This window comes from Leptodactylus fuscus, chromosome 1 (genome assembly GCF_031893055.1).
Source record: "Leptodactylus fuscus isolate aLepFus1 chromosome 1, aLepFus1.hap2, whole genome shotgun sequence".
In the NCBI taxonomy this organism is placed as follows: domain Eukaryota; kingdom Metazoa; phylum Chordata; class Amphibia; order Anura; family Leptodactylidae; genus Leptodactylus; species Leptodactylus fuscus.
The window spans coordinates 195,903,301-196,030,516 of record NC_134265.1 but is presented as its reverse complement, the minus strand read 5'-3'; the positions used below and the strand labels follow the sequence as shown (position 1 = coordinate 196,030,516).

The 127,216-nt window shown below is 45.0% G+C and overlaps 1 protein-coding gene across 1 annotated transcript; it reads left to right on the top strand.

Annotated features, from left to right (window-relative positions):
- Nucleotides 1-6,473: 6,473 nt before the first annotated feature.
- On the top strand, nucleotides 6,474-81,726 carry USE1 (unconventional SNARE in the ER 1). The gene is made up of 8 exons (XM_075264209.1): nucleotides 6,474-6,630; nucleotides 15,777-15,826; nucleotides 32,986-33,064; nucleotides 44,812-44,964; nucleotides 55,983-56,001; nucleotides 58,127-58,157; nucleotides 61,912-62,074; nucleotides 80,343-81,726. Exons 1-8 carry the CDS (start codon nucleotides 6,529-6,531, stop codon nucleotides 80,523-80,525), a joined length of 780 nt encoding a protein of 259 aa, XP_075120310.1. The 5' UTR covers nucleotides 6,474-6,528; the 3' UTR covers nucleotides 80,526-81,726.
- Nucleotides 81,727-127,216: the final 45,490 nt, after the last annotated feature.

Genomic DNA, 127,216 nt, shown 5'->3' with positions numbered 1-127,216 from the left:
TGGACCAGGGTGTACATTAGTGGTAAAGTTTAAAGGGATTCTATCATTGAGAAAACTCATTTTTTACTAAGCATATATTTGAATAGCCTTTAGAAAGAAAGATTCTGAATGATAATCTGTTTTCCCTTAGCCCAAACAGCAGCACAACTGGGGTATTCCTGCCCCTATGAGCTGTTAGGACAGGTGGAATTTTTAATTACCTAACAGCTTTGGCCCCTATAAGAGGCCGGAAGACCTGCTCCTCCCTTGTGTTAGTAGCAAGTATAGCATACAAAACCAGTTTATAAATGATAATACACGCAGTATAAATAGTACAAACAGTACGTAAACATAGGGAGGGAGCCTTGTGCTGCTGTCTGGGCTAAGGGAAAACAGATTATCATTCAGAATCTTTCTTTCCCCCTATGCCCAACAGCAGCACAACTGGGGATTTAACAAGTATCGCTTCCCCTAGGTTGGGCCATTCTGGTAGGCTGATGTCAAGCCGGAGTGCTCGACACTGTGGAATCTGCCGTACGCCAGTCTAGTCTGAAATGCTCTACAGAAAAACCCGTGTCTCTGCCCATGGTGTCGCCACTACCCAGGTGGCATGGGCCCGGATCAACTCTGGAACAGGAAACCCTTGAGCCCATTGGGAACCGCTAATGGCTTCTCTGATCCATCTTGACAGGGTAGTCTTTAGAGCCACTGATGCAGCATGTATACCCTCTCCTCCTGCTCCGAAGCAGGAGAGGGAAAGAAGGCCGGCAAGGCAATTACTTAAAGGGGTATTCCCATGTACATAATCATATCTATACTTGTAGATAATTAAAAGTTAAACATTTTTGCAAATATAAGTAATTAAAAATTCTGCAAAGTTTTAAAGATTTTCTCTAACTCTCTTAGTGGTGACAGTCTGTTATCTTGATTGGTTGCCATGGATACGACCACTAATGCAGAAACTTTCTATGGTCTGGGACTTGTCAGGAACCCAGCAATGATTTTCTTATTGTAGCCGAGTTATCAGGCAGGGACACTACATGTATCAGAAGATATCGCGGCCACAATAAAGAAATCATGGCTGATTTTCTGACCTTAGAAAGTTTCTGCATTGGTGGTCGTATCCATGGCAACCGATCAAGATAACAGACTGTCACCACTAAGGAAGTTAGAGAAAATCTTTAAAACTCTGCAGAATTTTTAATTACTTATATTTGCAAAAATGTTTAACTTTTAATTATCTGCAAATTTAAAAATAATTATGTAGATGGGAATACCCCTTTAACTGAAGGGCCGATACCTTGGCAAGAATTCTGGGATGAACCTCCGCTGCACTCTGTCTGGAAAGAAGGTAGTGAAGGGTTCGGAGGCCGCCAAGGCATGTAATTCGCCAACCGTTTTGGCGGAGGGCTCTTGCCAACAGGAAGGTCCTTCTAAATGACCAGTACCTCTGGTCCACTTCAGCTAAGGTCTCGAAAAGGACTCTTTGACGAGAGGGTCTTGTGACAACCATGTCTCCAGGAGAGCAGATAGAGCTGACACTTGGACCTTGCCGGTGGCAGGTGCTAATCCTCTCTCCAGGGGGTTCTGTAAGAACTCTAGGACTGCATCTCTGCGCTCGTTACCTGCTTCTTTACGCCAATGGCGGAATCTCCGGGTGATCCCCTAGTAGCTCCGGTTTGTTGCCTCTGCTCTTGAATGGGCTAAGGTACTTAGCACTCCCTGGGACAATCCCCTGTCTGCGCGTATGGCGCGGGTAACCTCCAGGCAGTGAGGTTGAATTTGTCTAGGCCCAGGCAAGGCTGACTGTTCAGTGACACCGGATCTTGAACTGGCAGAAGCCTCCAGTAGTTCCCCAGGCTCATGAGAATGAGGTCGGTGAACCATGCCCTCTTTGGCCAGAACGGCATGATCACTATTGCCGACGTCTGGTCCTGCCTGACTTTCGCCAATACCTTCGGAATCATCGGAATGGGAGGGAAAACGTATGCCAGTTTGAACCTCCATGGTATTGACAGGGCATCCACCGCCAAAGGGTTGTCTTCCCGGTACAGGGAGCAAAACCTTTCTACTTTGGCGTTGTATTGGGTGGCCATCAGATCCACTTCGGGGAGACCCCACATCCTGGTAAGGTGGTGGAAGATGTCTTGATGTAAAGACCATTCACCTGCGGTTGTTCAGCCTCTGCTGAGCTGATCTGCTAGGATGTTCAGATGGCCCTGGATGTGTACCGCGGCCAGCTGGGAGAGGTTCTGTTCTGCCCAGGAGAAGATTTGGTTGGTGACTTGTAGAAGCGAGGGAGACCTGGTTTCTCCTTGCTTGTTGATGTAGTGGACTGCCGTCAGATTGTCCGACCTTACCTTGACTGCCTTCCCCTGCAGAACTGGTGCAAACGCTAGAAGAGCCCGATGAACTGCCATAAGCTCGCGCCAGTTAGATGAGCGCGTCCTCTCCTGCTGATTCCACATACCTTGTACCGGGGTCTCCCACAGATGTGCTCCCCAGCCTGTGAGGGAGGCATCTGTTGTCAACAGGGTCCAGACGGGCTGGACCGAGGACTTCCCATCTTGCAGATGGGTCCACCAGGGCAGGGTTTGCCGGGTGCTGATGGTTAACTGGATAGGCTTCTGTAATCCTGTAGGACTGTGGGTCCAGACTCTCAAGATCTCGTTTTGCAGTGGACGCATGTGCCATAGGGCCCAGGGAACTGCTTCTATAGTGGCGGACATCAATCCTAGGACCTTCATGGCCGTCCTGATGGTAACCCTCCGGGTTGTGGATAAGTGATGAACCGCTCGAACAATCTTCCCCTTGCAAGCGGAGGGTAGAGAGATCGTCATATTGAGAGAGTCTAGAATAAATCCCAGGAACTGAACTCGAGTTGATGGCACCACCACTGACTTCTGCCAGTTTACCAGCCACCCCAACTTGCTTAATAGAGCTACAACGGCCTGCACCTGCGTGGTAAGAACCTCCCTTGAGTGAGCCTTGAGAAGCCAGTCGTCCAGATACGGGATTATGAATATGCCTTGAAGGCGCAGGGCAGCGGCGACTGGAGCTATTACCTTCGTAAAGGTGTGGGGAGCGGAGGATATGCCGAACGGGAGGGCAGCAAACTGGAAGTGCGCCTCTTTTCCTTCTATATATACGGCAATCCTTAGGAACCTTCGTTGTGCCGGAAAGATGGGTACGTGGAAATATGCGTCCTTCAGGTCTAGGGTGATGAAGTGATCTCCAGGCTGTAGGAATAGCAGCGCTGACCTGATGGTTTCCATGCAAAAACGCACCCTGCAGATGAAGCGGTTCAGGTATCTGAGATCAATGATCATACGCCACTCGCCTGATGTCTTAGGGACCAAGAAGACTGGAGAGTAGACGCCTGTGCCTTGGTCTGCGCGAGGTACCACCTCCAAAGCGGCTTTAGCCACGTACTCCTATATCGACCTCTCTAGATGAAGTTGTTTGGGGCCCTGAAGACGGCGGGTTCTTACCATCTTCTCTGGCGGCTGGGACATGAAATTTATTTTATAACCCTCCTGGATCGTCTAGATGACCCAGGGGTCCCGAATCTGTTGGCGCCAGGCAGCCACATAGTGGGCAAGATGACCACCCACCACAGGGGTGGGGGGGGGGGAGAGGTGGTGGAATTAGAAGGTCTGCTTACGGTCACGAGAGGAGCCCCGACCTCTTCCTCTGCCGAAACGCCTCTGTCCTCTGGACCCTCTTCTGGAGGTTCCCCACCCCCGAAAGGAAGAATTTTGAACCTCAAAGGGCTGCGGGAGATTTTTCCTCTTTGAGTCGGCCAGATCCTCCATAATGCGGTCGAGCTCCCTACCGAACAGCCGGCCAGGTTCGAAGGGGAGACCGCATAGACTGCTCTTGGAGGTGATGTCGGCCCTCCAGGGCTTCAGCCACAAAAGTCGACGGGCAGTCGTCGAGAGTGCCATTGTTTTGACAGCCAATCACGTCTGGAAGTGGGTGACTTCGGTCAAATGGTCCACCAGCAGGGTGATGTCAGAGGTCGTCCCGGTGCACCCCGGAGTCGATGTCCTTTGAAAGAGACGCCAACTCTGCCCGCAGGCCCGTAACGACCTCATTGGCAGCAATGCCAAGAGAGGCCAGGGCAGAGGAGGGTGAAAAAATCCGCCTCAAGGATCCTTCCACACGCCGATCCATAGGGTCTATCAGGCTCGATCCGTCCTCCGTCGGGAGCACTGTCCGCTTGGAAAACTTGGCCACCGCTACATCCACTTTAGGTGGGGGTCCCCATGACTTCAATTGGGCTTCAGAGACGGAGAACAGTGTCTTGAAGCGTCTGGAAGGGGTGAAGGGTCTGTCTGGTCTTCTCCACTCCACTTCCATCAGGCGGAGCATCTCTGAAGTAGGCCTAAAGACCCTGGACCTATGGCTTGAGCCCTCTCTGCTGTTGCAGTCTTTAATTCTGGGCGTTTTAAACACTCTAGAGATCTTCTCTATGGGAAGACCTCCTTTTCATTTTCCCCAGAATCCGACGAAGGCGACTCTATATCCTTGAGCTGTAAGTTCTCCAATGGAGGAAGGGACAATTCACACGGCTCCAGGCGCGGTCTCTTGGCTAGGTGGGATACCGTACTTTCTATCCTGGTCATGGAGTCCTGGACAAACCCCTTCACCCAGGAAATCATCTTGCGCATGGGGGTTGCTTCAGAAGAGGGAGCTCTACAACCCTGGCAGAAGTGGAACTGTGAATCATCCGGGAGCGGGATCTTGCACCTGGCACACGCCAAGTGCCTCCTTTTGCACGCCGCCTTCCTCCGAGGTGGTATGACAGAGGAGGATGATGATGACATTCTGAGAAAAAGAATACCACCATAAACAAACTGTTCCCGCAGTCAGGGACCCACCCTCCCTCCGGCCCCCTCCATCAAACCTCTTTAGCTGCAAAAAATTTCCTTTAGCTAGGAACACACGAACAAGATGCTGCTTGTAACCAGAGCGACAAGCGATAAATGGCAGGAGGAGGGAACACTATATAGGGAGGGAGGAGGGGCTTCAAAGGGAACGCCCACCTTCCTTTCCATTTGGCCTCAGTTGGAGCTGTGGGCCGACCCCCCCGGGAACTCCAGGCCCAGAGGGGAAAAAGGGGACCCCCAGGACGAGAGAAAAAAAAACCCATCTGAAAAGCGCTCCCCGGGCCGCTACTGCACGGGGGATGTGAAATGCGGGCAGACCCGGGAACCGCAGAAAGGTTCCTAGGTCCGAAAGTTCCCCCTTCCTGAGCTATGCCTCCAGGGAGGCAGCAGGCGCAGCAAACAGTGGGGTCACATGTCAGGGGATTTCAGTTTACTGGCATTTCAGAAGCTCTGGAAAAGTGTCATGGTTTACAAAAAAACAAAGCATCTAAATCTGTGCTTCAAAGACTAAATAGCGCTCCTTCCCTTTTGTGCCCAAATATTAGTTTATACCCACATATGACATTACGTACGTTATCCTGGGTACACCAGTGTCATACATGTGGCATAAAGTGCAGTTTGGGCACACATCAGGGCGCAGATGGGAAGGAACACTATGTGGCTTTTGGAACGCAGACACCATGTCATGTTTGCAGAGTCTTTAAGATACCAAAAAAGTGACACAGCTGGGTGCTGTCAGTAATAATACTGAGCTGAGCATGAACAATGTTCACGCAGCAACATACTATTAATGAGCGGAGTGTTAAGGGGTTAATGCAAATTTTTCCCTATCCACACGATCAGTAATCAGTATCCGATTTGTGCAGGTCCAACACCCAGACCCCACACAGATCAGTTGTTTCAGAGGCTTCCGGACGCCAAAGGATAATGCAGTGCATGAAGAATGTAAATAGCTCTGCTTCTATTCAAGTGATAGGAGAGGAGCTACAGCCCCAGCCTCTGTATAGTGGTGGTGCCAGGGAACTGTAGTTCTGATTTTAATACTTTAGTAGTAGAACTGCTTCTACTCCTTGTTCACTGTAGTAGCTTCAAGCAACTCGAGTCTCTTGGGCAAAGGGTGCTGGCAGAAAGGAACCCATTGATGGGAGGCGTTTCTCTGAGGCAGATTTTGACGTGGATTCTGCATCAAAATCCGGACCAAAAAACTCTGTCTGAACCCGACCTATTGATGGGTTGTTCATTAGTCCTTGCAAGTAGCCACACCCTCAAATGAGCAACCCACGCCCCTTTTCCATGAACCTACTCCTACCAGGTAAACCTCATTGGGGCACCCCAGTAATTTCAGCATTGCCTAACGGTCATGTACCAAATGTTCCTAATACAACCTAAATTTTAAAGAAAAAAAAAATAGCTGATGCACCTGTAGCCATACCCCCTTATCCTAAACCTCTAAACATAGTTCGTCTCTCCTCACAGGTGCTACGTGAATCTATGAGAAATAACCCACTTCTATAAAGATCAACCCTGAACTGACGTCACGAAGCGTAACAAATCACGTGTGCGTCCTGCGTAATTAACCAGCCCCCTCCAAGATGATGTTCCTGTCAGGATGTGATGTGGCTTAGCGGCGCTTCCATTTCCGGTACTACTCATAGCCATGGCGAAGTCCAGGCTGGAGCTGAATTTTGTGCGGCTTCTGTCTCGGTGCGAGGCCATGGCGTCTGAGCGGAGGGATGAGGGAGAGTGGAGGCTGGAGAAGGTGAGAGGGGCCCGGCTATACTGCGGTGTACCACCCGGCCCTTTCCTCTCTCCGTTGCATCTGTGTTCAGTCACGTTGGGGTTGCTCGTCCAGACAGGATAGCAAGGAATGGAAATGTCGGGCGTGCTACCTTGTGTAATCCCAGTGAGAGTAGTGTATTGTATACAAGCAGTACATTAAGGTGGTGGACCACACTTCTTCATTATCCATGGAGCTTTCTCTAAACACCAGTGTGCAGTGCCTGCTGTCAGTGAGAAAGTATACAGCCTGTCAGCTGGCCGTGAGCTGAGAAGCTAGGTGGAAATAAAAATGTGCCGCTCCCTTGTATCATACATACAAACTAGGGGGAGACTTTAATCCTGTGCCACTGTGGACCGGATAAAAATAATCCTGTCAGAGTGGCTCATCTGCTGTAATAAAGTGAAAAAAGTATGCTGTCATGGCAATGGGATCCCGAAGCTTGCTCTGGGTGCTAGCGATTACCGGGAAAATGGAGCCTTGGTCAGAGAGGTTAATGCCCGTGATTGGTGTGGGCATTAGCACTGCGTGTCTACTGTATAAAACAGTAGACACCCGGGCGGCTGTAATAGTTAAACACCTGGCATCTGCCGTACTAGTATCCTAGTAGAATCCTCCTCCCCCCCCTTTTTCTTTCTCGACTGTTTTCTAATATAGCCTTGTACTGTCAGAGGGTGTTCCTCACAGTTCAGCAATGACGATGGGCCCACCCTATTGACAGTGGGGAGATGTTGGTGCTGAAATGATCGGTACTGATATCTCTAGTAGCGTGGCACGTACTGAGAAAGCTGACAGTGTGCGGCTTTCTATATAGTACCGCACATTGATTAGAACATGAAAGGCCCTCCTTTAAAACTGTGCAGTAAAGCACATACTAAATTTGGAGCAGGGCATGTACAGAATACTAGAATCTTTAGTAAATCTAACCTATTGGGAAACGGGTATATAAAATTTTTTAAAAACCCAGCGCCTCTAAAAGTATTTATAATAATTTAGCTGTGGTCTGGCTAGAAGGTTATAGGGACAGCTGCTGCATAACATGGGGGCCAGACAACAAGAAGTTGTTGGTCCTATAATCAACAGAGGAGAATAAAAAATTCCAGGATGCAATAATGCTTCTGATGTATGGATTGGGTGTGAATCCTTTTAAGTAAAAAAAAAAAAAAAAAAAAGGGCAATGTGTTTCCGGAATGGTCACCGTTCAGCGTAAACAAGGGCTTTCTAAAACACAGTTTATCCTAGCATTGTTCGATAATGCATCATTGTGTCTTTAAAGATATCTCTATCATTCCAATAGAGCAAATCCCTCTTTCTAGCCGTCGGAGTGAGGCATCTGGATTTATAATTTGGTGACTTTACATCCAAATGGCCTCAATGAAATCCGTAGAATCGTCATGCTGACAAGTTATTGTTATACTTTAATACATTATGCTCATATAGTTTTGTTTATTTTAATTTGTTATATGCTTCTATGCATACCCTATTACTAATGTTAATATTTTTATATCTAGTCCTTCTTCTTAGCTTATGTTCATTTTATCAATATTTTCTACCTACCTCCACTCATGCTTGTCCTTACTCCTCCCCTTTAATTTTCTCACTTTCCTCTCTTCTTTTCCATTTCTTTCTGTCCCCTCCCTTTTTTCCCCTTCTTTCCCATATGCCAATCAACACTCCTTCTCTTGCTTTCGCTATATACAATTTTGTCTTCCCATTTGCCTTCATTACATGAAGTCGCATGCTCATCACTTCTCCCTTTCAGCCTTTCTTTTTTATTTTTTTTTTATAATTTTTATTTATTTTCCCTCCCCTTTCTCTGATTCTTCCCAAATGTCATTCATCTTTCACCTCTGCACCACTGCTTCTAACATTACATCGCTCATCTCCTCAAATCACATCTTTCCCACCCGCTCGTCCTGCACAGCACGTGCATGCTCAATGAGTTTCTATTTGTTACCGGCGCCTTCCTTCAAACAAGCGTCATCATCCCTCATCACCAGCACGTCTCCCTGCATTCTTTCTATTGCAAGTGCTAATCAGCGCATACATGCTCAGTAAGTAATGTGCACGTCACCAGCACCTGCCTACACACAGGCGTCCCTCACCTCTCTCTAGCACTTCTCCCTATATAATCTTCCCGCCATTAGGTCCTTCTTTCATCTGGTTTGTATCCTTCGACCACACAGGCTAAGTCCTTATCTTTTTCTTCTACATTGTAGATGATCATACATAATTATGATAATCTGCTGTTCCAAAAGTTTCTCTCCATTCATATGCATTTTATGATTCATCACTATTATAGCCACATTCAAAGTCTGTTCCTTGTATATTCCTTTTTTCTATCTATCTATGTATTGTCATTTATGTAATCATTTATTTACACAGCCACCTATATATTAAATAAGAAATGTATTCCTCTACAGTTATATTTATCTAATGTAGATGTACTTGCATGCGTATGTTTGTATATATTCATTTATATTCTACTTCTTATACATACATTTGTATATAATTCTAAAAAATTGTATTCTATTTTCTTTCATATCTTTATATAATTCTTGTGTTCTCACTATACATATATATTACACTTTATTTATTTCTGCACGGTTGGCCTGATGAAGATACCAGTTTAAGGTGTCAAAACGCATTGTCATTTTTTTATTTTATTTTTTATACTAATAAAGGATTCACACCTAAGCCATTTGTCAGCAGTGAATTTTTTTCATCCCGGACCTTTTTGTTCTCCTCTGTTGCGAAACAGAAAGCTGAAAAACTTTATTATGCAGTGAACCATTTAAATAAAGGTATTGTGTGTATTTCCTTTCCAAGGGAGCCTTTGAGTGACATAGAGCATTAGGATCTTGTGGGTAGGATCTTCCAAAACTATCCATATTAATCACATTTACTTCATGGACAATGCAAAATATTGACAATTCAAAAAAGAAAAGTTGAACATGAACATTTTAGAAAGATCCCTTAACCCCCTTAGACGCAGACATTTTTAATTTTTGTGTTTTCATTTTTTACTCCTTACATTCCAAAAGCAATAACTTTCTAAATGGTACCATTTATTATTTTGTAAAATGTAATGGGAAGTGGGGAAAAAACTCAGAATGAGGTGGAATTGAGAAAAAAAACTCAGTACTGCCCGTGTGTGTGTGTGTGTGTGTGTGTGTGTGTGTGTGTGTGTGTGTGTGTGTGGTTTATACAGTCTCCACTCTGGGGTAAAATTGCTATGTTAGCTTTATTCTGTAGGGCAGTGTGATCACGGTGATAAATTTATAAACTCGAGTATAAGCTGAGTTTTCCAGCACAGTTTTCATGCTGAAAAAGCCCCCCTCGGCTTATACTTGAGTCAAGCGCAATTTGGGGAAGGGGGGGGGGGGGAATATTGTTCTATACACTCCAGAAACTCTGTATTGTTTGCACGGTGTAGATTTTCTGTTTAAAATGCTGTGGGAAGAACCACGATGCGTTGCCGCTGAGGTTTTTCCCGCAGTGCTTTTCGGCTGCGTGTCGTCCTGTGGGGCCTTAGCCTAAAGGGTTAACATGCACATAAGGCACCAGAGTTATGTGTCATAAGAATTTATATGAACCATAAATTCAAAATCTGCAATAAAAAAAGATAATTCTGGGAGGGTTTTTGCAATTTGAATATGACTGTTAGGAGGTTAAAGGCCTGTGTAATTTGTTGTTTCATCTTAGAGCTGTTAAGATGAAAGACTTTTATGAAATATCCTTTATCTCTTAGTTTGGGGTCTTACCCCCACAGAAAATAGCAGAGTTGGAAGTGTGTGCTTAAAGAGGACCTTTCACGTCCTCAAAGACTTGCGGTTTTATGCCACTATAAAGCTGAATGTGAATTCAGGTCACTGTTGTCATTCCCAGTATGTGCCCTGGTGCTGGAGATATCAGTGCGGTTAATGTCGGCACCAATATCTCCCCACCCCCGGAAGGATGGGCCTTATCGCCTAGGACGATTTTTTAATAAGAATGGAGCAGTGGTTATGTATAAGAAATATATCATTGTAATCTGTGCTGACAGCCCTACAAGGTTCTGTGATTAGTTTATATCCCAATTTTGTGCTCTTAGACTCCCTTTAATTTGGGTGGACACTTTTTTAACTTGAGGTCATACTAGACATACTCCCAGGAGACTAACTCTCTGTGATATACATGATATATATGCAGGGTTGTTACCTGCAGCATGTCTATTATTGCTTTGTAGTGCAAAGGTTGAAAGCAGCTGGAGAACCACAGTGATTCATGCAGGTTAGCTGCTACTGCATAAAACAATTTAGTGTTTTTTGCAGTGGTGTCTTTCAGGAAAATGTTCTTCTGAATTCAGGCTTATGCTAAATTTACTGAAGTTTTATAAACTGTTTTGTTACATATAATGCAAAGTTCCCTTATGCCCTACATAAGCTCCTTAGTTGAATGCCCTCTGTTGCCCATCAATGAGAAATGTAAACATTGAAGATGGCCAGACAGTACAAGGTTTGAACAAATTTATATTATAAAGGGGTTGCCCACACTATAAACATATTCTCCATATGCGGGCAATGCTGTAAAATAACCAATAAATCTATACTAAGATATTCTCTCAGCTGGCACTTCCATAAATGCGCTGGGTGCCCAGATTTGTTTACAAGGCTGTGAACCGATAAACTGATCGCCACTTCAGCCCCTCGTTGTCTTCAGCAGATATGTGCCTTATGCAGCTCAGACTAGCAATTGACTGCAACAACTCCCATGGCAGCCTTGAAAAATTTTTTAAAAAATTCTGTCGCTGAGGACCGGAGCACATCACTGGCAGCCTTGAAGATATAGCTCACTGGATATCACTGGAAGCCTTAAATATAGCTTAATTGCTATCCTATAACATTGCCCACTCATAGGGAAAATTTTATAACGTGGACAACACTTTTAAGTTTCTGAGTGTGCATGTCTTGTTGCTAAATCTGGCTCAGAATTATTTCATACCCCGTTGTGCCAGTGTACTGTATGCACCAGGAATGCTCTTGTACAGAATAAATATTGCCTAGTCCTTATAATAAAAAAAAAAAAAAAAAAGGTTTTTGCCATCTCCCTCTCATCATGCTTTGAAACAGACCGTGCAACTGCTACAGTCATGAGATACTCTGAACTCCATTTACCATAAAATTGTCCTCCACTAGGGGGTGCTCGTGCATAGAGATTTTTAGAGCCTCTGTCTTGTTCAATAATAGAAATACGTTTTATTTATATAGCGCCAAAATATTTCACATCAGACAAAATGAGACAGAGTAATAAATCAATTCTCACAATAGGAATGAGGGCCCTGTTCGCAAGAGCATACAATTGAAGAGGTTGATAGGATGATACAAGAGGTAGTTCAATGGCAGCTGTATAAATTGATATGCAGTCACCCCATCAAAATGAATAAGATACGTCGTGAAATGAAGCAGGATTTTTTTTCCTTCTCTCTGAAGACTCATATATGTATATATTTTTTTTTCATCCTGTGCCACTGAATATTTCAGATACACCTGCAGCTCCCACAGGATTCTCTAGCCAGTCCTGAGGGACACAGAACCTCGGTTACCTCTCTATACAGCCTTCCTGCAGCAGTCAGTGATGGGGCATCTCCTGGTGGTCTGCTAGGCTAACCCTCTTTTTTTTTCCTTTAGGGCTCCCCATGACCTACAGCGATCAGCCAATTCTCCCCTTGGCCCCTCCTATTTCTACCACGTTTTAGATGTGTGCCCCCTGAATTAAAAAAAGGCTATTCGGTCAGCCTCAGCCCATCTGTTCTAACTGCCTTTTGCCTAAACCAGCTCAGGATAGCTGGGCTATTCCAGTCTATTATTCTGCCTTTGGTGGACGAGAGGGTGGACTCTCTCCAAAGCCTTTGTTCACTGTATCTTGAGTCAGCAAGGCCTGCATTTCCTGAGCAACTAGATGTGCAATGCCTCTCTGGAAGCAGCTTACCGGTCTGCCTAGGCAGCAGCCAGCACATTGTCAATCTGCCACACTGTTTGAATCCATTCATGGAATGCTGAATCCACCTCTAAGAGGGAAGTTGTGGCTATTCCCTTCTCCGAGGACATACTGGGCCGTCTTTTTGGCAAAGACCTGGAGAAGTTCATCTCTGAAGCTACAGGGGGAAAAAGCTATTTCCTTCATCATAGGCATTCTGAGTGCCAGTCCTCCTCGTCCAGCTATTCTCAGTGTTAAACCCCTTTCATGGCTCCACTGCTTGCTCCAGAAGACAGTTTTCCCTGGAATCCTGATCACTTGTGGCATACCAGGAGACCAGTGAATTCCTGACATCCATCAACATTTGCAATGCCTTCCTCCACATTCCCATTGCACTGTGCCATCAGTGCTTTCTTTGTTTCACGGTGAGTTTGCATCATTTTCAGTTTGTTGTGATTCCCTTTGGCCTGACCTCCCCCCAGGTATTTACCAAAGTGATGTTGTCCTTCATGGCTATCCCAGCTCCATAGGAGTTGCTGTGATTCCATACTTCGATAACCTCCTGGTGAAAGCCTTGAAAATTTGTCCAGCTTATGGATCACCTTAGGCCTTCTTTAACGGATTAGCTGGCACATTGTTAAGGAAAAGTTATGTCTCTTTCCTTCTCAGTGCATGATCATCAATACACAACAGGGCAAGGTTCTTCTTACGGAGTGCAACACCCTTGCCCCCCCAATCCAGTGTATCCCGCCTTCGGCGGATTTCTCTGTGTCCACTTGGGTTCTGCATGCGGGTCCTGAGCACTACGGTCTCGACCGTAAAGGCGGTCCCTCTCATCTTCGTCCTCTGCAATTGGCAGTTGTGACCTTTTGGGACAAGTCTCTGTCCAGCTGTGACGTCTACACCTCCTGCCTTCACGGGTTTGCCAGGAGCTTCTTCGATGGCTCTCCTGCCAGGAATTCCCCCGGGGAATTCCTTTCTACCCCTCCATTGGGAGGTGATTTCCACCAACATCAATCTTTCTGGATGGGGTTCAGTCTTCATTGCCTTGAACATACAGGGCTGTGGTCCTAGTCAGAGTCCTCCCTCCAAATCAAACTGCTGAGTGCTGAGAGCTATCTTCCCTGCCCAGTCTCATTGGACCTTTCTCCTCCAAGGGCATCCAGACCAGGGAAGGGGGCACCTCTTCACCTCCCACCTGAAACACAAGCTCCCCCACTACATGGCAAGGACCCTCGGGCTATCACTGTTGACACTTTCGTACCTATTTTCTCCTCTTTCTCTTCTCCAGTGGGTTCTCAAGAAACTCAAGACCGAGGGGGTTACTTCCACTCTGGTGGCTCCAGATTGACCCTGCCAGGCCTTGTACGCAGATCTCACATTTCTGTTGGTGGAAGCTCTTTGGTCCCTTCCTCTACAAGTCGACCTGCTGTCTCAGGACTGCTGTTCCACAAAGACAAGGTTGTCCTTTGTCCATCATCATCTTTTTTGCCTAAAGTGGTTTCTTCTTTCCACATCAACTAGAACATCATATTACTCCCTTTATTCCTGGACCCCAAGTATCTGTGTGAGTGCTCTCTTCACTGGATGTGGTCTGCGTGATGGGGCTCTATTTGTCTCTCAGTAACCTCTTCCATCGTTTGGACACCTTTTTCGTTCTCCCTGAGGGCCCTCGCAAGGGTCTGGCTGCTTCCAAGGCTTCCGTATCCAGATGGATTTGATTTTCTATCAGGTCTATCGGCTCAAGTGTAGGCCCTCCACCTCTCTGTGTGACTTCTCATTCTACGGGAGCTGTTGGAGTATCCTGGGTTGTTCAACTTCAGGCTTCCACCGTCCAGGTCTGCAAGGCTGACACCTTGGCCTTTGTCTACACTTTCACCATTTCTAAAGGATCCATTCTGTGGCCTTTGTGATGACCATTTTGGTTCAGAAAGTTCTGCAGGCGGCTGTGTACCAGGTTGCTCGCATGGGTGTGTAATTTCCACCCTCTGGAACTTCTTTAGGACATCCTATGGTGCTGTGTTCCCCAATGAAATAAGAGAGAAAATGGATTTTTTGGATATTTTTTCGGTGTAAAATACTTTTTTCGTTTTCATTGGGGGACACATTCTTTTTCTTTTTGTCTCTCTCCTTCTGCTTCAGTACAAACTAGCTAACATAGTGTCCCTGGAGAGTGTATAGCCCAGAAGTGGAGCTGACATATTTTGTTACTCCTAGTGTCAACCTCCTAGAGGCCAGATCTATACTCGTGGTGCTGTGTCCCCCAATGATCACAACAAGAAAAGGATTTTACAGTGAGTACAAAAATCCATTTATTGTTTGTATTGCTGTAAAAGTACGCATTGAATTAAAAATATCCCCTTAAATGACATTGATTTCCTGATTTTGCGTTTAATTCCCTCCCTCTTTCACTCTTCAAAAGCGTTAACTTTTTCAGTTAAGAGGCTTATTTTTTTGTTAGGGAAATTGTGCTTAATTTTCCTTATGCTGCAATGGGAAGCTGGCAAAAAATGGAGTGGAATTGGAAAAAGAATTCAAAGGTCTGACACCCATAACTTTTTTTTTTTTTTTTAAATTTATTTACTCACTCATGTACATTGTTGTGTAAGGGCTCATATATAGTGGGGCCACTGATGACATTCCTCTGGACAGCGATCATGCCCAGTATGGCAATGCACTGTTATGTCGGTGCCTTAGTGGCAATTGACTAAGGCATCTAAAAGAGTTAACGGTTACAATCTGTACAGAAGTATCTACTGTGTATTACAGCTTGTGCCCGCTGGGTATGGAGAGGGCTCATACTGAGGTACATCTTGTGTTGCTAAGGAGTTAAACAAGTTTTAGTCACATCAAATGTCTGTTGTAAACAGGGCTGTGGAGTTAGTCTCAGATTTACAGCCAACTTTGGATGCAGTTGGACTCGTAATAACATTACTGACACCAGTTTCTAAATAAAATGATAAATAAAATTTCAAATTATATTATAATAATCATTATTATGCAATTAATTGCAAAATGTTACATGTTTGTTTTCATAGAAATCAATCAATGAGTTTTTTTGCGAAATGCTTTATTGCTTCTGTTCGACCAAGACTTCCAACAAACACGGGATAGTAAATGTCAGGTCTGCTGGGTCTAATAGTTTACTCTCTTTTTTTCCCTTCTTGCAGTTTGTTGGCGCTCTGGAAGAGATGCTTACTTCAATTAAAAAAAACTCCAGGTATGTGTCAGCGATAGTTTACATACAGTTTCAGGGGTTGTCCATTTTCAGCAAATGTTATTGTATGCAAAATGAAAAATTGTACAATCTTGTAATATGCTTTCTGTATCAATTTCTCACTGTATTCTAGATCTCTGCTTGCTGTGATTCTTTGTTTACTTCTACTGGACAAATCAGACCATGATCGTGAGATGGACACAAAGGTGCACAACTCCTTATAGTCATAGCACGGAGATCAGACATCTGTCTTGTAACAATCCGTGCGCATGTGAGGCTATCACATGACCGTCTGTTGATTTTTGTCCGCAGGTAATAAACAATAGATTGTTTATTGCAAGCAGAGACCTAGAATACCCCAAGAAATTGTTACAGAAAGTATGTTGGCAAATTATATAACTTTTCATAATACAAACAATAACATTTCTTTCCTGAAACTGGATCCCCTTCTCTTTATAGTATGTGACTGCTTGTGTTTCAAGATTTAGATGCTGATGTGATTCTGTCCATTGCTATAAGGGTATATGGAAGTCAAGGAAAGTATTCTTAAAGGGGCTCTATCAGCAAAATTATGCTAACAGAGCCCCACATATGCCTGAACAGCCTTTAAAAAGGCTATTCAGGCACCTTAAATGTTACATTTAATCCCGGTCCCATTTTTAAATAAAAGTATTAAAACATATATGCAAAACTTACCTGAACGTGCACCATGGGTGGGGATAAAGGATGCGACGTCAGCTTCGGGCACTCCTGTCTCTTCTGTCTTCTTGGAGCGACGCCCTCTGGTTCCGTGTCTTTCGGCTTCTTCTCTTTAAATCCCGCGCCTGCATAGTAGCGCATCTCTCCGAAGCGCTACTGCGCAGGCTCACTCGCAAACTGCCATTAAGTAAAATGGCGAGTGAGCCTGCGCAGTAGCGCTTCGGAGAGATGCGCTACTACGCAGGCGTGGGATTTAAAGAGAAGAAGCCGGAAGACACGGGTATCTGTTGTATATATGCTGGTGTCTATGGCACCACCCGGATCCTCAGCAGCCACCATCTTCAAACACCCAGTATCTGCCGTGCTAGTACGGCGAATGTCAGGAAAGGGTTAAAGAGGACCTTTCATCACTTCTGCCATCATCAACTGTTTGTATTCTTTAACAGACACCATTGTAGTGATTTTGACATTGTTGGACATTTTCTCTAGCTCACACTGCTGCTGAGCAATCATTGGTTAGTTTCAGAACTGGATATGGTAATTAGGTTCTCTATTGTCATGTGTGTGGTCCCATGACTAGACCACTAGGTCCCGGACAGCTTGCTGACAGTAGAGAGACTAATTAGTATATTGGGTGCTGAAACTATCAGCACTGATTGTTCAGCAGCGGTAGGGGTTAGAGAAAAAATTCCAACTGTATTCCATCAGTAGAGTGGAAGAATGCTGTCAGTAAGTGTTTGTGGAGATGCTGAGATGTCATTTGTAGGGGCTAAGTCAGTTTTAGTTTTTGCATTTTTTACTCTCCATATTCCAAGAGCCATAACTTTTTAACCCCTTCCCGCCGATGGCATTTTTGATTTTCGTTTTTGACTCCCCTCCTTTTAAACCCCATAACTTTTTTATTTCTCCGCTCCCAGAGCCATATGAGGTCTTAATCTTTGCGGGACAAATTTTTCTTCATGATGCCACCAGTAATTATTCTGTATAATGTACTAGGAAGCTGGAAAAAAATTCAGAATGGGGTGAATTTAAAGAAAAAATGCATTTATGCGATTTTCTTACGGGCTTCGGTTTTACGGAGTTCACTGTGCAGCCAAAATGACATGTCCCCTGTATTCTATGTTTCAGTACGATTCCGGGGATACCAAATTTATATGGTTTTATTTACATTTTAACCCCTTAAAATAAATCCAAAACTGTGTTAATTTTTTTTTTTTTTTTTTTAAATAAAAGTTGCCATATTCTGACAGCCGCAACTTTTTTATACGTCCATGTACGGGGATGCATAGTCTTTTTTTTTTTTTTTGCGGGGCCGGGTGTACTTTTTAGTTCTACCATTTTCGGGAAATGGTTTTGCTTTGATCGCTTTTTATTCAAATTTTTATCATAATTAAAACAGTGAAAAAAACGCTGTTTGGCACTTTTGACTATTTTTCCCGCTACGGCGTTTACTGTACAGGAAAAATATTTTTATAAATTTGTAGAGCGGGCGATTTTGGATACAGGGATACCTAACATGTATGTGTTTCACAGTATTTAACTACTTTTATATGTGTTCTAGGGAAAGGGGGGTGATTTGAATTTTTAATACTTTTTAAAAAATTAAATTTTTTTTAACTTTTTTTAAATTTATTTTTTTTGCATTTATTAGACCCCCTTGGGGTCTTGAACCCCAGGGGGTCTGATCACTAATGCAATGCATTACAAAGCATTGCTAAATATCGGCACTTCTATTGCAGGCTATGTAGCATAGCCTGGAATAGAAGCAATGTAATGACAAGCCGGGGAGCCTTCACAAGGCTCCCGACTGTCATAGTAACGTGACGTCGCCAGGAAAATGGCGCCTCGGTCAGCTTTGACCGAGGTACCGGAAGAGTTAATGCCTCCGATCAGTTCAGGGACCGATTGGAGACATTAGCGCCGGTTGTCTACTACAGTATACTGCGGCCGCCATAGTTACAGACCCGGCATGCGCCGTACTATTATGGCGGATGTCGGGAAAGGGTTAAAGGGACTCTATCATTGGCAAAAGTCATTTTTAACTAATCACGTACTTGTATAGCCTTTAGAAAGTCTATTCCACACCTACCTTTTTTATGTAAATTGCCTCAGTAGTTTTTGAATGAGCCCATTTTTATTCATATACTAATTAGCTTCTCAGTACATCCTGGAAGTCTCTTCGTGCACTGTCTTCTGTATATACAGCACAGGCTGCTGCTGCTGACTCCTCCTTGCTCATACACAGCAGGGAGAGGAGAGCTGGCTGACAACTTCCTGTGCACTGAAAAGCTTATTAGCATATGAATGAAAATGGGCCCATACAAAAACTACTGAGGCAATGTACATACCAAAGGTAGGTGTGGAATAGCCTTTCTAAAGGCTATACAAGTATGTGATTAGTTAAGAATGACTTTTGTTAATTATAGAGCCACTTTAATTTTCCATTGAGGACATGAGGAATTTTTTTTTATTTTTTTTTGCAAGACAGATTTAACCTCCTGATGGCAGCTTTTAATACTTCCTATAATGGTGTGCAATGGGGGTAAGAAAAACTTTTTTTTCACTTCTGTATTTCTCCCTCTTGCTGAACAGGCTTGAGAAGGATCACAATACTTATGCAGATCAGATATAATGCACATGCTTGTACAGAATGGACTGTCCGTTATCTGTGTGTTTACATAACCAGATAATAGACCAAGCTTTATCAGGAAACTGCAAACTGAACGATTGTCCTGACAGCAAGAGCAGTGAGTGAGTGATGTCACTTGTCCTATAGGTCTGTGGTTATAGCAACGTGTGTAAACAATGGGAGGAATATGGTTACATATATGGTAAACAAAGCAGAATTTCTAAAGCACTATACTTAGGAAAAATCTTCAATATACATACTACCATTATAGATAGAATTCTTGAGATAGGACAACCCCTTTAAGAAAAAGAAAAAAATATATATATATTATCCTATTAATATTATAAAGGTGAATGTTCAGATGTTTGTTCCTCAATCATAGCCAAACGGCTGAATGAATTTGGGTGAAATTTCACACACACCTACATATTTCCCACGAAAGTGCAATAGGCTACTTTAAATGTGGGTCACTCACCCCAAATCGCCACCGTCACCCTCCAAACACCCCTCCGGGCTTGGCTGTACAAGCTGGCATTCTGCCAGCGCTGGTCTGTCCACACTCCTCCTATTGGTGCAGGGCAGGCTGTGGGCGGGCTATGGAGCCAGGGCTGCAGCACCATAGGTTGGGGGCTGAATGTGGGTGTGCTGATTCACCAGAGACACAGTGAGGAAGATGGCGGCCGCCCACAGGGTCCCGGACTCGCAGCTATACCACGCTGCCTACACACATCGCGGAGGAGAAGGAGAGGGTTGCTGCACCCCACACTACACATACAGGTCAGTGCAGCGGGGAAGGGGGTATTCCGGGGGAGGGGGGGGTCCCGGGGGGGAGGAGGTGTCCCCAGGTCAGTGTCCACAGTTCCCCAGCTTCAGTTCCCCCCCCCTACATCGTCCCCCATGTAGTAGCTCTCACCTTTGGCTCTCTCCTCTGCTCCTGTGTCTCCTCCGCTCCACACACTTCTCCTGCTGCCTGTCTGTGTCCTGTATGAAGGACAGCGAGGTCCGGCGTCTGGTTGCTATGACGCCGGGCCTGCTCTGCTACGTAAACGCCACAGGGACCAGCAGGAGAAGTGTGTGCAGGCAGCCAGCAGAGAGAGCAGAGGAGAGAGACAAAGGTGAGAGATACTACACGGGGGACGATGTAGGGGGTGGGGGCAGGAATGGGGAAACATGAGACTGGGGGGCAGAGTTGGGGGGGCAAGACACTGGGGGCACATGAAGTGAACTGGGTGCAGAGAAGGGGGGACATGAAGCTGGGGGCAGAGATGGGGGGGACAAGATACTGGGGGCAAAGATGGGGGGGACAAGACCCTGGGGGCAGAGATGTGGGGGAAAAGATACTGGGGGCAGAGATGGGGGGGGGACAAGATACTGGGGGCAGAGATGGGGGGGGACAAGATACTGGGGGCAGAGATGGGGGAACAAGATACTGGGGGCAGAGATGGGGGGAACAAGATACTGGGGGCAGAGATGGGGGGGAACAAGATACTGGGGGCAGAGATGGGGGGAACAAGATACTGGGGGCAGAGATGGGGGGGAACAAGATACTGGGGGCAGAGATGGGGGGGAACAAGATACTGGGGGCAGAGATGGGGGGGAACAAGATACTGGGGGCAGAGATGGGGGGAACAAGATACTGGGGGCAGAGATGGGGGGGGACAAGATACTGGGGGCAGAGATGGGGGGACAAGATACTGGGGGCAGAGATGGGGGGAACAAGATACTGGGGGCAGAGATGGGGGGGAACAAGATACTGGGGGCAGAGATGGGGGGAACAAGATACTGGGGGCAGAGATGGGGGGAACAAGATACTGGGGGCAGAGATGGGGGGGAACAAGATACTGGGGGCAGAGATGGGGGGGAACAAGATACTGGGGGCAGAGATGCGGGGAACAAGATACTGGGGGCAGAGATGGGGGGGGACAAGATACTGGGGGCAGAGATGGGGGGACAAGATACTGGGGGAAGAGATGGGGGGGACAAGATACTAGGGGCAGAGATGGGGGGCACATGAAGCTGGGGGCAGAGATGGGGAGGAAGATACTTGGGTCAGAGATGGGGGGACAACATACTGGGGGAAGAGATGGGGGGGGGACAACATACAGGGGGCCGAGATGAGGGGGACAACATACTGGGGGCCGAGATGGGGGGGGGAACAAGATACTGTGGGCAGAGATGGGGGGGAGACAAGATACTGGGGGCAGGCCCGCTCTGGCCACAAGCAGAGGGGCGTTGGGGCCCACGGGCCGCGCTGCAGGTGGTTTGCGCAGGCATCAGGGGGCCGCCGACGAAGTCGCGGGTTATAGCTAGTATTATATAATTATATCATTAAAACTACCATATATACTCGAGTATAAGCCAACGCCCCTAATTTTACCACAGAAAACTGGGAAAACTCATTGACTTCGAGTATAAGCCGATGGGGGGAAATCCACCATTCAAGATAAAAAGTCTGGTCATGTCATGGCATTATAGCTTAGTAACTCCATGTGCCTCATAGTAATAGCAGTTAACCCCATCATGTCTCTCACATTAACCCCCTGTGTGCCTCACAAGAGTTACTGATATGTGGGACATATGGAGGTAATAGGTATTTTCATAATTAAGGTCCTTTATTAGTACCCCCATGTGTCTCACATATTAGTAACCCTTATATGGGGCACACAGGGGTTAATTGCTATTAATGTGTGGCATATGGAGTTACTGAGACTAAATTAATAACCCCAAATGCCTGACATTAATAGGAATAGTAACTAAAGGAGGGTACTTGTGTGTTCACTTTCACTTTACTGTAGCTTCCTCTCCTCCATACGACAGACATCTTCTATAAGACACAATGAATCCTGGCCACTGACTTATCTGCAGATGTTACATTCTATTTTCTATAGGACCTTTGATCATAGTCACGTGCCCCAACATGACAAGCCAATCACAGAGCAGTAGTACTAAAGGACCTCCCCCTTCATTTAACTTATATAGGTCCTTCAAGTTTCTGTGCTCCTTGGACCCTGATTCAAGTATAAGCTGGAGGGGGGGGGCTTTTTCAGCATAAAAACTGTGCTGAAAAAGTCGGCTTATACTCGAGTATTTACGGTATATACGTTTTGTATCCCCCCATTTGAACAATAAAAACACTTTAATTTGTCAGTTGATCAAGCTGAGTAGTTTTTTATTTCTACCCTTTTGTGTACATGAAATTTTTTGATCACTTTTTTTTTCAGGGTTTTTGTATTTTATGTTTTTTGTCAGAAGAAATAAACAAATCAGCCATTTTTACTTGCTTTTTAATTTTTTTAATACGGTATTCACCATTCAAGTTAAAGTAACACAATAACCTGTAAGTTTAGATTGGCATGTATGAGTCCCTTTAAGTGGCACAATTTCAGATATAAAAAATTGTATACTTGTTTTTCCAGTGGCATCAGAACTAACCAAGGCTTATTTTTTTTGCATATGATGCAGTTCACTGGAATGTTTTCTCATTATTAACTAGGTTATTGTACTTGCCAACAAGACTTTGTGAAGTTTCATATCAGGATATTATGGTTAAGTAGAATATACTGGCACCTTTCTGACAAATAGGTTGCGCATGACTTGCTTTTAATTGGTTACCAGCAAAATATTAACTAGCTTTTAGGTGAAGTTGTTTTCTGTGCATCAAAGGGGATTAATGTTTTAAAGAGGCTGCTCAGTTCTAGAAAACCCATTTTTATGTACCCTATTATGGCATACAAAATTAAAGGGTTATTCCCATCTCAAGGATGATATTCAGACTTGTAGCTTAAGCTAAGTGAAGTGGTTTACCCAATACATTGTTTAACCCCTTAGCGACCCTTGACGTAACTGTACGTCATGGGTCGCATGGGGATGTATGGAGCGAGCTCACACGCTGAGCTCGCTCCATACACGGCAGATGCCGGCTGTATAATACAGCCAGGACCTGCCACTAACAGCAGCGGTCAGTGCCCGAGCCGATCGCTGCTGTTAACCCTTTACACACTGCGGTCAAACGTGACCGCAGTGTGTAAACGGCGCCGGCGGCATGGGCGCCGCCATGTTTTGCCGATCGCCGCCCTCCTGAACGTCACATGAGGGCGGTGATCGGTTGCTATGACAGCCGGAAGCCTATTGAAGGCTTCCAGGCTTGTCTCTGCACTAGATCTATTAGACGATGCCAGAGGCATCGTCTAATAGAAGTGCTGCGATTTTCTTATTCACTGCAATACTGTAGTATTGCAGTGAATAGTATGAGCGATCAGACTCCCTAGGTTTCAAGGTACCTAAGGGGTCTGATCATAAATGTAACAGAAGAAAAAAAAAAGTTTTTAAAAGTATTAAAAAAATATAAAAGTTCAAATCACCCCCCTTTCCCTAGATCAGCTATAAAAGTAATTAAAGAACATTAAACATAAACATATTAGGTATCCCTGCGCTCCAAAATGCCTGAACTATTAGAATATTAAAACATTTATCCCGTACTGCGAACGGCGTAGCGGCAAAAAAAATAAAAACAGCCAAAAAGCGTTTTTTTCAACACTTTGCCTCCTATAAAAAATTGAATAAAAAGTGATCAAACCATCGGATCTTTCCCCAAATGGTATCAATAGAAACGTCATCTTGTCCCGCATAAAAAGACACCACAACCAGCTCCATACATGGAAATATGAAAAAGTTACAGGTGTTAGAACATGATGACACAAATTTTTTTTTCTATTTTGCAAAGTTTATCATTTTTTTAAAAGTATCAAAAAATTTCAAATACTATATAAATTTGGTATCACCGCGTTTGTACTGACACGTAGAACACAGGTAACATGTCATTTGTACCAAACAGTGAATGCTGTAAAAATTAAACCCATAAGAAAATGGCGCAAATGCATTTTTTCTCCAATTGCGCCTCATTCTGAATTTTTTTCCAGCTTCCCAGTACATTGCACAGCATATTGAATGGTGCCATTACAAAGTACAATTTGTCCCGCAAACAATAAGCTATCATGTGACTCTGTGAACTGAAAAATGAAAAAGTTATGGCTCTTGAAATGTGAGGAGGGAAAAACGAAAATGCGAAACCAAAAAATGGCCTGGTCCTTAAGGGGTTAATCTATCTTGCTCCGTTTGCCAGATACTGCTCATTATGTTTCCTCAGTGTTTACAGCTGGTTTCCTAGGAAGATAGTTCAGTCCCTGAACTCACATATATTCTTTTCTTGCTCTCTTTGCATATTGCTTTCAGTTGCTGAGCTCTGATAAGTGGTATAACATTACTTGATGAGTGTTTATGTTATGGCTGCAAGTAAATCCAGAGATGCTGGACTGAACTGAAATACAGGAAGTGGAGTGTAGAATAGACAGGGCGTTCCTTGTACAAGATCCTCATTTCTCTGAGTGACCAGTAGTTAAAAAGAGCACTTCAGGCACTATTCTGTATTTCGGATAGCAAAGAATATATTCCAGTCCGCACTCCTGAGATTTTCTTAAAAATTAACTTTTAAAGAGGACCTTTCACCATTTTTCACACAGGCAGTTCTATATACTGCCGGAAAGCTGACAGTGCGCTGAGTTCAGCACACTGTCGGCTTTCCCGATGTGTGCCCGGTGTGAAGAGCTTACGGTCCGGTACCGTAGCTCTTCTATGGTCAGAAGGGCGTTTCTGACTGTTAGCCAGAGACGTCCTTCTGCCTCGCGGCGCATATTATAATGTGAAAGTTTGTGGGTTTGTGTGTTTGGATGTTTGCATGTTCGGATGTTTGTTCCTCAATCACGGAAAAACCGCTCGACCTATTCGGCTGAAATTTTCCACAAACATAGTTAATACACCCGATTAAACAATAGGCTACTTTTCGTCACAATAGCGCACATACGTTTGTGCCAGGACCCCCACAAAACCCAAACTCACACCACCATCTCTGCAATCTCACACACTTTGGACCATAGCAAGCCACAAAATTCATATTACCCTCTACAGCCTCGCCCCTAACCCCACACAATCACATATACATATACTTTACCACTTTGCCCCTCACCTTAACGATACTCCAGGAGGCTCTCTTTAACGCTCCGGAGCAGCCATGTTTGCCGACTCCCACCGCTCTGACAATCCTCGACACCCCCCACCCATGTCAATACCCCTAGGCGGTCTAATAAATGCAAAAAAAAAAATTTAAAAAAAGGAAAAAAAATATAAAAAAAAAAATAAAAAGGATTAAAAATTCAAATCACCCCCTTTTCCCTAGAACACATATAAAAGTAGTTAAAAACTGTGAACCACATACATATTGGGTATCCCCACGTCCGAAATCGCCCGCTCTACAAAGCTATACAAATATTTTTCCTGTTCGGTAAACACTGTAGCGGGAAAAATGGTCAAAAGTGCCAAACCGCTGTTTTTTCACTGTTTTGATTCTGATAAAAATTTGAAATAAAAAGTGATCAAAGCAATAACATTTCCCGAAAATGGTAGAACTACAAAGTACACCCGGTCCCGCAAAAAAAGACGCCCTATACATCCCCGTACATGCATGTATAAAAAAGTTACGGCTGTCGGAATATGGCGACTTTTCAAAAAAAAAATTTTAAACACACTTTTGGATTTTTTTTAAGGGGTCAAAATGTAAATAAAACCATATAAATTTGGTATCCCCAGCATCGTAAGGAAACACAGAATACAGGGGACATGTCATTTTGGTTGCACAGTGAACGCCGTAAAACCAAAGCCCGTAAGAAAGTCGCAGAAATGCATTTTTTCTTCAAATCCACCCCATTCTGAATTTTTTCCAGCTTCCCAGTACATTATATAGAATAAATAATGGTGGCATCATGAAGAAAAATTTGTCCCAGGAAAAATTAAGACCTCATATGGCTCTGGGAGCGGAGAAATAAAAAAGTTATGGGGTTTAGAAGGAGGGGAGTCAAAAACGAAAATCAAAACATGCCATCGGCGGGAAAGGGTTAACTTCAAATTCTTCTGTCCCAAAGTCACTATGTAAAGTTTCTCACAACACCGTATAGCAGCTCAAATACAAAGTAACTTCAACACAAAAGTCTCACGTATTCTCTGAATTACAGAAAAACCAAGATACAAACTTACATTTCATATCCCATACCTTATACACAGTACGAAAACCTCACCCATGCCTGTATATACCCACTTCTACAATCACCGCAGACGAAGTCGCGGGTACCAGCTAGTATACTATATGTACCGCAAACATCAACTACAACAAGAGCTAGGACTCCCAAAAACACTAATACAGAAGACAAGCAAGATTTTGCTGTTAAAAAAATCTATACTGACCTCTTAAGGCATCTTCTCACGACCACCAGGGCTGTCATCCCGAGACATTGGCGCAGTTCCACCCCCTCCTTGCTTGAGTTCCTTCAGGAGTTCCTTCTTATACGGAGGATGGAGGCATTGGTGGCGGAGGACTCTCCTGATTCCTCCAGATTTGAGCGTCTCTGGCGGCCCTGGATCTTGTTCCAGGAGTCATCTGACTTTTCCGCTGCCTTTGCTTGAGTGTGGCGTGGCCTCCTGTCTTCTTTCTCCTCCTTTTATCATCCTCCTTTTCTGCTATCGCCTCCAGTTTCAGGTCTGGTCCTCTTTTGCTGTTCCACGTTCCTGTGTTTACGTTTTCGTCTCTTTCTCCTGCCCTTTCCCCTCTCTGTTTTGAGATGGTTTACGATTGGTCTCTCTGCGTTTTTCCTTCCTCTCTGTTCTCTCCTCCCCTTCTCTTTTTTTTTCTTTTCTGTAATTGTCACGTTGTTGTGCGTAATATGCACTGATGTTGCAGTTGGGGGTCTCCTCCCTGGCTGCCCAGCGTACCGATTTATATGCATCTTAGATGCTGCACAGCTTGTTCCTTTCTGTTTGTGTTTTGTAATATTGAAAATCCTTAATAAAAGCCATTTATACAAAAAATCTATACTGCACCTAGGTAACTGTGACACCAAAATCTAACTTTTTTTCACATTACACAGCATACCGCATATAAAAACACAATTTAATAATTCATATATACACCCACCTTCATGCAACTTTGCAGCAAACAGACATTGCAAGCAAAAATTGCACAAAAATTCATATTTGTTACTAAAGTGCGGCTCAAGCAATCCCTTTCTTTAAACAAAATGTACTTTCCAAAAATCTGCAATATGTGAGGAGTTCATACATACCACACATGTATATATTTACAGGGGCAGGTGTTAAACGCCAAAATCGCAGAAATGCGCCAACCATTTTGTGCATGTAAATTAAATAGGACTTTACATAAAAATGTTATTTTCCATCCCCCTATAAAAATTTTAGCAAGCAATACCTTCATCTCTAGGGATAATCTTTATTACTATTATTTTAGCATGTAACGGACATCGCTAGAGACATATTTTACTGTAGAAAGCTCAGGTATAGACAGGACAGGGATTGGTTGAAATGGAAACTTTATTCATAGCTTTGTGTATGTGATGTGTAAGTGTTTGGTGTGACTTTTTTTTGGCGTTGCGACCTGGACAATGGTAAACGTCTGGTTCACAGCACCAATAAACTTCCTGGTTATGTTTAGAGGGTATTATAGAAGAATACCCCACTAGTAAGGCTCAGGGGGGAATTACATTATACCTTTATGTGACAATCAGTGATCAAAAGTATAGAATGCGCTCTGATTGATAGGAGGGGGGTATCAAGGACTAAAACCCCTGCCACCCCCCTCCTGGGGTCACATACAGGTTATGCACAGAGAGAAGAATTATTCTGCATCTCATTCTGCATCTCTGTGCTGTCTGCAGGGCTCATCATCCCCCCTCCCCTTCCTGTTACAGTTCGTATGATGCTTCCTTAGACAGAAGAGGGGGACACTTTAGAACCCTATATCTCAGGGTTGAATGCAGTGTTGCATGTTCAACAATGAATCGTTCCAAAACTATAAGTTGTATCTTGAAGGCCTTGGTATCATTTTAAACATGAGAGTCTCCTCTTTAAAGTGAATATTAAACCATCAAGATAGCTCCATCCAGCCCTAAGAAATCGGCGATAGTAGGGAGGACGTTTTAGCTACGTCATCCGTTACAGAAGTGCCACGCTGGAAGGACGTAGTGATGACGTCCTCGGCAAGCAATAGGTAACCTGTCCAGGATGTATTTCATATAGAGATGAGTAGTTTTTTTTTTTTTTTTTTACAATCATACCCCTAAATTCAAAATAAGCTCCCTACATCTTACTAATTGGATTTCATATTTGTCCAGCATTAACTTTTATTACAGGTCTGTAATTGAAGTGACTACAATGTACAATACTTTTCAGTAGATCAAAAGAGCCAAACCACTGTTTTTTTTCTCTATTTCATAAAAATTTCAATAAAAAGCGATTAAACCAGTAGACATTCGAACTACCGTATTTTTCGGACTATAAGACGCACTTTTTTTCCCCCAAATTTCGGAGGAAAATGAGGGTGCGTCTTATAGTCTGAATGTGGGTGGAGGAGTGGGTTTGCAGCATGGCCGCGCTACTGCCACCGCTGGTTTTCTTCAGCGGCAGTAGCGCGGCAATCTGCAGGCCCCGGCAGCTAAGACAGTCCCCGGCATCTGCTGTAATAGACCGGCGGATGCCGGGGAGTGTCTTAGCTGCCGGGGCCTGCAGATTGCCGCGCTACTGCCACCGCTGGTTTTCTTCAGCGGCAGGAGCGTGACAATACTGCAGGCCCCGGCAGCTAAGACACTCCCCGGCATCCGCCGGTTTATTACAGCAGATGCCGGGGACTGTCTTAGCTGCCGGGGCCTGCAGATTGCCGCGCTACTGCCGCTGAAGAAAACCAGCGGTGGCAGTAGCGCGGCCATGCTCTAAATCCACTCCTCCTCCACAGGTCCCGGCAGTCAGTTAGCCCCCCCCACCGGCCCCATACCTTTAGTGATGCAGGCCGGCTCCTGCACGGCGAGGCCGCAGGAGCCGACCTGTTCCGATGACAGCCGGGAGCCTAATGAAGGCTCCCAGGCCTGTCATAGATATATATTACTATCGCGGCTGGTCTATGACCCTCCGCGATAGTAATGTATAGAATCTCCCATAGACGGCAATACACTTGTATTGCCGTCTATGGGACTTGCAATCAAATGATTGCAGGTTCAAGCCCCCTAGGCGGGGGATATTAAAATAGTAAAAAAAAAAAAAAAAAAACACTTAAAAAAAATAATAAATAAAATAAATAAAAGTTCACCTCCTTTCCCTAGAATACATATAAAAGTATAACATTACTGTGAAACATACACATTAGGTATCCCTGTGTCTGAAAATGCCCGGTCTACTAATATTTTTATGTACAGTGAACGTCAAAATCAAAAGTGCTAAACTGCCTGGTTTTTCTCTCTGTTTTGCCTCTGAATTAAATAAAAGGTGATCTAAGCAATAAACATTTCCCAAAATGGTATATCTAAAAAGTACACCTGGCCCCACAAAAAAAACGCCCTATACATCCCCGTACAGCTGCAGGGTCACCTGTCAATGTGGCCTTGCAGCTGTTCCAAAACTACAACTCCCATATATTAAATATTTTACCATTTTTTGCCTGAAAATTTTTTTTCCCTATTTTTCTCCTCTAAAACCTGGGTGCATCTTATAGTCCGAAAAATACGGTACGTTTGACCTTGTAAAAATAGACACCTTATATTCAGCCACATACACAGCAAGATAAAAAGTTACACATATCAAAATATGGCAACTCCATAATTTTTGTTTTTTTATTTATTTTTGCAAAGTTTTGGATATTTTTAAGTTGTTAAAATGTAAGTTTTGTATTCCTAGAATCGTACCTTTCATAGAATACAGGTGACTTGTCATTTTGGCTGCACAGTGAAAGCTGTAAAACTAAAGCCTGTAAGAAAGTCGCATAAGCGCAGTTTTTTTCCAATTCCGATTATGAATTGCTTCCCAGTATATTAGGTAGTACAATTACGAATGCAAATTTGACCTACAAAAATTAAGGCCTCGTATGGTTCTGTGAACCGGAAAACCAAAAAAGTTATGGCTTTTGGAAGGCAGGGAGTCAAAAGTGAATTGGGGAATATAAGAGGAAATGCTAATCTTAATAAATATCCCCCTCCAATGTGAATCGAGCCTTATAATACAAAGATATTTGTTGACTGTTTAAAGCTACAACCCGGTGTCTGCTGTTTTCTAATGGGTTGAGTACAGAAGTTGAGTTAATTTCGCTCTCCGTGGTGTATATGGTTTATGCATGAGAGTGTCCTTGTAAAGCCTGTTGCTGTAGATCCTTCCTAGATACAGCACACATAAGTCCACTATTGTCTAGCTTTATTTATGTGGAAATAAAATACTTGTTTTGGTGTTTCCAAGAACCATAGGGCTGGCTTTTATATGGTCTACAGGAAGACTGGTAAAAAATAGAACAAATAATGGTTTCCTGAGCAACAGGGGGGGAATATACAGCACTGATATTGACGTATTTAGATGTGTGTAAAAACAGTTCCTGCTTCCTGTGATAATGCAATTAATTTTGAGGGTGCAGTAAGAAGATTGGGGGAGCTGATCAAGTTATGTGCTCACTCATTGGGCTAGAATGTATTTATGACATATACTATATTTCACGTTTACGTCTTAACATTTAGGCCACTATTTAACCATTTTTAGGAGCCTGTGACTCTGTAAATAGAATAGAAATTTTTATGAAAAGAAGAGCTGGCTCAAAGGTTATCGCAAGTGGAAACTAGATATGTGCAAGTTTGTTCTAGTAAATGTGACTACAGCTGTCTTCTCAGAAATGGTGTTTAAATAACTTATGTCCTTAAAACAAATTGTCTTAGAACAGGATTTCCTTCATCTGTTTATTCTCATGATACAAGTGTGTCACAGTTACTAGGATGATGTATTCAGCTAGGTCTAAAGGTGGAAGAAAATATGTGCGTCTCACTTTTACCCCACTTCTTGTCTTCTTTGCTTTATACGTGCACGGAGACATATGTACAAATGTTGACATCGTGCTAAGACGTGTGCAGTGGATATGTGTGTTAACCTTTGGTAACCTACCCTAATATGACAGGGTATGTCAATGGACAAAAGAAATGACCTGTCGCTGTTTTTGGCTTTTCCCTCTCTTATTAGTTTTTCAGGTTCTATTCATTTATATTCTTGTATTTATATAAATTTAATTCTGTTAAACCTTTAGAGACTCGTAGACTACAGATTTAATACATATAGATAGCAGCTCTCCTGTCCTTCATTTATATTTCCTACTTTAGAACAACATACACTATATGGAGAAGTATTTGGCACACCTCTTAAACAGGGACTTTTCTCCATCTCCACCAACACCAATTAATTGCATCCTTCAATAGGCATCAATACACTGATTCCAGCACAGTTGGGATTTTTTCTCTATTCCCCAGTATTCCTGAGCTTTTCAGTTTCATTATCCTTTCTGGAGCAGAAATACAGGGACCTCCCAACTGACAGTAGAGAGCATAGATGTGCTGAAACAGAAATCATTACTTGGGAATGGTGGGGATTGGAGAAAATATTCCAGCTGTACCAGAATCATAGACCAGCATCTACTGAAGAATGAAAAGAGTTGGAGTTGGTTAAAAAAATACTTTCTTATTCTTGATTTGAGGTGATCTCTTCAGTCCCATTGCTACAGCTGCAACCAAGCCTTACATTATCAAGCACAATTCTAGTGAAAATGTGTTCTGTGGAATGATCATTCACAATGGAGTTTTTCAACTCCCAGGAGAATTTTACCTGCTGGACTGTCGTCCCCCCCCCCCCCCCCAAAAAAAAAAAAAAAACCCTAAAAAACGACTTGACTGACTACCTGTCTCTGGTTGTGTGATGTGCCCCCGTGTTTAGGACACGCCCCCCATTGGCAGATCAAAAAATCCCCTTTTTTGCCCCTCACAATGTATAACACTATCTTTTTTGGTTATCTTGCCCGCTACAGGATACATGCCACCTTTTTGTAGCCTACCACACGGTATATGACACCCTATTTTTTTTTTTTATCCCCCAACACAGTATATGACCCCCTTTTTTTTACCCCTCCCCACACGGTATAACCCCCTTTTTTTGCCCCCACAATATATGACCGAGCTCTTTAAGGCCCCCACAGTATATAACCATTCTTTTTATGACCCCACAGTAAATGACCACTTTCGTATGGAACCCCCACACTGTACACACACCCCACCACCATCCCCTTTTTCCCCCCACACAGAGAGTATCGGCCAATAATTTTTGCTGAGGAGGCAGTGGAGGGAGGCCAGGACAGGAGCAAGGACTGGTGAGTAAAAATTATCGGCAACTACTTATTGCAATAACACAATAAGTTGCGACCAATTAATAGATGCACCCCTGGTTGGCCTAATTCTCCAATTAAGAACTAATTGTACAATTGTGTGCTTCCAACTTTGTTGGGAAAAACCCTTTTCTTTTCAAGCATGACTATGGTACAAAGCAAGGTCCATGAAGACATGACTGGTTGAGTCTGGTGGGAAAGAACCTGACTGGCGCGCACAGAACCCTAGCCTTAACCACATCACTTTTTCAATTAACTAAAATGGAGATTGCAAGCCAGGTCCTCTTGTCCAGCCTCAGTGGCTAACCTTACAAATGTTGTTCTGAATGAATGGGGCAAACATTTCAACACACACTTATTACAAAATACAAATTCATTCTCTAGTCATTTTGATCAAACCGTGATAGCATATTCTTGGTCTCAAGGAGCCTTTATTTATTGTTTAAACCTTATAACACTGTTATAATGTGGGGTAGTTTGAGGGGGGGGGGAGTTTGTGATTTCAGAATGTTAATTGTTTAATAATTGCTTCTCTTTCAACAGCAAGCCCTCTCCAGAGCTACTGATAGAATACTGCAGGAAAGTGGACTTTCTGAAGGGTCTGTTAGAAGCTGAAAAATTGGTAAGATCTGGTGCATAAAGTGGCACAAAATTGAGTAATGCTCATAAAATGCTTAAATGTTTTATTGTTTAATCTTTTATTAATGAAGAGAATATCGACTACAAATATATAATATCAGTTGAAATACACCTGTGTGGTATAGTGAAAAGAAACTCAGGATTCGGAGCAAAAAAGTTGGTAAGAATCTTCTCGGTATTGCTATTGAAAACTGAAAAATAAAAAACATAGCCATTAAGAGGAACATTATAAAGAACACATAGTAATGGCATATCAATAATACATAACTAGGTGATTGTTAATGTAGCATAAGATTGAGGACCTATTATACAAGCTTATGTAAAGTAAAACAATTCTCTATTTAGATGATCAAATGTACCTTCTCTATTTAGATGATCAAATGTTTTAATTTATTACTCCTTCAGTGACCACAAGCTTATGTAAAGTAGTTGCATGAAGACCATGTTCACAGGTGATGTATTTGCTGTGTATCTTTGGTACAGTTCCATAGCAAATTTTAGTATTATACAAGTTTACAGACTCCAATTCACGTGCCACAGAATAGAGCTGTATTGTATTGTAGAACTGTAGAAGTCAATGGGAGGCTTTTTTTTTTTCAGCGCTGAATCTGAGGCGGATTCCACACCAAAATCAGCACCATTTTCCTCCGTGTGAATGCACCCTTAGAGTATGTAGGGGTATGCTCCCAATTGGTAATACATTTCTAGGAGGAATAACAGTGGAATGGCACCAGATTTAGTATTGTATGAAATATACAAGATTTGTTAAAACATGTCAGGAGAGGTGACAAGTCTTTAAGTACAAACTATTTTTGGTGTAGTAATGTTCCACATTGACAATACACACCCATTCTGCAAGATTTGAACTTTGCCTTATTCTGTCCTGCATTTAACGAAACCTTGATTTTTTTTTTTTGCGTCAGTGTCTTGGGAATGTACTTCCTATATTTTTTAGGGTTTCCTGTCACCAGGATAGGTGTGACCCTCTCTTTTATGGTTCATTCTTGAGTTTGAGGAAATCCTATTACTATTAAAAAATCTGAAAGAAGTCTAGCTCTAAGGCGTCCAAAAAACTAGAAGTTTATTTCCACATTAAAATTGCATAAAGCATAATCTTTCATAGTTTTCAAGAGCATTTACTCAAGGCATGGCTATATGAATGACATACACAGGTTAAGGCTAAGGCCCCGCGTAGCGTGCTGCAGCAAAAAAAAGCGCTGCAGGAAAAACCACAGTAACAATGCATCGCGGTTTTTCCTGTGGTGCATTTCACAGAAAGCCTCTTTCTGCTGCCATTATACCTATAGGGAAACCACCGGTGTTTATGTAGGGATAATTCACATGCTGAGATTTCCAAAACTGCAATGGTTTTGGAATTTGCAGTTTGTCCACTGTATTGTGTATTTTTCCACAAGGTGTGGTTGGGATTCACTAAAATTGTGGCGGAATGCAATTGCTTTGCTTCGGCATTCTGCTGTGGAGAGCCAGGGGGGCAGAAAATGAAGAATCCGAGGCAAGGCGCAAATTCCGCTTCATTTTCTGTAGTATGAACAAAAACCATGGGTTCTGGTGCAAGTTTCAAGTTTTGTTTTTTTTCAAACAACCTTTGAAGCGATAACCAGGATTGAATTCAGATAAAAGAAATACCATTTGTCCTTGAAGCTGAATCCACATTCTATTGATAAGCCATGTTGTTGTTTAATACTTCTATTATTTCTTTTTTTGCATTTTGTTCCTACTGTGTTCACTTTGCATTAAAAATTACATTACAACTTTTGATTAGATTTTAGGGAGCCTTCACACGATGTAACGCTGCGCTTATTCTGATCGTAATAACACGTTCAGAATGAGCGCGTAAAAAGCAGCTCCAATTGACTTGAATGGGAGCCGACATACGTGCGCTCCCCATTGAAATCAATGGGAGGCTTTATTACCTATGCTTTCAATGTATTACGCGTGTAATACATTGAAAGCATAAGGGAATACAGCCTCCCAATGATTTCAATGGGGAGCGCACGTATGCCGGCTCCCATTCAAGTCAATGGGAGCTGTTTTTTACACACTCATTCTGAACGTGTTTTTACGATCAGAATGAGCGTAGCGTTAAATCGTGTGAAGGCTCCCTTATTAATGTTTTTTGGTTTGTGTGAAAACCTACAATTCTGTCACAATTTTTTGCATTTTATTTTTACGGCATTCACTCTGCATTAAAAATGACATGGCAATTTTGTCTGTCGAGTTATTACATTTATGGCAATACCATATTTATATTTGCTTTTGTCGTGTGTTGCCACTGTTACAAATAAAACTTCACTTTTTGACATTTAACAATTATACTGGGGTCACAGTATTCTGACGTTTATAACTTTTTTGCTGTTTTGTTAACAGAGCTAGGTCAGGGTTCTTTATTTGCAAGGCAAATTTTACTATTTTTTGGTACCAATGTTTGGTATGTCTGACTTTTTGATCTCCTTTTATTGCTATTCTGGTAGGGAAGTGAGGTGACCAAAATATCCTATTTTGCTGATAGCATTGTGTGTGTGTATAGATAGAGAAAGAAAATTTTGTACGTTTTAAATGGATAATCTTTGGAAGCCATAAAAAAAAAACCTATTATGAAATTATTTTATACACAAAATATGAGATAAGCAAGGGTGAAGTTGGAAATACTAAATTACATCCTTGGAAACTTAAAAAAGTCTCACCGATTTCTTAATAAGACAATTTGACCAAGCTGAGGGAACCATATGAAACAGCCCTAAAAAGAAAAAAACAAATATACATATTTTACTAGCTTCTGCCCGCGACTTCGTCTGCGTATTGTTGGCATTGATGATCCCTCTATATTCAGCAAATTGGTGGCATCGATGGTTTGCCTGCCTCGGCATTTTGGCAGCTCTTAAGCTGTCCTGCTGCTGACCTTGTTCCTCACACTGTGCCTCTGATTGTTCCAGCATCTCGGCAGCTCGCTGGGACGTCATTTAATGAGCATGTTGTTGGTGTTGATGATCAGCCTGCTCCGGCGTTTCAACAGCTGTCAAGCTGGCCTGCTGCTGAACTCGTTCCTCGCATTGTGCCCGTAATTGTTCTGGTATGTCAGAAACTCGCTGGGATGCCATATAATGAGTGTGTTGTTGGCGTTGATGATCCGCATGCTCCGGCGTTTTGGCAGCTCTCAAGCTGGCCTGCCACTGAACTTGTTTCTTGCACTGTGCCTGTGATTGTTCTGGCATCTCAGCACCTCGCTGGAACATCATATAATGAGTGTGTTGTTGGTGTTAATCCACCTGCTGCGGCGTTTCAGCAGCTGTCAAGCTGGTCTCCCACTGAACTCCTTCCTCGAGCTGTGCCCATGAGTGTTCCGGTATCTCGGCAGCTCGCTGGTGTGGGGGAACAATAATATCTTATGAAAAATTGTGTATAGAGGTGGGGGCTGAGATGGTTCTATCTGTCCATCTCTCTCTCCCAGAGAGATGCAGTTTGGATCTTGCCAGACTGGTTATGTAAATACTATGCTCTGTGTATTGGGTGATGCTATCTTACAAAGAAACTAATTAAAATGGAGACAGTTCGGCAGGGACTACGGGCATTGTTAGGAAAGGATCAAAGACCAAAGACCCTTCCAATGATAAAGGGACAAGAGAAGGGTAATTAAGCTAATTGTCTCCAACAAGGATGTCTATTGTCTTTAGAATACCATGAGATAGACATCTAGGATGTGTATTTGAGACATGTGCTGATGGCTGCCATTTTGATTGATACATGCGGCTACCATGAGGTCACTGACTCCATTTTAGAGTAAAACTAGCCATCAGGGGGGTGTGACCTCTCTCCAGTTTCTTATCCAATAGATATGCATCAGGGCTATTGTTACAAACTTCTCCACCAATAGATGTATGCTAATTATACTAGCCAATCCTGTTCTGTCTATGCCATGTGATATATACTTTGTTCTAGCCACCATTAAACCAGAATCCATTTTGATACACGACCACCATGTGTCTTGTGGTTCTCCAGGCTAAGATGGCGGAGGCCGATCTTGGCCTGTTAATTAATTTTCCTTTACAGACAGCATATCTCTGGGGTATTATGATTTTCCCCCGACACTGGGAAGCCATATAATGAGCGTGTTGTTGGTGTTGATGATCCCCCTCAGCTCTGATTGAGGAGAACTCTGTGACTTCTGGCTTCCTTCATAGCTCTCGTTGTTTGCGACAAATTAGATTTTCTTTTTCCAGGCATGTTGAAAATTGGCAAACTGCCAATTTGGATGAAAGGTGTTTGCCCAGTCAGTTTGTCATCAGTGACTGAAGCAGGTCAGATAATATGCAAATGTGTCTACATTGAGGGTTAGTGTGTTTACACAGAGAGATGACAGCCCTGGCTTTCTCAGAAGCTGAGATAAGAGCAGTGTGAAGCCATGTCATTTACAGGGATAAAAAATAGCCTATATGTTAATCGAGGTTACTATCTGTCGAATTTCATTCAAATCCGTTCAGCCGTTTTCATCTGGGGGTTGGCGGTGGCGCTGAACTGCTTATATTTCTTGTTCTCCCATGTCTGCCCCCAGTTTCTTGGCCCCAATCTCTGCCTCCAGTTTCTTGTCCCCCCATCTCTGCCCCTAGTTTCTTGTCCCCCATCTCTGCCCCCAGTTTCTTGTCCCCCATCTCTGCCCCCAGTTTCTTGTCCCCCATCTTCCTCCAGTTTCTTGTCCCCCCATCTCTGCCCCCAGTTTCTTGTCCCCCCATCTCTGCCCCCAGTTTCTTGTCCCCCCATCTCTGCCCCCAGTTTCTTGTCCCCCCATCTCTGCCCCCAGTTTCTTGTCCCCCCATCTCTGCCCCCAGTTTCTTGTCCCCCCATCTCTGCCCCCAGTTTCTTGTCCCCCCATCTCTGCCCCCAGTTTCATGTCCCCCCATCTCTGCCCCCAGTTTCTTGTCCCCCCATCTCTGCCCCCAGTTTCTTGTCCCCCCATCTCTGCCCCCAGTTTCATGTCGCCCCATCTCTGCCCCCAGTTTCTTGTCCCCCCATCTCTGCCCCTAGTTACTTGTCCCCCCATCTCTGCCCCTAGTTTCTTGTCCCCCCATCTCTGCCCCCAGTTTCTTGTCCCCCATCTTCCTCCAGTTTCTTGTAACCCCATCTCTGCCCCCAGTTTCTTGTCCCCCCATCTCTGCCCCCAGTTTCTTGTCCCCCCATCTCTGCCCCCCATCTCTGCCCCCAGTTTCTTGTCCCCCCATCTCTGCCCTCAGTTTCTTGTCCCCCCATCTCTGCCCTCAGTTTCTTGTCCCCCCATCTCTGCCCTCAGTTTCTTGTCCCCCCATCTCTTCCCCCAGTTTCTTGTCCCCCCATCTCTGCCCCCAGTTTCTTGTCCCCCCATCTCTGCCCCCAGTTTCTTGTCCCCCCATTTCTGCCCCCAGTTTATTGTCCCCCCCTTCATCTGCCCCCAGTTTCTTGTCCCCCTATCTCTTCCGCCAGTTTCTTGTCCCCCATCTCTTCCCCCAGTTTCTTGTCCCTCCCTTCATCTGACCCTAGTTTCTTGTCCCACTATCTCTGCCCCCAGTTTGTTGTCCCCCCCATCTCTGCCCCCAGTTTGTTGTCCCCCCCATCTCTGCCCCCAGTTTGTTGTCCCCCCATCTCTGCCTCCAGTTGCTTGTCCCCCCATCGCTGCCCCCAGTTTCTTGTCCCCCCTTAATCTGACTCCAGTTTCTTGTTCCCCCTCATCTCTGCCCCTAGTTTGTTGCCCCCCCCTATCTCTGCTTCCAGTTTGTTGCCCCCCCCCCATCTCTGCCCCCAGTTTGTTGTCCCCCCATCTCTTCCTCCAGGTGTTTGTCCCCCCTTCATTTGCCACCAGTTTCTTGTCCCCCCTCATTTGCCACCAGTTTCTTGTCCCCCCCCTTCATCTGCCCCCAGTTTCTTGTCTCCCCATCTCTGCTCCCAGCCTCATGCCCCCCCCCCCCCCACATCGTTCCCAGTGTAGTTGGACTCACCTTGCCACGCTCCACCGCTGCTCTCTCCGCTCGCTTGCTGCATATCAGTGTTGGGCGGCTGGCTGCATGTGGCGTATAGGAGGCAGAGCGAGGGCGTCAGGTTGCTATGACAGCCGGAGCCTCGCTCTGCCTCCCTGGCCTGTCAGGCGTGCGCTTGTATTGCAGCCTAGGCAGGTAGACTGCATTCCAGGCGCTGGTATCATACAGTGCATTGCCGAATACCAGCGCCTGTATTGCAGGGTACCTACCATACGCAGCCAGCCGCCGGACACCTATGTGCAGCGAGCGAGCGGAGAGAGCATCGGGGGAGCGTGGCAAGGTGAGTCCAACTACACTGGGGCCAATGAAGGGGGGTGGGACATGAAGCTGGGGAATGTGATTGCCCCCACTCCCCGGGACACCCCAACCCCCTGTACCCGCTGCACTAACCTGTGGTATGTCGGGTGCAGCAGCCTCCTCCGCCTGAGAGCTGTGTAGGTGGGCTGGGACAGCTGCGGTGCCGGGACCATGTGGGCTGCCGCCATCTTCCTCAGTGTTTCCCTGCTGAATCGGCACGGCCACCTTCAGCCCCAACCTATGGTGTCAGAGCCCGCCCACGGCCTGCCATGCACCAATAGGAGGTGCGTGCAGAGACCAGCGCTAGCAGAATGCCAGCTGCTGCAGCCGATCCAGAGGATTGTTTGGAGGGTCACAGTGGCGATTTGGGGTGAGTGACCCACATTAAAAGTAGCCTACTACCTTTTCCTGGCAAATATGTGTATGTGTGCGCGAAATTTCCCCAAAATCCATACAGCCGTTTGGCTGTGATTGAGGAACAAACATCCAAACACACAAACTCACAAACATCCAAACTCACAAACTTTCACCTTTATAATATTAATAGGATATATATACAGGGTGGGGCAAAAGGTATGAACCGGTTTTGACCGGCTAGCGCTCAGCCTGTGGTGGTGGTGGGAAGAGGGGCGGGGCCTCGTTGTGGGAGTGGGAGGGTCTAGTTGTCAGTAGCATCCATACCTTGGACGGGAGAGCCTCGTGGGTTTGCTGTGAGGACGTTTTTTCAAAATGGCCGTTCTGTTATCACCACGCAGAGTGCCTTCCGACTACATTTCAATATCCCTGTTGGGGGTAACGTCCCTGGGCGTAATGCAATTAGACGTTGGGCTAGGACATTGGAAAAAACTGGTTCAACAGCAACTCCTTCAGCAATTGGAAGACCCAGAACAGTAAGAATACCTCAAAATGTCATCCTGGTAAGAAATGCTATTGAAGTGTCTCCCAACAGGACGGGGCTACATCCCACACTGCAAGGATTTCAATGGCGAGATTGAGGCAAATGTTCCCCCATCGCCTCGTCTCTGTGAAGGGTGACGTGGAGTGGCCTGCGCGCTCACCAGATTTGAGCATTTGTGACTTTTTAATTTGGGGGTACCTAAAGGAAAAGGTTTTTAAGAATCGTCCACATACCCTGGAAGAACTTAAGGACAGAATGAGGGAGGAAGTTACGGCAATACCCAACCAAATGTGCAGAAGAGCTGTTGAAAACATCAGAATTCGCCTTCAAGAGTGTATGGCCGTCTTCCTGATATCATCTTTAAAACTTAATGTAAAAAAACTAGATTCTGAACTGAATTGAGCAATATAAACATAATTTCTGTAGGTTGAGTTGTTTTTGTTTTATATCCCTTTAAAACCAGTTCATACCTTTTGCCCCACCCTGTGTATATGTGTATATATATATATATATATATATATATATATATATATCACCCAAATCAGTACAAGTCCTCCTAAAAATCCAGTGATGTTTAGCTTCTCATTGTCAGTGTCAGACTGTGTGTCTGACACTGATCTCTAGTATGGGGGCACCACAAGATACAGTTCTTGCCCCATTTCTCTTCACACTGTACACTGCTGACTTTGGGCACAACTCATCTAGCTGGTACTTACAGAAGTACTCCGATGACTCACCGATGGTGACGATAGGGAATACAGAGATTTAAATCGGGATTTTGTTGAATGGTGCCAGCGGAACCACCTCAGGATTAATGCTGGGAAGACCAAGGAGATGGTGGTGGACTTTAGTAAACAGAGAAGTGCTCTGATCCCGGTGGAGATCCAAGGGTCGTGCATTGAGATAGTCAAGACCTATAAGTACCTGGGTGTGCTCCTCAATAATAAACTGGACTGGGCTGATCACCTGGAGGCGCTGCACATAAAAGGCCACAGCAGACTCTACCTGCTCAGGAGGCTGAGGGCCTTTGGAATCCAGGGGGCACTTCTTAGGATCTTTTTCAACTCTGTGGTTGCTTCAGCCATCTTTCTCGGTGTGGCCTGCTGGGGGAGCAGTATATCAACCAAGGATGGCCTCCCACAGGAGACCATCCGCAATCTTATCAGGAGCATGCCCAGGTGTTAAAGGGAGGTCATACAGGCATGTGGAGGCCACACGCACTACTGAGCCTCATTTTGACATGTTTTAAGGACATTACATCAAAGTTGGATCAGCCTGTAGTGTGTTTTTCCACTTTGATTTTGGGGGTGACTCCAAATCAGGCCTCCATTCCAAATCCAGGCCTCCATTGATAAATTTGATTTCCTTTGATGATTTTTATGTGATTCTGTTGTCACCACATTCAACTTTGTACAGAACAAAGTATTCGATGAGAATATTTCATTCATTCAGATCTAGGATGTGTTATTTAAGTGTTCCCTTTATTTTTTCGAGCAGTGTGTGTGTGTGTGTGTATGTGTATGTATATGTGTATATGTGTATGTGGGGAATCGCTCAGGTAGATGCTTGTAGCAGTGCAGAAAACAGGGACACAGACACTGGATTTGCACACCAGTTCGGGCTTTATTCCCATGTAACGCATACACTGCCTTTGCAAAGCCACAGGATAAACAAAACAAAACCCTTCGCAACTGAGAAACTAACTTAAACATAAGGAAACTTTTCCCTGACTATACAGGAGACTGGCTACCAGTCTCCCACCTTGGCAACAACAACGGGTGGCACAGTACCTGCTTTGGAGGTCCGGTCTGGACAGTTCAACTCTGTCAGTGTGGTGCCACCCTGCTAGTCTTAACACTCAGACTGTTATTAGGGCCTGATTAGCCAGCTGACCTCCCTGGTGGGTGCTTCACACCCCTTAGGTGCCTGGCTGGAATATACTTGTCTTCCCAGACTACATCCTTCACTCTCTCACAGTAAGTAAATATATATATATATATATATATATATATATATAAAAAAAAATTTTTCCTGTTGTGGGGAAATTAGCTCTGTAGAAGCAGTGGTCCGGACTGGGACACAAAATGTGCAAAAGTTTGTTTATAAAAAACAAAAAAACTGGAAAATCTTCATTTCAGGCACAAAACAAAAGAAAATACAGCCTTAACTTCAGGAAAACAGAAAATAAAACCTGCTCGTCTGAGCCACTAGCCAGATAGAATGGATAACCTAATTATATGTGTGGTTTACTTCCAGCCACACGAACAAAATGGGCGCAATATGGACTCACCGGACTCAGGGTAACACGACAGACCCATACACCTCCTTTCACCTCATGGAATTGCACTGCAATGCAAGAGCTGCAGCCTTTTCTGACCCAGTAATGAGCCAAAGATCTACACCTGGCCTGAGGCCTACTCCAGATCCGCCCTGGACCTCACATATGTCAGAAACCTGGGGCTAATATATCTGGTCTCCAGCACTCTGCCTGTCACCTTCTCACAATATAAAAGCAAAAAGAAGAGATTTATTTAGCATCTGAAGTAATTTTATGTTGAGACATACCTCATTGACATAACAATGTAAGAGATGTCTCACTTCGTCTCTGTTTCCATAGTATTGTATAGGTACCATTGCTATAACTTTGTGGTTGACTTTTCAAAACAGAATAAGTTAATGAATTAGATGGCATTAAAGATAAAGTTGAGACATACCAAGTCATGCATGAAGAATGTCTGGCAAAAACAACCCAAGATGAAAATGTGTTCACAACAATAATTATTAACAGAACTTGTATCTTTATGGAAAAATACAATACATGTTAGGTTGGATTCACACATGCGCTCGCTCTCCGTTGGGAGATTCCGCCCCCCATTCTGCTTGAAAAATGCTTTCCGCATTTTTCAAGTGGAAATCAAGCAGAAACCTGCCATTATAGTCTGTGGGTTCCTGGGGCAACCGCTTTTTACATGGACTGAGTTTTTGTTTTTCTGGTCCCCAAGCATGTGTGAACCTAGCGTAAGAGAAATAAAGAATTTTTGTTTAGTATTTGTAAGGGCTACTCCTTCGTAATGTTTACTTACTCTCTGTGCTAAACCTTGAGCTCTTGGGCTGGTTCTTGCACTGGGTCAGGTAATCAGAACCAGCTCTTGCCCATTACCTCCTGCTCCTCTCACAGCTCCTTGTTCAGTGGTATGATGTGTATATGGGTGCTGCCATTATACTATTACACTCATGGAGTCTGTCTGCCCCCTTGCATACATCATACCAATTTCATACTTAATTTCATATCGGGCTTGTGATGGGAGAGGAGAAGAAAAGGAACAGTGAGCCTCATGAGGGCAGTATTATATTAGTTGTATTCTTTATGCATAAGGACAGGGCTCCAGATGCTGATCAAATTCGTCACAGCCGTCCTCACAGATCAGCGTCTTCGCTGGGTGGTGTGAAATGCCCCCCTGACAATACATTTCTTATAGACTTGAACAGTTGAGGGGGGCATTCCTCACTGCCTCTGACAGTGCAGTGATATCTATTCCAAAAAGATCTGTAATGGCACCGATATCTCTGATATCGGGGCACATGACAGCTTTGCAACAGTATGTGACATGTTAGAGGAAATGAAAGGTCCTCTTTTAAAGGGGTATTCCCATAACCCTTGTTCACCAACCTGCAGACTCTGTGCTCTGTTCACTTCCTGGTTTTCTCGGCACATTGGTGGTCGGGGTTTCACTTGCTCTGCTATGTTTGCAGTCAGTAATGAGGGATTGGTTGTAAATGCATTATCACAGTATGAAGCTGATGTAGCAGAGCTGGATTTGAGTCAGCTTGCATTACATACAGAGGTAATGGACTCCTTATCTCAGCCCTTATCAGACAAATTCAATTAAACCAGAATCAGAAATGCCGGAGCTCTCACATCCCCCCTCTCCTATCTGAGGAGCTCCGTTATTTGTCAGACATACACAGCTCAGAGCTGCTGCTGAGCACTCAGCCCCTCCCTCCCCCCCTGAGAGCAGGCAGCTGAGTCACTTGGGAACTGAGCAGATAAGCGTGTGGTCATAGAAACTGAGTGTAAACAATGAAGTGAATAAATTAAAATAGCGGCCAAACAAAGCAGTTTTGATAAAGTAATGTATTTAGGAAAAGTCTTAAATCCACATAAACTAGCAGTATAGATAGGATGCTTTTCATGGGACAACCCCTTTAATTTACTTAACTTTCAGCCCAATGACACATTGGCAGGGCAGAGAGAGGGCATGGAGGATTTAAAGTGCCAAGATCACACCTTATATCAGACCAATATATTTCAGGAACTTTGTTCAGAATTTGTAGATCAATGTTGGGCCGAGTTTTCCTATTGTTTGTATGTTATTTATTCATTTTTTAAGCCTATGAAAATTAAAGCCAATTGATTCTTTTTATTATTAAGTGTTACAATCGAAGAGAATACTTTTTGTTTTATTAGATTTTGGGCTTCTTCAATAACCAGCTGCTGTTCTTTGTCTGCAGCCGTCGCCTACTGAAAAAGCTTTGGCTAATCAATTTCTTGCTCCAGGGCGCACACCTACAATCAGCAAAGAACGAACGCCAGTGACCAAGACTGTCCATCTTCAGACACAGGCACGTTACACTGGGGAGATGAGGAACGAACTGTTGGAAAAGGTAAGCGCTGGGATGCTAGCAGCAATGTCTGATCACAAGAAGCATCTCATAAACACGCAGCAGCAATACTTAGTATTTAGGTCTCAACACGTGTAATTAGCTGTGTGTGCTGCATCATCCTTCTGGATAATCTAGAGCTAATCTCATTTCTTGGTGCAATGTCTTTTTACCTCATCAATTTGATCATGTGAATACCAACTCATTAGTTACCCTGTTTGCCTATAGGCACATTTTGCAAACTTCGTAGTGATACTAATCCATATTACAAATTAATATTCAACTTGTGTTTTATGGAAGCAGTGAAGGTGTGTGTAATATATACAGACCTCAACATTGAAATTGCAACACCAGAAAGGAAGACTTCAAATTAAGGAAATCACAGGATTGATAGACATGTTAATGATATGTAAATTATAAAAAATGGAAACAAAATACTCAGAACACCTTGATTTATTCATATAGAATATGAGTGCCACGTGCAGATATACACGCACTTAAATGTCTTCACCGCTCTCACAGTACAATGCTATAGGCGCTGCTGTGAGGAAGGGCGTTCCTGACTGACTGTCAGAAACGCCCTTCTGACAGTGAATAGCTACAGTACTGGCAACGATAGTTCTTCAACCGGGGCACAGAACATGAAAGCCGACAGTGCGCTGAATTCAGTGCACTGTCGGCTTTCTAGCGGTATTTAAAACCGCATGTGCCCCCAAGTAGTGAAAGGTCCTCTTTAAAAAGGCTGTTCAGGTACTGCTATACTACTGCAACTGACCCAACGGTTTCCTTTAAAAACAAAAAAGTTGTATATGTAAATCAACCCCATGAAGCACCCTGGGCGTTCCCCAATGCCTCCGAGCACCCCCTGCCCGTCATACCTCTGAAAACGCCCCTCCACTTGTGCTCTATGCCCTCTATGTGCACTATGCCCTCCTCCAGACATCCTGTACTGCCCTGTCTTCTCCATTTTCGCTCCGGCTGTTGAAATCTCGAGCATGTGCAGTACTGCTGCATTCTGAAGGAGGAGGGCATACGGAGCACAAGCAGCGGAGGGGCGTTTCAAAGGTATGATGCGGAGGGGTGCACAGAGGCCCTGGGGATAACCCAGGGTGCTCCATGGGGTTGATTTACATATACAACTTTTTCATTTTTAAAAGAAATGGTGAGGTCAGTTGCAGTAGTAGGGGCAGTACCTGAATAGTCTTTTCAAAGGCTAGTCAGGCATATGTTTAGCTAAAAATGCATTTTACGTATGATAGAATCTCTTTAATCAGAAAACTGCAATTAACTGAACTGATTGTCCTGCTGGCAGAGCTGTAGATAACAGTGAGAGCACTCAGCCCCTCCAGAGAGCACTGGAGGGGCTGAGTGCTCTCTGGAGGGGCTGAGTGCTTCACATAGTTATATCACACAAGTTAGAAGGCTTACAAGTCTAACCATGACTTTCCAGATTTACAAGAAAATTTCCAAAGCCCATTTGTTAGGGACCACTTCAGTTTTGAATGTGCCAAGGAGAAAAAGTGCCACTGGGTGTTTGAAAAGCAGATTTTACATTTTACAAAGCCCCTGAAGTACCAGTACAGTGGAACCCTCCAAAAGTGACCCCTTGTTAGCAACTACACCCCTCAATGAGTTTATCAAGGGGTATAGTGAGCATTTTGACCCCACAGTTTTTCCACAAATTTTATCAAATTAGATGTGAAAATGAAAAATTACTTTCACTTTATCCCCAAATGTTTCATTTTCATAAGCAGTTAATGGAGAAAAATTGTCTAATTGCTTATGAACATATCAATACCCCATATGTGGTCGTAATCTTCTGTATAGGTACTGTCAGGGTCTGCGGTTGTTAGGTCCAAAACAAAGGTAGAGTTTATTTTCATTCAAAAAGGTAGTGCAGCAACAAAAGGAAACAATACAAAAATAAATACCTGCCTGGCTAGGCTCTAACTAAACATAGTATAGGTTACCTCACCTAGAATAATGGAAATCAAAAGCCAGTTGAGTCATTCAGGACACAGCTCCAAAAATATGACCTCTCTGTCAGCTCTCCAGCCAAGCTCTGCCAAAGTGTTGCTGCTGGAGCAACTTCTTAAGCCTCCTTGACGAGGAGACTCTCTGCATCTGAGTCACTGCCGGAACATCCCCAAAGTGTGGACTGGAGGGGGGTGAAATGACAGGTCCCACTACCAGTCCTACCTGTCATTCCTAAAAATCCAGCCCAGTACTGAGCATTTACCAAAATGCTCAGCAGACGAAAGTTGTCTGCTGAGAACAAACCTTCCTGGAGTTTTCTCATCTCACCCACCTTAGTAGTCTGGGTGAGATTTACACCCCCTCCATTAACTGATCAGCCATCAGCTTACAGTACATAGAGGGGACTCTGAATGAAAAGAGAGTTATTTGGTTTTAGAGGGCAGATTTTACTGGAATAGTTTTTGAAAAATTTAAATTTTTCTAGAGCTACACGATTATGGTGCCTGATATGTTGCACCCATTTTGTGTCAGCAGAGAAACACGCACAAATTAAGGAGTATCCCAGGCACCTCAGTTCAAGCTGGCCACTACGTAATGCGCACTGAAAATAAATTAATGCAGCACTTGGGGGTTAAAAAACATTCACTGTAGGCTGTGCGGAGTACATTGGGTACCCTGGGGTGTACCCTGATATATGCTTGCACAGATTATACATTCCCTTCTGTAACCAGTTTTGTCCTAAAGATTTACTGATTTGGGGGATTTTTGTCTTCATGTTGTGAAAACTATGTTTAGGTTTTTTTGTTATTTTTTCTGGTGATCTAGACATATGAGTGCTTGTTTTTTTGTGGGATGAGATGCATTTGTAATGACAACTCTGTCTTGGATTCTGTCATTGCTTTTTACATTTTTTGCCATTCAGAGTCCAGCATAAGTAGCTTGTTACTGAATATATTAAAACAATTGTTTATGTATATTCATCTCCTTAGAGGCCTAACATTTTTATTTTTCTGTTGCCAGTGCGTTGAGGGCTTATTTTTTGCGGGAAAAGTTTTTCCTCCGTGTTAACTCTCCATGCAGTTAGCTTCGATGGGATGTCGATGCAATTCATCAGCATTCCGTTGCGGCATCTCGCTCCTGACTAGGCCCAAATGAATGTGCCTAATCGGGAGTGAGTTTCGAGCTGCGGACTCAGCCGCGGAATCAGTAGCAAGATAGGGCAGCTCGCTTCTTTTTTCTGCTAGCTAGCGGGAAAAAAAAATGCTAGCAGCTCCCATTGAAGTGAATGGAGCCTTTTTTGCAGGTGGATTTTGAGGCGGATTCCGCATCAAAATTCTCCTGCAAAAAAACTGTGTGAACATACCCTAACGTTTAGCATATTTCCAGTAGTAGAATAGGTAGAAAAAGAAATGGGAGGCACTTACCCTTAAGGCGTATATTTCTTAAAACGTCTTAATTTATTTAATCTTCGGATAAAAGCATAACAGGGAGAGAGGCATGCTCAATGTTACAGCAAACACATAAGCTTTTATCTGAAGATGAAATAAATTAAGAAGTTTTAAAAAATATACGCCTTAAGGGTCAGTGGCCCCCCATTTCTTTTTGTACTTATTCTATTTACAGACTGTTTTTTAGGGAAGCAGAGCACCACCCGTATGTAGGCACTTTATTACATTGACCACTGTTCCTATTTTCTTCTCTATGCCGCTAATGTGCAATTGGTAGTAGCGCCACCTCTCTTGGTTTCTTGTTTTTGTGATATTTCCAGTAGTGCACTAAAAGAGGGACTAAAAGTGGATTTTTGTTTTCCTGGCAGGAAATTACAAATAGAGACCTGCAACTGCATTTGAGTTCTAATGCATTATCGTTTATTTACAAAGCATTGTACCATTTTTTTATTTAGTCTTTCTATAAACCAGCTTATATCATAACGGTATTTTTGTTAAAATTATTACATTACTTTCTCTTAAGTAATCAAGGTCAAAATAGCTTAATAAACAAAAAATAATTAAGAAGCAGTTTATCTATTCCCATAACTAAGCAAGGTCTTTAGCACAGACAGCCTTGAACAGCAGGCAAGGTCTTGATGTATTTGCCTTGATGAGGATCAGAAGCTGAGATACATGGAGTATCTGGAAAATGTTTGTGCAGCAAAACACATTGGAATTCATGCATTAAAAAAAAAAATCAACAACTTGTTTATTGCCTACACCAATTTATCAGATGACTTCTTTGATTTTGAGACCTGTTCAACTGTGTGTGGTTAGTAAAAATGAAAGGACATTGAGTCACATTTATTTGAAAACCATACCAGTCTCTATAATGGGTTTCATTTGCATCCTGGGATCACTTCAACCACTGTATGATTGCCATGTTGACACCCAGCCAAAATCTGAGATCAAGCTGGTGTAATAAGCAGCAGATACCCACTGGAGCAGTCTTATTTAGACTGGCTGGTGTACAAAATTTAAAAGGCGCACTCCTCTTAATAATTCTAACGTACCTCAGGATGTGTGTGCAGCAGAATTTGACATTTACACCAACTAGGAGCTGGTGGAGGTTTCAGCTGTTCTTAATGCCAGTTTTATGGCATAAAAAAATTATAAGTTTGTCAGATCATAATGGTCCATCCCTACTCCAGCAACGTGTAACAAGAGGCAAATATTGGTGTAAATAGGTAAAAAGTACACTTTTTGCCCAAAAGGGGTTTACATAAAAATGTAGTTTCCCTATGCTAAAAGATGGACATAGAGTATTACCTTCTGCTGATATATAATATATAGCCTGATCTCCATTTCACTAAAGTAAGCAAAGGTGTACGTGAGAAATGCAAAATATTTGTCATTATTGTGGCAGTGCAAAAGGATTTGTAGGGATCGCACTACATTTACATGCTTGACACTCTGTAAGCAAGACCAGAGAGGGGGCGCTACTTACCTCTGGCATTGCCCTGCTCGTTGGCGGTCCTCCGCGGCACCGATCCCCCCGGCGTGGAACGACCGGACAGCTTGCGGCCTGCTCCTCCAGCACGAGGCCACCGGCCATCTTCCTCCTCAGCTCCTCTTCCGGTCTGTTGGTGCAGCGCGCTCTCCTGGCTGCTGCAGGGACTCTGTTGTGGAGTGTCTCCCGGCCAGTCTGCACACTGCTGCAGTGGCCCCCCCTGCCTCCCCCGGATTGTGGGATTCTGCCTGGACCCGACACCCTTCTATCTGCTGCCTGGCTGGCCCTGTTGGGTGAGTGTAGCCCTGACTGCGGGCCATTTTCCCTGCTTCTCCTGCCTGAGCAAAGACTGTCCCCATAGTTGGGTGGGTGCCTGGTCCCTGCTAGCGTCCACATTCTGCCTTGGGCTCTCAGTTAGCCTCACAACGAGTTTTTCCTGCTGCTGGCTGTCTGCCCTGTTCACCCCTGATCCTGGGACCGCTACTATCTACCTCTGTGGACAATTCTTCTTCAGTGTTTCCATCTGCTGTGGTCTCCGTCCGGGGTTGCCTGTTTTAATACTGCCCTGTTGAATATTGCCATTGTGGACTTGGTTTCCCGTATCTGCCACCATACCTACCTCTGCAGCACGGAAAAAAGGCGGCAGCGGACTCTCCAAGATGAGTCGCCCGCACCCGACCTCGACTTCCGAACGACTTAGGGGGTTCGCCAGATCTACCACTCCCCCGGCCTCCACCTCTCCTGCTGCCTCTCTGGCCCATTCGAGAAGGACGCCGAGCCTACCCTAAAACAAATCACTGCTCAGTTGTTGAAAGCCATCCAACCGGGACCTCCTCCCTGACTAGTAAAATTGAGGAGGTCAGGATTGATCTTGGCCTGCTTCGACAGGACTTTCAAACTCTTCGGGGCAGGGTAAGCAAAGCGGAGGGTCGTGTTTCCCAGGTGTAGGATTCTGTTCAACCCCTTCCTGCCAATATTCCGGAGCTTGAGTGAGCGGCGAGCCTCTGAACGCAATGGGCGGGCGATTTGGAGAACAGACTGCGTCGCAACAGTCTACAAATCCTGGGCCTTCCAGAGCATGCTGAGGGTGCTGACCCTCGCTCCTTTAATGAGAAGTGGCTGAGAGATACCCTTCCGGAGGCACATTTTTCACCAATATTTGCTGTTGAGAAGGCCCATCGAGTTCCGGCTAAACCGCCTCCCCCGGGGGCCCCTCCGCGCCCTCTGCTGGCTCGTCTGATTAATAGTACTGATCGGGACACCGCCCTGCGGGCTGCACGCTACGCGGGTGACATTACGTTTATTGGAGCTACGGAGGCGCTCTTTCCTGACTTCTCGGCTGCTCTCCAGAAGACCAGAGCAACCTTTGTCAACCTTCGGTCAAGAGACGACTGCGGGAAAAGGCTATACAATATTCCCTGGTTTATCCGGCCAGGCTTTCGAGTCATTCATGGCATGATTCTTTGTTTTTCAACTCTCCTAAGGATGTGGAGGACTGGCTATCTCTCCTGCCCGGCTCCCCAAGACGCTGATTGCATGTTCCGGTGTGGGCAGTTCCCCTGGACTGTGCATAAGGATTTACGATTCTGCAGTAATTTTGCATTTCTTCTCTTGATGTGCTACGTATCCTTTTGCTATTGCTGACTAGGTGGACATTATCACTGTTTTTCTTGCCCAGGGACTTCAGACGTTTATATATGGTTCTTGTGTTTTCAGCTCAGCCGTATAATCGTATTTAGCTCCACTGCGCTATTTTTGAGTGAGTGCCCGGACTTCCATCGGTATTGGGTGCATTTTCTCTCCCATTGTGGTAGCCACGGTAGTTATGTCTAATATCTTAGATCTATTTGCACTATTGCTTGCACCTTTTGTGGGTGCGATGTTATGTTTTATTTGTGCTTTTGCTTGGTTTTTGATCTGCCACGCGCTCTCTTGCCTGTGTGTCCTGCAATGTCTGGCCTGTATTGATGAGGTAATGGGTTGCCATGGCGTCACTTAGTGTTCTCTCCTGGAATGTTAGGGTGTTGGGTAGCCCGCGTAAACGCTCTTCTGTTTTTTTTCCCAGATCAGGCAGTCAAATCCCCATATTGTGTGTCTCCAGGAGACCCACTTGGTATCCGAGACTTCCAGGTGGTTACAGAAGCCATGGGTTCAGTGGGCCGCTCATTCTATACACACTACTTTCTCCAGAGGGGTGTCTATTTTAGTACCTCGCAGTCCCAGATGGGAGTTGGGGGTGGTTGAGCAAGATCCAGAGGGACAGTATGTGTATGTCCAGGCTTGGATAGACTTGGCCTTATATGTGATATTGGGTGTGTATCTGCCCCCTGCATCCGATCTGTCTGTACTCCAGTCAACGGCCCAATTTGTAGCCAAATTCCCAGGGGCACTAGTCCTATGCCTAGGTGATTTTAACAGGGTGATGAACAATGCTGTAGACCGGTTTCACATTGGTTCGGATCCTCCGCCCTCCTCTAGTCCCACTCCCTTGGCCAGATTGGTCCAGGAGTTGGGGTGGCAGGATTTGTGGAGGATTCTGTCTCCTGACTCTAGAGCTTTCTCCTGCCATTCTGCCCATAGACATGCCCTGTCACGTATTGATTATACTTTTGGGAATGTGAAGACGTGCTCCCTTCTACACTCAGCGTTTTACTTGCCTAGGGCGGTCTCGGACCACTCTCCCCTCTTAGTCATGCTGAATCATGGAGATATTGTTAGATCATACTGGACTTACCACATACACCCCTTCTGGCTCAACTGTTTTTACCTACTAACCGGATTCCTGATCAGCTGCAGGTTTTTTTGGAGATTCACTCCCCTGGTACTCTCCCTTCTCTTTTGTGGGAGACTACTAAAGCATACCTCACAGGCTGTATCAAATCCTACGTCAAGCGGGAGTCCTCACTGCTGGAAACTAGCTTAGCGGCTCAATGTACCTCCTTAGAGGCGGCTTATGTCGCCAACCCAACCGATGACGCTAGATCCCAGTGGCTACATGCTGGTAGACAATACTTACATGCCTTACACGACAAATCCCGTAGGTCCCTCTTTTTTAATAAGCAGAGATTTTTTGAATTGGGTAACCAGTCGAGCAGTTTACTAGCCCACCTGAATATGGCTTCCCCTGCTATTCTTCGTGTGCACTCGGCCACGGGCGACACTATTTCTAATAGCCGGGACATTCGTGATAGATTCCAGAGTGTTATAATTCTGCTTTTGAGGGCTGCAGTCTCCCGGCGTCCTTTTATGATGCTACCATTAGCCTGTTACTTAAACCAGATAAGGACCCGCTGGACTGCGGCTCTTACAGGCCTATAAGTTTGCTAAACATTGATTACAAACTCTTAGCCAAAATGTTGGCTAATAGACTTAACTTGGTGGTCCTTGATCTGGTCCGCCTGGACCAGACTGGTTTTATGCCGGGCAAGTCCACGTCTGACAAGCTGAGACGCGTCCAGGTGGTGACCCAGATTGGCTCGGCCTGTTCGGCGGATTGGGCAATAGCTTCTTTGGATGCAACCAAGGCCTTCAACTCGGTCGAGTGGCCTTTTCTTTTGCACTCCCTATACAGATATGGATTTGGCGATGGCTTTATCACATGGGTATCCCTTCTGTACCATTCCCCTAGGGCGGCGTTGTCCATTAACGTCTCGCTGTCCCCGTATTTTTCGCTGGGTAGAGGCACGCGGCAGGGCTGTTTGCCCTAGCTGCAGAACCCCTGGCCATACTCCTTAGGCAAGACTCTGTCTACCGGGGTATTCTCATTGGCTCCCGGGAGGAGAGAGTCGCGCTTTATGCCAACGATCTCCTCCTCTTTCTGACTAATCCCTCTCTATCATTGCCTCGGGCCATGGAGCTTATAGATGAGTTCGGTAATTACTCAGGCCTCCGCACTAACTGGTCTAAATCCTCTTATATGTCCATTAGCCGAGCTTCAGCGGCGTTCCCACTCATTTCCCATTTTAGGATTAAAGGGGCTCTATCAGCAAAATTATGCTAATGGTGCACGGTCAGGTAAGTTTTGCATATATGTTTTAATACTTTTATTTAAAAACGGGACCGGGATTAAATGTAACATTTACGGTGCCTGAATAGCCTTTTTAAAGGCTATTCACGCATATGTGGGGCTCAGCATAATTTTGCTGATAGAGCCCCTTTAAATTCCGGACCTGGGCTGCGTTGCCCCTGTCCGTATCGGGTCGTATTAACCTGATTAAAATGTTAGTCTTGCCCAAGTGTGTATAGCCGTGCACCTGCCTCTCCGGTTCTTCCAACAGATGGACTCTCTGACGACCTCCTTTGTGTGGGGCCATTCCAGGTCCAAGTTAAGCTTGTCTACCCTCAGGAGGCCGAAACAGCTCAGTGGTGCATCTCTCCCTGATCTGTTCCTCTATTATTTAGCTGGCCAGCTTCGTTTTCTCAAACCCTGGCTCTCCTCGGGACCGCTTTTGGGCCCTGAGGCGCACCTGGCTTACCATCTGGACTTGCGTATCTTGTGGCCTGTATTGGAACATTCCCGACTGTTTAGGGGCAGACTTTTGCCCCTTCACACTCTGGCGGCGCAGGTCTGGAAGCAAGCCCGGAAGTGTCTTCTTTCTCTGACGCCCCTGTGGAGACCCCACTATGGGACGATCCTGATTGCCTGATGCCCAGTCCTGGTCCTGTTATGGTGTATCCTCCCTGTCGGATTTATACGCGCAAGGTGTCTTTGTTACATTTGATTCCCTAGTCTCCTCACACGAGATCCCCCGCCATCAATTCTTTCACTTTCTCCAAATACGGCATGCCCTCTCCTCCATATTCCCTGCTCAGCCATGTACTATCTCTGCATACCCGCTTATTGGTGTGCTCCGTTCCCAGGATCCGAGGGGCCTGATTTCTGTTCTTTAAGAGCATTTAATTTACACAAAGGTCTCATTGACTGAGGCCCCAGCCCTGGCACGTTGGCGCACCAATATCCTGGAGCTGACGGATGAGACGTTTCAGGATGTTCTGGAGTCTTCCTTGTACGTTTCACCCTCGGCTAATAATAAACTGATTCAAATATTTATTTTGCATCAGTGTTACTTGACCCCGGCCCGTCTTTTTAAGATGGGTCGTCTACCTGGCCCTAACTGCCTCAGGTGTCCGTGTCCTCATGCGGACTTCTAGCCCATGGTATGAAGTTGCCCAGCTGTGCAGACCTTCTGGAGAGGGGTGGTGGACCTTCTGGCCGATGTTTTGGGCCGTTCTGTTCCACTCTCTCCCGAGGTCTGTCTGTTTGGCGTGCTTGAGGAGGAGTTGTGGCAACATCACGTCCGGATTTTCCTTCGGGAAGGTTTGTTTTATGCCAGGAAGGCCATTGCCCTCCGGTGGATGGCCCCGCAGTCTCCGTCGGTGTCTCAATGGCGGAGACTGGTCAATTCAATCCTCCCGTTTAATCAAATTATTTATAAAGGCAGCGGCTGCCCCCAGAAATTTGTAAAGGTCTGGGGGGCATGGTGTGCTTCTCCTGCTACCCAGTACTTTGCCCCCTCCATGCGTTCGGCGCCTTTGTACCTTGAGTAGGAGCTGTTGAGTTGCTTTGCTGTATTTCTCTGTGTATGTACTGGAGGTGGACTACGGTGAGATGGCGTCGTGGCAGATCTTTGTTTGTGTGTTAGTTTGACATTTTCCTTGTACTTTATTTTTAAACCTATTTGCCTATATTTTCCTGATTGCATCGTTTGTTATGTTACTTCTCCTTCAATAAAACGAGTTTTAAAAAAAAAAAGCAAGACCAGAGAGCTGTTTCAAAGTTTGTGTTTCAATATAGAGCATCTGTCTTAAGTACACATTCACTTAAGTGGGTATTTGTGAATGATAGACTAACAGTTCCAAAAAGACACACAGCAGATATACAGATTTGTAGACAAATATGGCAGATGTGCAGTACTGCTGTAAGGAAAATCATCTAGTTATTTGTAAATATCTGACAAAGGTGGGTACAGTAACACTGTATATAAGGAAATGTACGTATGATCGGTATTTTTATTGTCTATTGTACAGTTTCAACATGGTTTTAGACACAGGATTTTTTTTTTTTATATCAAGACATAACCTGTTGTTCTTTTCTCGTTTTGCAGACTGCATTGTCACCAAACAGTAAGTATATTTTAAGAAATCATTTGGGTTTGCATGTAGTGGCATCATGTAGTCTGCATTAGAGACATTTGACATACTTTCTTTACCTGTAGTATAAGGGGGGCATTATTAAAGGGGTTGTCCCATCACAAGGATCCTAGCTATACTGCTTGATAATGTGGATGTAAGACTTTTCCTAAATACACTGCTTCAGCAAAACTGCTTTGTTTGTCCACTATCTTACTTTATTCAATTCTTTGTGGCCACAGCCCTGACTTAGCTGCTCATGAGTCAAGTGATGTATCTGCTGCTCTCAGGGGGATGGAGGAGGGGCTAAGTGCAGGGAGCGAGCCTGTGTATCTAGCTATTCCTGTGTCTACACCATCTGACCTAGCTTCCTGCTATCAGATAGAGGAGAGGAGCTGCTTTCATGTCTTCTGTTCTCCCAGTTATCAGGCTAGCTAATTCAGTTGTGTTCATTATGGCAGAGACATGCAGTCTCTGTATGTAACACAGAATGGAGTTGCTGCTGCCTGTACTTCATAGTCCAGTGTGGGTGGGCAGAGCTACACGTTAATTTGGGGCAGAGCTAAACGGCAGGTTGCCTGTGAAACCCCGCCCACCAAATGATGCAGGAAACCAGGAAGAAAGAAGATTTTACAGCAGTAAAGACTGAGGAGTATGTGAGGTGGGAATACCCCTTTAAGTTTAAAATCATTTTGCATGTATCAATGGGCAAATATCTTTCAGACAAGGACTGTATTGGTATATTCTGTGTAACTAATTTTTTATGGAGAAGCTGCATAAATAGATCTTAAGTAGATCTCAGGTGATTTATGTTTTATTGGTCAAGATTTTAGTTACCATATATACTCGAGTATAAGTCGACCCGAATATAAGCCAAGACCCCTATCTTTACCACAAAAAACTTGGAAAACTTATTGACTCGAGTATAAGCCGAGGGGGGAAAATGCAGCAGCTACTGGAAAATTTCAAAAATTAAAATGGTCTGAGTTTTTGGGTGCAGTAGGTGCTGGGGAAGGGGAGGGGCTGTTTTGGTTGTCTGTCTCCCCCTTCCCTGAGCTTGAGGACTGGGTTTTTTTCCCCCACTTGGAACTCAGCCTGGCTGAATATAGGGTATCTGCAGTGCTCCTATTGACCCTTCCCAACAGAATAGGATCATTGCAGATACCCTATATTCAGTAGACCGGGCACTTTCAGATACAGGGTTACCTAATGTGTATGTGTTTCACAGTAATTTTCTACTTTGAGGGCAGGTTCACACCAACACCCGATCTCCATTATGCAGGTTTCCGTTTCCTGCCTGAGAAACTGGGCATGAGACGGAGACCAGCAGGCAGTTTTCAAACCCATTTGTGGATTTGAAAAGTGTCTGCCGGTGAGCGTCTTCTGGTCTCTGCAACGAAACCGTTTTTTTTTTTTTAACCGGACACAAAGTCGGACATGCAGGACTTTTAATTTTAAGCTGGGGGGGGGGACATCTCGGCGCCATTATACTTACAGACCCGGCATCCATACCTGGCATACAGACACTGGGGCAGGTGCCGGGGCCCACAGCATTGCCACGCTCCTGGTAGGAGCTTGGCGATGCTGTACATTTCAAACTGCAGAATTACTTACAGTACTTCTGCTAGCAGGCCAAGAAGCAAACACACGCCAGGTGCGAGCCTGAGCTTCCGTGTTCACGTCACCCGGCGTGTGGTGGAGCAGTGAGGGGCGGGGTCTGCCTTCCTGGCCTGCTAGCAGAAAATTACCGAGGAGGACTTTTTCAGCACAAAAACTGTGCTGAAAAACTCAGCTTATACTCCGAGTATATATGGTAATTCAGCAAAATTAAAGACCTTACACTGGTTATGATCGATTGCATGGTTGCTGCAATACACGTCCCTGTTTTTGTCCTAGCAGTTTTGTGATTGCCACATAACTAATAAGAAGGAACAGATAATAATCAATAATTGCTTCACTGTACTCAATGAAGACATCGGCTGCTTGGTCCTGCGTGTGGCTAGAGATGCACCTTATTGTAATATCTGAATTATTATTTATTTGCAATTACCATTCTCTAACATTTTGTTACTTAGTAATGCAATTTAATAACTTTAAGCATCTCTTTTGTAATTGCTAGGTTCGGGGGATTTATATCCAAGAAAAAGAAAGTAAGTATTAGTGTTAGATAATCCATTATTAGATTAGAACATTTTTTAACTATGAAAGCAAACCTCACAAATAGACAATTGAATTATTTTGATGATTATTATTATTATTACTATTGTTATAATAAGGTGTTACAGAACTTATTGCAATTAACAGTAAGACTACAGCTAGATAGCGTAACTGCTGCATGTGGCCAAATCCCCATTCACCAATGACAGCACGAGTTTAAAGGTGATACCTTACTGTTATTGGCTACCACTGATGGCTGGGTATTCGGCTGCAGACAGTTGTGCAATATCTGCCTGTATTGTCACAATTTTATGTCAACTCCCAGTATCTGTTCTCACACAGGTACTTGCTGTTTCACTTTTACATTTAACCCATTAGTGACCAATGTATAGACCAACTACATTGGTCACTAATGGACCTTATTCTCATGCAATAGATTTTCTATGTCTATTGCAGCAGAATGAGGTATCACCACCCAGCAGGGATATTGCTCCCTGCTCTCATGTACTGGATATAGAGAAGAGCATTCAGCAATAATCGGGGATTGCTGTGTTCGGTCCCTGGTTATATGATCGCCGTTATTGAATAACAGTGAATATTGGCGATTAGTGTAGAAGGAAGCTGCAGGGCCTGTTTCAGTATTTTTTATTTTATCTCCTCACCAATCAATTGCAGTGAGATGAAATAAATAAGACAGAACAGGCCTTCACTTACCCCCTGCAGCCTGGATCAACTCCGAACATACTCCTTCCCTGGGAATCCAAAATGGCGTGTGCATGTGCCGATGATAGGACACAAAAGTACATTAATTGGACACTATTGTGTACAGTCTCTGGTCACAAGATCGCCATTATAATGGCAATCACTTAAGAAAGTAAAAATGAAGGTTATTATCTCCTCTCACCATGAATAGACAGTATGAGGAGATTAAATTAAGTGACCTTCACCCACAGAACCCACCCTTCCTCTGACAATCAAAATGGCACAAGCTTGTGCAGTTAGCTAAGTATCAAAGCTGTCTAAGGCATTATTTGGTACACCTCAACTGTCTTGAATTTTTTTAATTGTTCCTTGTACTTGTGATCACGATGAAAAACCTATCTAGCATTTGTCTTTTTCCTCTCCCCTCACTGTAGTTATACATCCTGCCATCAGAGGTAGCACTAATTTTAATGTACTTTTTACTTTATTTTATTTTTTAACTTAAGTTTTCACCAAACACCAGATCACCTGACTGTTTGGCAGATCATAACCAAGTGAAATACATCTTGCTTCAGCCTGTTCTTTTTTTTGCAATACTGCAGTCACTTCAGTAAGTTTCATATACAGTTTTTTTCTTTTTAAGAATTTTATTCTATTGTTCTAATAAAATGTCTCATAGACGTTACATTGTGGAGGAAGCATAAAGTTTACTTTGTTCCAGCAGCTCTGGCAGTGGCACTGAAACTGCGTCAGATATGTTCTATTGTCAAGCGATGACTCAGATTCTGTGTCTACCACTGATCTTCATATCCCTATGGTAGCAGAAGCACTAGTACAATCACTGCAGTCCTTGGGCCTAGTATTGAAATTTGGGATCCCACAATTTATTTTTCACCCCAAATACCCCAGTTTTTAGCAAAACCAGGAATAAATGTGGATGTTACAAACTATACCTTGTTTCAATTTTTTGATACATTTTTGAGTGATCAAGTCCTGGAATTAATTGTGCAGCCAACTAAATTCTGTGTTAGACAATTTATTAAAGGGAAGCCCACATCCATGTATTAATAAAATGGACCCCAACAAGTGGAGAGATGATGCTATGGAGTTATATGTCAGGGGTTGGCCCCTTAGTTCCAGTGAAGAAAAAACAAGACATTTTGGATAATTGTATGCTCCTTTTGTGACTGGGCGCTGGTTCACAAAGGAAAGTCTGTAAAGGCATGTTTGGGGTGGGTTTGCTGTGAAAGAACTTGTCTGACCCACACAGAACACTGACTTTAACCCAATCAAACACCTTTGGGATGAACTGGAACAGAGATTTTGAGCCAGCCGTCTCGTCCAACATCTGTGTCTAGCAAATGCTCTCCTTGTTGAATGGGCAAAAGTACCCATAGATGCACTTATTTGGCTGTAAAGGTGGAACCTTTATCTGGTGCCCGGTGCTGCAGTCACGGTAATTAAAGTCAAACACCCGTGATTTACAATTGCTCTTGTAGGAGTGATAACTGCTTCATCTCCATGCTGAAGTTACTGTCCATGAGTTACACTGTAATAAGGCAAGCTTTTAGGACTTTATCATCACTTTTATTCCCAAAATGTAACTCTTTATAGCGATGATAGTAAAGTGAAAAAGACCTCCCATTTACACTGTGCTAACAGCACGCGATTCCCTGCCACCCCCTCCCATCACCTACTTCCTGGATGTTTGCTCTGTCTCAGCAGGGAGCCTAAAATATAAAAAAAAAAAAAAAAAAAAAAAAAAAAAAAAAGAACTTGATAGTCTTCAGTAGTTGATACCTTTTTAATGGCTAACTCATAATGATGACAAATTACGATGTTTCGGAACGCTTCGGCTCCTTTCTCAAGTAAATTTAAAACATTTCTGAAGGCTGCATATTTATATACAAAGAGGGCACATAGGGAAAGAATTCCAGGAGGAAGGGGGGGGGGGTTGTTAGTAATTGGTAGAGACAATGTAAACACTTACAGGTCCTTATCAGTTCACAGGTTCCTGTAAAGTGACATAAAACCATGTGACAAATTTAACCCCCTCTCCAGTGTTTGAAGCAGGGTCATAAATTTAAAAAGGTATCAACTACTGAAGACTATCAAGTTCTTTTGTTTTTTTTTTTGGTTTTTTTTTATATTTCCAACCCACTGACTAACACGGTACAAGAACGAACATTTTCCTTATACTAAACAGGGAGCCTAGCAAGAGATAACACAAGCAGTTTACAGCTCTTTACTATACTAAACTGCTAGGTAATTTACACATAGACCAGGGGTCCAGAAAATATGCCATGTTGAATATAAAACCTAATTTTGTTGAAAAACTATATATATGGGTATCAAATTTAATATGTTTACATGCAATAGTATGTATAAAAACTATTTTGTCTTAGGTAAAAGAAGCTAAAATTATTTTTTTTTCACATTTTATACCATTCTTTTACTTTTAGCGACAAAACTTCTACTTATTTAACAAATAACGCTAGAAAAAAACATGGTAAAACTATTTGGGATATGCAAAGCCAATAAAAAGATATTACTATGTAAAGCAATGCATACCCAAGTGCTAAATTAGGCCTGAGCATTGGGGCATCAATGATGCTTGGCCCTGAAAGGGTAAATGCCATAGAATGGGATTGTATAGTAGCTGCATATTGAAGTTCTAAGCTTATTTAATCCGTTCCCGACAGCCATAATAGTACAGCAATATCATGTCTTTTAACATGGCATCTACTCAGGAGATGAGCAAGTGCCATAGTCACCAGGTCTCCACTGTTTTACACTACAGAGACCTGGCAGCAGTGCCTGTGATCAGAGTGCGTGTAGATGCCTAATTTTCGACCAAGGTTTCTATAGCACCTCATTGTCAGCATCATCAGGGATGGCGATCTATTACTATGGCAGCTGACAGCTTACTGAAAGTTATAGTTTTATTATGTCGGTGCAGGGATTTTGCAATACACTTCAATATGCTAATATGCTCATTCAGTTTTTTTCTTGTCAAAATATTGCTGATTGGATTACATTTTGCAGGGGCTCCTCTTCAGATGACAAGCAGTCCTCAGCAGAGCTCGATGCAGTACTACAGCATCACAACAACATGCAAGAGAAGCTAGCTGAGGAGATGTTACGCCTTACTCAGAATCTAAAGAATAACACCTTAGCAGCACAGAATGTCATTAAGCAGGACAATCAGGTAATAATGACACACCTCCTCAGATAGGCGCTGTCACCTTGAGCATTTTGACATAATTAATTAAAATAAATTTAGCCATGTCAAAGATATAAGTCCTTTTATCTCCCAAGTGGGTGGTAACACTCTGGGGGAGGGGTCTCTGTGTGCTGTATGCCCGATAGTGTTACCGCCAGCTTTGCTAGTATATAGAGATGAGCGAACAGTGTTCTATCGAACTCATGTTCGATCGGATATTAGGCTGTTCGGCATGTTCGAATCGAATCGAACACCGCGTGGTAAAGTGCGCCATTACTCGATTCCCCTCCCACCTTCCCTGGCGCCTTTTTTGCTCCAATAACAGCGCAGGGTAGGTGGGACAGGAACTACGAAGTAGGCAAAACCCATTGGCTGCCGAAAACATGTGACCTCTAATTTAAAAGAACAGCGACGCCCAGGTTCGCGTCATTCTGAGCTTGCAATTCACCGAGGACGGAGGTTTCCGTCCAGCTAGCTAGGGCTTAGATTCTGGGTAGGCAGGGACAGGCTAGGATAGGAAGGAGAAGACAACCAACAGCTCTTGTAAGAGCTAAATTCCAGGGAGAAGCTTGTCAGTGTAACGTGGCACTGACGGGCTCAATCGCCGCAACCCAGCTTTCCCAGGATCCTGAATGGAATACACTGTCAGTGTATTCCCGTATACCCGATATATACCCCGATACCCGTTCCAACGGTGTGCCCCCCCACCTTCACCCCAGAAATACCCTGCAAGTCCCCTAGCAATAGAATTGGGGCTATATACACCCACAATTTTTACTACTGGTATACAGTGCCATTGTCTGACTGGGAATTCAAAGAATATATTGGGAATACAAATACCCTCATTTCTTGCTACTGCCATATAGTGCCAGTGTCTGACTGGGAATTCAAAGAATATATTGGGGTTACGTGCACCCACAATTTTTACTACTGGTATACAGTGCCATTGTCTGACTGGGAATTCAAAGAATATATTGGGAATACAAATACCCTCATTTCTTGCTACTGCCATATAGTGCCAGTGTCTGACTGGGAATTCAAAGAATATATTGGGGTTACGTGCACCCACAATTTTTACTACTGGTATACAGTGCCATTGTCTGACTGGGAATTCAAAGAATATATTGGGAATACAAATACCCTCATTTCTTGCTACTGCCATATAGTGCCAGTGTCTGACTGGGAATTCAAAGAATATATTGGGGTTACGTGCACCCACAATTTTTACTACTGGTATACAGTGCCATTGTCTGACTGGGAATTCAAAGAATATATTGGGAATACAAATACCCTCATTTCTTGCTACTGCCATATAGTGCCAGTGTCTGACTGGGAATTCAAAGAATATATTGGGGTTACGTGCACCCACAATTTTTACTACTGGTATACAGTGCCACTGTCTGACTGGGAATTCAAAGAATATATTGGGGTTATAAATACCCTCATTTCTTGCTACTGCCATATAGTGCCAGTTTCTGACTGGTAATTCAAAGAATATATTGGGGTTACGTGCACCCACAATTTTTACTACTGGTATACAGTGCCATTGTCTGACTGGGAATTCAAAGAGTATATTGGGAATACAAATACCCTCATTTCTTGCTACTGCCATATAGTGCCAGTTTCTGACTGGTAATTCAAAGAATATATTGGAGTTACGTGCACCCACAATTTTTACTACTGGTATACAGTGCCATTGTCTGACTGGGAATTCAAAGAATATATTGGGGTTATAAATACCCTCATTTCTTGCTACTGCCATATAGTGCCAGTTTCTGACTGGTAATTCAAAGAATATATTGGGGTTACGTGCACCCACAATTTTTACTACTGGTATACAGTGCCATTGTCTGACTGGGAATTCAAAGAATATATTGGGGTTATAAATACCCTCATTTCTTGCTACTGCCATATAGTGCCAGTTTCTGACTGGTAATTCAAAGAATATATTGGGGTTACGTGCACCCACAATTTTTACTACTGGTATACAGTGCCATTGTCTGACTGGGAATTCAAAGAGTATATTGGGAATACAAATACCCTCATTTCTTGCTACTGCCATATAGTGCCAGTTTCTGACTGGGAATTCAAAGAATATATTGGGGTTACGTGCACCCACAATTTTTACTACTGGTATACAGTGCCATTGTCTGACTGGGAATTCAAAGAGTATATTGGGAATACAAATACCCTCATTTCTTGCTACTGCCATATAGTGCCAGTTTCTGACTGGGAATTCAAAGAATATATTGGGGTTACGTGCACCCACAATTTTTACTACTGGTATACAGTGCCATTGTCTGACTGGGAATTCAAAGAATATATTGGGGTTACGTGCACCCACAATTTTTACTACTGGTATACAGTGCCATTGTCTGACTGGGAATTCAAAGAGTATATTGGGAATACAAATACCCTCATTTCTTGCTACTGCCATATAGTGCCAGTGTCTGACTGGTAATTCAAAGAATATATTGGGGTTACGTGCACCCACAATTTTTACTACTGGTATACAGTGCCATTGTCTGACTGGGAATTCAAAGAGTATATTGGGAATACAAATACCCTCATTTCTTGCTACTGCCATATAGTGCCAGTTTCTGACTGGTAATTCAAAGAATATATTGGGGTTACGTGCACCCACAATTTTTACTACTGGTATACAGTGCCATTGTCTGACTGGGAATTCAAAGAATATATTGGGGTTATAAATACCCTCATTTCTTGCTACTGCCATATAGTGCCAGTTTCTGACTGGTAATTCAAAGAATATATTGGGGTTACGTGCACCCACAATTTTTACTACTGGTATACAGTGCCATTGTCTGACTGGGAATTCAAAGAGTATATTGGGAATACAAATACCCTCATTTCTTGCTACTGCCATATAGTGCCAGTTTCTGACTGGGAATTCAAAGAATATATTGGGGTTACGTGCACCCACAATTTTTACTACTGGTATACAGTGCCATTGTCTGACTGGGAATTCAAAGAGTATATTGGGAATACAAATACCCTCATTTCTTGCTACTGCCATATAGTGCCAGTTTCTGACTGGGAATTCAAAGAATATATTGGGGTTACGTGCACCCACAATTTTTACTACTGGTATACAGTGCCATTGTCTGACTGGGAATTCAAAGAGTATATTGGGAATACAAATACCCTCATTTCTTGCTACTGCCATATAGTGCCAGTTTCTGACTGGGAATTCAAAGAATATATTGGGGTTACGTGCACCCACAATTTTTACTACTGGTATACAGTGCCATTGTCTGACTGGGAATTCAAAGAGTATATTGGGAATACAAATACCCTCATTTCTTGCTACTGCCATATAGTGCCAGTTTCTGACTGGGAATTCAAAGAATATATTGGGGTTACGTGCACCCACAATTTTTACTACTGGTATACAGTGCCATTGTCTGACTGGGAATTCAAAGAATATATTGGGGTTACGTGCACCCACAATTTTTACTACTGGTATACAGTGCCATTGTCTGACTGGGAATTCAAAGAGTATATTGGGAATACAAATACCCTCATTTCTTGCTACTGCCATATAGTGCCAGTGTCTGACTGGTAATTCAAAGAATATATTGGGGTTACGTGCACCCACAATTTTTACTACTGGTATACAGTGCCATTGTCTGACTGGGAATTCAAAGAGTATATTGGGAATACAAATACCCTCATTTCTTGCTACTGCCATATAGTGCCAGTTTCTGACTGGTAATTCAAAGAATATATTGGGGTTACGTGCACCCACAATTTTTACTACTGGTATACAGTGCCATTGTCTGACTGGGAATTCAAAGAATATATTGGGGTTATAAATACCCTCATTTCTTGCTACTGCCATATAGTGCCAGTTTCTGACTGGTAATTCAAAGAATATATTGGGGTTACGTGCACCCACAATTTTTACTACTGGTATACAGTGCCATTGTCTGACTGGGAATTCAAAGAGTATATTGGGAATACAAATACCCTCATTTCTTGCTACTGCCATATAGTGCCAGTTTCTGACTGGGAATTCAAAGAATATATTGGGGTTACGTGCACCCACAATTTTTACTACTGGTATACAGTGCCATTGTCTGACTGGGAATTCAAAGAATATATTGGGGTTACGTGCACCCACAATTTTTACTACTGGTATACAGTGCCATTGTCTGACTGGGAATTCAAAGAGTATATTGGGAATACAAATACCCTCATTTCTTGCTACTGCCATATAGTGCCAGTTTCTGACTGGGAATTCAAAGAATATATTGGGGTTACGTGCACCCACAATTTTTACTACTGGTATACAGTGCCATTGTCTGACTGGGAATTCAAAGAGTATATTGGGAATACAAATACCCTCATTTCTTGCTACTGCCATATAGTGCCAGTTTCTGACTGGGAATTCAAAGAATATATTGGGGTTACGTGCACCCACAATTTTTACTACTGGTATACAGTGCCATTGTCTGACTGGGAATTCAAAGAATATATTGGGGTTACGTGCACCCACAATTTTTACTACTGGTATACAGTGCCATTGTCTGACTGGGAATTCAAAGAGTATATTGGGAATACAAATACCCTCATTTCTTGCTACTGCCATATAGTGCCAGTGTCTGACTGGTAATTCAAAGAATATATTGGGGTTACGTGCACCCACAATTTTTACTACTGGTATACAGTGCCATTGTCTGACTGGGAATTCAAAGAGTATATTGGGAATACAAATACCCTCATTTCTTGCTACTGCCATATAGTGCCAGTTTCTGACTGGTAATTCAAAGAATATATTGGGGTTATAAATACCCTCATTTCTTGCTACTGCCATATAGTGCCAGTTTCTGACTGGTAATTCAAAGAATATATTGGGGTTACGTGCACCCACAATTTTTACTACTGGTATACAGTGCCATTGTCTGACTGGGAATTCAAAGAATATATTGGGGTTATAAATACCCTCATTTCTTGCTACTGCCATATAGTGCCAGTTTCTGACTGGTAATTCAAAGAATATATTGGGGTTACGTGCACCCACAATTTTTACTACTGGTATACAGTGCCATTGTCTGACTGGGAATTCAAAGAGTATATTGGGAATACAAATACCCTCATTTCTTGCTACTGCCATATAGTGCCAGTTTCTGACTGGGAATTCAAAGAATATATTGGGGTTACGTGCACCCACAATTTTTACTACTGGTATACAGTGCCATTGTCTGACTGGGAATTCAAAGAGTATATTGGGAATACAAATACCCTCATTTCTTGCTACTGCCATATAGTGCCAGTTTCTGACTGGGAATTCAAAGAATATATTGGGGTTACGTGCACCCACAATTTTTACTACTGGTATACAGTGCCATTGTCTGACTGGGAATTCAAAGAATATATTGGGGTTACGTGCACCCACAATTTTTACTACTGGTATACAGTGCCAATTTCTAACTAGGAATTCAAAATGCGCAAGGCTCCCGGAAAGGGACGTGGACGAGGCCGTGGGCGAGGTCGGGGGAATGGTTCTGGGGAGCAAGGTAGCAGTGAAGCCACAGGGCGTCCCGTGCCTACTCCTGTGGGGCAGCAAGCATTGCGCCACTCCACAGTGCCAGGGTTGCTTGCCACATTAACTAAACTGCAGGGTACAAACCTTAGTAGGCCCGAGAACCAGGAACAGGTCTTGCAATGGCTGTCAGAGAACGCTTACAGCACATTGTCCAGCAGCCAGTCAGACTCTGCCTCCTCTCCTCCTATTACCCAACAGTCTTGTCTTCCTTCCTCCCAAAATTCCGAAGCTTTACAGAACAATAACCCAAACTGTCCCTGCTCCCCAGAGCTGTTCTCCGCTCCTTTCATTGTCCCTCAACCTGCCTCTCCACGTCACGATTCCACGAACCTAACAGAGGAGCATCTGTGTCCAGATGCTCAAACACTAGAGTCTCCTCCATCTCCGTTCGATTTGGTGGTGGATGACCAGCAACCCACCCTCATCGACGATGATGTGACGCAGTTGCCGTCAGGGCATCCAGTTGACCGGCGCATTGTGCGGGAGGAGGAGATGAGACAGGAGTTGGAAGAGGAAGTGGTGGATGATGAGGACACTGACCCGACCTGGACAGGGGGGATGTCAAGCGGGGAAAGTAGTGTGGATGTTGAGGCAGGTGCAGCACCAAAAAGGGTAGCTAGAGGCAGAGGTCAGCAGCTTAGGCGAAGCCAGGCCACACCCGGAATCTCCCAAGATGTTCCAGTTCGTACCCAGCCCCGAAAAACTCCCACCTCGAGGGCACGTTTCTCGAAGGTGTGGAGTTTTTTCAAGGAATGCGCCGAGGACAGATATAGTGTTGTCTGCACAATTTGCCTCTCGAAATTGATTAGGGGCTCTGAGAAGAGCAACCTGTCCACCACTTCAATGCGCCGTCATTTGGAATCCAAGCACTGGAATCAGTGGCAGGCAGCAACGGCAGGACAAAGGCCGCCTGCCGTTCACGCCACTGCCTCTGCCACTGCCTCTGCCACTGCCACTGCTGACTGTGCTGGCGATGCACTCCAGAGGACGAGCCAGGACACCACTTCATCTGCCTCCGCCACTTTGTTGACTTCTACCTCATCCTCCCCTGGTCCTGTCTTATCTCCTTCTCCTGCACCATCAAAGGCACCATCAGGCGTTTCTTTACAACAACCCACCATCTCTCAGACATTGGAGCGGCGGCAGAAATACACTGCTAACCACCCACACGCGCAAGCCTTGAACGCCAACATCGCTAAACTGCTGGCCCAGGAGATGTTGGCGTTCCGGCTTGTTGAAACTCCCGCCTTCCTGGACCTGATGGCAACTGCGGCACCTCGCTATGCCGTCCCTAGCCGTCACTACTTCTCCCGGTGTGCCGTCCCCGCCTTGCACCAGCACGTGTCACTCAACATCAGGCGGGCCCTTAGTTCCGCGCTTTGCACAAAGGTCCACTTGACCACCGACGCGTGGACAAGTGCATGCGGACAGGGACGCTACATTTCACTGACGGCACACTGGGTGAATGTAGTTGAGGCTGGGACTGCTTCCCAAACTGGCCCGGTGTACCTCGTCTCCCCGCCTAACATTCCTGGCAGGGACACGAGAAGAACACCCCCCTCCTCCTCCTCCTCTACCGCCTCCTCCTCCGCCACCGCCTCCTCCTCCGCCACCGCCTCCTCCTCCGCTGTTAGATTGACCCCAGCTACGAGTTGGAAACGTTGCAGCACTGGCGTTGGTAGACGTCAGCAGGCTGTGCTGAAGCTGATCAGCTTGGGGGACAGACAGCACACTGCCTCCGAGGTGAGGGATGCCCTCCTCGATGAGACGGCAATATGGTTTGAGCCGCTGCACCTGGGCCCAGGCATGGTCGTTTGTGATAACGGCCGGAACCTGGTAGCAGCTCTGGAGCTTGCCGGACTCCAACATGTTCCATGCCTGGCCCACGTCTTCAACCTAGTGGTGCAACGTTTCCTAAAAAGCTACCCCAATGTTCCATGTGCGCCCACTTTCGCAAGTCGACAGTAGCCGCTGCTAGCTTAAAATCTCTCCAGCAACGCCTGCATGTGCCACAACACCGGCTTTTGTGCGACGTCCCCACACGCTGGAACTCAACGTTTCAGATGTTGAATAGAGTGGTTGAGCAGCAGAGACCTTTGATGGAATACCAGCTACAAAACCCTAGGGTGCCACAAAGTCAGCTGCCTCAGTTTCACATCCATGAGTGGCCATGGATGAGAGACCTTTGTGACATCCTACGGGTCTTTGAGGAGTCCACAAGGAGGGTGAGCTCTGAGGATGCGATGGTGAGCCTTACAATCCCGCTCTTGTGTGTTCTGAGAGAATCCCTGATTGACATCAGGGATAACTCAGATCACACAGAGGAGTTAGGGATAGCATCCGATCCGTCACAGCTGGAGAGTAGGTCCACACATCTGTCCGCTTCACTGCGTTTAATGGAGGAGGAGGAGGAGGAGGAAGAAGAGTTGTCCGATGATGTGATGGTGATACAGGAGGCTTCCGGGCAACTTCGAATCGTCCCATTGTTGCAGCGCGGATGGGTAGACATGGAGGATGAGGAGGAAATGGAGATTGAACTTTCCGGTGGGGCCAGAGGAGTCATGCCAACTAACACTGTGGCAGACATGGCTGAGTTCATGTTGGGGTGCTTTACAACCGACAAGCGTATTGTCAAAATCATGGAGGACAACCAGTACTGGATCTTTGCTATCCTTGACCCCCGGTATAAAAACAACATCTCGTCTTTTATTCCGGTAGAGGGGAGGGCCAATCGCATCAATGCTTGCCACAGGCAATTGGTGCAGAATATGATGGAGATGTTTCCAGCATGTGACGTTGGCGGCAGGGAGGGCAGTTCCTCCAGTAGGCAACCAAGTTCTCACCGGTCCACACAAACGAGGGGCACACTGTCTAAGGTCTGGGACACCTTGATGGCACCCCCTCGCCAAAGTGCCGCCACGGAGGGTCCTAGTGTCACCAGGCGTGAGAAGTATAGGCGCATGTTGCGGGAATACCTTTCCGACCACAGCCCTGTCCTCTCCGACCCCTCTGCGCCCTACACGTATTGGGTGTCGAAGTTGGACCTGTGGCTTGAACTTGCCCTATATGCCTTGGAGGTGCTGTCCTGTCCTGCCGCCAGCGTCCTATCTGAGAGGGTGTTCAGTGCAGCCGGTGGCATCATCACTGACAAGCGCACCCGTCTGTCAGCTGAGAGTGCCGACCGGCTCACTTTGATAAAAATGAACCACCACTGGGTAGAGCCGTCATTTTTGTGCCCACCTGTGTAAAGCACCCCAACATGAAACTCCATGTCTGTACTCAACCTCTCCAATTCCTCCGCATCCTCATACTCATCCACCATAAGCGTTGCACAATTCTGCTAATACTAGGCTCCCTCCACCCTGATTTCCCCCAACTCTGCTGGTTAGAGGCTCCCTCCACCCTGATTTCCACCAACTCTGCTGGTTAGAGGCTCCCTCCACCATGAATTTGCCCAAACTGGGCTGTTTAGAGGCTCCCTCCACCATGAATTTGCCCAAACTGGGCTGTTTAGAGGCTCCCTCCACCATGAATTGGTCCAAACTGGGTTTTTTAGAGGCTCCCTCCACCATGAATTGGTCCAAACTGGGCTGGTTAGAGGCTCCCTCCACCATGAATTTGCCCAAACTGGGCTGTTTAGAGGCTCCCTCCACCATGAATTGGTCCAAACTGGGCTGGTTAGAGGCTCCCTCCACCATTAATTGGTCCAAACTGGGCTGGTTAGAGGCTCCCTCCACCATTAATTGGTCCAAACTGGGCTGGTTAGAGGCTCCCTCCACCATGAATTGGTCCAAACTGGGTTTTTTAGAGGCTCCCTCCACCATGAATTGGTCCAAACTCGGCTGTTTAGAGGCTCCCTCCACCATGAATTGGTCCAAACTGGGCTGGTTAGAGGCTCCCTCCACCATTAATTGGTCCAAACTGGGCTGGTTAGAGGCTCCCTCCACCATGAATTTGCCCAAACTGGGCTGTTTAGAGGCTCCCTCCACCATGAATTTGCCCAAACTGGGCTGTTTAGAGGCTCCCTCCACCATGAATTGGTCCAAACTGGGTTTTTTAGAGGCTCCCTCCACCATGAATTGGTCCAAACTGGGCTGGTTAGAGGCTCCCTCCACCATTAATTGGTCCAAACTGGGGTGGTTAGAGGCTCCCTCCACCATTAATTGGTCCAAACTGGGCTGGTTAGAGGCTCCCTCCACCATTAATTGGTCCAAACTGGGCTGGTTAGAGGCTCCCTCCACCATTAATTGGTCCAAACTGGGCTGTTTAGAGGCTCCCTCCACCATTAATTGGTCCAAACTGGGCTGGTTAGAGGCTCCCTCCACCATGAATTTGCCCAAACTGGGCTGTTTAGAGGCTCCCTCCACCATGAATTGGTCCAAACTGGGTTTTTTAGAGGCTCCCTCCACCATGAATTTGCCCAAACTGGGCTGGTTAGAGGCTCCCTCCACCATGAATTGGTCCAAGCTGGGTTTTTTAGAGGCTCCCTCCACCATGAATTTGCCCAAACTGGGCTGGTTAGAGGCTCCCTCCACCATGAATTGGTCCAAACTGGGCTGGTTAGAGGCTCCCTCCACCATGAATTTGCCCAAACTGGGCTGTTTAGAGGCTCCCTCCACCATTAATTGGTCCAAACTGGGCTGGTTAGAGGCTTCCTCCACCATGAATTTGCCCAAACTGGGCTGTTTAGAGGCTCCCTCCACCATGAATTGGTCCAAACTGGGTTTTTTAGAGGCTCCCTCCACCATGAATTGGTCCAAACTGGGTTTTTTAGAGGCTCCCTCCACCATGAATTGGTCCAAACTGGGCTGGTTAGAGGCTCCCTCCACCATGAATTTCCCAAAACTTGGCTGTTTAGAGGCTCCCTCCACCATGAATTGGTCCAAACTGGGCTGGTTAGAGGCTCCCTCCACCATGAATTTCCCAAAACTTGGCTGTTTAGAGGCTCCCTCCACCATGAATTGGTCCAAACTGGGCTGGTTAGAGGCTCCCTCCACCATTAATTGGTCCAAACTGGGCTGGTTAGAGGCTCCCTCCACCATGAATTGGTCCAAACTGGGTTTTTTAGAGGCTCCCTCCACCATGAATTTGCCCAAACTGGGCTGTTTAGAGGCTCCCTCCACCATGAATTGGTCCAAACTGGGCTGGTTAGAGGCTCCCTCCACCATGAATTGGTCCAAACTGGGCTGGTTAGAGGCTCCCTCCACCATTAATTGGTCCAAACTGGGCTGGTTAGAGGCTCCCTCCACCATGAATTGGTCCAAACTGGGTTTTTTAGAGGCTCCCTCCACCATGAATTTGCCCAAACTGGGCTGTTTAGAGGCTCCCTCCACCATGAATTGGTCCAAACTGGGCTGGTTAGAGGCTCCCTCCACCATTAATTGGTCCAAACTGGGCTGGTTAGAGGCTCTCTCCACCATGAATTGGTCCAAACTGGGCTGGTTAGAGGCTCCCTCCACCATGAATTTGCCCAAACTGGGCAGTTTAGAGGCTCCCTCCACCATTAATTGGTCCAAACTGGGCTGGTTAGAGGCTCCCTCCACCATGAATTTGCCCAAACTGGGCTGTTTAGAGGCTCCCTCCACCATGAATTGGTCCAAACTGGGTTTTTTAGAGGCTCCCTCCACCATGAATTGGTCCAAACTGGGCTGGTTAGAGGCTCCCTCCACCATGAATTTCCCAAAACTTGGCTGTTTAGAGGCTCCCTCCACCATGAATTGGTCCAAACTGGGCTGGTTAGAGGCTCCCTCCACCATTAATTGGTCCAAACTGGGCTGGTTAGAGGCTCCCTCCACCATGAATTGGTCCAAACTGGGTTTTTAGAGGCTCCCTCCACCATGAATTTGCCCAAACTGGGCTGTTTAGAGGCTCCCTCCACCATGAATTGGTCCAAACTGGGCTGGTTAGAGGCTCCCTCCACCATTAATTGGTCCAAACTGGGCTGGTTAGAGGCTCCCTCCACCATGAATTGGTCCAAACTGGGCTGGTTAGAGGCTCCCTCCACCATGAATTTGCCCAAACTGGGCTGTTTAGAGGCTCCCTCCACCATTAATTGGTCCAAACTGGGCTGGTTAGAGGCTCCCTCCACCATGAATTTGCCCAAACTGGGCTGTTTAGAGGCTCCCTCCACCATGAATTGGTCCAAACTGGGTTTTTTAGAGGCTCCCTCCACCATGAATTGGTCCAAACTGGGCTGGTTAGAGGCTCCCTCCACCATGAATTTCCCAAAACTTGGCTGTTTAGAGGCTCCCTCCACCATGAATTGGTCCAAACTGGGCTGGTTAGAGGCTCCCTCCACCATGAATTTCCCAAAACTTGGCTGTTTAGAGGCTCCCTCCACCATGAATTGGTCCAAACTGGGCTGGTTAGAGGCTCCCTCCACCATTAATTGGTCCAAACTGGGCTGGTTAGAGGCTCCCTCCACCATGAATTGGTCCAAACTGGGTTTTTTAGAGGCTCCCTCCACCATGAATTTGCCCAAACTGGGCTGTTTAGAGGCTCCCTCCACCATGAATTGGTCCAAACTGGGCTGGTTAGAGGCTCCCTCCACCATTAATTGGTCCAAACTGGGCTGGTTAGAGGCTCCCTCCACCATTAATTGGTCCAAACTGGGCTGGTTAGAGGCTCCCTCCACCATGAATTTGCCCAAACTGGGCTGGTTAGAGGCTCCCTCCACCATGAATTGGTCCAAACTGGGTTTTTTAGAGGCTCCCTCCACCATGAATTTGCCCAAACTGGGCTGGTTAGAGGCTCCCTCCACCATGAATTGGTCCAAACTGGGGTTTTTAGAGGCTCCCTCCACCATGAATTTGCCCAAACTGGGGTGTTTAGAGGCTCCCTCCACCATGAATTTGCCCAAACTGGGCTGTTTAGAGGCTCCCTCCACCATGAATTGGTCCAAACTGGGTTTTTTAGAGGCTCCCTCCACCATGAATTGGTCCAAACTGGGCTGGTTAGAGGCTCCCTCCACCATTAATTGGTCCAAACTGAGGTGGTTAGAGGCTCCCTCCACCATTAATTGGTCCAAACTGGGCTGGTTAGAGGCTCCCTCCACCATTAATTGGTCCAAACTGGGCTGGTTAGAGGCTCCCTCCACCATTAATTGGTCCAAACTGGGCTGTTTAGAGGCTCCCTCCACCATTAATTGGTCCAAACTGGGCTGGTTAGAGGCTCCCTCCACCATGAATTTGCCCAAACTGGGCTGTTTAGAGGCTCCCTCCACCATGAATTGGTCCAAACTGGGTTTTTTAGAGGCTCCCTCCACCATGAATTTGCCCAAACTGGGCTGGTTAGAGGCTCCCTCCACCATGAATTGGTCCAAGCTGGGTTTTTTAGAGGCTCCCTCCACCATGAATTTGCCCAAACTGGGCTGGTTAGAGGCTCCCTCCACCATGAATTGGTCCAAACTGGGCTGGTTAGAGGCTCCCTCCACCATGAATTTGCCCAAACTGGGCTGTTTAGAGGCTCCCTCCACCATGAATTGGTCCAAACTGGGTTTTTTAGAGGCTCCCTCCACCATGAATTGGTCCAAACTGGGTTTTTTAGAGGCTCCCTCCACCATGAATTGGTCCAAACTGGGCTGGTTAGAGGCTCCCTCCACCATGAATTTCCCAAAACTTGGCTGTTTAGAGGCTCCCTCCACCATGAATTGGTCCAAACTGGGCTGGTTAGAGGCTCCCTCCACCATGAATTTCCCAAAACTTGGCTGTTTAGAGGCTCCCTCCACCATGAATTGGTCCAAACTGGGCTGGTTAGAGGCTCCCTCCACCATTAATTGGTCCAAACTGGGCTGGTTAGAGGCTCCCTCCACCATGAATTGGTCCAAACTGGGTTTTTTAGAGGCTCCCTCCACCATGAATTTGCCCAAACTGGGCTGTTTAGAGGCTCCCTCCACCATGAATTGGTCCAAACTGGGCTGGTTAGAGGCTCCCTCCACCATTAATTGGTCCAAACTGGGCTGGTTAGAGGCTCTCTCCACCATGAATTGGTCCAAACTGGGCTGGTTAGAGGCTCCCTCCACCATGAATTTGCCCAAACTGGGCAGTTTAGAGGCTCCCTCCACCATTAATTGGTCCAAACTGGGCTGGTTAGAGGCTCCCTCCACCATGAATTTGCCCAAACTGGGCTGTTTAGAGGCTCCCTCCACCATGAATTGGTCCAAACTGGGTTTTTTAGAGGCTCCCTCCACCATGAATTGGTCCAAACTGGGCTGGTTAGAGGCTCCCTCCACCATGAATTTCCCAAAACTTGGCTGTTTAGAGGCTCCCTCCACCATGAATTGGTCCAAACTGGGCTGGTTAGAGGCTCCCTCCACCATTAATTGGTCCAAACTGGGCTGGTTAGAGGCTCCCTCCACCATGAATTGGTCCAAACTGGGTTTTTTAGAGGCTCCCTCCACCATGAATTTGCCCAAACTGGGCTGTTTAGAGGCTCCCTCCACCATGAATTGGTCCAAACTGGGCTGGTTAGAGGCTCCCTCCACCATTAATTGGTCCAAACTGGGCTGGTTAGAGGCTCCCTCCACCATGAATTGGTCCAAACTGGGCTGGTTAGAGGCTCCCTCCACCATGAATTTGCCCAAACTGGGCTGTTTAGAGGCTCCCTCCACCATTAATTGGTCCAAACTGGGCTGGTTAGAGGCTCCCTCCACCATGAATTTGCCCAAACTGGGCTGTTTAGAGGCTCCCTCCACCATGAATTGGTCCAAACTGGGTTTTTTAGAGGCTCCCTCCACCATGAATTGGTCCAAACTGGGCTGGTTAGAGGCTCCCTCCACCATGAATTTCCCAAAACTTGGCTGTTTAGAGGCTCCCTCCACCATGAATTGGTCCAAACTGGGCTGGTTAGAGGCTCCCTCCACCATGAATTTCCCAAAACTTGGCTGTTTAGAGGCTCCCTCCACCATGAATTGGTCCAAACTGGGCTGGTTAGAGGCTCCCTCCACCATTAATTGGTCCAAACTGGGCTGGTTAGAGGCTCCCTCCACCATGAATTGGTCCAAACTGGGTTTTTTAGAGGCTCCCTCCACCATGAATTTGCCCAAACTGGGCTGTTTAGAGGCTCCCTCCACCATGAATTGGTCCAAACTGGGCTGGTTAGAGGCTCCCTCCACCATTAATTGGTCCAAACTGGGCTGGTTAGAGGCTCCCTCCACCATTAATTGGTCCAAACTGGGCTGGTTAGAGGCTCCCTCCACCATGAATTTGCCCAAACTGGGCTGGTTAGAGGCTCCCTCCACCATGAATTGGTCCAAACTGGGTTTTTTAGAGGCTCCCTCCACCATGAATTTGCCCAAACTGGGCTGGTTAGAGGCTCCCTCCACCATGAATTGGTCCAAACTGGGGTTTTTAGAGGCTCCCTCCACCATGAATTTGCCCAAACTGGGGTGTTTAGAGGCTCCCTCCACCATGAATTTGCCCAAACTGGGCTGTTTAGAGGCTCCCTCCACCATGAATTGGTCCAAACTGGGTTTTTTAGAGGCTCCCTCCACCATGAATTGGTCCAAACTGGGCTGGTTAGAGGCTCCCTCCACCATTAATTGGTCCAAACTGAGGTGGTTAGAGGCTCCCTCCACCATTAATTGGTCCAAACTGGGCTGGTTAGAGGCTCCCTCCACCATTAATTGGTCCAAACTGGGCTGGTTAGAGGCTCCCTCCACCATTAATTGGTCCAAACTGGGCTGTTTAGAGGCTCCCTCCACCATTAATTGGTCCAAACTGGGCTGGTTAGAGGCTCCCTCCACCATGAATTTGCCCAAACTGGGCTGTTTAGAGGCTCCCTCCACCATGAATTGGTCCAAACTGGGTTTTTTAGAGGCTCCCTCCACCATGAATTTGCCCAAACTGGGCTGGTTAGAGGCTCCCTCCACCATGAATTGGTCCAAGCTGGGTTTTTTAGAGGCTCCCTCCACCATGAATTTGCCCAAACTGGGCTGGTTAGAGGCTCCCTCCACCATGAATTGGTCCAAACTGGGCTGGTTAGAGGCTCCCTCCACCATGAATTTGCCCAAACTGGGCTGTTTAGAGGCTCCCTCCACCATGAATTGGTCCAAACTGGGTTTTTTAGAGGCTCCCTCCACCATGAATTGGTCCAAACTGGGTTTTTTAGAGGCTCCCTCCACCATGAATTGGTCCAAACTGGGCTGGTTAGAGGCTCCCTCCACCATGAATTTCCCAAAACTTGGCTGTTTAGAGGCTCCCTCCACCATGAATTGGTCCAAACTGGGCTGGTTAGAGGCTCCCTCCACCATGAATTTCCCAAAACTTGGCTGTTTAGAGGCTCCCTCCACCATGAATTGGTCCAAACTGGGCTGGTTAGAGGCTCCCTCCACCATTAATTGGTCCAAACTGGGCTGGTTAGAGGCTCCCTCCACCATGAATTGGTCCAAACTGGGTTTTTTAGAGGCTCCCTCCACCATGAATTTGCCCAAACTGGGCTGTTTAGAGGCTCCCTCCACCATGAATTGGTCCAAACTGGGCTGGTTAGAGGCTCCCTCCACCATGAATTGGTCCAAACTGGGCTGGTTAGAGGCTCCCTCCACCATTAATTGGTCCAAACTGGGCTGGTTAGAGGCTCCCTCCACCATGAATTGGTCCAAACTGGGTTTTTTAGAGGCTCCCTCCACCATGAATTTGCCCAAACTGGGCTGTTTAGAGGCTCCCTCCACCATGAATTGGTCCAAACTGGGCTGGTTAGAGGCTCCCTCCACCATTAATTGGTCCAAACTGGGCTGGTTAGAGGCTCCCTCCACCATGAATTGGTCCAAACTGGGCTGGTTAGAGGCTCCCTCCACCATGAATTTGCCCAAACTGGGCTGTTTAGAGGCTCCCTCCACCATTAATTGGTCCAAACTGGGCTGGTTAGAGGCTCCCTCCACCATGAATTGGTCCAAACTGGGTTTTTTAGAGGCTCCCTCCACCATGAATTTGCCCAAACTGGGCTGTTTAGAGGCTCCCTCCACCATGAATTGGTCCAAACTGGGCTGGTTAGAGGCTCCCTCCACCATTAATTGGTCCAAACTGGGCTGGTTAGAGGCTCCCTCCACCATGAATTGGTCCAAACTGGGCTGGTTAGAGGCTCCCTCCACCATGAATTTGCCCAAACTGGGCTGTTTAGAGGCTCCCTCCACCATTAATTGGTCCAAACTGGGCTGGTTAGAGGCTCCCTCCACCATGAATTGGTCCAAACTGGGCTGGTTAGAGGCTCCCTCCACCATGAATTTGCCCAAACTGGGCTGTTTAGAGGCTCCCTCCACCATGAATTTCCCAAAACTTGGCTGTTTAGAGGCTCCCTCCACCATGAATTGGTCCAAACTGGGCTGGTTAGAGGCTCCCTCCACCATGAATTTCCCAAAACTTGGCTGTTTAGAGGCTCCCTCCACCATGAATTGGTCCAAACTGGGCTGGTTAGAGGCTCCCTCCACCATGAATTGGTCCAAACTGGGTTTTTTAGAGGCTCCCTCCACCATGAATTTGCCCAAACTGGGCTGTTTAGAGGCTCCCTCCACCATGAATTGGTCCAAACTGGGCTGGTTAGAGGCTCCCTCCACCATTAATTGGTCCAAACTGGGCTGGTTAGAGGCTCCCTCCACCATTAATTGGTCCAAACTGGGCTGGTTAGAGGCTCCCTCCACCATGAATTTGCCCAAACTGGGCTGGTTAGAGGCTCCCTCCACCATGAATTGGTCCAAACTGGGTTTTTTAGAGGCTCCCTCCACCATGAATTTGCCCAAACTGGGCTGGTTAGAGGCTCCCTCCACCATGAATTGGTCCAAACTGGGGTTTTTAGAGGCTCCCTCCACCATGAATTTGCCCAAACTGGGGTGTTTAGAGGCTCCCTCCACCATGAATTTGCCCAAACTGGGCTGGTTAGAGGCTCCCTCCACCATGAATTGGTCCAAACTGGGGTTTTTAGAGGCTCCCTCCACCATGAATTTGCCCAAACTGGGGTGTTTAGAGGCTCCCTCCACCATGAATTTGCCCAAACTCTGCTGGTTAGAGGCTCAATCCACCCTGATTTTCAAAACAAATGTTGGTGCCAACCTCAACTTACTACAAGGGCCAAATTCACTGCTGGTGACAAGCTCTCCTCACTGCAAGTGCCAAATACACATGTTTCAAGGTGTTTTCCTACTGTCAGAGAGGTGGTATTGAGTGTGTAAAGTGTGTAGTTGTTAGGCTGTGATGTTGGGGTAATAGAGGGTCTTTGGTGTGTTAGATGCCCCCAGACATGCTTCCCCTGCTGTCCCAGTGTCATTCCAGAGGTGTTGGCATCATTTCCTGGGGTGTCATAGTGGACTTGGTGACCCTCCAGACACGGATTTGGGTTTCCCCCTTAACGAGTATCTGTTCCCCATAGACTATAATGGGGTTCGAAACCCGTTCGAACACACGAACATTGAGCGGCTGTTCGAATCGAATTTCGAACCTCGAACATTTTAGTGTTCGCTCATCTCTACTAGTATACCCTAATTTGCACCTACACCAGAAGGTCTTATATCTTTGGAAGAATAGATTTAGATAAACAAAACACCAAAATACTCAAGGTGACAGCGCCCGTCAGATGATATATGCCATTGGGCTTTTCATTCCTCTTTAAAGAAGGCAATAAATATTTTATTTTTTAACATATTTATTGATGGGGATGTTAATAACACTGGTTTAATTCATATCTTTGTCCATATAGACACTTACCCATTCTTTGAAATTGGCGGATCAGAATTTTGAGAAGCTGAAGACCGAATCCGACCGTCTGGAGCAGCATGCAAAGAAATCTGTCAATTGGCTACTATGGATTATGCTCATATTTGTCTGCTGCACATTTATTAGTATGATACTTTTCATCAGACTGTTCCCACGTCTGCGGTGACTGATCCAGTCTGTAATTTCTTCATGATAGATGTAAAAACCAGTGTATATCTATACAGCATTGAATAGTCCCATGTGGATCTATTTTCTGGTAAAGACATCAAACAAACTGCCATGATGTTATTAAAATTACATGATGATAAAGTGGTACTTTGCATTTTACTTCTTAAAATGTACCTGTCAGCAAACTTAGCTTTTTTTGTGTTTCTTTTTGCTGTTTTCTAGTAACTTTCATTTTGAAGTGAGTTTAAATGATCTGAATGGATTTGATAAAATGGGAGAGACACCGAACGTCAATATAGTGTAGTAAATGAATGGATGTGAAGGCAGTTTGAGCTCTGATCACTTAGATCTACTGTATTGTATGTTATGTACATATGTACTATTATGTTACATGATTATCCAGTGACTGACTAATTCCCCAATGAATGCTCCTGTTAAAGGGGTATTCCCACTTCACATACTCATCAGTCTTTACTGCTGTAAAATCTTCTTTCTTCCTGGTTTGTTGCATCATTTGGTAGGCGGGGTTTCACATGCAACCTGCCGTTTAGCTCAGCCCCCAAATTTGTGTGTAGCTCCACCCACCCATATTGGACTATGAAGTACAGGCAGCAGCAACTCCATTCTGTGTTACATACAGAGACTGCCTGTCTCTGCCATAATGAACACAACTGAATTAGCTAGCCTGATAACTGGGAGAACAGAAGAAATGAAAGCAGCTCCTCTCCCCTATCTGCTAACAGGAAGGTAGATCACATGGTGTAGACACAGGATTAGCTAGATACACAGGCTCGCTCTCCTGCACTTAGCCCCTCCCCCCTGAGAGTAGGCAGATACATCACTTGACTCAGAGCAGCTAAGTCAGGGCTGTGGCCACAAAGAATTGAATAAAGTAAGATAGTGGACAAACAAAGCAGTTTTGCTGAAGCAATGTATTTAGGAAAAGTCTTACATCCACATTAAGAAGCAGTATAGATAGGATCCTTGTGATGGGACAACCCCTTTAAGATCCATAAATAAAATTCAAGATGGCTATAGTAACTGGAAGACTATCACAGTACCTTAGTGATTATTTATTATATAGTTCTATAATGATAGCTCCAAAGATATAGAAAACAGCATTTTTGTGGCAGGTGCTTTCAGAAGATTTGTAAATATCATGTAGGAAATTTCTCTGAAAATAAAGAATTTGTTTAACAGCTATGTGTATTTTTTGTTATTGTTTGTGTTTTTCTAAAACCGAAGCAAGCAAATAACATTATATAAATGCAGTGAGATACTGCAAAGTCTCCCTGTAGTCAGTAACTATGGATACCTTTAAGTTTGCGTGAAAGTGTCAAAAACAAAATTTCCTGTTGTTTTCTTTCAATTTAACTACTTGTGTTAGATGATTTTGAGCAATTAAAAGTGGTTGTGAAAGCATGTATATCCTTTAACTCTCTAGTGTCATTCACTGTCCTGATAAGGAAGAAATGCATAGGAATGACATCACAAAATATACTTTTCCCCACGTTTTATGTAAAAATATCTAAAATAATACAGGTAATTGGTATTGCAGTAACCAAAACAACTTGTACTTGTAAAACTATTGTTTTATTTATTCTGCACATATGTGAACGCTATTAAAAAAAAAAAAAAAATGCAATAGTGCACTGGGGGCAACACGGTGGCTTAGGGGTTAGCACTGCAGCCTTGCTGCGCTGGAGCCCTGGGTTCAAATCCTGCCAAGGACAACATCTGCAAGGAGTTTATATGTTCTCCCCGTGTTTGTGTGGATTATCTCCCATACTCCAAAGACATATGGATAGAAAAGAAAGTAGAATGTGAGCTCTGTCCTTGGTGGTAAGCCTTGCTAATATGGATTTTAGAGGGAATAAGACTAGGCTTCAGGTTCAAGATCATTTCTGTGCTTAAAGACAGCGTTTTTCCCAACAAGTGGGCAAAAGATCCACTTGAGATCTGTTCTCCAATAGTTTATCCTCTTAATCCACAAGGGAATCATTGTCTAGTTTCCCCGAGAGAAGGAAGGTAGAGTGTTCAATTTCCTTTTATTCCTAGTGCGAAAACTAACTGGCACATTCAGGGTCATATTAATTTTAAAACTTCTCAACAAGTACCTATTCTACAGGAAATTCAGGATGGAGATGGTATCCTACAGTGAATCTCCTGTTTCCTCTATGCTAGATGGTTGCTATAAACTTGAAGGATGCAAACTTTATATGCCTATCCACCTTTACTTTCAGAGGTACTTGAGACTGGCTGCTTGAAAAGATGTCTCCTGCAATACTTCCAGTATCTTGCCCTTTCATTCGGGGTTTCCCAAGCCCTGAAAATCTTTACAAAGATCATTTCATAAACGGCAGCTTTTGTGAGGTTCAGGGGACTTCTCTTAGTGTCATATAGCTAGGCAATTTTGTACAAATTTCACAGGTATAAACCCTGTATAATATAAGTAGTTACTTTAACCCCTTCTTGACATCTGCTGTAATAGTACAATAGATATTGGGGCTTTAAATATGGCGCCCACTCAGGAGCTGTGTAGATGCCACAGTTGCCAGATCACCTCTGTATGTACACAGTGGAGACGTGCGACAATGAGCATAATTGGAGTTCTCTCAGGCATTAAAGGGATCCTATCACTCAGACACAATTTTTTCTAGGTACCACGTCGGAATAACCTTAAGAAAGGCTATTCTTCTCCTACCTTTCATCGTCTTCTCTGCGCCGCCATTCACCTATATTCCCGTTTTTTCTCGGTATGCAAATTAGCTCTCTCACACACTTGGGCGGTGGTGGCTTGTAACTTCTAGGCCTTGAGCCGTGGGCATAGCAGACTGCGCATGCCCACGAGCCACAAGAAAATGGCCGCTTGCACAGTATTGTAAGCGGCCATTTTCTTGTGGCCTGTGGGCATACACAGTCTGCTCTGCCCGAGGCCTAGAAGTTACAAGCCACCTCCAGAAGAAGAGGCTGAAGAGGACACTGCTGACGAAGATGGAGGCGACGCTGGAGAGAGTTCTCTCGCAGCATTGGGGACGCCTCCAGTGCTGTTTGAGCACCGGGGCCCACCCCCGGTGCTGCAAGAGAGCTAATTTGCATACTGAGAAAAACCAGGATTGTAGGCGGCACAGAGAAGACAACAAAAGGTAGGAGACGAATAGCCTTTCTTAAAGCTATTCTGACGTGGTACCTAGAAAAAAATTGTGTCTGAGTGATAGGATCCCTTTAATCCTTCATATTCCTCAGTCAAATGTTTCCATGACAGCTGGAAGCCTATTGACAGTTCTCACGTTTGTCAATACTATACTTCTATTACAGGCTGCTGTAGTACAATATACATTCCCTGTCGTCAAACAGCAGCACAAGTGGGGTATTCTGCCCCTGTGAGCTGGTAGGACAGATGGAATTTTTAATTAATTAACCAGCACAACCTGGCCCTATAAGAGGGCACAAGGACCTCTCACCTGCGTGTTTTTTTTCTGTCCTGTGATGGTGGGACAGGTGGAGGAGGCCTGTGTGGTCTCCTGTATGGTTTGGAAGAAGGTGTTTGCAAACCTTCTCTTCCTTTCCTTTCTTTCAGAGAAAGATTGAGGATTATATTGCAGTCATATTTGCAGTGCTGCGTTTGATTCATTGCCAGCAGTAAGGTAAGCTGAATCCTTTTTCAGCTTTTCCTTTTGTTTTAGTGCAGCTTGCACTAATATCTATTACTGTGGTTGTTCTGTCAACTCCAGTTATGTTGTGTTTGTCAGTGCCTGTGCACACTTACCTAGGCTGCAGTTGCAGCGGTGGACATTGTGGGCAGCTTTCAGCTTTTCTCTGCGTTTAGTGCAGAAACTAAAGCACTAAAAAGTCTATTGCTATAGAGCAGTCTGTCAACTCCCTTGCTGTTGTGTTTGTCAGTGCCTGTGCACACTTACCTGGGCTGCAGTCACAGCTGGGGTGAGGGGAGTTTCTCTTCCCTCATCAGGCTCTGTGGTCTCGCTCGGCTGTTAAGCTGAGCCGCTGCCACTGCCTTAGATCGCAGCTAGTGTGAACAGCAGCCAGGCTTATGTCAGTGAGGATCACTGATTTCCAGCAACTCTCACAGCCCCAGGCGGGGTATGCTGAAGGTGCTCAAGGGAAGACTATTCTTGATAGTGAGCTCCCTTGGTGGCAAGCGGCGGTTTTCTTTTTCTTCTACCACCATTATTAAAATCCTCTGGCGAGGGATTGTTTTAAGTTTGAGGTCCTGATGCAGCGACAGGCCACCCCCCCTCCGGCCCTGGACCTGTTTAAGGGGCAGTTTGCACTGGGAGCACTGCCGTATTAGTCTCCGGTGGGCTACCTAGTTTTTTCTCTAGGTCGGGTACCTGTAGCTGGCTATAGCTACAGGCATATCTGGGAAATTGCATTTCTAACCACCCTAGGTGCTGAGAATTGGTTCCTGTGTATTCTTACAGAAGTGTATTAGCGCTGAAGTGCCTCAGCCCCGTAAAATAGAAGGTCTTGGTTTACCTGTGGTCCAGAGTTGAGTGGGCTCCACATAGGTCCTCTACCCCTCCTCCTGGTGACCACAGAAGATGGGTGTCTTCCTCCAAGTGGAGGTATATGGCTGCGCTGTCTGCAAAATACCTCTTCCTGACAGTAGGAAGAGTTCTTTTTAGCCTGACATTCAGGGGGAAAAAAAACCCCAAAAAAACCCGTATGGGGGTTTTATATCTGCATTGATACTGCTGCCGCTCCTGCTGAGGCCCTCCTCCTGAGGTAAAAGAATTCAGGGAGGAGTCTCAAAGATATAGGGGTTCTACATCCCATATCTCCAAAACATAAGAAATTGCACACGGATGGGCACTTATTATCCCTTCCACCTCTGGAGCATCTATGCGTGAATGATCAGACCATCTCAGCTGATGACATAGCTCCAGTACCAGCAGACCTATACTCCCTAGGGGAAAGAAGGCTGCTGAAGTCCATCTGGTCAGGCGACCAAGGATGTTGATGGGGAAGCCTCCCCGTCCACCTCTGGGGGGCAGGCGCCTTTCCAAGTGGACGCAGCTTTGGCCAAGCTGATGGATACCGAGTGGAAACATGCTGAGAGAGCTCATTTTAATTCCAGTCCCTATTTCTGAACAGAGGACTGTCAGAGGTTGAGACCCTGTACCCCATAGCCTCAGCACAGCTAGATCCTTTGGGTCCGCCTCCTAAGGTGGATTGGCAGTCGCGGAGCTCTCTCGTGGTACGGCGGTCCCTCTGGATGATGGTTCCAACTTACAAGACCTTCTGGACCGACGTGAGTGGGACCCTGAGAGAATGCTATTTCCACGGCCTCAGCTTCGGCCTTTGTGGCCATAGCCTCCACTACTGTAGCGGATAGCTTATGTTCCCCATCTTGTCCAGCTAAAACGGGTTATTGATTCCAGGGTCCCTAAGGACGACATAACGTCCTCAATGTCCTCCCTGTTTATGTTGCTGACTTCATGGGCGAAGCCTCCCATCAACAATTGATAGTAGCCTCTACGAACATGGCTCTATCCACCGCGACAAGGAGACCTCTCTGACTAAAGCCCTGGAGGGCTGTAACCTCATCAAAATTTGCGCTATGTGCTACCGTTTGAGCCAAGAAGGTTCTTGGATGCAGACTGGATGATTTGAGGGAGGGTCTCGCGGACATTAAGGGCAAGTCCCTGCCCCAAGCCTCCAGAGGCACACGGGAGACCTCTGGTAGAGGGTGTGGATCTACTGGCCCCAGATCCCAGTCACAGAGGCGCACAAAATTTCGCCCGAGAGGCCTGGACATGGACGCCCTGAGGAGGATCCAAGATTCCGTTCACAGGCATTACCAGTTTGCCGACCTACCCTTTGGCACCTCTTCCGCTCCTCACACCTTCACTAAGGTGATGGCTCCCATCGCTGCCGCCCTCAGACTTCAAGGTCTGTTCGTAGTTCCCTATTTGACGACTGGCTCATAAAAGCTCAGTCAGCTCCAGTCCTCCAATAACGTCCACAGATAAACATCTCCTTCCTTCAGAGGCTATGCTGGCTAATCATTTGGGAGAAATCTGAGGTAGTATCATCCACCCTGAAGAAGGTTCCAGGGTTAGACTCAGTGGCTGCAGATCTCATTATCCGCCCCAAGGGGGCTGAAGATAGAGGCGGCCGCCCGTTTTCTATACAAACACGGCGTGTATCCATCAGAACCAGGAGAGTCCTAGGCCTAATGTCACCCTCAGTCAGGGTGACCCCTTAGGCCTTATGGCATTCCCATCTGCTCCAGACGGAAATGTTGCAGACCTGGAACGTGTCTCTAGGAGGACTCCTGAAGAGGATCTGCCTTTCTCCCAGTACCTGTCTTTCCCTCAGAAGGTGAATACTCCTGAAAGACAGAAGGTCCTTAGTCTAACCAGTACTGGACTCTGTTGACAACAGATGCATCCCAGTCGGGATGGGGAGCCTATGTGGACGTGAGGACTGTGCAAGGTTGTTGGAGCAGCCCGGAAGTAGGATCTTCCAACCAGAGGGAACTCAGGATGGTATGCCTTGCATTGCTGCACTTCACCCCATATTCTCAAGGGGAAGGCTGTCAGAGGCCGGTTGGACAACATGACCACAATGTTGTGCCTGAACAAACAGGGAGGAACCAGGTCCAAAGCTCTCCTGAAAGAAACGAATCTGGGCAGATAAGAGTCTGACCCATTTATCCACTGTTCACATCAAGGGCTCCCTGAACATAGTGGCGGATCGGTTGAGTCGAGGTATTACCATATCAGGAGAATGGTCCCTCAATCCAGAGGTGTTCCAACAAATTGCCCAGAAATGGGGCCTTCCAGAAGTCGACCCCATGGCAACCCGACTCAACGCCAAGGTGGAGAAGTTCTGCTCTCTGTACTAGGAGAACGATCCCTTGGCAGTGGATGCCCTATCCATCCCATGGAGGTTCAGGCTGGCTTACATATTCCCTCCAATACCCATCATACCAGAGTACTGATGAAAATAAGACAGGACCAAGTCCAGGCGACTGCCACAATACCATTCTGGCCCAAGAGGACTTGGTTTGCCCAGCTCATAGGCATGAGTCATGGCATATATTGGAGGCTTCCCCCTCTCCCAGACCTGGTCACTCAAGGAGGTCAGAGATGCCAGGTTCTGAGGAGATTCAACCTGACAGCCTGAAGGTTGACCAGTCCCTATTAAGTCATAGCGGGCTGTCAAAGGCTGTCCTGAGAACTATCTCCTGCACCAGAGCGGAATCCACAAAAAGGAGCTACCGCAGAGTCTGGAATGTCTGCAGAACCTGGGGGTCGGAGCATGGCATAGGAGTGACCGACCCCTCTGTGGAATCAATACTGGAGCTCCTCCAGGACGGCCTAGACAAAGGGCTATCTCCAGCAACCTTGAAGGTACAGGTAGCCACTTTGTCCGCCTATCTGAGGAGGCGTTTATCTCAACACCCCTTAGTGAAAGGGTTCCTTAGGGGTGCAACGAGAATTAGACCTTCGGTGTCAGCCCCCGTTCCCCAATGGGACCTTGGGATCGTGTTGGCGGCTTTATGTGACCCACCGTTTAAATCCACTTCCTCCAGTGGCTCAAAGCTGGTAGCATTTAAAGAAGCTTTTGCTGACTATATCAGCTAAAAGGGTTGGGGAGCTCCAGGCCCTGTCATCAGAGGAGCCTTACGCCTCCTTTTTCAGTGACAGGGTTCAACTCCGTTTTTTGCCAGGGTTTATACCCAAGGTACCCTCTTTGGCAAACCTGAACCAACTCATTTCGTTACCAACCTTTGTACCGGAGCCTTCCTCCCCGGAGGAAGTTAGGCTGCACTCCTTAGACCTGGGCAGATGTCTCTGGATCCTACCTCGACCGGACCCTGCCTTTTAGGAGGTCAGAACACCTCCTGATCAATCTAGCCGGGAGGTTTAGAGGTCAGAAGGCCTCAAAGGCCTCTATTTTCTGTTGGGTGAGGGGGGCCATCAAGATGGCCTTATCAACTCGGAGTTTGTCCCCTCCTGAGTGCCTAACGGCGCATTCGACCCGGGTGGTGTCTTCATCCTGGGTGGAGAGGTCGGCAGTTCCATTAGAGCACATCTGTGCGGCCGCCTCTTGGTCCTCTCCCCTCACCTTTGTAAGGCATTACCGCCTAAACTCCCGGGCGTCTGTCGCGACGGCTTTGGGCAGTCAATCCTGACTTCTTTGGGCCGTGGAAACCCTCCCTGAGTGGGGGGATTACTTGCTACCTCCCCACTTGTGCTGCTGTTTGACAACAGGGAAGCTGAGATTATGAAAGATAATCTGTTTTCCCTTAGTCATAGCAGCAGCACAAGGCTCCCTCCCTATTACTTTTTGTAAATTATTATGTGTGTTGTATAGATTATGTACTCTTGTATTAACACGCAGGTGGGAGGTCCTTGTGCCCTCTTATAGGGCCAGGTTGTGCTGGTTAATGAATTAAAAATTCCATCTGTCCTACCAGCTCACAGGGGCAGAATACCCCACTTGTGCTTCTGTTATGACTAAGGGAAAACAGATTCTTTCATAATCTCAGCTTACATTAGTATTGCAGTACATTGTGCAGGTGACAAAGATACCCTAGGGTTCAGTTTCCCTAGAGGCCTCAAATTAAACACTGTGTCAGGGTCTGGGGTTGCTAGGTGGGGTGGCATAGACACAAAAGACCAGTTTCTTTAGTCCAAAACAAAGGTAGAGTTTATTTTCACTCAAAAAGGTAGTGCAGCAACAAAAATACAAAAATACCTGCCCGGCTAGGCTCTAACTAAACATAGAATAGGTTACCTCACCTATAATAACAGAAATCAAAAGCCAGTAGAATCAGGACACAGCTCCAAAAAATATGACCTCTCTGGCAGAGCTTGGCTGGAGAGCTGACAAAGTGTTGCTGCTGGAGCAACTTCTTAAGCCTCCTTGACGAGGAGACTCTCTGCAGCTGAGTTGCTGCCGGATCATCCCCAAAGTGTGGACTGGAGGGGGGGTGAAATGACAGGTCCCACTACCAATCCTACCTGTCATTCCTAAAAATCCAGCCCAGTACTAAGCATTTACCAAAATGCTCAGCAGACGAAAGTTGTCTGCTGAGAACAAACATTCCTGGAGTTTTCTCATCTCACCCACCTGAGTAGTCTGGGTGAGATGTACACCCCCTCCATTACCTGACCAGCCATCAACTTACAACTGAAAAAGAATCTTAAAATTTTTAAACATAAAAAAATAGCATTTCAAATAACTGGCCTTTCCTAGATCATAAATATATAAACAAATACAAACATAAACACATTAGACATCCCCGCACCTAAAAACGTCTTAGCTAGAAAAATATGCCTCCTTTTTTTTGAATAAATATGACAGCTTAAATTTTTGTTTTTTTGTATCACAGTAATTATACAGTTCTGCAGAAAATACACAATATGTCATGTTAACTGGACAATGAACACTATAAAAGAAAAACAACTTCCCAGTATATTGTGCAAAATATTAAAAGGTACCATTATGAAGTACAATTTGTCCCACAAAACATAAGTCTACATATAACTTTATCTTAATAAAAAAAATTTGGCTATATAGTGCTTTCTTCAATACTACCGTGTTTTCCCGAAAATAGATCATCCCCCGAAAGTAAGGCATGGGGGAGGTTTTGTTGAATTACCTAATATAAGGCACGCCCAAAAATAAGACATTCCCCAAAAACCATTGCAGCGGGCTGAACACTGCGCGACGCACGTGTGCACAGGTATGCCGGCTGCTGCCTCTGCTGTGATACCGTATGTTCTATCCACTATTCCTGCTACTGTAGGATGAGCTGGAGGATGCCCACTGTGCATACAGTGTGGTAAGAATCGTATGCTGCAGGGAGTCCACTCTACCAGCTCATCCCACAGCAGCCGGTACAGTGGATACAACTGCAGTCGTATCACAGCAGAGGCAGCAGCCATGCCCATGAAGTGAAGCTTCCTTAAGCCCCGCCCACCACTTCCACCGTTGCAACCAACAGCAGCACCAGCGCTGCTACGAAGATGGAGCAGGTAAGTAGCATACCTTCCCCCCCTCCCCTAACCCCCTGCACTACCTACAACTGGCAGTGATGCCGGTGCTCCACTAAGGAAGCGCTGCTATGACTGCCAGTTGTCCCCCGCTCCATAAGACATTCCCCAAAAATAAGACAGGTCATATATTTAGGATGAGAATTTAATATAAGACACTGTCTTATTATCGGGGAAACACGGTATTATTTACTATATTTCTATGATTTTATTAACCTTTTCATGACAAAGTGTACTGGACTGTTCATGAAGGCCATCTCTATGGATAGAAGTGGGGTCTCTCCTTTTAAATGGAAGTAGTTTACGAACTTTGAGGCACTCCTGTTCCTCTTGCCTAGCAGGGAATAGTGACCGCAAGTATTGATAATATAAGCCACAAATAATCTTCTAGTCTGCTTTTATACTTAGACTTTTTTTTTTTTTTTTTTATATAAACGTAAATTTACAGGAACCAGAGATACAATTGGAGTCCCTTGCTCAACAAGAGGAGCAGTGATCTCACTCCATTGATCTCTGCAGATGTCCTTACTGAACTGGAGGGGGAGTTAGACCAACCTGGACTATCTGTATTACTGAGGAAGGAGCATCTCTCACCAGTAGCTGAGACGGAGTTCTCACCACCATCCAGTCCAGCTATTGGTACTCCCCAGCAGTTACCTGTCACGGACGATAGGCTCCCTCTCCTTCCAGTATACCTTCCACCAGGAAATGGACCAAAAGACCCCCCCTCCCCTGGATAATGAACAGCCAATTAGATGTGGAATCGGAAGCCATGTCCTTTATCCGGAAGATCCACAGTGATGACCAAATAGACTTCATTGGCCATTCAGTGTTATCCTGCTGCCACTGGAGTCCAAAGTAAGCTTTGTGTCGCCCATTGAATGGTGGCACACTTCTGATCCCTTCCCAGCGTGCTAGAAGTTAGTCATTTAATATGCTGTTTCTGGTCGGCTATGGGCTCTATTCCTACACCTAGTCCACCACCAGTTTGGTCTGTGAACACTCAGACATACCCTATTTTTGTTCACCACCCTTCACCTAGATTATGGGGATATTGTCACTCCATAGGGAGAGACCACCATGTAGGTGTGTGGAATCTTATAAAGCCCTTTTCACTCCACTGTGGGGGATTATGGGAAAAATATTCAAATATGTCTCCCAGGATATAAATAGGGAAACACTGCCTCTGTATGTTGCCCTCTATGGGAAGCTCCCTTGAACATCATGTCCGACTTTCCAACAAGTCTTTATTGCAAGATGCAGAATTTTACCAATGATGCTGACTTGGCAAAATACCGCATCATTGCAATAAAGGCTTGTTGGAAACTCGAGCATGATGTTCAAGGGATTCCCATAGAGGGAAGCATACAGAGGCAGTGTTTCCCTATTTACATCCTGGGAAACATATTTGCATTTTCCACCCTTTACCCACTACTCTTACAGATGGTATCCAATTTTATTCCTCATTTTTTCCTCACCAACCTTATCCTTATCCCTCACAAAGCCACATTCCACTTCATACAAGTGACTCATAGGATCCCCTTTTTTTTCCAACTCTAATTTTTATTGAAAAAGTTTTATCTAAAACATAAAACAACAACACATCAGAGAATAAAATGGAGAACGAAGAGAGCTTCAACAGTGAGCATCAAGTGACAGTGTAAACACAAGACAAGGGAAAGCACAGAATATTGGGATGGGGAGGGGAAAATCAATCATGGTCGGAGACCTTGCAGCATACAATAACTATCTCAAGGGGTTCAGATAGACTGGAATGCCTCAGCAGTGTTATTAAGAGTTAAAATGAGATCTTTCCTTTTAGCTACAGGATAGGGCCAGAACAGTGGATGGAACAACATGCTTCCAGTGTGGTTTGAATAGTGTGCATGCGCGCACTCGATATACATGAGGAAACTAAAGCCCATCAATTGCGCATGCGCATTACTGCTATACATGATTGAAAGGACATATTCTTTACTGGCACACAGTATTATGCCAGTGTGCATTATCTGAGATATGAAAATAGAAATTATTAAGGAGACACAATTTCTATTGGAAGCCCTGTGCACTAGTATATGTAGATTACATAGCACAGTAGGTTAGAGGGGGTAGTAGATTTAAGGCTATGCTTGATTTAAATGAGTACTCTATCACCTTGTGTCTACTCTGTCTTTCCTCTAGAGCAGTGATGGCGAACCTTTTAGAGACCGAGTGCCCAAACTGCAACCCAAAACCCACTAAATTATCGCGGAGTGCCAACACGGCAATTTAAACTTAATACTGTGCAGATCCACAACTGCAGACAGTTACGGACCCACAAATTATAGTCATGTGAATGGGGCTTTACAGGGCTTTCAATAATACAAACAACTTTGTACTGAAATGTAAAGATCTCTGCATTTTGTACTTTGAACAATTAATTTTCACTATTTACATCGCGCAGGATGTTTTATAGTGACCGTGCAATGTTCTTACATCCTGTACTAATATCATGTCTGCTATAAAACAGATACTGTGTGATATAAATAGTGAGGGGACCCCAGACAGAATTATATGCTCTGCAGTGCCCCCCCCCCCCCCCCCCAGTATTATATGCTCCACAGTAGGCCCCAGTGTTATATGCTCCACAGTAGGTCCCCCCACACTGTATTATAAGCTCCATAGTAGCTCCCCCACAGGATTATATGCTCCACAGTGGCACCCACTGTGACTTCAATTACTTCACTGTGACTTTTTTTTTTTTTTCAGCGCAGAAATTCACCAAATTCCTCACCATTTTCCTCCGTGTGAATGCACCCTAAGCCTCCCAGAGAAGCGAGGATTACAGCACCTGGGTTCAATAACAAGGAAAAGCCATTCACAGCCAAGACTTCACAGCCTGGTGCTGAACATGATCTGTGATAATGCAGAGCACACTTTACCTTTTCACAAGGCAGAAATGCAGACCTGATTCTCCCAGTGAAAGTCAATTGGTCATTGAAAAAAAAAAAATAAAAAAAAAAAAATGCATATTTACTCTACAACCCAAGTCTACTCCACTTGGATTTGTACTTATTTCATTTGAAGTTACGCTATGTACTGTACCTCTACACCTATATGGTGATTAAACCTATCATCGTTGCACTTCTGAGTGTGAGTTATTACCGTATATACTCGAGTATAAGCCGAATTTTTCTGCCCAGTTTCTGAGCTGAAAAAGCCCCCCTCGGCTTATACTCGAGTCAGCAAAAAAAAAAATAATTTTTTTTTTTTTTTTTTTAAGAAAAAAAGATTTAAAATAAATAAAATAAATAAAAGGTCTAAATCCCTCCTTTCACTAGAATAGATCTAAAAGTAGAAAATGACTGTGAAACACAAACACATTAGGTATCCCTGTGTCTGAAACTACCCGGTCTACTGAATATAGGGGATCTGCAGTGCTCCTGTTCCGTCAGGAAGGGGTTAATAGGATCACTGCAGATACCCTATATTCAGCCAGGCTGAGTTCCAAGTGGGGAAAAAAAACCCAGTCCTCAAGCTCAGAGAAGGGGGAGACAGACAACCAAAACACCCCCTCCCCTTCCCCAGCACCTACTGCACCCAAAAACTCAGACCATTTTAATTTTTGAAATTTTCCAGTAGCTGCTTCATTTTCCCCCCTCAGCATCTACTGCATCCAAAAACTCTGACCATTTTAATTTTTTAAATTTCCCAGTAGCTGCTGCATTTCCCCCCCAGGCTTATACTCGAGTCAGGGCTCGTTCACATCTGCGCCCGGCACTCTGTTATGCAGGTTTCCATTTCCTGCATAAAACAGAGCAGGATACGGAAACCTGCAGGAGTCTCTCACCCATTCATTTGAATGGGTGAGAAAGCTGTCCGGCCGTGAGCGGTGGTGAGCGTTTTATGCTCTCCACCGCGAAACCGGGTTTTTTAATCCGGACAGAGTCGGACATGCAGTACTCTGTGTCCGGATTAAAAAAAACGGTTTGGTGGCGGAGAGCATAAAACGCTCACCACCGCTCACGGCCGGACCCGGTCTGTGCTTTCCGTCTCCCACTGGAGATCCCAATGGGAGCCACTCGCTTTTTTTCCTGCTAACTAGTAGCGGGAAAAAAGAAGCCACATGCCCTATCTTGTTGTGGATTCCGTGGCTGAGTCAGCCGCAGTGTCCGCAGATCGAGACACCCTCCAGCTTAGGACCATTCATTCGCGCCTATGCATGAGCGGGATGCCGCGACGGAATGCCGATGCCCTGCATTGGCATCCTGTCGCGGCTAGCCACACCAAAAAACCACACAGCAGAAAAGTTTTCCGCCATGTGAACGAGCCCTTATATCTCCTTGTAGTTGATGATCTTCTTCCTACCTAATCCCCTCCCTTTTTAAAATGGGAATCTGACTAGGTTGTAGTTTCGATGTAGCATAATGGAAAGGGGTCTTATTTTGGGCTGTTCCATATTTTTTGGAGCTATCATCACATTGTTCCTTTCTGGCGTGCCACCCTCAATGCACTCAGCAGCTACACACGCTGCAATATAACCAGAGGCGGATCCAGGGCCGGGCAAGCGCCCGGGGCCCCGCGCCCGGCGGGGTCCCGCGGCGTAGCCCGGAACGCAGGTCGCATGGCCAGCGGCAGCACAGAGCATAGTTCGGCAAGTGCCGGGGCCCACATCGCCTCTGGGGGCCCCCGGCACTTGCCCGCCCCAGCACAGAACTAACGGGGAATTCTGTACTGGAATTCCCGTTAGTTAGGGATCGTTGCTTTCAGCAATATGTGCAAATGCACATACCACTGAAAGCTGTCAGTGCAGGCTGTGGTCGCGCGGCCCACGGCCTTCACTGACTGTAGAGTGACCTCTGCCCCGACGCAGCGTCTGCCAGGGACTGACATCATCAGCGCTTGCAGCCAGAACATGGAGGAGGTGCATATATTACTGAGTGTGGGGCCCTACTGTGGTGCATATAATACTGAGAGTGGGGGCCCTACTGTGGTAGATATAATACTGAGTGTGGGGGCCCTATTGTGGTGCATATATTACTGAGTGTGGGGCCCTACTGTGGTGCATATATTACTGAGTGTGGGGGCCCTATTGTGGTGCATATAATACTGAGTGTTGGGCCCTACTGTGGTGCATATATTACTGAGTGTGGGGCCCTACTGTGGTGCATATAATACTGAGAGTGGGGGCCCTACTGTGGTACATATAATACTGAGTCTGGGGGCCTATTGTGGTGCATATAATCCTTTGTGTGGGGGCCCAAAGTGCTGCATATAATACTGTTTTGGGGCCTAAAATGGAGCATATAATACTGTGTGAGGGGCCACTGTGAAGCATATAATACTGAAGGGGGGCTGAAACTGGGGGCGACATTAAAGAGGACCTTTCATGGGTTGGGACACATGCGGTTTTATATACCGCTAGAAAGCCAGTCGGCTTTCACGATCTGTGCCCCAGGTGAAGAGCTATTGGTGCCGGTATTGTAGCTCTTTACAGTCAGTCAGGAACGTCCTTCTTCACAGCATCGTGGGGAGCAACGCCCCCCAGTACTCGTCCATAGACGAGTATTATCAGGAGGGGAGGGGGCATTCCTCCCCTCTCTCACAGTACTGTGCTATAGGCACTACTGTGAAGAAGGACGTTCCTGACAGAGTGTCAGAAACGCCCTTCTGATTGTGAAGAGCTACGGTACCAACACCGATAGCTCTTCACATGGGGCACAGATCGTGAAAGTCGGCTTTCTAGTGGTATATAAAACCGCATTTTCCCAAAGTGATGAAAGGTCCTCTTTAAGAGGGTCCTTAAACTGGAGACAACTGGAGGGGGACATTAAATAATGGGGGTCACTGGAGGAGGACATTAAACCATGGGAGTGCAGTGATGGAAGCCGATAGCCTGGGGAACATTAAAGGGGGTGTGCAGGATAACATTTTTTTTTTTTTAAATTATAGGTGAAGCTAGGCATCAGACATACAGCTCTATAAATAGATGATGAGACCAGTCCCCCAGCCTTCACATACCTCACTCATTTCCCCCCTCCTTTATCTGTGAGCAGGAAGCTAGGTCACGTGTGGTGCAGACACAGGAACAGGCTCGCTCCCGTGTACTCGGCCCATCTCCCTCCCCCAGTTGGTCAAATACAGCTAACTAGTTAAAAAAAAACGCATCAAAAAGGCATTTTTAGGGCTAATTTTTTCAAAAAATCCTGGGGGGGAAACCCCCAGACCCCCCCATTCCCCTGGGGGGTATTCCATTCCCCAGACCCCCGCCAAAGTCAACCGCCCAGGGCCCCGCAAAGCCTGGATCCGCCACTGAATATAACACCAGGTAGTGTATACCTGAAAATATGGAAACTGGAAGGTAAAACGAGAACACTTTAGGATCGTGATCCAACCTACAGCAAAATACAATGACACAGGTAATTAATATATGAAGCACAGACTCAGAGCAGCACAGAGCAGCTCTAATAGATATATATATTTTTGTACTTTCAGATTATATATATATATATATATATATATATATATATATATATATATATATATATATATTATATATATGTACACACATACACACACGTGGAGGCAATATTATTGCCCTGTTACTGGGAACTTCCTGTAATGGGAGTGAGTTCTCCAAATTGACTCTTTCTGTACAGATTATAAACTCTGCTAGATACTGCAGCAGATAGATAGGGGACACAGGATGGGACAACGCCTGCATTCCTAGAATTTCATAAACACTATATAACATTACATAGATGGAAGTGGCTCTTTTTTAAATGTATTTTGAAATGATTACTGGAATTATATTTTTAACTCTTCATATCTGAAAAGTAAAAACTGCATAATACTGCTAGGACAACTGTGAAGTTTTATATTTATAGTCGTTCATATATGTACATTTTGTGCTCAAATGCATTATCTGTAGACTAAATTCAAATTGTCTATACATTTTAGTAATAATATAATTATTTACCCCAAATTTTATCATTGTTATTTCAATTATTCTTAACCTGGCTCTATAACTGATGATGGTAATCCCAGCTATTGTGTCTAGTAAGGCCATGTTCACATGTGTGTCTGTCCTAAGTAATAAGGATAGTTGGAATCTGCAACATTTTTGCTGGCATTGTATGTGAACGGAGAATGCTTGTCATTGCTACAGGAAATTATTGCCATCATATGGTAAGGAGGCATCAGAGGGGTCAATTGACAAGTCAGTTTAGACTTTAAGGAGAACTCAGCAGTTATCCTAATATGTTTGATCTACCAAATACTTGCATTGATATGACATATCAATTCTGCAGCATTGCTTTTTAGAATTCCAAGTTGTGCTTTTTCCTGTCATTCTTTATAGAAAGACATGAACGAATTGAGTATTTGGTATTAACCTTTTTAGTATTTTTTATGTGTAAATGTCTAATTTTTAACATTAAAAAGTGGTGGAACTACCTCCAGAGCAGTGGTAGTGAATGCTTTTGGGCCCACAACCTTAGGACCCTCAACCTTTTTTTAATACACCGCTACTTGCTGGATTATTCCAGCAGGTAATAGTCATTATTTACTTAACAATCCCTGCTACTGCCTGAAGTCCCATGCCCATGTCCCACATCACACTGCTGATGCTGAATAGCGTCTCTGATACTATTCAGCAAGGCACACGAGACCTCCTGGAGTCTGAAAGGGAAGCAGAGGCAGCTATCAACAGGAAAGGGAATTGGTAAGTAGAGTCACGGCACTGAGAATATTTGTTGGGAGAACCTCTTCCAAAACAGAACTGCTATTATTATTATATTCTGGAATTTCTTAAGCCTGACAATGAGCGGAGGCCATGGAGAGGTGACGAAACATAAATAGTGTTATTCACCTCTCCTGGGCTTTGGCACAGGTTTTCAGGTCTCTTGAATTACGTCAGAGACTGCTGAGGCCTGTGATCATAATGACGCTGGCGTGACCCATATAACTGCTGAGGCCTAATCACAGGCTTCAGTGGTCCCTGATGTCATGCAGGAGGCCCAAAAACCTGTGCCATAACCCAGTAGTTGTGAGTAACACTTTTTTATGTTTGCACATCCTCCCTGGGTGGTATCCCTAAGGGAGGGAGGTATCTCTAATGTAGAACTTGTGAGATTCCCACTGTGTAAGGGCCCGTGCTTGAGGCAAAGAACTACTCTACTTCTTGGTCAATCTTCTCGCAGATTGGGGGGTCTTGTAACATTGTGTTATTAAAGGATAATCCAGTTGTCCAGGATAAACTGATCTTTCCAATCTAAGCTATCCACCTTCTACCCTCAACAAACCATCTAAATTACTTAGGTTACCGAAAATCTATATTTATCTAGACACCCAGGCACATTTTTTGATTTTCCTAAAACAGAACGTCATCAATACTAACCCACCCTCCCACTCCATCATACTTTTAAATCAACAAAACTTCAAAGGATCAAAGAAAGGGCATAAGACATCGAAATATAGGTGACCTCGCAATGCCCTAAATAGACATGGTTGCCCAATACAACACAGATTGGAAACTGATACAAAAGCCAGACCCCATGAGAGACTGGTATCCAATGTCTGTAAAGAATAGGTCTGGGCTAAAGTCCAACTGGCTACATGGACAGAAAAACAAACAAGAGAAAGTAACAAGTAACGGACAAAACCAGACCAGGAAATACTCAAATCCTAAGTAAAGATCATATAAGAATTCCTCACGAAAAAGGAAATTATAGGAATTATTAGGAATTATACCAAAACATCAAAAAATAGTACACAATAAGCCATAAAGAACAGGCGCCCCCCCCCCTTCCCCCCACAGGCCCACCCCCAGAAACTCTACACCAACATGCACATGCACTCACACCCATCCCACTCCATCATACTTATCTGTCTTCCTGTCTGGATCTTCTGAGCACAGGATGTCACTTGTTCTGGGTAGTCGGCTCCTCCTCTTCTTGACGTCTGCCGGCAGTCTGGTACTATTACGCAGTCTTGGGCAGCAGTCCAGAACAGGTGAAGTCCCGTGCCCAGAAGATTGTTCCTGGAAGACAGGTACAGACCTATGAAAAAGTATTTTGGTGTTTGCAACAGCCATTTCAGTTTGATATATCTAATAACTGATGGACACAGCAATATTTCAGGATTGAAATGAGGTTTATTGTACTAAACAGAAAATGTGCAATATGCATTAAACCAAAATTTGATCGGTGTAAAAGTATGGGCACCTCAACAGAAAAGTGACATTAATATTTAGTAGATCCTCCTTTTGCAAAGATAACAGCCTCTAGTCACTTCCTGTAGCTTTTAATCAGTTCCTGGATCCCGGATGAAGGTATTTTGGACCATTCCTCTTTACAAAACAATTCAAGTTCAGTTAAGTTTGATGGTCGCCGAGCATGGACAGCCCGCTCTCAAATGATCAAATCAAATCAAATCAAAAAAGCTTTATTGGCACATCCGAATAGATATTTGGCATTGCCAAAGCTAGCAAAGTGTGTGTGTGTGTGTGTGGGGGGGGGGATTGGATTCGGTTGGGTGAATGGTGGGTATGGGGGGGTGGGGTGGGTTGTTTGGGTTATAACAGTCCATGGAGTCTCATCTTCCTCTTAGTTGGTGACCGCTATATGGGGAGGTGGGGTGGGGCGGTTGGTTTGGGGTATAGCAGTCCGTGTAGTCTCATCTTCCTCTTCGTTGGTGACCACTATATGGGGAGGTGGGGGTGGGGTGGGGTGGGGCGGGTGTATTGGGATAAATATAACAGTCCGTGGAGTCTCATCTTCCTCTTGTTTGGTGACAGCTGGACACGTATTGGGCAGCGATCTCCACAGTGGCCTCTTCTTCTCCCAGTAGGATGCAGAGTTTCCTCTTCTCGTCTGCAGATATGAAGTCTGGGATGTGGGCAGAGAGTCTTTGGTAGTAGACGGCCCTCACAGCTGAGTATTTGGTGCAGTGTAGCAGGAAGTGGGTCTCGTCTTCTAGGGCCCCCTGGTCACAGTGCTGGCACAGTCTGTTCTCCCGTGGCTTGTATGTCTGCCTGTATCGCCCCGTCTCTATCTCTAGGTTGTGGGCGCTCAGTCTGTACCGGCTCAGGGTCTGTCTGTGTTTGGGGTGGCGTATTCTCTCCAGGTAGGTGGCCATGGTGTAGTCCCTTTGTAGGGATTGGTACACGGTGAGTTTCTTGGAGTTATTTCGTTTCTCCATTCTTCAATGTACAGCTCTCTGTTTGTCTCTGTGGTCGCCTTTATTTCGGCCTTGGTTATCATCTGTTGGTGTTTTTGGTTTGGTGGTTGGCTGTTTGGTTGGGGGGTGTCTGGTTTGCTCAGGTGGCTTAGCCATGCTTGGTGGTGGTAGGAGTCAGGCTTGCTCCCCTGGATGTGTGCCTGGAAAGCTAGCGCCCTCTTCTGTATGGTGAGCCATAGGGGGAGTCTGCCTAGTTCTGCCCTGCAGGCCATGTTGGAGGTGTTGCGATGGACACGGAGTTGGTATTTGCAGAACTCCAGGTGGAAGTTCTCTGTTGGGCTGGAATCCCACTTTGATTGGTCTGGGTAGGTGGCTGGGCCCCAAACCTCGCTGCCATAGAGAAGGATCGGGGAGATGACTGCATCAAATATCTTCAGCCAGACCCTCATCGGTGGTTTGAGGTGGTACAGTTGTCTTCTGATGGCGTAGAAGGTTCTGCAGGCTTTTGCTTTCAGGGTTTCTATTGCTGCTTTGAAGCTTCCTGATTGGCTGAGCTCCAGCCCCAAGTAGGTGTAGCTGTTGGTTTTCTCCAGTGTGGAGCCGTTCAGTGTGAATTGTGGGGTGGAGGCTTTATTGTGGCCCTTCTTCTGAAATACCATGACTTTGGTCTTCTTCTGGTTGATGGGTAGAGCCCATGTGGTGCTGAATTTTTCCAGCACTGACAGGCTTTCTTGGAGGTCTTTCTCGGTGGGGGCCAGGAGTAGGAGGTCGTCGGCGTATAGCAGGAACTTCACCTCCCAGTCGTTCAGGGTGAGGCCTGGGGTTGGTGAGGCCTCCAGGGCTGTAGCCAGTTCATTGATATAGATGTTAAAGAGCGTTGGGCTCAGGCTACAGCCTTGTCTGACCCCTCGGGCCTGTTGGAAGTATGCTGTCCTTTTCCCATTCACCTTCACACTGCACTGGTTTCCAGTGTAGGAGCTCTTGATGACGTCGTACGTTCTTCCTCCTATTCCACTCTCTAGGAGTTTTAGGAGTAGGCCTGGGTGCCATACTGAGTCGAACGCCTTCTTAAAGTCTACGAATCAGGCGAATATCTTGCCTCTTCTGGTGTTGTGGACGTGCGTCTTGATGAGGCTGTGCAGGGTGTAGATATGGTCTGTGGTGCGGTGGTTTGGCATGAACCCTGCTTGGCTCTTGCTGAGGACCCCGTGTTGTGTGAGGAAGGTGAGGATTCTGTTATTGATGATGCTGTTGAACAGTTACCCCAGCGTGCTGCTGAAACAGATCCCTCTGTAGTTGTTGGGGTCGTATTGGTCTCCATTCTTGTAGATGGGGGTTATGAGGCCTTTGTTCCAGTCTTCAGGGAAGTGTCCAGCATTGAGCACGAGGGTGAATAGCTTTGCCAGTGCCGCGTGTATTGCTGGAGGGCTGTATTTGATCATCTCTGGTAGGATGCCGTCAGGGCCACTGGCCTTTTTGCCTTTCAGCAGGGCAATTCTTTCCTGTATATCTTTTATGGTGATTGGCGAGTCCAGAGGGTTCTGGAAGTCTTTGATGACTTTCTCCATGTCCCTCAGTTTGGTGATTATCTGTTGCTGTTCTGGGGTTAGGTCTTCTTCTGGGATGTTTTTGTAGAGACCTCTGAATTAGTTGAGCCAAATATTGCCATTTTGGATGTGGAGAGAGTTTTTCTTGGGCTTTGTGCCCATGTGGTGCCAGGTCTCCCAGAATGAGCTGTCCTGGAGGGAGTCCTCTAGTTGCTCTATTTTGTGGGAGAGGTACCTCTGTTTCTTCTCTCTGAGGATGTCTTTGTATTGCTTGCATAGATTGTTGTAGGCTTCCCTCGTCTCTCTGTTGTTGGGGTCTCTGTGTTTCTGGTTGGAGACTGCCCTTAGAGAACGGCGTAGAGCCTTGCAGTCGCTGTCAAACCATTTGTGAGACTGTTTGTTAGTCGGTCTCTTGGGCTTTGTCTGTTTCAGGCCTGCTAGCTCTGCTGTGGTGTACAGGATGTTACTGAAGTCCTTCACTGCTCGGGTGACCCCTTGTTGGTCTGGCTGGTAGGAATTCATATAGAAGTTTGTGAGCAGTTCCTTGATTTCGGATCGGTTAGCCGCATTGGTGTATTTGGTGGCCCGGTGACTGGCCCATTTAAAGGATGGTGGTAGGTTGTAGAGACCAATCTGGTGGGGCTGCTTTGTGAGTGGCTTGTCAGTGGATCTCATGTACAGCAGGATCTGGTTGTGGTCTGACAGGTGTGTCTCAGGGGTGACTATGAGAGCATCTATATCTGCTGGGTCTGCGTCTGTGATGACATAGTCCACCACGCTGTTGCCCACGTGGGAGTTTAGTGTGAAGCGTCCCTGAGATTCCCCTCTGGTACGCCCGTTAATTATGTACAGTCCCAGACTCCGAATCTGAAAACAAAGATTGTTCAACATAGTTGTTCAGGGGAAGGATACAAAACGTTGTCTCAGAGATTTAACCTGTCAGTTTCCACTGTGAGGAACATAGTAAGGAAATGGAAAACCACAGGGACAGTTCTTGTTAAGCCCAGAAGTGGCAGGCCAAGAAAAATATCAGAAAGGCAGAGAAGAAGAATGCTGAGAACAGTCAAGGACAATCCACAGACCACCTCCAAAGAGCTGCAGCATCATCTTGCTGCAGATGGTGTCACTGTGCATCGGCCAACAATACAGTGCACTTTGCACAAGGAAAAGCTGTATGGGAGAGTAATGAGAAAGAAGCCGTTTCTGCAAGCACGCCACAAACTGAGTCGCCTGAGGTATGCAAAAGCACATTTGGACAAGCCAACTTCATTTTGGAAGAAGGTCCTGTGGACTGATGAAACAAAGATTGAGTTGTTTGGTCATACAAAAAGGCGTTATGCATGGCGTCCAAAAAAAAACAGCATTTCAAGAAAAACACTTGCTACCCACTGTAAAATTTGGTAGAGGTTCCATCATGCTTTGGGGCTGTGTGGCCAATGCCGGCACCGGGAATCTTGTTAAAGTTGAGGGTCGCATGGATTCCACTCAATATCAGCAGATTTTTGAGAATAATGTTCAAGAATCAGTGACGAAGTTGAAGTTATGCCGGGGATGGATATTTCAGCAAGACAATGATCCAAAACACCGCTCCAAATCGACTCAGGCATTCATGCAGAGGAACAATTACAATGTTCTGGAATGGCCATCCCAGTCCCCAGACCTGAATATCATTGAACATCTGTGGGATGATTTGAAGCGGGCTGTCCATGCTCGGCGACCATCAAACTTAACTGAACTTGAATTGTTTTGTAAAGAGGAATGGTCCAAAATACCTTCATCCAGGATCCAGAAACTGATTAAAAGCTACAGGAAGCGACTAGAGGCTGTTATCTTTGCAAAAGGAGGATCTACTAAACATTAATGTCACTTTTCTGTTGAGGTGCCCATACTTTTGCACCAGTCAAATTTTGGTTTAATGCATATTGCACATTTTCTGTTAGTACAATAAACCTCATTTCAATCCTGAAATATTACTGTGTCCATCAGTTATTAGATATATCAAACTGAAATGGCTGTTGCAAACACCAAAATATTTAGAACTAAAAATGATTAAGATTAATAGGAGTGCCCAAACTTTTTCATAGGACTGTAAGTATGAAGAAGGGAGGGTAGTTTAGCTGCTTAGGAAGCGCTAGTAGTGGGAAGCCGAGTTAGGCAAACAGGAAGTGGATGAGAAATGGAGGGAGGGGGGAAGTGAGAGAGGGAGCTGATGTGAGTTATCTCTGAGTGAAGCGCAAGACATCCTGGTAGTTCTAGGAAAAAAATAGCAGGTAACCCATGTAATCAAATGTAGAAGATGCCAGGAGCTCCAAGAGAAATCCAGAAATCACTCAAAACACTACAAAAGGTATTTGGTTGCACTCAATAACAGTATAAGAGACCTCTGAACAACTGTGATAGTACAATGGAAAACGGTGGTTGGAAAACTTTTGAATTGAGTCTTTCCTGAAGTGTGTCTCTCGCGTAGGAGTGTGGAAACCCCATACATTGTATGAGAATATGCGCAGATCAGTGATTATTGTGAGGGAACACCCCAGGCCCTGAAGCAGAGAGAAGAGAGAAAGAAAAAAAAAAAAAGAAAAAAAAAAGGGGGTGGGGGGTAGTCAGATGGGAGGTATTAGGTGTAGACAGTATAAGTTGGGAGGAGGTTATTAAAGTGTGGAGGGGGTGAAGTAGGTGGATGAGGAGGGATGAGCAGAGGCAAGGCGAGGAGAAGGAGAAGAGGGTAGGGGCTAGGGATCTCGTGTTATACAGTGACCAGGTACCAGACCAGGTACCAGGTCACTAGGAAAACCCTAATGGGGGAAGTAGTAAGGCACACAGATGGTCAGCAAATCCTCAACCCTCAATCTATCAAATTTAGTTAGCATCTGAAGGGGTGTAGTTTAGACGTTTTCATGGGGTGAAATAGTCACTGTATCTCCATGCTGAAAACTAATGAACAGTCATTGGAGGGCTTGTCGTCAAACAGGCCAATTGGAATGTTTGCTGTCAGACAGCTGGTTGCATTTGTCAGACTTCTGGGCGCCTTGGTCCAACGCGGTGAGGACAGGAAGGCAGAGGTCCCGGAGGGCGCAGTCTGCCTTGGTTGGCAGCTCTTGGGAGGAGTGTCGTTTGTATCCAGTTCTGAACTTTGCAAATAGGGCAGCGTTTTTGTATTAGGGAATGAAATGAGAATGTGCAGACCAGTTTCCTGACTAATAGTTTGAAGGCGTATCCCCAGACATATGTCGCCTCTCTGATTTTTTCCAGGAGGGAGCACATTATGAGCCCCATCTACAGAGTCTGAGAGTAAAGGTCAGGTAGGAGATACAAATTAATCACATTATGGACCACCGCTCATGAGTGTTTCTCGAGACCGTGGTAATGAATTTGGCATACAATGTTCCTAGGTTTTAGCAGGGTCAGGCAAGTGGTAGTCGAGTGCACAATGCACTCTGTCCATTTCAATTGAGGTGTCAGGTGGGTGGCCCATTAAAAATGGTGGAAACAGTGGATCTTATGTCATCACCCTCTGCTAAACCCTGGATCCGTACATTATTGAGGTGGTTACGATTTTCTAGGTCATCATGTGCCATGACTAGGGACTGCAGTAACTTTTGCTGGGTAGTAAGCTGTGTCTCAATGGCTGACAGTAGGCGACTGTTCTGACATGTTGTGACAAGGGAGCCCATTTGCTCTAAGGAGCGGTGCACATCCTCAAGACATTGTCGTTGTAACTTCTCTATTCTGGTGGTTATGGAGTGGTCATGTTTTTTAAAACTTCTAGGAGGTCTGCTCTGGTTAGAGGTGGGCTCGGTGGGGTCACCATGTGGGGCCTGGTAATTCTCCCATTCCCCCATATCAGAGTGATCATCATGGTGAGGGCTAGAGGTTGTGAAACCCAGAGGGTCCAGGTGAACGCTGGTAGCGTAGAACATATACTAGGCAGTAGAGGCCACTGCAGACTGAAAAAGAGGTGCCACCTGAGCTACTGCCGAGCCATCTTGGAAGCATCTACATGCGGAGTGTGCTGCAGACGCAGAAAACCAGGACAAGGGAGATGCTAATGGGCCTGAGGTCGGCAATAACCTCCAGTGAGCTACTGTATTGCGGGGTATGCCAAGGGATTGGGAGCTCCGATAAGAAGCGTCTACTCCCACTGCATGCCAAGACCACATCTGCCAACCCTATTCCTGTATTTATGTAAATCAGTGCATGTCTGAAATGTAAAAGCTGAAACACAAGAAGAGAAAAAGATAAATACACAATAGGATTTACCACTATTTGGCTTTGGTGGGGCTGGAATATATTTCAGGTATCAGATCTCATTTGCATAGCCCCTGAAATAGCACTACAATGGAAAAGCCAAAAAAGTGACCTCTTTTTAAGAGATAAATCCCTTAAGGAATTTATCAAGGGCTCCAGTGAGCATTGAGACCCCACAAGTGTTTCATAGATTTTTTTAACATTGGACAGTGAAATATTAAAAATATAAATTTTTTCCAATGAAATTACCCTTTTCATTTTCATAAGGAGTAGTAAGTGAAAGTAGGAAAAGGTGCCATCTTAGGCTTTTGGAGGGCAGAGTTCGTTGGAATCATTTTCAGGCACCATGATACTTTTGTAGCGCTCCTAAGGTGCCAATGCAGTGGAAAGGACAAAAAACTAAGAACTGACCATTTAAGATTACACCCTCAAGAAATTTAGGAGTATAGTGATTTCAGGGATTAGGGTCGATCAGCGAAGCACATTTTTGTAGAAACCCTTAGATGATCTGCTTAGCTTCTGAACAGGGAAATGCACATGTTTTACTAGTATGGCAGGGTGCACCAATCAACCACTTCAAATTCTGTTCTATTATAGAATGGTTCCGCATGGTGTTAAAGGGCGAATATTGGGGAGCCTACTTAGACAACATCTTTATAGGTGGCCCAAGCAAATTTGGTAGCACAGTGGGTCCACAAAGTGATGACTGATACAGGAATCCTGGAAAACTCTGGAAAATCCCAGCCCAGAAAGAGTGTGGCTTATAAAAACTTTCACCAAAGTGCTGAAACTCTTGTGCATCTTGTACTTTCACTTTAATTAACTCATTAACACGTCAGAATAGCCTTAAGAAAGGCTATTCTTCTCCTACCTTTTTTTGTCTTCTCCGCGCTGCTGTTCGGTTGATATTCCGGTTTTGGTCGGTATGTAAATGAGTTCTCACCCAGCACTGGGGGCGGGCCCCAGCACTCAAACAGCACTGGGGTTATCCACAATGCTGCCAGAGAACTCTCCAGTGCCACCTCCATCTTCTTCTGGAACAAGGTTTTCACAGCGTCTTCTTCCAGCGGTGTCTCCTAACTTCTAGGCCTCGGGCCTAGGGCAAAGCAGACTGTACATGCCCGCAGCCACAAGAAAAATGGCAGCTTACACAAAATTGTAAGCGGCCATTAATTAATATGCATGACTAGGCCCTATAAGAGGGCACAGAGACACCACCCCCCACGTCTTTTTTCTGTCCTGCGGATGGTGGGACTTGTGGGGAGGACTCTGTGTCCTCCTTAGGCCAGGGTTAAGGTTTTCTTACCCTTTCTTCATTCCTGCTGGACGTTTCCAGCTTTCTTTTCTTCTTTTTTCTCTTCTGTTGACAGGGGAGAGAGTTAGTTACCCAGTGCAGTGCTGGGTGTTCTTGCAGCCTGTCAGGCTGTGGGTAGGTTCATCCCCTCTGTTGAGATGGGCCGTGCTTCTCATCGCAGCCTTCTCATTTATGTGGGTCGCGCATCTGCCACGGCCTAGAGCTAGGCCGTGTGTTTGGGCATGTGCGCCCTGGAGCCGTGCCGTGCCTTCTGCTGGGCCTAGTGTCCTCCGGAGGCGCGGCCGGGTAAGGTGTTGGCCTGCCTCCTGCGACCAAGAGTAGGTTGCGGGGGTGTGTGGGGGGGGTGCTGCGCCTGCTTTCCGCCATTGGGACATTTCTGGGCGTTTGGATCCTTCCTCCTAGTGAGAGGGGAAGGTTTTCTTTCACCCTCCTTTTACTTCTGTTGTGGTTATCGCTCCAGTTTTACTCTTTTTACCTTTTGAGGCCTGTCTCCCTCTTGCTTAAGGGTGTAGATGCCTCCAGTATGTCACCTTTATTATTATGGTGATCAAGTGAAGTTCTTGGGGTGAGGGCCGGACTTGGCAGCGGCAGGCCACGCCCCCTTCCAGCCTAGACCCTATATTAGGCTTGTGTGAGCGGGTTTCGCTGCCTTACTATTTACTAGTATTTACTTGTATTGTACAAGTACTGAAGGTTGTGAAACTTTCTTTCCCCTTGGGAGCTCCAGGGTTACTTCAAGAACTCTGGCGCTAAAGGCTTCAACGTAAGTAAAATAGGTCTTGCTTTTATCCTGTGGTCAAGCACTAATATGTACCTTTTCCGTAGAGTTGAGTGGACTAATAGCGTGGGATGTCTTCTACTACCCCTCCTCTGGGAGACTATAGAAGATGGAAGTCTTCCTCTAAGAGGAGGCATTTTGCCTGCACCACATGTGAAATACTTCTTCCTGATGGTAGGACAAGTTTATTGAATGGTCCCGCTGCTGTTCTTGCAGAGGCCCTCCTCCTGACGATATATCCACCCAGGATGTGTTTGTTAGGGTGAAAGATTTCATGGTGAGTTTTATTTTGGCAAGGTTTTCTTAAGAAACGCCACCTTAGCTAAGGGATTTTTTTTTCTTTCCCTTGTAAGAAGACTCCCTTAAGGGATTCCATTTCCCACATTTCAAAGAAACAGCGCACTGACAGGTGCTCTTTGTCTTTACCATCGCTGGAGCGATTGACTGTGGATGATCAGACCATTTCATCCGAGGATGAAGACATCAATTCCAGCAGACCCCTATTCCCCATGGACAAGATGGGGAAACTGCTGAAGTCCATCCGGTCAGGTGACCAGGATCTTGATGGGGAAGCCTCCCCATCCAACTCTGTGGGGCGGAGGGCCTACCAAGTGGATGCAGCCCTGGTCAAGATGATGGAGATGGAGTGGAAACATCCGGAGAGAGCTCACCTAGGCTCCAGAGTATTCAAGACCCTGCACCTCATAGCCTCATTTCAACTGGATCGGTGGCGTCCTGCTCCTAAAGAGGATTTGGCCGTAGTGAAGCTCTCTCGGCGTACAGTGGTCCCTCTGGAGGATGGTTCGAATTTGCAAGACCTTCTGGACCGACGTGTGGATGAGACCGTCAGGAAGTGTTACTCTGTGGCCTCAGCGCAGGAATCTGTGGCCATAGCCTCCACCACAGTGGCGGGTTGTCTTCATTTCCATCTTCAACAACTTGAATGAGACACTGATTCTGGGGTCCCCAGAGACAATATTATATCCTCGATGTCCTCCCTGTTTACTGCTGCTGACTATTTGGGCGAGGACTCCCATCAACAACTGAAGGTAGCCTCCAAAGCATGGCTTTGTCCACTGCGGTGAGAAGACCCCTTTGGCTTAGACCCTGGAGAGCGGATACAGTTTCGAAGTTTGCTCTGTACCCCCTTCCATTTGAGCCTGGCAGGCTTTTTGGACATGGTCTGGACAACTTGATGGAGGGTCTCACGAACACCAAACAGAAGTCGTTACCCCAGGCTTTTAGGGGTAGACGGGAGGCCCCTGGAAGAGGACATGGCTCTACTCGTCCTAGGTCCCAGTCAAGAAGGTGGACAAGATATTGCCCAAGAGCCTCAGGGCGCGGCCGCCGTAGAAATTACTCAAAGAGGAAGCCAAACTTTTGACAGGAGCCTGCTCCCTGTGGCCAATATTCCTGTGGGAGGTCGACTCTCCCATTTTCTTCCTGTGTGGCAGACTCTCATTCAAGACCCTTGGGTACTTCAAGTCATCAAGCGAGGTTACGCCATCGAGTTTTCCCATCCGCCTCTCGATCGCTTCGTGTTAACTCACCCTCTGCCTGTCATTCAACAGCCCATCTTGGAGAATTCCATTCTGGAGTATATTCAGAAGGGCACCTTGGAAAAGGTCCCTCCTTCAGAGGAAGGAGCCGGAGTCTACTCTCCAGTCTTCCTGGTGCCAAAAGCCTCAGGAGACTGGAGAATGATCATCGATGTGAGATACCTAAATCGCTTCATAAAGAAAAAGCAGTACAGGATGGAGTCAGTTGACTCAGTAACTTAATTTCTCCAAAGAGGCGAGGTGATGGTCACACTAGATCTCAAGAAAGCGTACCTGCATGTACCCATCTTTCAACCAAACAGGAAGTATCTAAGGATTGCCATCCATTTCGCTCTACCTTTCGGCATATCTTCCGCTCCTCACACCTTTACCAAGGTGTTGCCTCCCATCGCCGCCGCCCTCAAACTTCAGGGCCTGTTCATAGTTCCCTATTTGGATGACTCACTCATAAAAGCTCAGTCAATCCCAGTCCTCCAATATCATCTTCAGATAGCCACCTCCTTTCTTCAAAGGTTAAGGTGGCTAATGAATTGGGAGAAGTCCAAAGTGGTACCATCTACCCAGAGAAAGTTTCAAGGATTTCTTCTGGATTTGGAGGCTCTGCAGATCTAGTTATCCATCCCAAGGAGACTGAGAATAGAGGCTGTTGCTCGATTTCTCTACAAGACTCGATGGGTGCCCATCAGAACCGCCATGAGAGTCCTTGGCCTAATGTCATCCTTGGCCAAGGCAATCCTTTGGGTTTTATGGTATTTGCGTCCAATTCAGATGGAAGTGTTGAGCGCCTGGAACAGGTCTCCATGGGGATTGCACAAGAAGATCTGCCTTTCTCCCAGTACCTGTCTTTCCCTCAGATGGTGGATACACCTGAAAGAAGGAAGGTCCTTAGTCCAACCAGTTTGGACTCTGTTAACAACGGATGCATCCCAGACAGGATGAGGAACCCACTTAGAGGAGAGGACTGTTCAAGGTTAATGGAGCAGCCTGGAAGTAGGATCTTCCAACCAGAGAGAGGCGGTATACCTAGCATTGCTGCACTTCGCCCCTATCTCAAGGGGAAAGCTGTTAAGGTGCGGACGGACAACATGACCTCAGTATTGTATCTGAATAAATAGGGAGGAACCAGGTCCAGACTGCCAAGAGTGTGCAAAGCAGTAATCAAAGCAAAAGGTGGCTACTTTGAAGAACCTAGAATATAAGACATAATTTCAGTTGTTTCACACTTTTTTGTTAAGTATATAATTCCACATGTGTTAATTCATACTTTTGATGCCTTCAGTGTGAATCTCCAAGTTTCATAGTCATAAAAATACAGAAAACTCTTCGAATGAGAAATTGGGTCCAAACTTTTGCTCTGTACTGTATATGTCTATGTACTCTTGTCTTGTATTAACACGCGGGGGGGGGGGGGGGGGTAGGAGGTCTCTCTGCCCTCTTATAGGGCCTAGTCATGCATATTAATTAATTGCTGAATAAAAGTTCCACCTGTCCTACCAGCACTCAGGGGCAGAAATACTCCATATTGTGCTGCTGTTATGACTAAGGGAAAACAGATTTGTCTACATAATCCACCATTTTCAGTTCTTTCCACAGATTTTCGATTGGATTCAGGTCTGCACTGTGACTTGGCCATTCTAACACCTGGATACGTTTATTTGTGAACCATTCCATTGTAGATCTTGCTTTATGTTTTGGATCATTGTCTTGTTGGAAGATAAATCTCCGACCCAGTCTCAAGTCTTTTGCAGACTCCAACAGGTTTTCTTCCAGAACGGTCCTGTATTTGGCTCCATCCATCTTCTCATCAATTTTAGCCATCTTCCCTGTCCCTGCTGAAGAAAAGCAGGCCCAAACCATGATGCTGCCACCACCATGTTTGACAGTGGGGATGGTGTGTTCAGGGGGATGAGCTATGTTGCTTTTAAGCGGAACATATTGTTTTGCATTGTGGCCAAAAAGTTCGATTTTGGTTTCATCTGACCAGAGCACCTTCTTCCACGTGTTTGGTGTCTCCCAGGTGGCTTGTGGCAAACTTTAAACAAGACTTTTTATGGATATCTTTGAGAAATGGCTTTCTTCTGGCCACTCTTCCATAAAGGCCAGATTTGTGCAGTGTACGACTGATTGACAGATTGACAGACTCTCCCACCACAGCTATAGATCTGCAGTTCATTCAAAGTGATAATGGGCCTCTTGGCTGCATTTACGATCAGTCTTCTCCTTGTTTGAGTTGAAAGTTTAGAGGGACGGCCGGGTCTTGGTAGATTTACAGTGGTCTGATACTCCTTCCATTTCAATATGATTGCTTGCACAATGCTCCTTGGGATGTTTAAAGCTTGGGAAAACTTTTTGTATCCAAATCCAGTTTTAAACTTCTCCACAATAGTATCTTGGACCTGCCCGGTGTTCCTTGGTCTTCATGATGCTCTCTGCACTTTAAACAGAACCCTGAGACTATCACAGAGCAGATGCATTTATACGGAGACTTGATTACACAGAGGTGGATTCTATTTATCATCATCAGTCATTTAGGACAACATTGGATCATTCAGAGATCCTCACTGAACTGAACGGAGTGAGTTTCCTGCACTCAAAGGGGCTGAATAATATTGCACACCCCACTTTTCAGTTTTTCCTTTGTTAAAAATTTTTTTTAAAATATCCAATAAATTTTGTTCCACTTCACAATTGTGTCCCACTTGTTGTTGATTCTTCACCAAAAAATTTTAATTTGATATCTCTATGTGTGAAGACTGAAATGTGGCAAAAGGTTGAAAAGTTCAAAGGAGGCCGAATACTTTCGCAAGGCACTGTACATGTCATATTCACTTTGACATAACTTTGGATGTGTTTGCCTTAGTAAGCTAGAAATTGGATATTTCCCTGGGAGCACTTACAGTGTTCTACACTATGTTTTTAGCCAATTTAAAGTTTGGTTTGTATCATAATGAACCGAGGACCCAAGCCGCTGAACTGAACCCCCCCCCCCCCCCCAAAAAAAAAAAAAAAAAAAAAAAATCTTGATAGGGTCACCCTTTTCTACTTCTGATATGTCCAGGTTGTTTCAGATGAGCATGGCCAACAGTTCCAAAGCTAGGGCAAAAAGGCCAGGTGAAAGAGGGCAGCTGGAGAGTGCCTTTGAAAACATGGGTTAATTGGAGCGAAGAGGTACTGAATTTCAGGTGGGTGATTGAAAGAGATTGAAGAAAGGGCCCTCTAAAATGCAATTTTCTGTAAGACCCCATACAGGTAATTCTAGGAGGCCTTTTAAATGTCTAATGCAAAAAGTATTAGAGAAGCAGAAGTAGTATGTGTCCAATAAATTATATGATCTTGACATTATTTTATCTGGATTTAATAAGGAGGTTAAAATGAGTTTAAGTGAGTGGCGAGAAATGATGTAAATATTTTAGTGTCCAGATTAATAAGGGAAATGGAATACTAGTTAGTAGGCTGAAGGGGATCACTATGGAGATTAGGCATAACAGTAACCAATGCGTCAAGAAAACCTGGTGGCATGGTCTTGCCCTTTAGTAGGTGGTTGCAATATCCAACAATATGAGGGGTGAGCATGGCAAGATAATTCTGTTATATTGGGTAGATAGGTTATGTGGGCCAGATGCTTTCGTCAACTTAAAACATTTGATAGCATACTCCACCCCCTTTTCAGTTATTGGGGCAGTCATACAGTCTCTGTCAGTTGTAGAAATAGAGAGAAGTGGAATATCTTTGAGAAACAATGCTATTGAGGCTGGATAGGTCCCTGATCACTAGGAATAGAGTTTAGTGTTAAAAGAGTGAAATACTTTATACATTCAATCAGGATACGAGGTAGTGTATCCAGGTCCAAGTGGGATAGAATGGTTCTGGTTAACTCCTTGGCTATCTGTAACATCTCTGCCTGTTCGGGTCACTGCACCACCCTCTGCTCGCATGCTGCGGCGCAGGAGGCGTGTGCAGTTTGATAATCTGCTTAAAGTTTTTAGTTGCACTGTGTGAACACGGCTCTAGTCCTTAATTGGATTTGCACCACACCCGTCTTCTGCCAAGGTTGCCTCTGTTCATTTAGTGTTTGATTTTGTCTTGCCTGTGATTGACAGCTTTCCTTCCTATCAGGTTCAGGGAGGGTTCTTCCTCCCCTATTTAGTCTTGGCTCACAGTCACACTGGTGCCGGTTATTGCCCTAGCTTTCTGTTTTTTTTTGCTGTTTATTACTTGTACTCTTATCCTTGACCTCTGGCTTCCCTACTGACAATTCTTTTGGACTCCGTTTTGGCACTGCATCGCTCTCTTGTTACCGAACCCTGGCTAGCTGACCTCCCTTTGTTGTTGTTCGTCTTGTCTGCGTTTTGTGTTTCACGTATTCAGGGAGGGATTGTCTTCGTGGTTGTCGCCTATTACCTAGGATAGGGTCTGGCAATAGGAAGGGAAAGCGGGGGGCTTCAGTTTAGGGCTCACTGTCCCTTGTGCCCCTCCCTCCAGGGTTCACCAGCAGCTTCTGGGGAATTATCGTCTGCCATTCCCTAACACTATCTCTAACCATTTTAGCTAGGAGTCCACATGGCTTGTTGGCCCATTTGTAATATGTTGCTTGAGTCCACCTCAATGCTTTCTCAGTGCGATCAAGAAGGACAGTGTCCAGAATCAGTGTAATATCACAAATAGCTTTATATAGGTAGAGAGTTGGTGACCTTTGATGTGCAATCCCCAGTCTATATCTAACTTTTTCTATAATGTCAGTTGGGCCTGACCCTTTTTTTTTTTTTTTTTAGCATATGAGGCAATAGAGATAAATTTGCCCCGTACAGAAACCTTATAGGCCATCCAAACTCAAGCTGTATCAAAATCAGGGCTTGAATTTGCTTTAAAGTGGGAAGTGACGTGGTCAGTAACCTGTTGGGTCAGAGTTGGGTTGGTAAAAAGTGATTCATTAAGGCGGCAATTAAAGGAAATGGAATTTCTCTGTATAAAATAAAATTCTGCTAATATTATGTCGTGGTCCAACCACACACAGTGGATATGGCAGGCATGCAACAAATGGGATAGGGATGAAGCATTAGTGAGGAACCAATTAATATGGTATACTGGTGATGTGTTACCTCCAGGTGTCTGTGAGTAAGCACTGTTGGAAAAGATTGTGGATCGTGCATTGCAGTGTGTCTGTGCGTCTAATAGAAGCAGTGTTAGAGAAATTCCATTTTCCATTATAAGTACAAAATTAAAATCTCCACCCCAGATCAATACATCATATTGCTTGGTCTCCAAGAGGGAACAAACTGTTACGAAAAAATTGCAATGGTTTTAACCAGGCAAATATGTTTCTCATACAATAAACCTCCTAAAATAAGGTCCTGTCTGTCCTCATCTATATTTTGGCCTAGGAAAACCTAATAACAAGGATCAGTAGAGGTGGCGCTCTCAGGTCAAGAAGGAAGAACACACGATGAGCAGTTGAAACTTTATTTGGACAACGCACAGTGCGTTATATTGTGAATGTTAGTGTCTATTTGTGTCCATTTACACACAAGTCTGTTTTTTTCCAGTGGACAAAAAATCCTACATGCAGGACTTTTCTGTCCATTATATAAAAAACAGACAGCAAGTATCCGTTATTTTTTTAACATTGAAATCTATGGGCAACAGACTTATAACAGACAGTAACTGATAGCCTGTATATATTGTCACATGTAACCTCTTCCATGAGCCATGGGCCCCTTTTTCCATATTTAGAGTTTTAAAGATATGCTCTAGCCATCTTAGTGGTGACAGTCTGGATCCATTGCCAATAGGTATAACCTTTAAAACAGGATCTTTCTATGGTCTGGCACTTAAAAGAAACCCAGCATTTATTTCCTTCTTGTGGTCTATTTTCTCATGCACGTAGTGTCCCTGCCTGATAACCTACCTGAAATGTAAATATGTTTAGGTTTCTGGTAAAACAACAAAACGTGCAATTATTTATGACTATTTAACACTAGAGATGAGCGAACACTAAAATGTTTGAGGTTCAAAATTCGATTCAAACAGCCGCTCACTGTTCGAGTGTTCGAACGGGTTTCGAACCCCATTATAGTCTATGGGGAACATATACTCGTTAAGGGGGAAACCCAAATCCGTGTCTGGAGGGTCACTAAGTCCACTATGACACCCCGGGAAATGATACCAACACCCTGGAATGACACTGGGACAGCAGGGGAAGCATGTCTGGGGGCATAAAAATCACTTTATTTCATGGAAATCCCTGTCAGCTTGCGATTTTCGCAAGCTAACTTTTTCCCATAGGAATGCATTGGACAGCGCTGATTGGCCAGAGTACGAAATTCGACCAATCAGCGCTGGCTCTGCTGGAGGAGGCGGAGTCTAAGATCGTTCCACACCAGTCTCCATTCAGGTCCGACCTTAGACTCCGCCTCCTCCGGCAGAGCCAGTGCTGATTGGCCGAAGGCTGGCCAATGCATTCCTATGGGAATGCAGAGACTTAGCAGTGTTGAGCCAGTTCTGCTCAACTACACCGTGTGCCGGTCAGCCCATCAGATGTAGCAGAGCCGAGGGTGCACTAGAACCCTTATGCACACTTGGCTCTGCTACATCAGATGTAGCAGAGCCGAAGGTACACTGGAACCCCTGTGCACACTCAGCTCACGCTAATAGAATGCATTGGCCAGCGCTGATTGGCCATTGCATTCTATTAGCCTGTTGAAGCAGAGCTGAATGTGTGTGCTTAGCTCAACTACTCCACCGGCGTAGTTGAGCTAAGCACACACATTCAGCTCTACTTCATCGGGCTAATAGAATGCATTGGCCAGCGCTGATTGGCCAGAGTACGGAATTCGACCAATCAGCGCTGGCTCTGCTGGAGGAGGCGGAGTCTAAGATCGCTCCACACCAGTCTCCATTCAGGTCCGACCTTAGACTCCGCCTCCTCCGGCAGAGCCAGCGCTAATTGGCCGAAGGCTGTCCAATGCATTCCTATGGGTATGCAGAGACTTAGCAGTGTTGAGCCAGTTCTGCTCAACTACACCGTGTGCCGGTCAGCCCATCAGATGTAGCAGAGCCGAGGGTGCCCTAGAACCCTTATGCACACTCGGCTCTGCTACCGATATCCGATCGAACATGTGTTCGATAGAACACTGTTCACTCATCTCTATTTAACACCACTTGCAACTATAATAGTTGCAAATGTCATATTTGTGGTGGCCTCCAGACTTTTCCAATAGTGGGCATCATATGGGCTATGCTACCATTCATGCCATAATCCTTATTATTTACACCATAAAAGTAGTGCAAATGATGGCAAAATCTATGCTAGCAAGGGTCTAGCGTTGATTTGTGCCTAGGATCAAGGGTGCAGGGAGGAATCGCCTAATTCATGTTGAGACAAAACTTCATCATGCATTAAATGGTTTGTGCCATTTTGGAATTGGAAATAAGTTGGGGGCCCATAAGCCAGGTCACCCAGTGATCAGGAGGATGGAGGACAAAAAGTCCCCCTAAAACCACCTCATGAATGGAGCACCAGTGTGGAGTCTATCTTCCTGATTACTATTGGACCTGGCCATTGGGCACCATAAAATGACCAAGGGAAAAATGTGACATCATAATAAAAGAAGCATTACTTATGCACTGTGTTTTCAGCACAGCTGCTTGGTTCTCCATGCAAGTCTCTGTTCACTTGGCTGCCGTAGTAACTTGGGTATATAACTGTGTCATTCCCTGTATATTTGGCTGCAATGGAAACAGAGTACCAGTTTTGTGGAGAATAAATGGGTAAGCAATGCTTCTTTTATTATTTTAATACTTTTCTCATGGTTGGGAAAAGTTTAGCCCAACTTGGATAAACTCTTTAAATCCTGATTGTTTAATTTTCTGATTAAAGGTTGGCATCAGGTATAGGCAGAAATAAGGAGCTTTTTCCATTATTGGATTGTTGAGGGTCTAACTCGCACAACGCAGCCAATTAGTTGACTGAAGAGTCTGCAGGCAAGTGCCGAAGTCTAATCATTGTATACTAGTAACAAGCACTGTATATTGTGCAGTGGCTATGACTACTATGGCAGAGCAATCACATTTACTTGAGTAGGACTTAGCTTTAAAAAGATTCATGAACATGACATTACAGGTAGAGAAAGTAGCTGATGTATCAGCTGATCACTGAGGGTGCCTAGGAGTCAAACCCCCACAATCTGATATTGGTGACCTATCCTAATTCTAAGCCATCGGTACAAGGAGTCCTGGTTAACCTGTTAAATAAGATTTATCGAAAGTGTTAATGTTTAGAGAGGTATGTAAATTAGAAAAAGGGTTTAGGAGGGATTAGTTGTCTGCAACAAAAGATCTTGATAGATTGGAGGCAGATTATGTAACAAACCCCTGTGAAGTGAAAAAGGAGTGCGTGGTAAAATGCAAAGGATAAAAGTAATATTTTTTTAAGAATAAATTAAATTGTACTTCTGAGAAACTCCTGGCCATCGTAAGTACACACGTGGACAAAATTGTGGGTACCCCTCATTTAATTAAAGAAAAACCCACAATAGTCACAGAAATAACTTGAATCTGACAAAAATCATAATAAATAAAAATTCTATGAAAATGAACAAATGAAAGTCAGACATTGCTTTTCAACCATGCTTCAAAAGAATTTAAAAAAAATAAATTTCATGAAACAAGCCTGGACAGAAATGATGGTTCCCCTGAAAATAATGCGACCAAAGGGGCATGTTAAATCAAGGAGTGTCCACTAATTAGTATCACTTTGATTAGCATCGTTTGATTGAAGTGATTGCCTCAAAAAGGTTGTGCAACAAAATATTAAGTTAAGGGAACCGTCATTTCTGTCCAGGCCTGTTTCAGGAGATTATTTTCAAACAAATTCAGTTGAAGTATGGTTGGAAAGCAATGTCTGGCTTTCATTTGTTCATTTTCATAGAATTTTTATTTATTATTACTTTTGTCAGATTCAAGTTATTTCTGTGACCATTGTGGGTTTTGCTTTTATTAAACGAGGGCTACCCACAATTTTGTTCACGTGTGTATAGTATAGTATGCATTACAATTGAATGGGTTCTAGACTTTTGATATTGATGACCTATCCTCAGAATAGTGGGAGTCCGACAACTGGCAACCCATATTGACAAACCGTTCACAGCAGCTGCCAGTGCCGTAACTAAAGAGTGTACAGAAACTAACCTAAACTTTCAAACAACTTTTAGTGTTCTGACAGTATTTGCATCATTAATGTAGTAATCTACTTCATTAATGGATTTTGTCTACTTTCTGTGAAATCCTGCACAGACAACCACTTTCTATCACCTTAGTATTCTTTCCCATTATTAAGAGTAGAATCCTTGCTTTTTTAACTGTGCTGACAAAGGAGTATGGGTATAATACAGAGAAGCTAAAATGGAAAAAGGTGTGTGTGTGTGTGTGTGTGTGTGTGTGTGTGTGTGTTATCACTTCAAACACTTCATTATATCACACCTACAGTTCCCGGAGCACACATTGGGACTGAATGGTGAAGCAGGGAGCGGACAGCTCCTCTGGACACAGATGAGTTAAAGTTTGGACATACCGACCAGGACAGAGGGACAGGACTCGGAATCTGGGACTGTCCCGCTGAATCCAGGACAGTTGGGAGGTATGCTATAACTGTAAGTGGCCTAATGGTGCCCCCACGGGTAACAGTACTCCCCCCATACTGTTACTGTAATTACAATTACATTATACTTACCTGGTTACTAATACAGCTCTTGAAACCTGTTCTTGTGCACCATAGCAAAGGTTCAAGGAGCAGAATAGAAGATGCACACATCCTACATGCAATAGCAGGTACCAGGAGCAGCATTAGTAACCTAGTACACAGAAAATGATCTGCTGGTGTAGCCTACAGCTCATTTTCAAAAATGGGTCCTGTGAACACTTACCAGGGGTTGGTTGATGCTCATATGCTGCATGTTTTGCAGCATATTACATGTAGCATAGAAACATCAGCTGACACCTAGTAGCCTACAGAGTTCCCTAAGTGATTGATGACCTGGTACTGATCTGCCGCCTTGTCATTGCGGACCTCTGCGATAAGGTGTATTATTTAATCTTTTGAGTTGAGTATATATGTAAATTGTAGATTTTATATTGATGGTGATTTAATAAACTTGTATTTTTAAAAAATGAGTTATTCCTGTTGTTTTTGTAGGTTAAGATTATATTAAGGATGTATTTTTAACCACTTTCTATTGTAGCCGTTTCAAATTTTTTATTTCCGTTTTTCCTATGTTTCAAAAGCCATGACTTTTTTTTTTTCTGTTCACAGAACTATATGAGGACTTATTTTTGCAGGGCAAATTTTACTTCATAATTGTACAATTTTATTTATTAATCTGTACAATGCAGCAGAAAACTTATAGTGGGGTGTAATTGTAAAAAAGTGCATTTGCGCCATTTTGTTTTAACACCATTCATTGCGCAGTAAAAATGACATGTTCCTAATATTCTTCATATTGCCACAATCACAGCATATTAGGACTGTGCAGCCATGATATCAGGGTCGCAGCCTCTTCCACTAATTATTCAGTCCAGCATGCATGGGGTTAATCCCCTTGCGAAAGTATTCGGCCCCTTGCACTTTTCAACCTTTTGCCACTTTTCAGTTTTCAAACATAAAGATATAACATTTTAATTTTTTGGGGAAAAATCAACAACTAGTGGGACACAATTGTGAAGTGGAACAAAATGTATTGGATATTTTAAGCTTTTTTTTAACAAAGAAAAAACTGAAAAATTGAGTGTGCAAAATTATTCGGCCCTCGCGTTAATACTTTGTAGCGCCACCTTTTGCTGCAATTACAGCTGCAAGTCGCTTGGGGTATGTCTATCAGTTTTGCACATCGAGAGACTGAAATTCTTGCCCATTCTTCCTTGCAAAACATCTGGAGCTCAGTGAGGTTGGATGGAGAGCGTTTGTGAACAGCAGTTTTCAGCTCGATTGGATTCAGGTCTGGACTATGACTTGGCCATTCTAACACCTGGATACGTTTATTTGTGAACCATTCCATTGTAGATCTTGCTTTATGTTTTGGATCATTGTCTTGTTGGAAGATAAATCTCTGTCCCAGTCTCAGGTCTTTTGCAGACTCCAACAGGTTTTCTTCCAGCACGGTCCTGTATTTGGTTCCATCCATCTTCCCATCAATTTTAATCATCTTCCCTGTCCCTGCTGAAGAAAAGCAGTCCCAAACCATGATGCTGCCACCACCATGTTTGACAGGGAGGATGGTGTATTCAGGGTGATGAGCTGTGTTGCTTTTACACCAAACATATTGTTTTGTATTGTGGCCAAAAAGTTCGATTTTGGTTTCATCTGACCAGAGCACCTTCTTCCACATGTTGGTGTCTCCCAGGTGGCTTGTGGCAAACTTTAAACAAGACTTTTTATGGATATCTTTGAGAAATGGCTTTCTTCTTGTCACTCTTCCACAAAGGCCAGATTTGTGCAGTGTATGACGGATTATTGTCCTATGGACAGACTCTCCCACCTCAGCTGTAGATCTGCAGTTCATCCAGAGTGATCATGGGCCTCTTGGCTGCATCTCTGATCAGTCTTCTCCTTGTTTGAGATTAGAGTTTAGAGGGATGGCTGGGTCCTGGTAGATTTGCAGTGGTCTGATACTCCTTCCATTTCAATATGATTGCTTGCACAGTGCTCTTTGGGATGTTTAAAGCTTGGGAAATCTTTTTGTATCCAACACTGGATCATTCAGATATCCTCATTGAACGGAACGGAGTGAGTTTGCTGCATTGAAAAGGGGCCGAATAATACTGCACACCCCACTTTTCAGTTTTTATTTTTAAAAAAGGTTAAAATATCCGATAAATTTCATTCCACTTCACAATTGTTTCCCACTTGATTCTTCCCCCCAAAAATTTTAATTTTATATCTTTATGTTTGAAGCTTGAAATGTGGCAAAAGGTTGAAAAGTTCAAGGGGGCCGAATACTTTCGCAAGGCACTGTACATAATAATAATAATACATTTTATTCTTCTTATTATTATTATTAAAGCTGTGTGTGAATTTCTTATGGGCTATGTTTTTACGGCATTCACTCTGTAGCCAAAATGACATGTAATTTGTATTCTATGGGTCGGTATGATTCCTAGGATACCAAATTCATATACGGTAGTTTTTGGGGTTTTTTCGTTACAATCCCTTAAAAAATCCAAAACTTTGCAGAAAAAAAAAAGTTCTTGGAGTCACCACAGTCTGTCACCTGTAACTTTTTATATTTCTGTGTACAGGGCATGCATATGGCATCTTTTTTGCAAGGCAAGAATACTTTTTATTTATACAAAATTTAAAAATGTTTATTTCTTTGATTGCTTTGTATTCAATTTTTTTTCCTGAAAAGTCACATTATAAGCTTTTAAAACTGTGAAAATTTATTTTAACTAGTCATTGGGGTAGGTAGCAGATTCCTCTAGTCATGTAGTCACTGTGCTAACTCACAACCTGTGTAGTGTGACTAATATGTCAATCACTGCAGATGACAGCCTGATAAATCTAACTGCTGGCCTAACGGTGTGATTTAGCATCATGATTGCATGACTAGATGAAGCTGCTCACCACCTAGTTAAGGCTTTATAATTAGAGATGAGCGAGTACTGTTCGGATCAGCCGATCTGAACAGCACGCTTGCATAGAAATGAATGGACGTAGCCGGCACGCGGGGGGTTAAGCGGCCGGCCGCCGTCAAAGCGGAAGTACCAGGTGCATCCATTCATTTCTATGGAAGCGTGTTGTTTGGATCGGCTGATCCGAACAGTACTCGCTCATCTCTATTTATAATGTATTTATTTGCCAAAATAATTCATTTTTTAATTCTGAGCCCAGCAATGTTTCTACTGATAACATAAGTGTGTTGCATCAAGAACAGTAAGTTTTCAAACATGGAGATTCAATGATATGAACTACAGTAACTGTGTATCAGAAGCCGATTGACCACCCTACCTACCTAAGATGGGATAGCTTTCATCCGAAACACATAAAGAATTCCATTGTCTACAGCCAAGCCATCAGATACCATCGCATATGTTCAGACCCGGTGGACAGAGACAAGCACATTGGGGGCCTCAAAAACACATTCTTGAGGCAGGGTTACCATCCAAGAACAGTTGAAAACCAAATTAACAGGGCCACGAGAATACCAAGATCGGAGTTATTAAAATACAATACCAAACAGGAGAACAATCAGGTGCCCCTGGTTGTCACATATAACCTCCACCTGGAGATGCTTAGAGGAATTACACACAAATTACATCCACTACTGCAAAAAGACAACCATCTAAAATCCATATTTCCAGATCCCCCTCTCCTGTGCTACAGACAGCCACCAAACCTCAGGAATATGATTATTAGCAGCTCACTGTCACCTCCAACTAACAAAGGAACATTTCCATGTGGAAATAAGAGGTGCAAAACCTGCCCGCACATACTGACTATGGACAAAATAAAGATCCCGAACTCTGATCGACACTACAAGATCCCAGGTAATTTCACCTGCAGCACACCTAATGTAGTGTATTTGATATTGTGTACTAAGTGTCCTGAGGGCCTGTATGTAGGTGAGACAGGACAGTCACTTAGGATGAGGATGACCTCACACAGACAGGGCAGCCGATAGGCCAGTACTACTGCTACTGGCGTCAGGGGCCCGGCCAAATTTAAAAATTGGGGGGGCCCGGGCCCCCTGGCGCCGGCAGCAGTCATTGTATGTCCTGTTTGTTTCAACTCAGATCTGCGTCCAGAGGACGCAGATCTGAGTTAAACACTTACGCGGCTCCTCGCGAGGTCAGCTCCTCGCTTCAGCCGCATATGTGTCAGTGAGAGAGGCGGCAGCTGGCGCCGGCAGCAGTCATTGTATGTCCTGTTTGTTTCAACTCAGATCTGCGTCCAGAGGACGCAGATCTGAGTTAAACACTTACGCGGCTGAAGCAAGGAGCTGACACAGGTCAGCTCCTCTTATTTTAGATTATTAATATTCTTGTAGCGTACCCAAAAATTTTTTATCATATAAACTCAGAGTAGGGGAGTATAACCTACCCAAAATGGGACGTATTAAAATATAGCCTTTATTGGTTCAGTTAAAATACCCAAAGGAACAAACAAACAAAAAATTCCCCATTAAAAAAGAAAGAAAGGAAAGGAGAATGGACAGAGTAGTGTGTCTCTGAAATTGCTATGTCAATTGGACAGCATTCACACCTAGCAGCTACTAGAGAACCACAGTGAGCAATCTGATTTACTTGTATGGAATCTCACAACACTCCTGCACTTGTGTCCATATCATTAACACTTTGCTGTTCACTGGTATCGGTGTACTGCTAGGCTACTCTTTGCTTTCTGATAGCTAATTCCTCCTTCTTAACCACTATTGTATTAACCCTTTTCTCATGCTAATAGTGCACTAAGTAACTTGTTTGTATAGCTGAGTAGGGAGAAGTTTACTGACTCACATATATCAGGGAATCATTCAACTAACAATAGGGCAAGCTAGACACTTATCTCGCCCATTCTACCACCTCAATCTGTCACCTGACCGGTTTCAATGTCCCTTTACTATCGGACACATCATCAGAGGTGTCATTTCTATTATTTCTTTCTGACACTGGAGTATGCTTTGTATATTCAATATAGCCCCCAGCCCCCGTCAGCATTGATAACAGCGGCTGTGGTTCTCTAGTAGCTGCTAGGTGTGAATGCTGTCCAATTGACATAGCAATTTCAGAGACACACTACTCTGTCCATTCTCCTTTCCTTTCTTTCTTTTTTAATGGGGAATTTTTTGTTTGTTTGTTCCTTTGGGTATTTTAACTGAACCAATAAAGGCTATATTTTAATACGTCCCATTTTGGGTAGGTTATACTCCCCTACTCTGAGTTGACAGGTCAGCTCCTCGCTTCGCCGCTGCCGCCTCTCTCGCTGACATCGCGTCTACACTGCCGGGTAGCCGGTGACAGAGGTCAGCTCCTCGCTTCAGCTGCATATGTGTCAGCTCCTCGCTTCGCAGCTGCGGCCTCTCTTTCTGGCACATATGCGGCTGAAGCGAGGAGCTGACACAGGTCAGCTCCTCGTTTCGCCGCTGCCGCTGGCTACCCGGCAGTGTAGACGCGATGTGATGACGTCACATCGCGTCTACAACTGTGCGCCAGTAAGAGAGAGAGGCGCGCAGAAAACAGCGGGGGAACGAAGGAGAAGGTAAGTGTAATGTGGAACGTGAAACTGGGGGCAGATGAAGAAGAGTACGGCATGACACTGGGGGCAGAGATGGAGGGGACCTAAATCTGGGGGCAGAGATGGAGGGGACATGAATCTGGGGGCAGAGATGGAGGGGACCTAAATCTGGGGGCAGAGATGTGGAGACATGAATCTAGGGGCAGAGATGGAGGGGACATGAATCTGGGGGCAGAGATGGAGGGGACCTAAATCTGGGGGCAGAGATGGAGGGGGCATAAATCTGGGGGCAGAGATGGAGGGGACATTAATCTGGGGCAGAGATGGGGGGACATGAATCTGGGGGCAGAGATGGAGGGACATGAATCTGGGGGCAGAGATGTGGAGACATGAATCTAGGGGCAGAGATGGAGGGGACATGAATCTGGGGGCAGAGATGGAGGGGACCTAAATCTGGGGGCAGAGATGGAGGGGGCATAAATCTGGGGGCAGAGATGGAGGGGGCATAAATCTGGGGGCAGAGATGGAGGGGACATGAATCTGGGGGCAGAGAAGGAGGGGACATGAATCTGGGGGCAGAGATGGGGGGACATGAATCTACATATAATTTACGGGTGACTGTAGGAGGATTATACTGTGTGCGGGCACATGAAAAATTAATGAGTGGGCGGAGTCAACATAACAGTGGGTAGGGCTAAATTTCCCGCCGCACATTTTGTCCCTCTTTTGGTTCTTCAAAAGTTGGGAGGTATGGGTACAGGGGGCAATGGAAAGATGTTAGAGGGTGGACGGGGGGGTAGATTGTTGGGACATCGGGTGTGCGGCACTGCGGAGAGGGAACTGGAGCAATAATATACACTCACCGGCCACTTTATTAGGTACACCATGCTAGTAACCAGGTTGGACCCCCTTTTGCCAGCCCTTCTGGCACCAACAACCATGCCACGTTCAAAGGCACTCAAATCACCTTTCTTCCCCATACTGATGCTCGGTTTGAACTGCAGGAGATTGTCTTGACCATGTCTACATGCCTAAATGCACTGAGTTGCCGCCATGTGATTGGCTGATTAGAAATTAAGTGTTAACGAGCAGTTGGACAGGTGTACCTAATAAAGTGGCCGGTGAGTGTATAATATATAAGTTTTTAGCTGGAGAATAATAATGATGTAGGCAGCTATGCTACTAGCATAGCAGCCTGTTTGGGGGTGGGACTTTCACTTTAAAGGAGTATTCACGTTGCGTTTTTGGCCTCCCTTGCCGGGATACGTTGGTAACCAGTCACAATCAGCTACCCACTTATCCCTGCACAGAGAACTGCAGGCCCCCCTTTTTTTTTTAATGGCCAGTTCTTCGTGCAGGGATAAGTTGACAGCTGATTCTGACTGGTTACCAACATATCCCGGCAAGGGAGGCCAAAAACGCAATGTGAATAAGCCCTGAGGATTTATTAGGAGGGCTCTTATAAATGGTGTTGGCTCTCTATAGGCGCTGTCACACGTAGCAGATTTTACCTGCAAATAGAATCTGATTAAGCCTTGTAATGCTGCTAAATAAAGGGAAATGTAATACAGAATTGGTATGACGCAAAATAAGGTAGTTTTAAAATGGCGTGGGGGGGGGGGGCCAAGACACTTAGGCTGTATGGCGCCCCAAAATTCCTGATGGCGGCCCTGCACACAGACATACAATTAGAGAACGGAGAATGGACCTCCCTGTGCCAAAACACTTCTGCAATGAAAATCATAGTATGACCCAAGATATGAAGATCCTGGTACTAAGAGGAAACTTCAAGAGCAGAAAAGATCGCCTCATATGGGAGTTTAAACTTATGGT

Bases quoted from the DNA above. Each gene is read 5' to 3' on its own strand.
- USE1 (XM_075264209.1), top strand. From the start codon at position 6,529: ATGGCGAAGTCCAGGCTGGAGCTGAATTTTGTGCGGCTTCTGTCTCGG. The intron at 15,827-32,985 runs GTATGTGTCAGC...CTCTTTCAACAG, and splicing joins TCAATTAAAAAAAACTCCAG to CAAGCCCTCTCCAGAGCTAC. The intron at 58,158-61,911 runs GTAAGTATTAGT...TACATTTTGCAG, and splicing joins TTATATCCAAGAAAAAGAAA to GGGCTCCTCTTCAGATGACA.